Source organism: Cryptomeria japonica, chromosome 10 (genome assembly GCF_030272615.1).
Source record: "Cryptomeria japonica chromosome 10, Sugi_1.0, whole genome shotgun sequence".
Lineage (NCBI taxonomy): Eukaryota > Viridiplantae > Streptophyta > Pinopsida > Cupressales > Cupressaceae > Cryptomeria > Cryptomeria japonica.
Window position 1 is genome coordinate 304855780 of NC_081414.1, and position 144179 is coordinate 304999958.

General features: G+C 37.4%; 1 protein-coding gene across 1 annotated transcript; it reads left to right on the top strand.

The window, feature by feature from the left end:
• The first annotated feature begins 9236 nt into the window (after positions 1 to 9236).
• LOC131078949 (putative methylesterase 11, chloroplastic) lies at positions 9237 to 67960 on the top strand. Its single transcript, XM_058016796.2, has 5 exons — positions 9237 to 10219; positions 50918 to 51157; positions 57059 to 57202; positions 57381 to 57515; positions 66706 to 67960. Exons 1-5 carry the CDS (start codon positions 9899 to 9901, stop codon positions 66985 to 66987), a joined length of 1122 nt encoding a protein of 373 aa, XP_057872779.1. The 5' UTR covers positions 9237 to 9898; the 3' UTR covers positions 66988 to 67960.
• The last annotated feature ends 76219 nt before the right edge of the window (positions 67961 to 144179 follow it).

Here is a 144179-nt window from a genome sequence, read left to right on the forward strand (position 1 = left end):
TATATATATATATATATATATATATATATATATATATATATATATATATATATAATTGGTAATAATATTTTTTATTTCATTATAAAATATGGTTAGTACATCTTCAAAATTCAAGCTTTCATACATCTAGTTAGCCCAATCATAGAGCTTACAAACCTACAATTACCTCACACTCCAGGCATTAGTATCCAAACCACCATAAAAAAAAAAAACCCAAAACCAACCACCATTCCAGCTCCTTCGAATCCCACAGGATGATTTATAAACTTATTACTATTTAACCTTATGTATACTATTTAGATCCATATTGGGCTTACATAGATAGCTAAAAACATTAAAAACCTATTTGAAATTCCCAAAAAAAGGCCTGTCATTACTAACAAAAAACATCCCCAATCCCACATCTGCATCTGCACCACCTCCAAACGGAAACTCGAAGGGTTCTTACTATTGTTGCCGATTGGCTTGGAATATCCGACACTTCCTCATCCCTCTGTGCTTGCCTTTGGGGTGTGCCTTCGGCCATGCTTTAACTAGGTCATTCACTTCCATCTCATGTTGTTGAATCAATCTCTTCAGATTCTCCCATGCTCCCGCCCTTTCCAGCACATATGCATCTTTGTCTACTTTCCCTATCCACCGAACAAAGGAGACCAGGCCGAATTCATCTGCATCCTTAGCATCATCAAAATCTTCTGAATAATCGAACCCAGCCCTTGGCACAGCCCATTCCAAAATGGAATCGAGTCCTTCCAGCATTGCTTCATCAAAAAATGATGTTGTTGCCCACTTCACCGTGTCAATATCTTCTCCAATTTCTAAACCCCAGGCTGTCACCATTAAGATGATGTCTAAATTGACCTTCTAGCGAGACACATTCTCCATAAAATATGGACCAACTACCTTCAAAACAATGTTGATCATTTCCTCCTCCTTGAAACAAAGAAGCCCTGACATTTTGTCTCTGCTAACGGCCCCTTTGAAGCCTTTTTGTTGTTTTTTGGTTGTGACTATAAAATTTGCCTCCATGTTGGAAGCTCCTAAACTTTCTTCCCTCTCAGTTTTCTTTGCTCATTTCTCTCTGCAACTTGTTTTCATCTCCTTACTTCACTGAAAAAACTGCATCCCTTGGATTTATAACACCCTACACTAACTCTATTTATGATCTTTGCACGCCATCCCTCTGCTTTTGCCTTCGCACGATTGCCCCCTAAAAAATCTTATAAATGTATTTAATATCAACTTGATCAATCAATCTAATGATGACTTGTCGTGCATGTCAAGGATTTGGGAATCATTACTTGTTGCTCTCCCGATTAGCCACCGATTTGAACCTCACTCGCACTGTTATTATTAAAACTGCAAAATTTCCCCCGTGCGAGCTTTCATTTCGTCCTTTCCGCATAAGGAGTCCCACTTGAGAATGGCGCCATCCATCTGACATCCCTCCTCACAATCCTTCTCACTAATCATTATCCTGTCACCTCGCTCAGAAATGACAATCCTTGATTGTCTTCCATTTTTAAAACACCTTCAGAATCAAAAGACAAGGCCCATTTGGATAAACTATCCGCAATTTGATTTCCTGCCCTTCTAATATGGCTAATTTTAAAGTTTTCAAAAAAATTTAGTTCTTCTATGATTACTGCTAAGAGACCTTGAAGATGTCAGGCACTTATCTCTCCATTCATAATTGCTTGTATTATAATTAAGGAATCCCCTTCTAAATGGAGGTTTCTAACCCCTTCTTTTTTTGCTAATTCTATCCCTAATAGCACTGCTTGGGCTTCAGCCTCATTGTTGGTGCTCTTCTGAAGCCTTTTAGCTCCATATTTTAAAAGATCTCCATTGTCATCCCATAATGCAAATCTAGCCCCTGCTAACTGACCATATTGTTGCGCTGCTCCATCAAAATTTACTTTAAACCACCCCTTCTCTGGTGGTTTCCATTGGACCTTCTCTATATTTTTCCTTTCCTCCTTTTTCATTGATGTTGACCCATGTCTAATTTTGATGCCTGACCATGCATTTTGGATATTTGAGTCCATTGAGGTGAAGGAGGTGGATAATGAGAAAGATTGTGAAGCTGCCGAGCCTACCACCTCTTCAATAACTCTATTAATTCTTGTTAACAACCTCCTCTCATCCTCCATCTTGTCTTGAAATATTCTTCTATTTCGTTCCTTCCATATCTCCCATACAACTATGGAAGGGTTGATTTTCCAAACACAAGAAAGGGTTGACCTCCTTGGTTGTCTTGGCCAGCTCTCAAAAACCTCTTTCAGGGAGCATTATAACGGTCCCTGCCAATTTAGGTTCCTCTGGAGTTCAGACCAGCACTTTTGTGCCACTTCACATGTTAGGAGCAAATGGTCTGCATATTCTTCCAACTGATTGCACATAACACACTTTGATGGGCCCACAAAGTTGAGCCTTTTCCTTCTTTCTCCTGTTAAAATTCTACCTTTCACAACTAACTAGGCAAAAGCACCTGCTTTTGGAAGACATTCTTTACTCCAGAAGAGGGCCCATGTTTTTGATTGAGTCTCCTCCCTACCTTCCAATAGTTGATAGCCCAGTTTGACTAAATACTTACCATCCTTAGCCCCACACTAGATCACCTTGTCCTCTTTACCTATGAGGAAAATCTTCCTCTGTTCCAATACATTTCTACATCTATGTTGTTCTTGGATAGACAATCTTGTAGTTGACAGATCTTTCTAGTGTCATTCTTTTCCTAAGTCTCCCTTTGAGCTATACATGTAGTCCTTCACTTTATCTCCCAATAACTGCACTAGCACTTCCTTTGCCTTTGTGAAGTCTTCCATTTCTCTCAGAGTAGGTAGGTCTGCCCAAGAATCCTCCCAGAACTTGGCCTCTGCCCCATTCCCAATCTGCCATGTTAGATGGTTTGTTACTACCTTGCGACATTCCAAGATGAAGTTCCATATTGCTAACCCTTTGGGAGGGTTACAAATCATGAAGATTATGTGATCCTCTGCTGAATCTAAATACTTTGCTCTCAGCACTTTTACCCACATCTAATTTGAGTTAGAGTAGATATTCCAGACTAATTTAGCTCCTAGCACGCAGTTCATTTTTTGCCAATCCCTCAAACCCGCACCTCCTCTTACCTTAGCTTGACAAAAAATTTCCCATGCCAAAACAGTGGGATTTTTTCTTGTTCATTTGCCCCATTCCAAAAAAATTTCCTCATCTTTTGTTGGATTGAATTGATGACCTTTTTTGGGAATTTAAGGCACATCATTGAATAAATTGGGATGGATGACACAACTATTTTTAGCATTAGAATTACGCCAGTTGAGGTTAGCCATCTGCTTGTCCACCCCTCCATTTTATTAATACAACTATCAATTAGTTTTTTCCACAAATTCGACCTATTTGCTCCTCCAAAGAAGGGGATTCCTAGATATTTACCCGGTAAGGACCCCACTTTCATTCCCAAAATTTTGCATATTTCCCTTTGCTTACATGGTTTATAGTTGAAGAAAAAAATCTCAGACTTATGCTAGTTAACTTTTTGTCCTGATGTTGTTTCGTAGATATCAAGGGTTTCTTTCATTACCCTTCCTTCCCTAACCAAAGCATCTCCTACTAGGAAGGTGTCATCTGCAAATTGTAGATGTGTTGTGGGGTTTACACCTACTGGTATTTGGACCCCCTTCCATGCTCCTAATTCCCATTTTTTGGATATAAGACGCCCGAGCACTTTTGCCATGATAATGAATAAAAATGGTGATAGAGGGTCACCTTGTCTTATACCTTTTGTAGATTCAAAAAAAACTTGGAGGCTACCGTTAACTAGGACTGAGAATCTAGGAGAGCTAATGCAACTTCTGACCCAGGCAATCCAATCTTTGCTGAAACCGAACCTTTGAAGGACTTTTATAAGAAAGTCCTAATTTACCTTAATCATCATCTTCTTTGCCTTTGTTGTCCGAATGGAGTGAACAACTTCATGGGATAGGATAATACCTTAAAAAATAGACCTGCCTGGTGCAAAGCCACTTTGTTCACTTGAAATAACTAGATCCAATACTGGTTTTAGTCTATTTGAAATAACTTTAGTAATGATTTTATAAATGGAATTGCAAAGCGATATTGGATGAAAGTCATCAAAAGAGTTGATTTCCGCCTTCTTAGGGATCAAAGCAATGAAAGTGTTGTTGAAATCTTTTAAAATGAAGCCTCCCTTTTGAGATTCCTCTACCACTCCAAGGATGTCTTTAGCCATAATGTCCCAAAACTTTTGAAAGAAAAGAGCTGGGAAGCCATCCAGACCAGTTGATTTTTCTGCACCTAAACTAAAGACAACCTTTTTGACCTCTTCCATTGAAACCTGCTCCATTAACCTTCTATTGTGGTCTTCCATTATACATGGAGGGATGACCTCTAAAATGTGAGGCATGTTTTCATCCTGATTATCCAGCTTGTTAATATTTTTAGAGAAATGCTCAATTGTTGCCCGGTTAATTTGTTTTAGGTCTGTGATTGTGATTCGATCTTTGTTTTTGATTGAGAAGATCTTATTGTGAGCTCTTTTAACTTTAACTGAGGTGTGGAAACATTTTGTGTTCCTGTCACCTTCCTTTAACTAGGTTTCTCTGGATTTGTCTCTAGTAAATCTCCTCTCTAGCTAATACCTCCGAGTAATTAGTGCTTAGTATTTTCTCCTTTTTAAATAGATCTTCATCCATCCCATTGCTGATAATTTGCTCATGTAATAATTTTAGGTCTTTTTCTAAATCAATCTCGTCTTTGAAGATATTTCTAAATGATTCTCTATTCCACTGCTTTAATTGTTCCTTTACAAATTGGAGTTTTTTAAAGAAAGTGAAAGCTTTATTACTTGGATTAACTGGCTTGTGTTTCCACCATTGGTCAATGAGGTTTCTGATGCTACCGTCTTGAAGCCACGTTGCCTCAAATTTGAAGAGACATCTCTCTGGAGCACTGTCATCTTGAATCCTTAGGCATATGGGATAATGGTCTGATCCCGTGATAGGAAGGATCTCCGCTTCACTTGTCTAGTGGCTCTCCGTCCAATCTCCAGCTATAAAAAACCTATCTAACTTTTTAGCGATATTTAGGAAGCCACTCCTCCTGTTGGTTCAAGTGAAATCCCCCGTTTTGAAGGGAACTTCAATCAGTCTCGAGCTTAGAACAAAGGAGCTAAAATCTCTTTGGCTCTACCTGTTCCAGCCCACACCCCCCATTTTGTCTAAAGGCCGAAGTAGGGCATTGAATTCGCCTCCCAGGATGAATACATTTTCCTTATCATTACTCAATATTTCAGATATCTCACTCCAAACTTGATTTTTCAAATTTGTGTTGGTAGGCCCATATATGTTGAAGAGGAAGAAACTTGTCTGAAGTTGCATTAATTTTATCTTCAACCATTGCCACTAATGAGTGGCCCTAACAACAACCACTTCTACTACTAAATCCTTCCAAAGAGCTACTAATCCTCCAGAAGCGCCTTGTGCTCCCATCAAACTACACTTCCATGTTTGAAATTTCCTAGTAAACAAACTAACATCCTCTTCTTTGATCTTTGTTTCTTGTAAGAGAAAGATGTATGGCCTCACTTGATCAAGCAAATCTTGTCATGGGCATTGCAGCCCCTGACATTCCACCAAAGGGTCCTTACTGCCCTCGAGAAAAGGCATAGCCTCTTCCCGATCTCAATTTGCTTTGGCCTGCTGCGTTGCCCGCCAATTCCAGTTTGAAATTATTTGACTTTGGACCTCTTTTCTTGTTCTCCCCAACTTTGGCTTTGGTTTGGAGGGATAGAGAAGTTTCCAAAGATCGCCTCCCTTGCACTCCTTTTGTTGCTACCAGTCCCAATTCATCCTCTTCATCCTGGAATCTTGAAGATTCACAGTAGTAATCTGATCCAGAAAAGTTCCCTCCGCTGTCCTCTACCCTTTCAAAGGAGCTATTTAAATTTCTGATTGGAGAGATTTGGATGTCCTTATATATTAGGTCCTCCCCTGGAGAGACTGTGTTTTTTCTTATCTTCTCTGAGTTGCACGAAGAGTGCATTTGCTCCAAGTTTGTCTCAGTCTCCTCATTGGATAGGATAGTGCTGTCCTCCACAAAATTCACTGCATTGGGAGAGGGAGTAGTCATCTTGTTCCCCTCCTATGTTGCCTTATCGTTTACCTTACACATTTGTGTGGTTGAAGTCTCTTCCTCTTGTAGCAGGGCCCTGTTTTCCAAAGGATCTGATTTGCTTCCCTCCTCTGCTAAAGCCACCTTCCTCCTGTCACCTTCCCGGATTCCATTACCTAACAAACTCCCTGCTTTCCCAGTATTAATGAGGAAGAGACCATCGTTGCCTATCTTTGATTCCTTTTTCTTATCGATATGAACGAGAGATTGAGCCTCTGCCATGAAAGTCTCATCAATGATAGTCTTCTGGTAGTCGACTATGATCAGCTTGGTTCCCTCGACACAGTCTCCGCTATATTTTGCACGAGAGTTAATCTTCCAATCTTTTTCATTCCACTGATTTTCTCCATAATAACCTTCAGTCAATCTAATAATCTCCTTCTCCAGATGTTGTTGCATTCTTTCTTTGCCTTTTGTTTCTTTATTGCAAAAGCCCGGTGGATGGATTTTGTTGGTGCATTTAGCACATGATTCCATGTCTTCCCATAGCATAATTTTTTGTTTCCAAATCCCCATTCCTATTTTAATTTCTAATGTGTCTGGCAGGTTGTGCACTGTCTACTAGTTTATACATAGCCTTGAAACCATGTTGTAGTCAGATAGGTCTACAAGCTCTTCCGACATTACAAATTCCCCCAAGTGGTTACCTATTTGTTTCAGGGTTTCTGCATCCTTATACTCCTAGGGTAGACCTGGTAATTTAATCCAAATTAGGGTTTTTTCTATTGAAGCCTTCGCACGGATTAAAATTTGGAGTCCAAGATGATATGTTTAATCCTTTTCCCTCAATAAAAAAAGGGCCATTTTCTAGAATCCAATCTCTGTCCTAAGCTGTTGGGCAGACTACTAAATAATAACCATTACCCAAAGTTTTTTAGGTCCATGCCTTCCCCCCAGTTTTTGTCACACTAGTTCCTAAATTTGGTGAAGGCCGACCATATGCCTCCCCATTTAACGAAAAGGCCTTTGTCTGTCAGAAAGCTGAGAGAGTCTTTCCATGCATCATTTGAAAGCTCAATTGTCATAACTCTACTTAAACTGGCATTAGGGTTTACCTCTAGGACCTTCTTTGTTGAAGCACGTGGCTTGCTTTTATGGTATACAATATTTTCCACTTGTGGGTGACATGCTTTGTGTTTTACTATTCTTAGTTTTTCTTACTTATGTGAATTTTTTGTATAGACCTATATATGACCATTTTGAGTTGGTATCTTGGTGTGGTACGAGACTTTAGAATGAGTGCATTATGAGGATTATTTGTAGAATGGTTTTATGTGTGATTAAAATGTTGTCATGTTATATCTTACTTTGGTGTATTTATATTTATGTATACATTAGCACACCAACACAAAGATGGAACATTTTTTTTTATGTTTGAAGTGACATCTTATGTGATCTTAATTAGCATGTATTGATGTAAAATATACATGTTGTGCATACATTTGACATAGTTAAGTGGTTTGTTCTATGGTTTCATATGTATGTCTACTTGTCTCTTAAATGAACAAATTAATTAAGATAATCAAGTTAGTGTTGTTAGTGAGTCACCTTATTGAGTTGTCAAATGGATACTTATTTGCCTTTAAAAATGGTTGTGGAGGAAATAGGTTTCCTTTAACTATGAGTTCAATCCCTTCCTCAATCAATAATTGAAGCTTGGAAAGATCATCTTACATATTCTATTCAAATACATTTATATTGTTTATTGTACTTTCTACCAAGACCATTGGTGTATGTGGCAATCGGTTGATGACTTAGTGTAACCATTGCATATTATATTAGAGCTTTGTAGTACTTGATCCATTGTACATTGATTGTATTAGGAGGTGTTTATTATACTCAATAGATTGAATTTAATATCCATCATGATGATTCTTTATTGATATTACTTGCATGATTTACATATGAATGCAATATTTATATTTAGAGAAAGAAGTTCTAACCACTTTTGAGGGGCTGTTACATTTATTTATTAAATGAAGGCGTAATGCAAAAAAATTCTATTTTTTTAATAATTACATCAATATGTTTTTCCTTATGAGCTTTCATTCCCAACAAGTAGTGGAAAAATTGTATGCATTGAAAAATATTATTTAATCATTAGAATCATCTCATTTTATGCAAAAAATTATTGTGCTTAATACTTTAATTAGCATCCATGCACATTCTTTGTCATCAAATCCACATCATCTCTTAATGATGTAGGTGCTAATAGTAATCTTTCTAAGCAAATGCCCAACACCCCAATTACATTGGGGGAACTTGCTTTTACAATACTTCAAACAATTTGTTCTAAAAGTATTTGACAAGTCTATTAAAAATTATGGCTTATCTAAGTATCCAATGTAGATGTAGAAGAATAGAACACCTTTACATAAAAATATTTAGGTTAATAAATTGAATACAATGATTGCTATCATGAACACTTTAAATAAAGAAGTTAAGTTTACATACAACATTGAAACATGTACATAAAAAGATGTTCAATTGACAAGGATAGATAGCTGATCTTAACTTTATGCATGATAAATAATATTTTGTTGCACATCACTTTGACTGATTTGTCTTAAAAATTGACAATTAGATCAATATGTAGTAATTTGTCTTAGGAATTGACAATTAGATCCTAGTGATTTGTCTCAAGAATTAACAATTAGATCAGTATTAGTCAAGCTTTCACATATTGCAAAAGTGACTAATCTCTATGAAGGTTAAAACACTCACATGCAACCTTGAACCTAAAAACGTGATCTTGAATTATGTGTTTGATTTCTTCATAAACGTGTTCAATTACAATAATCTAAATAAGGTGATGCTTAAAAGTTATTGTTAAGAGTTTGCTATGAAGAAAGGATTACAATTAGATTCTATAGATCAATTTAATAGATTCGAAAGCATTTTAGAAAATGATAGTCAATCTTAGACTAAATTCAAGACTCCATTTATAGATTTGAACCAAGACTAAAACAAGAAATATAGACATTTAGACATTGAAATTAAAAACTCTTTTTTTTTTGGGGGTTTTATAGCACGATGAGCTTTTCATCTCAATGATGCAATGCATGGTGTTTTATAGGACTGCATACCTGCTCTTTGTTGAGAGGAGAATAAAATTGCATGCTGACACCGGCACCTATAAATACAGTTGAGCTGACAGTGTCGATATGACTGCTGACAACACACGTCACATCGCTCTGGTGAAAGAAACATCAACTTCGCTTTTGCCTCTGGAATAATTACAGTAACATGGTTTTGGTGCATTCTGTAATCAATTTTACTTTGGACATGTGATCTGGTTGGTCAGCTTCAAACAGCAGCATGCGACATGAACATAGGGAACTCAGTCACCGCGCATAAATAAAAACTCCATCGAGTATCTTCTGAATGCATTCTGCTAATCCCCAAATTCGTATTATGTTTGAATAATACAAGCTTTGACTTTGAAAAATCTGCAGGCCTTTCATCCTCGCCGCCCGAAAGTGGGGCATCTTTAACGCTCTGGGGCAACATCCCACCAACCTTGATTCGTTCGCGGAGCCTTCCCATGAGTCGATCGCGCAACCTCATCATCATTAAGTCAGGCCTGGACATTCAGAAAAGACGTCATGTTACAGCAAAAGCTGTGTGAAACAATCAGGATTTCGTGATTCTTACACGGGTCGGGACTCGAACGCTGAACCAGCGAGTATTAGGACTTTAATCCATGGGGAACCATGTGGTTTGCTTCCGGAGGAAGGCGAAACCGAAGCCCAAGCTGAAGCGTTCTTCTTCGACCAGGTCAGTGCCTGGCAGTAAAGAGCGAGCGTCTTTCCGGAAGGATAGTGCGCAGCAGCAAGCTCTGGCGTACGCTTTGCAGCAGCAGCAACAGCAGAATGGTCATGCTCGTTATGATCTTTCTTTTGAGAGGTCGTCATCGACGAGAAATAATCCCCTCGGGATGCCCAAGGGCCTTCCCCGCAGTGCCAGCGCTAGGCCGAGGTCTTCAAATGATCCTCTGCTTCAGCCAGTGCAACTCCTTAATCAGGTTTTATTTTGCTGTTTTTTTGTTTTTGGCTCGTTTTTTTCTTTTCGCCGAATTAGGGCACAACTTGCTCCAGTGTGCTAAATATTTCTCGGTTCTGTTTAACCCGCGTTTGTGTTTATGATCAGTTTTTATACAGCTCCGTATCAACGTAAATGCTCTGGGCCTTAGCCTGCACGTTTTTGTGATTAACTGAATCGAATATCAATTGCCTTAATTTAACCTTTTGTGCATAATTGGAGCTGAAATAGTCTGTTATGATGAATTTAACGGCAACACGGCCTGTCTATGTGTATGATTCTTTGTAGTGCTGTCTTGTTGTATATACTAGCACGGTAGCACCTGCACTATAAGTAGGTGCAGTGGAATTGCGCTAGCCAATTGTAAGTGTTTTGTTGTATTGAGAAAATTGGGTTTTCCTATCAGTTGAGATAAGTCCAGCGGCTGAATACTATTTTCTGGTCTAAGACGATTTTTCTGGCTTTTTTGGATTAGAAAGCCATCAGGGAAAACCTAATAGACGGATGTTGTTAGCTATATTTTATTATTATAGATTTTATGGTTATTTGTGCTTAATTTGAGCTGAACAGAGGATCGGAATCGCTTTACCATGACGATTATACGCAACCTCGTTTCATCAATTTTTATGTTTAACTAGACGAATGTTATTAGCTATATTTTATTATTATAGATTTTATGGTTATTTGTGCTTAATTTGAGCTGGACAGAGGATCGGAATCGCTTTACCATGACGATTATACGCAACCTCGTTTTATCAATTTTTATGTTTGACGAGACCTGGTTTTAAAGATTTTTTTCATCAACAAAACATAAATCTATTTACAGCCTTTACCTGAATTTGTCTATGTTAGTTGAAGCTGAGTATTTTTTTTATTTTCTTTCTGTCTGTGGCTGCCTTATTATGGAATTCTTTTGGTGAGTGTTTCTCTATAATCAGGTTTTGTGTTGAGGAGGAATTATATTTAGGTTTTATTTCTCTGTCTGAATTTTAATTTTCTTTTTGGTCTCAATATAAGCGGAGAGCTAGAGTAGGAAGATTTTCTTTTTGTGTTTTTGTAGCAATGGGGTACTCTTTAATCTCTTTCTGTTCAATTAGGGCCGTATCAAATAGTTTTATCGTGATATTTTGATATCTGTCATTTTGTTTCTTATTTGTACTTAATCCAATGTGGTTCTTTTTTAATCTGTCTTTGGGTTTAAATAGATCTGGCTTACAAAAAATAATGTTAATGCAACGTTCACATAATTACAGTCCCTATCTGTTTTTGTTTTGTTTAATCAAATTAAACTATCAGTCGTTGCTTTTTTATGCTTAACTAGAACAATAGTGCTTTATTATTGTGTCTTTTCAGCACTTGAGTACTGTTCTAAAATTTTTATTAACCTGGAATTTGCCTAATTATGATCTTTATCTACATTTGTTTGTGTTTGATCATAATAGGTAATTTCAGTTGTCTTTTTAATTTTTATAAAAATTCCTTTCTTTTTATGCTTAATGTGAATTGAATGAGTATCTTTATTTGTTATTACGATGAATTTCACCAGTGCAGTTCTGTTTTACTTTTATTTGTTTTTGTGTTTTATTAGGGTAGGTTTTCAAAGAACTCTGTACAACATGAATTTAACATATGAGGAGCTTTATATGTGTGTAATCAAAATCATATGATTCGTGGCATTTTTTTGTTATTCCTTTTCGAGCCTAATTTGAGTTCCCTGCTGCATTTCACTAATCAGTTTCCAATTCTTTATATTGTTTATTATCTTTATATTGGCTCATCTATGCTTGATTTGAGCTGAATTGGGAAGGACCTGCCTGCCATAATATTTAGCTCTTTTTGATAGTTAAATGAGGGTTATATTGGGGTCCTCGCCCTTGAAAATGAAATGGAAAATATATAGTATCCAACCACAAATGTCAATGATTGTGTTAGACCAAAATTTGGCACTTCAATCTTGATGTGCAAACACAAAGCAGACAAATCTCCCAAAAAGGAGCAAGCCAAAAAACGAGATTACAAAAAGTGGGCTAGGCCCATGACTAATCGAACAACTATGTATAATCTACCATAAATGGGGCCTTATCAGCCATGCAAGACACTAACCCAGCAGCAGATTTCTCAGCACTGCCACCTCTTGCAAAAACCTACAATGGCACCAATAGAGCCTCCAACCTGGTTACCCTGACTCACCAATGATCAGGGAGGTCTGTCTAAACACAAGAAGGGGCCTAGGGCCACCCAGGCATGAACGCGATTGTTAACAGCAGCCAGGAAGCGGGCCTGCTTGATTTCAGCATTGCTGAGGAGATCTATTGCTTTGTTACACACCCTGAAGAAATGGGGTAAAGAAGATATCATCAAAGCTCATGCAAAGGACAACCTCCTCTTCCAAGAGGCTTCAACACTTCCATCTTGGACAGACCATTTTATTTAAATCTGTAATCACAACACACGAGTCACCTTCCACTATCAATTTCTTACACCTAACTGAGGTAGCCAGAGTTAGACTTTCCTCTATTGCCTACTGTTTTGCCTTGTTTTTAGTCTTAGACCCAAGGAAGAAGGAACTACCCTTCACCTTCACCAAATGCTTGTTGGAGTACCACAAAATACAAACAACACCTATGAGACTAGGTTTCCCTTGCAAAGCTCCATTGAAATCGAGTTTGAGAAACTTGTTGAGAGGTTTCATTCATTTCTTATTCCTCCGAGCAAGCCTCATATCGATTACCCCATGAACTTGGGGATGGGAGGAGGAACAAATTTCAATGCTGACCAATTTGGGATTCCAACACCGAAAGGTTAGTTCAGTTGAAGACCAAAGTAGTTTTAACATATGCGAGAAAAACAATTTTAATTGTGGTCCAATACATTTGGCAAGAAGATGCTACATCCCTAAAAAAATTGCTGTTGCGCTCAAGCCAAATTTTTTAAGTGTACAAACCAATGCAATTTCTTAGTGCCCTTGGGTCAACTATAGACATGCTGAGACAAGGATCTTGATATAACTGAATGCATTTCCAACTTATGAAATATTTGCAGCCTAATAGAGGAAGAACTTGCAATTCAGTAGGAGGTGACCAATAAATTCTTAGGTAGCCTTGCACATAACATGTTGTGAAGGTCTTGAAATCCTCTGCTTTCACAAGTCACCAAAAGGCAATATATTATTCAAGTCTGTAAGCCACACAAAAGCATTACATTTGAGGGAATTGTGATTGCTCCGAATTATAGTCACTGGCCAATCATTGAGAGGAATTTTCTATTACATTGTAGGGTGTACCCTGCTTTCACCTTATAATTTTTACAGGAATCACCCACCCAACAAAGAACATCCTCCTGCTTAAGCTAGGGAATCCTAATGATATTCAATACAGATGACAAGGACCCTTACCCTTTCTATCAACAGTAAAGGGAAGAGAATTAAATCTGTTCTAACACTGAGAAGTGTTCCCTCAACAATGCAAAGCTCCCCTTAATCCTGAACTTTAGACACCTGGGTGATGCTGACTATGAATGTGCTGTAGAGAATGATAGAGAATTTATTACAGTGACCATGGGAAGATTTGGAACAACACTATGCATGTGATAGAGCAAGCATTTTATCAATTTCCCATCTCAATGAGTGCATATAGAATGCTCTAAGACCTCTATCTCGAACAAACCCTTTAGTGGTTCCACATCATACAAGGTGCATGTCAATCTAGACATCTCTGTTTTTAAGGCAACATAGACCCAAATGCTTAAGATAATTTACTTAATCTCGTCTGTTCACACTTTGCAGTTAGTCACTTGTCAAAAAGAGAAAAGATTACCTTTGCCCTCGTAAAAGATTCTTTTCCTATTAAGCAAAGGTGGCCAAACTACTGTGCAATCTGAGAGAAAGACCTTGCATCTGAATCTCTAGACACTTGGAATGGTTTTGTAAAAGCCCTAAAAGATACACACTACCCAGATGGGAACTGTGAGGATTAATACATCAAACTTGTACAATTGTGCCAAACTAAGGATCAATCTGTGCAAGAACATTGGTGTCTTCTATACCCTAGTTTCCAAACTGGTCATTGAAGAAACAAAGTAGAATCTCATTTTGCAGTATAGGTTGGGCTTGAAACCATACATTCAAAATCATAAATGGATTTCCTCTAAATCTCCGCCCTTGGAGAAACCTACAGATTCACTTGCGAAATTGAGGCTAAGGCCAAGGCCAATCAAAAGACAAAGAAAGAAGTGTCCAAGCTTCAGGACAAAGTAAGGACAAAGAACCCCAAGGTTGGAACTCATTGGACCTCTAAACAAGGAAAATGACCTCCACAGGAATCTCAGAAGAAGGATACAGCACCTAATGAGCAGAGTAAACAATCCAAGACTGGCAAGTGGTGCTCAGTTCACAGCATTAGCAGTCACTCAACTGAACAGTGTCATGCTAGAAAGTCCTTACTTGTGCAAATGAATTCCACTGGTATTACCACAGTGGGACTTAAGAAAGGTAAACGAACCATGGACGTAGAGCCTAGTGCTATGGTAGGTACCATGAACATTGCCTCTTCCTCAAACTTTGACTCAGAGGATGTAGATAGGCTGTTTCACTCTCAAACGTGTATTTTTTTATTATTGTAAAAATAGTGTCATTAGGATTTGTAGCTATCTGACTTTATGTTTAATTAATGTGAATAATGTGAGTAGTGGTAGATTTCATTTCATTTGCTTTTCCTTCAGCTGAACAAGGTTAGGAGTTGCTTTGATATCTGTCTGTCTTTGTTTTAATTAGTAAATAATATCACTCGTGGTGATTGTCTTTTATCTTTTCTGTGTTTTCTTTGAGTTGAATGAGGGCAGGAGTTGCTTTATCTTTTTCAGGAATGAGATTCTGTTTTGTCTGTGCTTGTGTGCGCTTAATTAACTAGGCCAGATTTCAAAGAATTTGTGTAAACATAGAAAAATATAAGCAGGGATTTTCTGTCAGCTATTGTGTTTAGTCAAGGTAAATAATTTCAGTCATGCAAATTTTTGCTACACTGTGCACTTAGTTTTAGCTCAATGAGGGCAGTAGTTGCTGTTTGAGGTGCAACATGGTTCTGTTTCTCCATCTCTGCCTTGAATTAAAGGAAATTAAATTTCTCTGGTTTCTTCACGGCAAATTTCAGTTATTTGAGAAATACCTTTAGATGGGAAGTAGTATTCAAAACATATTTATTTGTTTCTTTTAATAGTTTAGAGGTGAATTTGGGCTATGTAGTGTAAAGTCCTTTGAAATACTTTTGTTTAAGAGATTTTAGTGATACCAGGTCTGGTTTTCAAAGACCTTTTGTACGAACATAGAAATTTGAGGATGTTACGATTACTTTTGGTGGGTTGAGGTGAATTTGGGTTACAGTGGATCTGATTTGAAGCCTTTTGAGGTCTTCACATGCAATACTATTTGTGTATGTGGCATTCACTATTTGCTGCATTAGCAAGCGATGTATTTCAATCAATAGAATCTCTGAATGTTAAGATAGAAAAAAAATTGTTTATATAGGCTAAACTTTGTGTGATAAATTTCAATATTTATTTTAAAACTTTGATACAAAACTTCCATCTAAATGAACTACCAAACAAAAGGAAAAATGTGGCCCTTAGATTAGATCAATATTGTGTGAATTGAGCTAAGAGAATATGTTGATCCAAGTAAGTTTTGAACTGAGGAACCTTAGTAAGCAAGGGTTGACAGTCTTCAGCCTCGTCACCTTACATGAGAAAATAAATCATTATTGGATTTAAGTGTATTTTGGTGATGTTGAGGTAATGCTTCCAAGTTACAGAGTTTGTTTGCATAAATGTGGTTCATTGATGTCAAAGCCATCTTTGTATGTTGTCATGTTCATGGAAATGCCATTAACCTTAGGTCCACTCCTTGCCAATGATTGGATTGACGGGTTTTTCATGGTGGTAGGCTCACCCTTGACAAATTTCATGTTTAGATTGCTAGCGTTTGAATTTGGACCTTATAGTGCAGCACAAAATGGAAAAGATGTATAGTAGAATTGCACTTTGAATTAGGAAAGCTCCTTGTAAAATAAGAACTAATCTACCATGAATAATATGTAGAAGTTAATGAACTCCCAACACCCTAGGAACACTTGTAAGATCAAAATAACTTCCACAAGAGAGAAAATGGCAAGAATAGCTCGCTTGATTATGGATGCTTGAATAATGAAAATATATATGAGAGTCCTTGCTTATAAAGGCAAGGTGAGAGAGAGGATTGGAGAGGATGTTGACATGTGTCCTAATCCTATACAATGAGACAACTAAAGTGTTAATTATTAAATGATCTAGTTAACTAGAGTTAAATAAATGTTAAAAAGATAAGATATGATGAGACCTTATCTAGACAACAAAGACTTCTAGGAGGACACCTAGGACCTAAGTAAACTTAACATGTGAATAAGTCCCCAACTAGGAACTAGCTAGATATACGACCTTATTCACATCAACACGCCCCCTTAAGTGCAACTTAGGGAGAAATAGATTATTATGCGAGATGCAAGATTATTATGAGTTCTGGCTACTTGGCCATGTTAGGTACTCATTTACAAATGCAAATGTCTCACAAATGGAGAAAAGGAGAAAACCTAGTGGGACAAAACTCCTCTCCAAAAGTGAGAAAATATACAAAAAAGAATGGTGTATGGAGGACTCAATGATACCCCCCAAGGACTACATCCATCATGAATATACAATCAATTACCCTTCGGATTAGAAGAAAAAATAGAGACAAGATATCCCCCCCCATAACAAAGAAGCTCCAATGTCGATGGAGGATGCTTGAAAACAAAAGATGATCCAATGGCTGCAAGCAACATTTAAAGGAGGGAAGAAGTTTAAAAATGTGTCTTTGAAAACTGATTAGGAATCTCCAAGCTTTAATTTCCCACAATGTAATCAGTGATCAAACTCAACCAAGAAACATGACAAATCAAGTGAAGGAGGAAATTCATGAATGTCAATCTCCAAAGACAATGAAGATGGGATAACAATTGTCTTGAAATTGTCATCAAAGAGGAGTGAAATGCCCTCAAGTGTCTCCTCTAAATCTGCAATATGAGACTCCACACACAAGTTAGAAATCTTTGTCAAATACTCATCCCATAAAGCTGAAGAAGCAGGGTGTGGCGTAGGAAGCTCAACACTAGTCTCTAGAATACCAAGATTAAATGACCAAACTTCTCACAAACATGATTCACACTTATGAAAGTGTGAGTACACCAGTCAAAGGAACATTATCATCATCAAGAGCAAAATGAGAAAAGGAATATAATGTCCCTAATGTGAACACGACCAAGAATGAATTCATCTATTTTACCTTGCCCACTATGAGCAATTTGATGGGCTGAAAGTGATCCAGGAAGATCTCCCACAATCGCTCCAAATTGATAATCTCAAAAAATTGATGATGTTTAAAGTTTGTGGAAAGTCTTTCATGCTGTAGAGCTCGTCAAGATTTTTCCAATGCATTTTGAAGAGACTTTAAACGGAGATCGTATGCAAAAGTTATGACCTTCGGAAGTTGAGGGAAAGACATGGGTGCATTGACATGTGGCTCAACCACAAAATGACATGTGGGATTATGAGGTTGACATGTGGCATGGTAAAAAGGTGACACGTGGCAGGGTTAAGGATTGAAACATGGTACAATGTAAATTTGACATGTGGTAGCAAGTGGACCAATAAAATAATTCAACATGGACCAATCAGAAGATGCCACGTGGACCATTAAAAAATTAACACATGGAAAGTCAATTTACAAGCACGGTAAGTGGGATTTGAACTCAAAACCTATCCACAACAATTAAATGGTCCTACCATTATGGCATGTGCTTTACACATGAATGGATAAGAATTAAATTATATTTTAAGCAAGATAAAGGATAATGCTGCATTTAATGAAAGTGTATTTGGTGGGATTTGATCCCAAGACCTACCCCACCAAATCCCCACGCCTTAACCATTGTGCCATCCATTTAAATGTGAGTATTAATGAGAGAATATTTTATTTAAAATACAACCTGTCGCTGGAAATAGATTCAAAAAACGTTGACTCACGTGAAGACTTGAACCCACAAACTCTATGGGATAAGGCTTATCCTTATCCATTGCACCACATGTTTTGGATGTGTTTGAAAAAAAAGTAAAGATATGCATTTAAACTGCAATCTTTGGGATAAAGCAAAATTTAATGCTACAACAAGGCTTGAACCCGCATTGCCTATATAAAGGTAGAGTGTTACCATTACACCACAAGCCTGTTTGATGACAGAGAAGCACCCAAAATTGGTTATATTGTATATTGTAAGCATTTTTGGAGAGTTACAGGTTTTTTAGCCTTTATATTTTTATTTATTTGTATGAGGAATTTAGAGGAACTCTTAGTGATTTCATATCTTCCTAGAGAGTCCAGAAGATTAATTCTGCAGGTTTTTAAATTGCTTTTGATGTTTAAAGGCAATTAGATGTATTTTTCATCAATTTTAATGGATCGGTTGCGCACTTTAAGTGGACTTAGAGACATAGCCCGTAAGAGGTGAACTCTGTTATCAACTTGCAGTGTATGGTCTATATTTATTTATGGTTCTTTTCAATTTTAGTCATTTAAATTATTTATTGAATGGTGTTAATTTAATAAAGTAGTTATGAAAAATTGAATAATGAAATTTAAATTATTGAATTCAAATTAGTGTGAAAGAATAGTCTTTGCCACTAATTTTGGATCAGAAAGGAGGTTAGATGTCAAGGATGGAAGACAAAATACATCATTAAAAGTGCTTTCTACCATGTCAATAGAACCTTTCCCACACACCTTCATATATGTGTTGTTACTCCTCAAAATATTAGGTGAATTACAAGGTTCAAAAAAAGAGTATTCCGATAGATGATGCCATATGATGAGATGATCCTGAATCAAGAAGCCATCGCCTAGATTTAGGACTTGTAGAGGCCAAGAGTGCTTTATCTTTCATTTTTTCTATCGCATGTGCAACTCCTATGATCCCTGTCTGTGTTGATGAAGATGTTGCATATTGTGATGCTAAAGAAGAAGAAGACATTGATGAGGGCTGCATGATGTTTTTAGTTTGAAGGTGTGTTATTTCATCAATCTTCTTATCATAACACCTATGCTCATCATGTCCTAGCCTTTTGCAATAAGCACATTTCAATTTCTCCTTTTTTAGATGATTGCTCTTTAGAAGAGGAAGTGGACTTAGGGGTGCTCTATGAAGTGAATTCTTAGCTTGCTCATTAGATTTGGTGTCCTTATTGTTCTACTTCTTACCTTTGCCACTTGAAGACTTTGGATCTTTTGCAAGAAGATCATGTGACTTTGAAGACTTCAATGTGCCCATGTGTGCCAACTTGGCTTGTTCCCTTGTGAGTTGAGCTGCAAATCCATCAAGAGAGGACATTTTGTGTGCATTTCCTAGGGTATCCATAGTAGCATAAAATGCATAAACAAAAACTAACTAATTAGGATAAATCTTAGCAAGAATAGAAAGTATCAACTGTTCATCCTATTTAGTGACCCCACAGTTAGACAATTGTAGTTCAATAGAATTGAGCTTAGTGAAGAATTTTAGATATTATCAAAGTTTGAAGGATAGTTGAAAAGCTCGGACTCGGCAATGACTCGGTAGCCCCAAAAAATTAAAAGCTGAGGACTTGGGCAAAAATTCAGCAATAACTCGACAAATTTATCGAACATTTGAAAAATACACAATTTTAAAAAATATTCTTTGAAAATACACATATATGCTAAATTTTTCCTCCTATATTTTATATCTAAAGTTTGTCATAGATAACCACACCCATTAGAGAGTGGCTATTTGAATGGCTAGAAGGTGCTTACACCACCTTTTTATATTTATGTGTACTATTATACTTTGATTTAACATATGGAGAAACATGAAGTTTTCCACATATTTTGATTTATTCTTCTTCTTTGCTCCATTATAAACATTTTAATAGACTTTACTTTAATTTGATATTAGAATAGACATGGTCATAAAAATTCAAGATTTGTATAAAACTACAAGGAAGAATTGTCAACTATCATCCAAGATTTATTTTCTTTGTTCTCTGAAAACAAATATTCGTTGTTGATAGTCGTCCTGTTGCGCATGCCATGAAGCCGTGAGCAGAACTCTAGTCGTGTCAAAAATCGCGACGGGAAAATGCAAAAAACCGGGTTTAAAACTTCATTGATCGTGTGATTTAGGTTTTTCTGGAAACTAAAGACAACTTTGACCTGCGTTTTGGCATTAAAAATTGTAACTTTTGGTGAGTGTTAGCAAGAAAATGGTGCGAGTCTGTGCAAAAACTAGTGGCAAGTTTTAGTACGAGTAACTCACCACTAGTTTAGGTGTGCAAGTACTCGCATGTCTTGCAAGTACTCATAGGTTTTTGCAAGCTTGGTCTAAAGGATTAATACTCATTTTCTCAATTCTCCAACTTAAATTTCCTCATCTTATCTAGCTTACAAAAGAGACTCTCAGGCAGTCTAGAATTCATTAGGATGTGTACAAGAAGTAACATGATATCTAAGATCAAGAGAAATGGACAAAATGAGAGTACCAAAGCTTCATCCTTTCTATCAAACCATTTCTTGTTTTTTTTGTAGCACATGTGGGTTTGAGATCTATGCCAAGTGTGATTCTTTGCAACTTCAATTTTAACAACAAAATCTCCATTTGTGATTTCCATTCATGATAGTTATGTGGAGTTAGAAGTACAACTTTTGGAAAATCCATGATAAAATCATAAACTATAATAGAGGAACAACAAATTACCCCTCACAATATAAGCAATTAATCCCTTTGGGCAAAAGAAAATGCCGCTTCTTTTGTCAATACACAAGTTATCCAAAAGTACCAATCTGGCGTCAAACTAAAATTTGCAAAAAGTGCACTTACAAAGTTGAAGTGCTCCCAAATACCTTCCTAATGCCACAAGAATTGGGAAAAATAGAGTCTGAAGCAAAATGTTATGAGCTTGGAGGTTGAAAATCTTGATTTGACTTCAAGTTGGAAAAAATGACATCAAACTCCAAAATTTTTAGAAACAATTAACATTAAAAAACACACAGAGCCAACTTTTCGAGAACATTTTGTTTTCAAAAAAAGGCCTCTTGTAGCGAAAGTTGTGACAAAATGAAAAATAGGTCCCTTATGAGGCTTAGGAGCAAAATTTTGGCCCCTTGAGGACTATGAATGTGATTGGGGGTGGAGTATTTAAGCTCATGCAAAAAATAGTTAAGTGCATATACATAGGTGGCAGTGGGGTGGTGAGACAACAGAGTGGAGGTGGCGGCTATCCACGTGTCACTCATAGAGAGTAGTGCCATGTGCAGACAATAAGACAAACATGGCCTTGGCAATAAACCAAGTTTATAAAATTTCAAATCTGAAACATTGCCAACGAACCAACTAGTCGATAATAAATTGAAAATTTTATAATTTTTATAAATGATTTTTTAATAACAGTGCTTTTTTACCATTACGCTAGACTTGCAAAGTAGATGAATGTTTGCTCTTCGACAAAGAATATTTGACACCCTTATCTTCTGAATGTCGATCCGCCTGTGCAGGGAGGACTACATGATGGGGCTGTATAGTTTGGATTTATACAACATGTTGATTCTATACAATCATACAATTTTTTGTTTGCTCAATTCTACGAACCCTAGCCAAAATAGGCCAAATTTTTTTGACCTCTAAAATCAAAGTATTTTATATGCAAATAGGAGTTTTGGGGTCTTCTGGACTCAATTGTGAGGTTCGTTTTGCCCTGAACTGCACCCAACAAATCTCATGTCCAAATCACTTTTAGATCCAGGAAGGAATCTTCAACAACAGAGCTTTGATACCATGTAGGAGTTAATGGTGAACTCCCAACACCCCAGGAACACTTGCAAGAACAAAATAACTCCCACCTGAGAGAAAATGGCAAGAATAGCTTGCTTGATTATGTATGCTTGAATTTTGAAAATATACATGAGAAGCCTTGCTTATAAAGGCAAGGTGAGAGGACTAGATAGAATGTTGACATGTGTGCAAATCCTATACAATGAGACAACTAAAGTGTCAATTATTAACTGACCTAGGTAACTAGAATTAAATAAAGATAAGATATGATAAGATCTTACTTCTAGAAGGACACTTAGGACCTAAGTAAACTTAACATTTGAATAAGTCTCCTACTAAGAACTAGCTAGGTACATGACCTTATTCACAACAACACAATATGTACTTGTAATTTTCAATCTTTAGAATGTTTCAAACTTTCAAGGGATTAAGTGTTCAGGTTGAATAAAAACTTTAAAGGCATATCTCTTTGGTTTTGCCTAGGGTAAAAAGTTGACTGTTTTCACACACCAGGTAAAACGATTTATTCTTTTCTGTCTGAAAATAAATCCTAATACTTAATGCTTGTGCTATACAGTTAAAAATAAAGTCTAAACAGTGTAAGTACACATGGTTTAGATAGTTTCAAATGCGTATAGAATGTTATAAGTCAGAACATGATAGTTGCATTCAAAGCTACAACTATTGGCCTAACACCTACTAAAATACAAGACTTTCAGTAATTGTTAAGTTTTAACAAATAAAGCACAATAACACCTCAATAGTAAATTAGAAGTAAATAGGTGTACTAAAATACTCTTCAATAATCACTGAATTTTGGAATAACAATTATACGTATTTGGTGAATAGCAACTTGGGCAATATGTAGGCATGATAATCAGCATTTAGAATTAAGCACAAAACAACGCTTATTTATACTGTTTACAAAGCGTTGCATGAAAATTAATGAAAGAATTAACTACTACTTCTACCTTGAGTAGCTTGTTTGCATGAACACGAACTTTATTATAAATTAATCCTATCCACTAATTCTAATTCTTTAGAAGTCACATGTCTTGCATGGCAAGAGAATTAAGCACAAAATAACACTTATACTGTTTACATAGCATTTTATTAAAATAAATGAAGGAACTAAATTTTAATCATTGTTCCACGGGGACTGTTTCGGTCCCCCAATGTAAACTGATCTTATTTAGATGCCACATCTCTTGCATGTCAAGAGATATGAAAATAGACCTCTAAATATAGGTGATTCCTCAAAAAGTTCTCATGTTAAAAATAAAGAATGCTAAAATTAGCTAGGGATATAAATATCTTTGGCTAAAAATAGCAAATTTGAATTTTTTTTTTTCTTTTAAAAAGGTGACTACTAAAAATAGACTTCTAGATAGAAGGCTTTGGGTGATTTTGATTAAGCATTATCCTGTATTTTGATCGTGGCAAATATTTTGAAAACACTCTGAAATCTTTAGTCATGATGATGTGCTAAGCACTTGAACTTGAAAATAATTCCATGGCAACTTCATGCTTGAAAGATGGTTTGACTTAGGGTTCCAAGTGAATAAGAGAAAAATAGATGGCGAAGCCTCAACAAAGCGCACTTGGAGGAACTACTATAATGGTGTTTGTTGATGTGTCTTTTGTACATGACCAAACACAGAATAAAATACCTAAAGGTACCTTATCCTCTCTTGAACAAAGTTCCCGACTGCTGAAGATCTCACCGAAGGATTAGTCAGAGTAACTCCAAGGTTCTGTTATGTAGGATCTCTACGTGTGGATAAGCTCTCTGTGGTATGATGTGATTTTGCTGGAATCACAAGGGGACTTACACTTGATGACTTGAACGTCTGATTTGTTGGAATCACAAGTCCTATTTACTAACTGGAAGACAAACAAATGGCAAAAGATGCAAGGTTTAGGAAGTCTACTCTACTACCTAGAATGCGAGAAGATGGATGAACGACTAGGTGGAGTCCTACTGGGCTGGGTCTCACCATCAGGCTTGAACAATTTGACACCAACTCAGTGCGATCTTCTAAGGGATGCTTCCAATACGTTCAAATCGTATGCCATCAGACACTGATCACCATTCAAGATAATGCATGAACAGTAGATGTGTACGACTTAAGATTAAGCTCATTTTATGCCAGTTGACCACGCAGGGCGCACTTACAATCAGTAAGAGGCTAGTGGTATGGACTAGACGGATTCCACACAGGTGCATTCAACAACTTCTTTCATTCAATTTAATTATCTATCATCTAAAATGAAGATTCAACAAGAGACCATGCATATTGCAACGAAACAACACACTTCACCATAACTTCAATGAAAATGGAGTTTGTTTACAATCACTGGCAACAATTTCTTGCCTTGTCCTCTTAATTTACTCTAATTGCTATTCTATTAGCTGACTATTCACTATTTCTAACTATTCACCCCACTACTGACTATTGACTAACTATTAGCCTTTACAAATGAGGAGCTAGGGCTTATATAGCGCTCTCAATACAATTCAATGGCTCAGATCAATTTTAGATCAATGGCCGAGATTTTACAATGAAAACTCTAATTAGGGTTTGTTACAACCAACTCAATTCTGACCAATGAAATAATTGCATTATTTGGACACATGTCTTCTCTGGAATATTTGACCAATGGATAACCGAGGTAGGTACATTGAAGTTTGTGCCATCTTTGATGAGTCAAGTACATTGAATTTGGACACACTGAGGTGGACCAATCTGACTGGAGGAGTGATGACTGGGATGCCACCTTGTGTGACACTTGCAACTTGGTAGATACTCAATTTGATGATGCTGAGAAGCTAACTTTAATTAACTCTTCTGAAACTGTTTGCCTCTTCAACGAACCCTTGCTTTAACCTCCTTTGTCTTCAATGTGCAGGATGGATGGTGTACCTTTCCTTGGAACGCTGGACTGGAAGATGTCGTCCTTGATGATGCTAGACTGGAGAAGGCCGTCCTTGTTGATGCTGGCTTGGAGAAGGTTGTCCTTGTTGATGCTGGACTGGAGAAGGTCGTCTTTGTCTTGGTTTGATCTTCTTTCATCTGCAAAAACAAATCAAAAGATGATTAAGGACATAATAAATTCATTTCAACATAGTATTTCACACCTTAAATCTTCAACAAAAGATATTAAAATGAAGTTAGTTCAAGACTCTTTCCAGGGACAGGCCCTATAAGAATTTCGCCCTAGACCCTCTGGAAGGGTCAGGAGTGAATTTTGCATTCCTGGCTCATTTAGACCTCCTTTCAACATTACCTCACAATTAGCTCCTCGCCTGGCCGCAACAAGGTGAAAAAATAGCAGTTTCAAAGGATTTCGCCTTGGACCCTCTAGAAGGGTCAGGAGTGAATTTTGCATTTTTGGACAAATTCCATCATGTCTCTACTCCAAAATGCCTTCCAAGGCAAGCATACGCTATCCTTCTCCTCACCAAAGGCTAGGAATCTACAACCTGACCTTCCTCATGGGCAAACTAGGTGATTTTGGGAATTTCGCTCTAGACCCTTTGGAAGGGTCAGGAGCAAAATCCACTCTTTAGCTCAAAATCCTTACCTCTTGGACTCAAAACCTATTGAAACACATGCCTATGGCCATCTTTAGGTCCAATTTGCCTTGATCATCATCTTGGCTTAGCTCAATCTTGAAGGAAAAAGGACATTTTGTGAATTTCGCCCTGGACCCTTTGGAAGGGTCAGGAGTGAAATTCAAGTTTTAAGCTTGATCCTTCATCTTCTTCACTCCAATCTATCTTGCAAGGCTAAATAACATCCTTCCATCCTCAACAACGCCCTAAGAATCAAAGTCTTGGCCACATATAAAGGAAAAATAGTTGATTTGAAGAATTTTGCTCTGGACCCTTTGGAAGGGTTAGGAGCGAAATTCGCTTTGGACCCTTTGGAAGGGTCAGGAGCGAAATTCAAGTTTTAGGACAAAATCTATCATTCTTGGTGACCAGAATCCATTCTAAGGCAATCCAGATGACTTCTCTCACGCTTGTCCAGGTTTGACTTTGCTCAAATTTTGGAAGAAAAGATGGTTTTTAGGATTTTCGCTCTGGACCCTTTGGAAGGGTCAGGAGTGAAATTCACTTTTTGGCTCAATTCCTTCACATTTGATAATCATTGATAAGTCAAAGTCATTTCTAAGGACCTCTCCCATCAAAACTCACCTCAGTCAGCACTAGGCTTGGCACAAAATTGGGAAAAAAGGTGGTTTTGAGAAAATTCGCTCTGGACCCTTTGGAAGGGTCAGGAGCGAATTTCTTGTGTTGAGCTCATTTCTTCATATTTGATGACTCTTGACAATTCAAGGACATGCCTAAGGACACCTCTAATCTTGACCCACGCTAGACTTGGCATAAATTTGAGGGAAAAGATAGGTTTTGCACAATTTCGCCCTGGACCCTTTGGAAGGGTCAGGAGCGAAATTCACTTTCTTGGCTAGAATCCTTCATTTTTTCAAAGCTTTCAAACATTTCCAAAGTCCAAACATGTCCACTCTTCCCTTCAAAATGCCTTGCAAATCAAAATCTGGTCAAATAAGGCAAGAAATGAGTTTTAAGTTGATTTTCACTCTGGACCCTTTGGAAGGGTCAGGAGTGAAAATCACAATTTGGGCTTGATTGTTCATTTTTCAAACTTCAATTTTCTCCTGGAGGCAAATATAGATCGTTTTCCATCTAAGGAGCAAGGTTTCAAGCTAAAACAAGGGAGCAAATGAAGTTTATAGGGAATTTCGCTCTGAACCCTTTGGAAGGGTCAGGAGCGAAATTCTCTTTTAGGCTAAAACCTTGATCTTCAAAACCATCCAACTCCATCTCAAGGCAAAAACATACCCATTCATCCTCCATCAAGCGAATGCCTAGCCAAAATAAGGAAGAAAACAAGAGTTATAAGGATTTTTGCTCTGGACCCTTTGGAAGGGTTAGGAGCGAAAATCATGTTTTGACCTTGATTCTTGATTTTTCAAACTCTAATCTTCCTTGGGAGGCAAACATAGATCCTTATTCATGCATCTCCACCTTGGTCCTGACACTTGCTAAAAGAAAAATGAGTGTTTTCAAGAATTTCGCTCTGGACCCTTTGGAAGGGTCAGGAGCGAAATTCGCTTTGGACCCTTTGGAAGGGTCAGAAGCGAAATTTGACATTTTGGTTTCTCTGTTAGGATCATTTTATGGAATATAACATTTAAGTATAAGAGTTATACTTTAAGTTATATTCCATATATACTGTCAGGATGTTTGAGAGTGGTTTTGGACCTCCAGGAGTTATATTTCAAAATCTAGTTTTTGGAGGATTCTTCAATTTTCCAGACTTAGTCAAATTTCAGGATTAGGACATTCCAGACGACCAAATTTTAGGATCAGGACATTCCAGACAGCCAAATTTCAGGGCATTTGAAGATCAGGATGACATTCCGGACTTCATCACTCACCAACTTGACCTAGCTCGGACCTTCAAGAATGACACTCACTCACCAAGCAAGACACAATTAGCAACAAGAGCAAAACCAGGTCCTAAGGAAGACTCTCAAAGAAACCCTAATTCTGGGGCCCCAAAGACTCACCTCGGCTCAAGCAGAGCCTGCCATCCTAGTGATCCCCCTGGCGACACTCGAAAAGCAAAGGCTAAAAGACAAAACCCTAAAAGACCTAGAAAACACACCCTAGAAGGCAAAAAGCAGGGGTCCCCATTTGCAATGGGGCGATGTGTGAATATGTCACAACAGTTTTGTTGCCAAAAATTGCACCTCAATGCCAACATCTAAACTTTTTCACGTTGATTGCAATTTTACAAGGTGTTTGACACTCGATAAATATTTAATGGAACAGTTTGCTAGGAAAGCCACCCAAAAGTTGCTCTTGCCTTCAAATGCTTTTTAACTTTGTTTTGAAGATGACGAAAATCACTTAAAAGTGTGCCTGATTAATTGTTTGAAACCCCTTCAAGGCTAGGCAAAAGACTGACATAGTGATTCCACTTTATAGAGAGTTCAAACATGACCAAGTTGCAATCTGTCCCATGGCATTAATAACTAATATTTCTATTGTTTTTCTGTGTTTTGAACTCTGTTTTTTGTTTTTTGCCCTATTGTCATGTCCCCGATTGGACAAAGAAACTAAACAAGAGATTGTCACACAACTTCTATTCCTAACCTGACCCTGCGGTAATACAAAGGGTGATTTAAATTGTGGCATAAACAATTAAGGGGAAATACCATTATGATTAAGGAGTGATCAAACTAAGACAGTAAATTTATTAACTAATGCTGTGATCCCCATGAAACAACGATCTCTAGACAGCATAATAAGCAATCGAGATAATTAAAGATTGTAATGAAAAGGTGCGACTAAAGCAACAAATAATTAATTAGTAGAGATGCATAACTCTTCACAAGAGTCGCCTAGCCTACAAAGCAAGAAGGGGGACCAGGAAGCAAATTGGATCACACAGGAAGGATCGAACATCAGGAATCATCCAAAAACATATCATCCTGAATCATAAATCATTGGAGTAAATCAGTCTCGAAGAATACAAGACACCAGCAGATTGAAGATTACACTTTCAGATTGGACATCAAGAGGATTAGTTCCACTAGAACTGCTCAGCAATCAATCAAATCACTAAGGCAGATCCGATTCCCTAGCGACAATCAGACTGCAACAAGAGCATCAAACCCAGCAAGTAGCATCAGATCAGACAAGGTCACAATCAGTCAATCAATAAACAACATTTGAGAGATTTCAGTCTAATCATTACATCCGACATTCCTTGGTATAAATAATACTCACATATATTTGTCAATCCATTATATATATGTGTTTGTATGTTGATGCTGCTCAGTAAGATTAATGCTTAAGTGTATGCCTCTATGGTAGTAAATAGTTATGCATACCGTTTGAAATCGACCTTGCAAGAGGAAGGGCCTTAGGTGTAAGAAAAGGGTGACAAGAAGACTCATAAGTAGGTCATCCTAGAAGGACCATTGTGGCCTGTTGTGACCTAATCACACATCACCCCATCCCAGATAGGGACCCCCTAACTTTTAGGCCCTTTTGGTCGTTTGGCTTTCGTTTTTGTGTGTGTGTGTGGCAATCTCTTCAGTCTCTCCGCGTTACGGATGTTGGGAGTCAGTTAGGGTTAATCTGCTTCTCTGTCAAACAAATTCTGTGAGGTCTGGGGCCTGTTTTGTCCTTTTTCTAGGGTTTTGCCTTTTGTCCTAGATTTTAGGGGTTCTTGTTAGGGTTTCAGGAAAACTAAGCATACGATTGGGATCGGGACCCTTCAAGGGACCTCCCAGTAAAATTTGAGCCCAAATGAAGCAACTTTCTATTTTTAGAAAGTCCCTATTTTTTAGGGATTTTTCCAAGTCCCAGAATGTCGCCATTTTGCCAAAAATCAAACTTACTATTTTTAGTAAATTTCTATTTTTAGTAAGTCATCTTGCATCTTGTCTTGGGCTCTAACTCTGACATTTTGGAAAGTTTCTATTTCGGGAAAGTCTATTTGTGGCAGGATCAGGCTAGCAGACAACGGAGAATCAACATGCACAAACTTCTAAATCTGGAAAGTTGAAAGCAGATAGGCAGGGGTCTAAAATGGCTAAATGTGAAGAATCATCCCTGAAGTGGAAGGTCAAAATATTCTAAGTCTAGGATGAATTCACAAGTGGAAAATTCCACCTCTCCATGGACACCTCCAAAATGTGCCCAGGTCAGGGCCGAGGCTCTGAATTGAGAAATGCATTCACAAGTGCAAAAATCCACCTCTCCATGGACATGGCCAAAATGTGCCTAGGTCAGGGCTGGGGCGCTGAATTGAGAAATGAATTCACAAGTGCAAAAATCCACCTCTCCATGGACATGGCCAAAATGCGCCCAAGTCAGGGTTGGGGCGCTAAAACCAAGAAGTCATTCACAAGTGCAAAAATCCACCTCTCCATGGACACCTCCAAAATGCGCCCAGGTCAGGGCTGGGGCTTTGAATTGAGAAATGCATTCACAAGTGCAAAAATCCACCTCTCCATGGACATGGCCAAAATGCGCCCAAGTTAGGGCTGAGGTGCTAAAACCAAGAAGTCATTCACAAGTGCAAAAATCCACCTCTCCATGGATACCTCCAAAATGTGCCCAGGTCAGGGCTGGGGCGTTGAATTGAGAAATGCATTCACAAGTGCAAAGATCCACCTCTCCATGGACATGGCCAAAATGCGCCCAAGTCAGGGTTGGGGCGCTAAAACCAAGAATGAATTCACAAGTGGAAAATTCCACCTCTCCATGGACATGTTGAAAATACACCTAGGTCTGGGCTGGGGCGTTGAATTGAGAAAGCCATTCACAGAAGGAAAATTCATGAATCCTTGGCGTGGTAAAATTTTTTTCACTCAAGCAAAAAAAATTGAAATTTTGCCTAAGGCACGGAATCCAAGGAGTCAAGGAGGAATAAAAGGTAGAATTTCCCTCAGGCGAATTTTCAGTTATGCTATTTTTAGACATCAAATCCCGACCTTTTATGGAAATCTTTATAGATTCAGAATCGGGATGAAACTCCCCATCCAATGAACTTGACTCTTAAAATTTAGGAAGATCCCTAAAAAATAGGGATGTGAAGAAGAGGCATGAAAATTTCTTCTAAAGCAGGAAATGGCAAGTTGGAGTCGAATCGAGCAAATCCTAAGAAAGATCCTTTGGAATTGGAAAGAATGAAATCAATGAGTTGGTGGGAGGAATCTTCCAAGTATGATGCATGACTTGGAGCATTTAAGGAAAGTTCTAAATTTGAACTCACACGCATGGGAAATTGCCTTGCATGGCATAGTAACTAAGGAAAGTATGACGCGCCATAAATGCAATTACTAATTTGATGCCTCTTGGGAATTCTATATAAGTTGGGAAAAACATTTCATTTTTCACGTGTAAGATTCAGGAAAGGAGGAATAAAGAAGCAAAGAGTTTTTATGCTTAGTCTCTATTTTCATCATTTCGAAGTATTCCCAAGATGGCGGAACCTAGCAAGGCGGCTACTATCTCCAGGGAGGCATTGATCAAAGTAGAGATGAAAGGTTTTCTTCCCCATTCTCGGTTGAATTCAAGATGGGAAGAGATCAGCGATACCAACTTCGACACATTCAACTGGGCTGCATTTAAGATAAGAATGTTCGGAATTGCAGGACACAATCCATCTCCGACAGCTGTCAAAATTGTGAGAAGTGGAATAGTTGCAGCAGCTGGCTTTCCTCCCGCCATTCAATGCCCAGATCTAGTCTTGGAATGTGTAGCACATTACAATTTGGAGCGGAAGACAATCTCAACGCCAGACGGCAAGTTACTGGCAACATTGCCTCCAGAGGCAATTGGTGAAGCCTTCTGAATCCCTTCACATTACTCCATGACGTACAGGACCAGCAGCGAAGCTCAAGCAGTCTATGAAGTAGGCCCTGCCAGATGTGCTGATTTGATCAACAAGCAGTGGTTGTTGAAGCCTAGAGTACACGTTTCCAAGATGCCCAAAACTCTCACAATCTTCGAGTTCAAACAGGAGTATGTGGACATGATAAAGATGCTGAGCAGAGTAATGGGATGCTCACACTTGGTGAACTTCGAGCCTTGGATGTTCTTCTACATAGGCGAGATCATGAATTCGAATACACTGATCGACTGGGCTAGATTGATCAGCCACTACTTGCATGAACAATTGAAGAACCTGCAAGAGAGAAGATCTCAGTCCTTTTCCATGAGTTCCTACCTATTCTATATGCTTGCACAAAGGGGAGGATTCGATGGGTTGCCAGCGAGAGGAATCATGGGCTGCGGGCCAGCTCAGCTGAAGGTGCATGGATGTTATCCTCAGCTACATCTCCACAACGTGAATTCTTACAAGTTGGCGAATGACACCTTCACCATGTACCTGACACGACTTATGCAAAATAAGTTGCACATGAGGTTGTCTCCACAAGCAAGTGCTTTGGTCCAAAAATATGGCGCTGCGTTCCTGCAGTTCCCCAAGTTCCCCTACATCAGGACGCAGGGCTTCTCCTTCCAGTCTTACAAATTGCCCAAATATCCGTCAGATAAGCTTATATTGCTCGAGCTCATGAGGCAGTTGACTACCTACGATCAGCTGCAAAAGAAGAAGAAGAAGCAATCTATTGAATTTCCAATTGTCTTGGGGGATTTCATGGAGATATGTCCAAGATTGGAGGCCGCTGAAAGTGCAACAGGCGAATTGGCGTTCTACCGCCTGCCATTTTACACTTCCAGGGCCCAATATGATCCTTACAGCCAGATTGGGAAGGTTGCCGGTGTCAAATTCATACATAGATTTCACTTGGAGGATTACTGGGCAGGTGTCGAGGATGACTTTGAGGTCTGGAGAAGAATGCACTCCAGACTGCCCCTCGACACCATCAAAATAAGTGAGATTCATCAGGTACCAGACCAGGCGAAGGAAGACTCAGATTTGATGCAACCCGAATTCGAGAGGATAAAGGATCAACCTATCCTATTGCCAGATTGGTCGGAGCCTGAGGTAGATGATTTGAACATTTTGGCTAGGCCAGTGCTAAAATTCACTAAGCACTGGATTGACAGGTAGACAAGAAAGTTGGTGGAAAACCATGTCCATCTGACATACCAGCTAATGGGAAATTTGGATTCTCACAGCGAGGCAACTGAAGGCTCTTCGCAGGGTCAGGTAGGAAGAGAGGCCTGGATGGACAAAGGAAAGAGTGCCCCAAAGAGGCCAAGGGTAACAAAGATGAAGGATATCCATCAGGAAATCCCGTACGAGGTTGAACAGGAGGCCCAGCAAGAGGAACCCCCGCAAAAGAGAACGAGGACAGGAAGGGAGCATTCACTAGTTAGCTCCTCTAGTGTACAAGAAGTAGAGATGTTCCCACATCCCATAGGCCCACTTCCAGGGAACATTCCAACACCTGACATACTTAGTATCAATGCTTCACAGGGTCGCCATCAGCCAAGAAGTCAGAGGCAAGAAGTTTCCTCGCACCTGGAAGAAGTTCGCTAGGATAATTTCATAGAGACTATCCTTGGCGAAATGGAAGAAGAATCTCAAGAACGGGAGCATGCAGAGGATTACAACCATTCCATCCCTGCACCAGATTGGTTGGTAGGCAGATTGGGAAATGAAGCAGAAGGAGGGACCAATCCTACTCAAGAATTAGAAGAATTATTGAAGAGGATGGATCAGCCGCTGGAAAGGAAGGCCCCCCAGAAGTTCTCCAAGGTAGTCAGGGAAGAATTTGGAGCCCGGACCTTGCACATTGTTGAACCTGCAGTGGATAAGGATAGGAGTGAGATTAGACAAGAAGATTATGTCACCAGACAGGTGGATCTTGGCCATGCGTCCACCGGTCAAGTAATGGGAGATTTCGACGATTCTTCCTTTGCCATGAAGGAGAAATTGCTGAAGTCAAAGGAAAAATGTAAGCGGCTGAAGGAGGAAAACAGATTTCTATACGAATACATTAGGAGTTTCAAAAAACCCCTCAGGGAAGCGGGTCCTTCGTCCACTCCCCCTCCCTTCCTTCCCAAGGAAGTAATTGATGATGCAGAACTTACAAAGGCAAAGGCACAAAATTCCCGAGAATGGGTAGAAGATGTTTATGCCGAGGCAGGGAAATTTGTAGAAGATCTAGCTCAACTCCATTCAAGGTTCGTGGCCCTCCTAGGTAGATTGGAAACGACGGAAGGACTATTGGAAGATGTTGATGTCTACCAAGACTTAACCATTTCCCGACTCAGGGCTCTGACGAAGACTCCAAGGCAAACACTGGTAGACGGGAAAGTGATCCAAGAGAATGAAGCCTATGACTTTCCCCGATGGTTCTACGCCATCTGTTCAGGGAAGAACACCCTTGATAAATTCAGCATTGATTCCATCACCTTGAATGAGTCTATCAGAGGGATACAAGAAGAAATCCTCAGTGCCATGGAAGCTTTATTTTCAAGGAAACTCAGCGACGGAGGAATAACGGTGAATTCCTTGAAATCCCAGTTGCATGATTTCTTCTTCGTCGGTTCGTTTCCAAAAGAGCACTTTGCAAACGTTTCTTCATTCTCCGGTATGATGAAGAAAGCACAGGAAGCCATGGCAGAGTGGGAAGGTTTCTTTTCCAGAAGCGAAGAGGAGATTGCCTTGATGGAGTTCAACATCGAGAATGTGCGAAGTGTCTCCATCGGAGAACTAGAGGCCGTCGTCGGTAGGTTCATCGCATACGCCATTAATGAATGAGATAATGGTCATCCATTTTTGGACGAAAGTCTTTTGACTGAATAGTGATGGCGTATTTATGGCTGAAGGAACATTGACTAGGCGTGGAACCGGTCAACGCATGCCACGACAGGAGAAAGAATCTTCTTGCATGTCGTCCTCTCATTATGGTTTTATGACGGATTCTTCTTGCATGTCGCTGTTGCTTGGTGAGTGATGGGCATTTATGACGACGTCAGTTACATTCCGAGCATGATCATCATCATGGGCGCTATTCTAGGCCCTTTTAAATTTATTGTAAGTGGGCATAATGGGTTATTTAATGCGGATTCCCACCTTGTTGCACCTTGAGTGGGGAATCTTTAGGGCAAACCCTAATTAGGGTTTTGCATGTAATCGTGGCTTGAGGCCTATATAAGGGGGTGACCCCCTCATTTGTAAAATGAGGAGAGACTATCGTCAGAGATTGTTGCTAAGTTTTTGAAGGAAACACTCAATACATTGTTCAATTGTTGGTGTGTTCTTGTGTTGTTTTGGAGCTCGCATGGTCTCGTTCTCTTCATAGATTAGATTTGTTTTCATGCTATTAGACGAACTGGATTTGATAGGATCGCTTGTTGCCAAATTCGTGCTCATACTTTTGGTGTGCAGCTGATTGTTGCATATCGTGCAAAGTTAGTTTGAGCCTCGTTATATGTGTATGTTCAACTTCGATTGTCAGAAGAGATTGTTCGAATTGATGGTTTCTTTTGATGATTTGAAAATCTTTAACACACCCTCTGAAGATTGCACCGCCTTCGTGTAGTTGTGCATTGCTGGCAAAGCGAAGCACGGTTGGATTTTGCACAAGTTATCCCGTCTCCTTGTTCCTAGGATTAGATTACCTTTAGTTTAGTTTCCCTCTGCCCTATTCCTATTTACTTTCTGCATATTTCAAAACCTAAAAATCTAAAACTTAGAGCATCATTGCAAATCATCCGTGTCAAATTCTTGAGCTTGCATAAATTTCCTCGACATACGTAAGGCCCCTTGGATTACCAACAATCACATCAGCCAACTGAGTCACATTCGTAGCATCAAGGAACCTTGGAGTCGGTTGTCTGATTCTCCTACTATATCAGCATGCAATCGTACTTTGATCAAGAGAGAGTGAAGTGACTGTTGGGCAACTTTATTCTGTGTTGGACGCTGTCATAAAAAACACGTCAACACGGCCTAGGACAAAGAGGGCACTTACAGAGTCAAGTAACCCCTTACAACCTCCCCCCAACCCCACAAGATGGCAACTGTCTTCCAGAAGATGATACATGAATGGGGAAAGCAGGTACAAGCCATAAGGGCACTTACAGAGTCAAGTAACCCCTTACAACCTCCCCCCAACCCCACAAGATGGCAACTGTCTTCTAGAAGATGATACATGAATGGAGAAAGCAGGTACAAGCCACCAAGCAAGCAAGAGGGCAACATCCACTCTTGGGCTTGGTGTAGAAATGGCTTTGGGTGGACCCATCATGTCTCTTCCTCCAAACCTTGATATGCTTACATTATTGATAATCTATGAATATGAAGTAATTGGCTAACCTTAATGATTAAACATATATATGTGTATATTTGCATATGTTGTTCATGTTGTTCATCAAGTAACGATTGTATGTGGATCGCATCATCAATGAGATATTTATTTGGTAAGACGTAACCCTAACCCTAATTTGTTGCAATTGTGATTTATGGCAAATTCTAGGGCAAATTAGGAAGGGGACATGTTGACGTGTATTTTGTACACTATCAAACACAGAATAAAATACCCAAGGGTACCTTATCCTCTCTTGAGTAAAGCCTCTGAATGCTGAAGATATCGCAAAAAGGGATCAATCAGGGTGACTTCAAGGTTCTTCGTTGTAGGATCTCTACGCGCGGATAAGCACCGGTGGTCGTTGTAAATGCTATTTCTTCAAGGGGTCTTACGTTTTCGATTTGCAGGAACAGGATTTTCCTAAATCTAACAGGTTCTCAAAAAAAAGATCAAAAGGTAGGGTTTTCAAGAGATGAATTCTAATCTAATCCTAAGAATGACTCAATGTAGGCTAGACTTGGTGAGATTCTACCAATTTCAGTATTGCCAAAGAATTACAACTCTACTGGAATTGATGCGATCTTCTAAGGTGATTAGTGATTTTCAAATCATTAAGAATTATAGATACTACCATAAAGATACATATCAATAGTTCAATAATGACTGAAGGTTCAAGCAATCTAGATATCTCCAGCTGACCACGCAAGGCGTCCTCACAATCAGTAAGAGGCTAGTGGTTTGGAATGTGAATCTCATCAAAGATCAAGCACAACACTTAGTCCTTCAAACTTAAATACTACTTCGACTGAGAATGATTCAAGAAAGTAAACAACCATGAAGATAGCCACAAGAATTGCAATAAAACACCATAACTTCAATATTTTATTGATCTCAAAGCCAAAATAGACAACAATTGTTTGAAATTCTTTCTTCACTACTCAATCTTGCTACAAAATAACTTTCTTCTCTCCAAAGCTCTAACTATCTATTTCCTTGATATCTAATCTCTAATCATCTAATTTCTAATGACAAAATGAAAATGAGTGAGGGTATATATAGCATCCTCAATTACAATGAACGGCCCAGATCAAAAGAAGATCAACGGCTGAGATTCTGACACCTAAACCCTAATTAGGGTTTGTTACAAAAAATCCCCTTTTTAGTTGAACATTATTAAATGCATAGCCAAATATTTAATTGGCACAAAAATCGAGGAAACATAGACCAATGCTAACTAAGATGCCACATCATTCTATAACAACCGTTCTTCTAGAACCTTGTTCCCCTTCCAATGTTCTTTCTTAGCATATGCAACGAATCTGGACACAATTCCTTCAATCTCAGCAATAGGAATCTCGGGAAGATTCCTCATTTGCTCCTCCAAGTGGATAACCTGATCAAAGGCATTAAGAAGAGCAGCTTCCCATCCAGGTTCGAGTTCTTTGATCTTCTCAATCAGGAGCATAGTAGTGAACATTAGATCCCGTTGCTCATCTGTGATGACATTCTCACCTTTGCAAAAGATGACCTTGACTCTCTCTTCCAACTCTTGAAGGTCCACATCCGTCTCAACTTCGATCCTCCTACCAAGAATGGTACATAACACCTCAAACACCTTATCCTGAATTGGATGGATGACACCTTCAACTTGGTTGCATTTGGTGCTGATGTCCTCAAAAAGAACCTCTTTCATCTGAAGTAGAGTTGACCACTAAAGTAAATTATGAGCTCCTCCATCCATTATCTTTTCTTGTGCTAGGATCTTTCTTGGTGTTTGCCTGATTACTTGTAGAACAGGAATGATAACATCTTTAGTGTGAGCGAAAGCGGCTACAATTATCATTAGATTGTGGACGATCTCAAGGACCTGGATAGCTCGGTGGATTGTCTTCATCATTCTTGTTGTAAATTCAACAGCTACCATGTGGGATTTGTCAATCCAAGAGCTCATAAGCTGGACCAAGCTCTTGACTCTTTCTGCCTCGCCAACTGATTCGAGGGGAAGTGCTTGCACAGGAGACACTGCTGGATCCTGACATCCCAAGGGCTGATTGAGATGACTAAAGTAGCCTCTCCAAGCACCGACTTCTCTCTCAAGCTTTCTATTCTTTTCCATTTCTTCCTTAAGCTTTTCTTTAAGTGCTTCAAATGAACCGGTTGCCTCATCCAGTGCCTGTTCAGTAGTGAGGGGACCAAGTTCAAATGTTTCTACGTCATACTCATCTGCAAGGATTTCACCTTCATACTTGTCCACTATTGGTGTAGCTATCTGCAATTTCCTGGATCCTACCTCATCTGTGATCATCTTGGACATCTTGGTGGCCTTCTTCTTCTCCGTTACCTCTTGAGAATTCCCTATAAGACTCTGTAAGTCAATCACATCCTCTTCATCCTCAATCACGATCACCTTTGTCAATCTCTCTTTTAACCAATCCGGAATGGCGGATCTTGTCTCTCTAACTTGTATTTCCTTAAGCAATGGTTCGTTTTCTCGGAGAGGGGATGTCGCTTCATCATCATTCTTCTCTTCATGTAGCTCATCAACTTGGGGAGATTGACTTGATGCATGCTGAGGTGTCTGCCCCTTTTCAGGTTTATCATTCTGTACCATGGACTCCATAGATTCATCAACCTCAGGCACCGTCTTCCCTTGTCCTTCATCTTGACTTGCCATCTTTCCATGTCGAGAAGATGTGCCTGATGGGCGTTCTCGATTGGCCTCTTGCTTCTTCTTGGAAGGCTCTCTTTTCTCAGGTCTTTCTTTCTTCTTTGCGCCTCTAGGGTGAGAATTGCCTTCACTTGCGCTCGCTCCTCCTTCCTCTGGTCTTTCCTCCAAAGTAAAGTCATTGGTATGTTCTGCTCCCTTAACTTCTGATGTTGGACATCCACCCATCTGCGAGTACATGACAAAACTGGAGCCATCAAAGCTCTTAAGTCCGAAATCTCAGGCTCACTCCAATCTATCTTCACTCTCTTATCTTCCTTGTCATAGGATGACTGGAGATGTCTGCCACTGTCCTGAGCTTGATCGCCTACTTTGTAAACTTTGCATTTCCTGATGAAATCCAAAGGCAATCTGGAATGCATCTTTCTTTTCACTTCTAAATCGCTTGAGAGATTCATCCAAAAGTCCTCTACCTGAAACTCATGTTTGTACTTCTTGCCAACTGTCTCCTCCATATAACCATGAGGATCGAAATTCTCCCTCGAGGCAAAGAACGTGAATGAATATAAAGCCAACTCCTTCTTTGCATCCTCCGAGGCTTGAGTATTAGGACATACTTCAACTGAACTCCCCAATATGATGGGCACGGGAACTCCATTTACATGCTTGTGTCTGAATGTCTTGGCATAAGCTGCCAATTGTCTAGTCACCTCAAGTAGTACTATCCTGTCTGTCGGATACCTCGGCAACATGTAGGGAGGTGAAGGACACCCATGAACTCTGATATATGTAAACTTTTGAAACTGGATGAACCAAGCACCATACCTCTTCACAAGCTCCTGCGCATCGAGAGATAGTCTATTGTGAATCCCACCTTGCAATATCCTAGTGATGTTCATCGTGAAGGTGTCATTGACTAACTTGTCGTCGCCTCTGGGAGGATGATGCAAATGGACATAAGAATCACAAACTCTCACTTCTCCGGGTCCTCTTCCGATCACTCCTCTATGAGGTAGCCTTGCATATTCGAAACTCCTGATCAAGGCATATATGACGTATGAGCTCATGTAGAACGACTTGGTAGGCTTTAGTCTCCTCAACTGCACATCTAGGCAATGGCTAATAATTCTAGCCCAATGAATCGTTCCTTTCCCTTGGACAATCATTTGAATGAAGTAGAACATCCATTTCTCGAAATAGAAGGCTTGAGGAGCCCCTGTAACTCGATTTAGCAAAGTTATCAAATCTCTGTACTCCTCCTGGAAGTCGATCCTATGTGGTGTGTTGGGAATCTTGCTCAGGCGAGGACGACTTTTGAGCAACCAATTCTTATTGATGAGATTCAGGCAGGGGTCGGGATCATCCTCATACATTGACCTGGCTCCTTCTAGGCTTTTGTAAATCATATCTTTATGCTCTGGAAGATGGAGAGCTTCACTTATAGCCTCCTCTGAAAGGTAAACCAAAGTGTTCCCTTCCTTGGATACGATCGATCCCGATTGTGAGTCGTAATGGCGGGCACACTCGATCATCAGCTCATGACACTGGACTGCTGGAGGGAAACCGGCCGCCTTGATGATACCAGTTTCAATTATTCTCCTTGCGACAGGTGATGGCTTGCCAATGTAGGGGACCTCTCGAAACTTCTTCATACTAAAGTTTCCCAAGTTGGTATCTCCGATATTGCTCCATTTGGACACGATCCTGGTCTCCAATTCTTCATTCTTCTGATCTTCCTTCATGAGAGCTGGACGACTAGTAGATGTTCCTGCCTTTGGAGTTGCCATCTTGACACCTACATAACATTTCATAATTAGTTCTTAGGCATTATATCTTGAAGCGTAGAAATTAAGACTCCAAAAGGAAGATAAAAGATATTAATTTAGGAAACTTCATGATAAGTCTTGAGTTATCATTTCCTAATTAACTATACCGAACTTGGAATTTTCAAAACAACGTTCAAAGTTCAAAGCTTCAACAATGGAATAGGATGATCTTGCCATACCTCCTCTTGAGTACTAACTCTAAGAAATGATGCAAAAATAGGTGAAATTCACTAGGCAAAACGTAGATCAAAGCTCTCCTTGAATAAAATGCACCTCCTTTAGCCTTCACAAGAATCAATTCCACCTCCTTCTAGCCTCCAACACTTGAAATAAATTCGCTCCAAATAGACCAGATTTCGCACTTCCTTCTTGCTTTCCAAATTCGCACTTGAAGTAATGAGTGAATGATTGATTAAACTTGATCAAAGCACCCCTATTATATAGGGCGCTCACCACTTTGCTTCCCCATAGGCCAACTTGGCAAAATAGGCTAAAAAAATAAATAAAATTGCAAAAAGGAGAGGCCGACTTGGCAAAATAAATAAAAATAAGGTCTCAAGCACTCCATTTTCAATTTTAATTTAATAAAAAATTAATTTTAAATGCCTTTACAATAAAAATTCAATTTTTTAAGGCTCAAAATTAATTTATTAAATGCCAATATGTCTTTTATTAAATGCCAATTTAATTTAATTTTTTCAAATACTTCGAAGTTGGCAATTTTGACATCTAATGCAATTTGGAGGATATGAACGCTCAAATATGTTAAAAATAAAGGATGCTACTAACTTCGCCTTGGACCCTTGGCAAGGGTCAGGAGCGAACTCTCAATTTTGCTCTTGCATTCCTCATTTTTCTTGCCCAAAACTTCATCTAGGCATTTAAATGGCATTTTTAATTGGAGTTGTGAGTTTGATTTCATTTGATCTCTAGGAGGAAAGTGCCTTTAGGACTTTTCGCCCTGGACTCTTAGAGAGGGTCAGGAGCGATTTCTTCAATTTAGGTTAGGCCCATCAAATTTTGGAGGCAAATCTTTGTTCATCACGTTCTGGAGGACTCTTCCACCTTAGCACAACCTTGCCTTAGCACAATCTTGAAGGGGAAGTTGTTGATTTTGTAAATTTCGCCCTGGACCTTCAGAGAGGGTCAGGAGCGATCTTGAGTCTTTTTTGCTTAAATTCTTGATCTCTTCAACTTCAAATTACCTTCAAGGCGTAGAACATTATACTTTACTCCCTTTTGAGTCTTAGAAACAAAAATATCATCTCGAAATGTAAGGTAAATGGACATACTTGGAAATTTCGCCCTGGATCCTTAGAGAGGGTCAGGAGCGATTTTCCCCATTGTCATCAAAATTTGTACTCCTTTCATCTCAATTCCACTCCAAGGCATTTCAAACATCACATCTACCTTGTGCCTAGGCTTAGCTTCGCCCAATTTTGAAGAAAAAGGTTGGATATTAGATTTTTCGTCCTGGTCCCTCAGAGAGGGTCAGGAGCGATTTTGCAATTTCAAGCTTATCCATCCTTTATTAGCCCTCCAAATTATCTTCAATGGGCAAAACATACCTTCTTCCATTCATTTCAATCACAAAACTTGTTTTGTCCTTGCAAGAAAATTGCACTTTTAGAATCTAGCTCCAGACCTTCAGTGAGGGTCAGGAGCGCCTTTGCAAACTTAAGTTATTTTCTTTCACCTTTCCCTTTGAAATCACCTTGATAAGGAAGAACTTTCCTTTTTCATGCCATGAATAAATCTTTAAGCCAAACAAGTGATAAAATAATGTGTCTTCCAAGAAAATCGCTCTGGACCTTCAGTGAGGGTCAGGAGCGCTTTCTTTGCTTCTTGGCATATTTCCTTGTTCTTTAGACTCCCAATTGCTTCTAAGGTATAAAACATGATCTCTCCCTCTTATCCAAGTCAGGTTTTGCCTCAAAATTTCAAACCAAGAGGAGAATCTTGAAAAAACGCCATGGGCCTTCAGTGAGGGTCAGGAGCGCCTTTTGTTTTTTGGGTTGATTTCCTCCTTTGTTGACCACTCAAATTATATTCAACAGATAGAACATGCTTTCCTTGATCTCTTCCAATCATAAAGTCACTTTGATCCTGCAAGAACAGTGTAAGTTTGAAAATCAAGCTCCGGACCTTCAGTGAGGGTCAGGAGCGCCTTTTGCCATCATGATCAGATTGTTTCACTTTTCATCTCGAAACTCCTTGGCCAAGGAAGATGTTATCTTGTTTCATGCTATGAATAAATTCTCATGTCCCAAAAGGTCACAAGATGATACATATATAGAAAATTGCTCTGGACCTTCAGTGAGGGTCAGGAGCGATTTTGAAGATTCCAACAAGATCTTCCATCATTTCAAGTTAAAACTCTTTCAGGCGGGTGGAGAAAGTCATTCGTTTTCTATTCATGCTTACCACTTGGTCCTTTTTCACTGCAAGATGAGGGAATTCAAAATTTCGCCCTGGGCCCTTAGCAAGGGACAGGAGGGATTTTGCCCTTAACCTTCAAAATTCACCATTTTTTATGTCTTCAAATTTTCAAAAGCATCAAACCACGTCCACTCGTCCCTCCTGGAGACCCTGCACAAAACAATTTAGAAAAGTCAGTGACAAATATGCCTTCAATAACATTTTCGCCCTGGACCCTTAGAGAGGGACAGGAGCGATTTTATCCTTTCTGGCTAATCCATCCAAAATTTAAGTCTCCAATCACTTCACAAGGCCGAGTTAGGTCATTCTCAAGGCTAGGAACCAGTTAGCAAGCCTATCAAAAACAAGAAATTGTACTTAGGATGAATTTCGCCCTGGGCCCTCAGAGAGGGACGGGAGCGAATTTTGTGTTTCAGGCATCATCTTACCTCCAAAATTTGATCAAAACTTACCTAGACAAGAACACACAATTTCATCTTCAAAATGCTAACATTTAGACAAAATTTGGATTTTTACCCCCAAAAAGACCCTGATTAGACCTAACCTAAGACCTATTTAACTCCCTTGGAAGACTTACCTTATTTCAACAATCTCAACTCTTCGGGAGGACACTTAGTAACTTTCAAAATTTGACTGGACTCTGCTTGACTAACATCAGAAGAAACCCCTAAGGCTTAGCCCTAGCCCAGACAAACCACTCACTCACTCAAAACCCTAAAAGCAGAGAGAAGAACAAGCGAAACAAAAGCAAAAAAGAGGGGGTCCCCATTCTAATGGGGCGATGTGTGCAATGCTCACAACAGGACACTACACCAATGCTTTTTGTTTTCTGCTGGGCACAAAATTGTCTTCTGCTGCTTGCAACCAAAAACCAGTCAATAAATTTCATCCAAAAAACTGAATTATCTTCTGTTTGGAAAGCGAATCTTGAATTTCAAAATTTTGATGATCCATAAAATATTGTGTGGCGAGTTTGACAAGAGGAATTCATGCACATAGACATGTCACTTGAGTTTTATTTTTGTTAAAATATTTTTCTATCAGTCAAAGAGAGACAATAATTAATTCTGCATGCCTTGGGTATTTTGACTTCAATCAAACTCATTTCCTGTCATCCCTTTATCAATAGATTTTCATTCTTTGTCTTTCTGATAATATTTAAAATTTTTTCAATCTCCCTGCACTAAGATAAAGAAAAAGATGACATAAACAATAGAGACCAATAAAGCAAATATGAATTGTCACTTTTTGAAAGATTGGAGAAATAAGGTTTTAATTTTGAAACTTGCCACAATATGAAAGTTTTGTGAAAAGTTTGTAGTGGGTACAATACAGGTCAAGTTTGATAGTCTGATAGATGATCATGCAGATGGTGATGTTCAAGTGAACCTAGGAATTAGAAAGAACTCTTAAAGTAGTAAACATTAAGAAGAATATAAATATATGATTCCATTCTTGTTATTACTGTCAGTATCTAAGAAGAAGGGACTGAATTGTTTCCAAAGAGGGGCAGTCTAAATCCAGCCACTAGAATGATTCCCACGATAGGGTAAGGATCAGCGTCCCGTAAACTTTGAGGGTATGGTCCCAAGATATGCTAAGGGCCTGCATCCGTAAACTTTGAGGGAGCCTATTTTTTTTTGATATCTAAGCGCTTTGGCAACATAATCATCTCCTTCTTCCTTAGGACTGGGTAGTAACAAGGGTTGACCATTGCATTATAAATTATGGATTATGAATAATAGAATTAATTATTAAGTGTGATAGATTGGTAATTTGTTCAGTAATGATTTATAAATTATTGAAACTATGGCAGCTCCAAGTAGGGGACTCTACAGGATATGCCTGATTTTTGCCCCAAAATAACAATTCCAACAATACAATTCTTTTACAAGGAATATTCTATAACTAAATTACAAAATTTCAAAATTGCAATTAAACTTAGAGAAAATTGTAATTAATTAACATCAAACATTATGATCATGAATAATCCCTATAAAAAACAAAACATCATAAATGCATTTGGATCCATTTCATAGCTTTCTCCAACAGCCAACCATATAGTGTTGACGTGTGTTTTGTGACCACGCCCAACGTAGAATAAAGTTTCCCAACGGTCACCTTATCCTCTCTTGATCAAAATCAGATGTATGCTAAGATTGCAGGAAGATCATACATTGACTCCAAGGTTCCAACTGCGTACTAGTGACTTTATTGTGGATATAGATTCATTTGGCTTTGATGTTTACTGGTAATCCAAGGGGACTTACGTTTGAATCATTCCTTCACTTCTTTTTTGTGGCTGGAACTTCATCATTAGATATAGCAATTCTATGATGCTTTTGCTTCGAACGAACTAAATCGGAATGAACTGAAATTAAAAGGGAAAGGGTTAGAAGGATCTAAATCAACTCCGCAGGTAGTGATATCAATAGATAGTGCTTTAATGGACGAATTTCAAATAAACCAAGTTTTGCTTCGCCAAGATTAACTACAACTCCACAAGAACTAGTGCAATCTTCCAACGATGTTAAAGGATTTTCACATCGAGAAAGTGCATTTGAATACCCAAAACGGTGCAAGCCAAATGACTATCCACAATCCAACTTAGCACACATTTAGTGGCTCAGGCTAACTTTACACTGCAACATAATCAACAAGATGCAAAAAGTATGAACCGTGGAAATTCATTAAACACCATTACATTTTCCATTGAAATCAAAGCACTACTCTACTTCTCTTTTAAGTGAGGAAGGTGAAACCATGCAAGTTTTGAAAAATAACTTAAGTGAACACCATCAAAGAACAATGCATCACTATTATTATCTCAAAAACTTATAGCAAGAATTTCATACAAATATCCCTACTTTACAAATGAAGGGGTCACCCCCTTATACAAGTCTCCAGCCTTGATTGCATGCAAACCCTAATTAGGGTTTAACCAAAAGATTCCACACACATGATGCAACAAGGTGGGAATAAACATTAATGACCCATTATGCTCATTATCAATTAATTACATTCCTGCCAAAAATGGTGTCCACTGTGCATTAAATGCACCATTATCTTTCAAGTTTGCCCAATGTGAAATAAATGCCCCATCATGCTAGAACCGCCCATTGTGCAGTAAATGCACTATCATCTCCAAATTTGCCCAATGTGCATTGAATGCACCATCACTTCATCGAATATGGTAGCCGCCATGCATTAAGTATGCCACTACTCGATCAAGATGTCCACTAGCAATAAATGTGCCATCATGCCGCCATGCACTCAATAGATTCTTGCCATGCAAGTGGACCCCACCATCATAGGGACTTCTATAATTTTTCGAGTTGTGCTTCATTAATAAGGAATATTCTCTTTGCATGTTGCTAACTCATCCTTTACAAGAATCTTTCAATTCCGGGCTCACAAAAGACATTTTAGAAGGTTTTCCTGCCTTGCAGAATTTTAACAATCTTTTCCACTTTTGAAGGATTCTTGTACGCTTGGAATTCTAGGAGAGAGAAAATCTTTGTAGAGATATTTTTTATTGTCTTGAAAGAATTTTTTCGTGTTTTGTGCTTCTCGTTTTGAAAGAGATTTTTGACCAATCAATCACTTTTCCTATTTTTTAGGATTTTTTTATTTTTGAGCTCTAGAATTCAAGAGAGAAAATTCTCTCTTAGCCAAAAAAAATTTCTTCGTCTTGAAATTTCTTCTTGGGCGTAATTTCTTCTTGAGGGAGGAATTTTGAAATCTTTTCCTTTGCTTTGAATTTCCTTCTCAATTCTGTCCTTGGGTGGAATTTTCACTATGTGGAGGAATTCACGTTATGGAGAGGAATTCCTCCATGACCTTCTAGCGCTCCTCCTCAATCTTGGTCACTAATTCCTTGTGTTGCAGGATAAACATGTTAAGAAGGAAATTTCTCCATCACCTTACTCTAGCGCCTTGACTCGAACTTGGGTGCCAAAACCATGCCCTTCAGGAATTTTGACGTTTCTTATTTTTCCTTCTTGAGCCTCATTTGTCGCCCATGCACATGTTTGGGGTAGGATTTTGACTTGCAGGAGGAATTCATCATGGAGGATAGGGCTCCTCCACTACCCCATTTGGGCGCCCTTCTTCCTGACTTGGGTGTTAAAACCACTTTATGAAGGATTCAAACTTTGGAAACATTTTCCTCCCTTACCTTCATCCAATGCTCTACTCCAGATTTGGGTGCAATTTTGATGCTATGCAAGAATCCTTGCCTTGGAGGAAAATTCCTCCACAAGGCCATTTTGGCACTCTACCCCCTTACTTGGGCGTTGATTTTATGTAGTCGAGGAAATTTGGCTTGAGAAAAAAATTCCTCCATCACTCCATTTTGGCGCCCATTTTCCTAACTAGGCGAAATTTTGACTAAGTGAAGGAATGTTTGTCTTGGAGGAAAATTCCTCCATGACCATGTTTTGGCACTCACCACCTAGACTTGGGCACTAAACCTTGCACGTGGAGGATTTTTGTATGGAGGAGAGAATTCCTCCATGGGGTCTCTTTAGCACCCAATTTCTTTTGGAATGTATCTTTTGCCATGGTAAGGATTTCTTGATTTTCCACTCAGACTTAGCCATTTTTTCACCTGTCCAGACTTGGAATGCCATTTTTGGATTTTGAAGTGATTTTTTCCTGCCTTAGAAGATTTTTCATGCTTTTCCATTTCAGGAAAGAACTTCATACTTAACCACTTTCCTCTGATCAATTGTCTTCTTTTTTATCTTTTCGGATTTGGCCATGGATTTTCAGGAATGTTCTGTCTTCAGTGTCTGGACCTTTGCCTGTGAAGGACCTGCCAAAAATAGACTTACAAAAAATAGTAAGACTTCAAAACGTCAAAATTAGGGCAAATCAGGGTAGGATGGCACTTACTAAAAATAGAACTTGCTAAAAATAGTAAGTTTGATTTTTGGCAAAATAAAGACAATCCGAGAGGTAGTGAAATTCCCTAAAAAATAGAACTTTCCAAGATTAGAAAGTTGCTTAGAATTCGCTCAAATTTCACAGGTAGGTTCATTGAAGGGTCTTGATTCTAATGCAATGTTGAGTTTTTTCAAAACCCTAAGGAAAAGACCTCAAATCTAAGTCTGAAGGGCGAAACCCTAAAATGGACCAAACGAGTTCCAGGCTTAGCTAAATTTGCTCAAACGACTTGCAAACTTGATCAAATTTCATTAAAAAAATTGCAGATCAGGGGGCTTGAAAGGATTGCCTCGAAAAGACCCAGAGAACCAAACCCAAAAGTCCAAGAGGACCTAAAAAGTACGGGGTCCCCATTTGCAATGGGGCGATGTGTCAAAACATCACAACAATTAGGAATTCGATGGGAAAGCATGATAAAGCGTCAAGAGATTGTCCTCAATTAAGACCAAGGGCACGGAATGGGCCTCTGAGTCATTCGGCCCCTTGGTCCACAAGCAAACCAACTTGGTTTGGTCTACTTAATGAGCGAACCAGTATTGCTGCATCTCCCTATGAAACATTTCACACTGATTCCAAATATGATTGCTGATGGAAATCAGATAAATAATTACTAATCTTATATTTCTTGTTAGGACGCTAGGAGACTATCTTCCTCAACCAAGCCCAAGGGTATGGAATGAGCTTCCAAGTCATTCAGCCCCTTGGCACACAAGTATGGCAGGACCTCCAGTCCATACAACTCAGGGTGGCATGCTTGATGAGGGAGACCAGTACTGCTGCATCTTCCTAACAGATTTATATTGAGATAAATAAATACAAACAACAATACTTGCATACCAATAACATTCCTTAATATTATATACTGCTGTTCTTTTATTTCTGAACTCTTTTCCAAATCCAAACTTGGTGATTCGATTTCACTTGAGTGTTATGGATTGTTGTTGAATGATTGATATTTGTATGAATGATTGATTGATTGAATGAATTCCGTTGATTGTTGATAAGTGATTGTTGATTAGTTGATTGATGAGTGATGATGTAATGAATGCTGATTTGATAGAATGATTTGCTGATTGATTGTTTGCTTGATTTGGTAATTGCTGATTTCTTTTATGGATTCATGAGTGATGATTAATAAGTGATCCTTGAATTCTTGGAAGGATTTTTCATTTATACTCAATTGGCGAAAGGGTCACCACCCTCCATTGCTGCCTTTTGAGGATAATAAATCATTTTCCAAATGGATCTCCCTTGGATGTCCTCAAATGAAATCTTCTCCCCTTTATAAATTCCAATGTGAGGGATGAGTCACACCTCTTCATCATGTTTGCCCTTTGCAAGAGCCACATCCTTTCACAATTACCACCTTTTGAAAGAGTACAACCCTTCATCATTTCTACCCTTTTAAGAGTCACATCCTTTCACAATTACCACCCTTTGAAAGAGCCAGTCTTTTACAATCACCACCCTTTGAAAGAGCACAGCCCTTCATAATTTTTGTCTTTTGAAGGAGTCACTCACTTATTTTCTTCTCATTCCTTTTTTTTTATTGACTCTTTCTTGATTCATATGCTCCATCCTTTCTTCTTTTCTCCATATTCCCTTTCTAGTGAACTCTTCTCCCTTTTATATCTCATGTTTGAGGGAGTCACAACTCTTCATTTCATGCCTTTTGACTATTCATTAAACTTAATTAAATTTTAATTATATCGTAATATATTTTATATTTTAATTTTATTATTATTATTTATTGTTAAATCCTATTTCAAAAAGGGGACATTACAACCTTGGTTCATGTATCTACAGTGCTTCTATGCACAAATCTTCATTACATTATCCTTTTGCCTTGTTTCGTGTACTTAAAGTGCCCCTATCCTCAAATCCTCATTACATTTTTCATTCACATGATTTGAATGCTCACTTGGTTGTTTGCATTCAGTCACTAAGGTGATTGTGTTAGGTTGACTTATCTGTCCATCTTCATCTGGATGTATTCCCTGTGATTGCCTGTGCTCTCTCAGCTCAACTACCTTGTGGCATTGTTAGCTGGATAAGTCGTCAAGTAACAATTGTATGTGGAATTGGTCCTCTTGGCCTGAATGTGTATATAAAATGCGAACCAAGATCTTCTTGATAAGAACCTAGTCTGCCTGTATCAAACTCTAACCCCAGATTTCATATTGATAGAGCAAAGCTATCACCAGTGTATGAAAGAGGCCACTTACTCTCTAAATTCCCAAAAAATAAAGGCGAAGGTATGGCCTCTTCAGGGTTGCCACGGATGCATTCCTCTCCTTAGTACTGTATAGGCAAATTCAGAATTTAAATGTTGTAAAGCATTCAGATAAACATTGAGTTTTTTTAAGAATTTGGCAATGAATGCTCTTGTAGAAAAGTTATAAATTCTGTTTCTTCATATTGGTAAATACTTTACTAGTTGCACATATTAAGGCCTATAACTAAATCATGATTTTGGAGGACCATGACGTGTTTTGAAAGCTGGAACCTGATTCAGCGGCAACAAAAAAGCTTCTATGTGTCGATCCAAACCTTTGCTTGAGACAGTCATCTTATGTCAATCATCAATCTCATTTGTAATTCCTCTTGTTTGATTGGAAATAAGTTTTTCTTATTCGTCCATTTTGATTGAACATTGACTTAAGATTTTCACACTGGAAAATATATCTTTTATATGTTCAGACTTTGTGTGTCTCTCTATGCACGGTAACACAAGTATATAAAACTTATTTTTTAGTAAATACAAATTTAGGCCCAAGCTGATAACATTTTCCTTAGATTCTATTATGCTTTGCACCTATAGAATTAACTATAGGTACCAAGCAATCTTAAGATTTCACATTTTCATGGAGGTGCCTTTCTTGTAGTTAGAGCACACCATTGTTTGGGGAACACAAAATATTCTGGATGAAACTTGTCTAAGTTGATTGATCTCTATCTCCTTAAAGAAAAAGGCTTACAAAGCAATAAGAAAGTAGAAATTCTTAGTTTCATCCTTGACTTCGAGCTTCTCCATGGGTTTTCTTTTAACGTTTACCTTTTGTTGGCAGGATGTGAAGTTGCCAGCTGATTTGGAGACAAAACATTTCGTTCTTGTACATGGAGGTGGATTTGGTGCTTGGTGCTGGTACAAAACTATGGCCTTGCTTGAAGACACAGGCTTCAAAGCTACTGCAATTGATCTAACTGGCTCTGGAATAGATTCAACAGATCCAAACAAAGTTACAAGCCTTTCTGAATATGTGAAGCCTCTTACAGAATTCTGTGAAAAGATTGGCAAGGATGAGAAGGTGAATAGTTGTTTTTTCAACACAAATTATTTTCCCTTTATAAATTACATATGTTTGCGCATGCATTCTTTAATTAACAGTGGACCCATCACTAATCTGTGTTTTCTCTGTAAGGTGTGATTGGTGTGATTGATGGACACAAGTGGCATGCACTTTGACACCAAGTACACACTCTTATTTTACTGAACACTCAAATTGAACTAAAAGGAACAAAAAGAGAAACCAGGAAAAAACAAATAGTGACCAGTCAATTTTTAGATTTTAATTATAAACATTTTGGACAGAATGAGAAAAAGCTTCGCTTCTCTTATTTACATGATAAATGACTTGTGGGAAAAATTATGATTCATTTATTCATGTTGAAGTGTTTTATAATGATATTGTTTTGGCAAGATATTGTTGTGAACAACAATGCCTTTTTTTCGTTGAGATGATTGTAATTGAGTGATGCCTTGCTGTAAGATGTGTGGGATGAGTTGCAAGTTGCAGCAAATGCCTTATTATGAACTAGCAACTGTGTGGAGATTATGTTAAATTTACTCCAAATTTTTATGATAGAAGTGATTCAAGGTGTGCAAATGACATTTCCTATTGGCTAGACTCAAACACTTAAAGACAGTACTAGCTGGAAAAATCAAAGATAAGTATCATCTCTTGATCACACAAAACATGAGATATACATGCCCAAATATGTAGATTCAGGTTCCTATAACATGCTAACGTACTAACTAATGCTATTTCCTTAGCAGGAACCGGTCTAAAGATAACTTTGTCTACACGATCTTCTAACTGAACCAACTTGTCTCTATGAGATGTTGTCAGATGGTTTTCAAACTGTCTAGCTGAAGAATGTGAGAAACATCCTCTTTCCTATACTAGGAAATATTTACAATTTACATTTTTCAATGGATAAATTATAAAAAGGGACTCAATGGAATATCAGGCCCTATATAGAAAGAAGTATCAAAATAGATCATAGGAAAATAGCCGAGCAAAACATATCATCATCAGGAATCCCTATGAGAACTAAAAAGCATTAAACTCTGAGAATAAAGAGCAAACACAAAACTTATATTTAATGGTGCCCAAGGCCAGAGTTATACATCTTCACAAACTTCCCAGAAGAAACTTGAATATAGAGCTGAACCAAAAAGGTTCACTTGTCTGACATTGATTTTCAGGAAGATCCCAGATGAGGCTGGAAATGTTGAACCACTTCACACTGACTGAGAATTGAGATTTATGTTCCAGTTTCTCTAACAAGGGTTACTCCACTTCAACCTGACTGGGGACTGAAGCAAAAATTTAAACCAATGGAACCAGGAGAGAGGATTCTTGAAATTTCCAAATAGAAACTATTCTTCTGAAGCAACCACTTGTAATTTTAGACAAATTCAGAGTTAACTATTTCCTGCCATCAAAAAGTATAGATGGAGGGAAATTGTGCATTTAAAGTTCAGCCTAAAGCCAGCACGAAGACTGCTTCTTAAACATAATATAGAGGAAACTCAATGCATGAGGAATTGAAGTTCCCACAATATGAATAACCAACTTATTAGAAGAAATATATCAGATCGACAATTGATATTTTGCCACAGAGCAGCAGAGACCGAACTATATAACTATATATTTATTGTTGTAACAACTACCAATGGGCATCATCTTGAGATAACTTAAAACAGATGGGTCTAATCCCAGAAGTCTTTCTCCCTCTCACACACACAGATGCGGGCAAGTAGTCAGGGATTCAGCTCATCACAAATAGGATGGAGCATTTTGTCACTAGCCATCAATGCCGGTTTAGAAGCATTCAAAAGCTGGAACTGTCTAAACTTGTATTTCATACTGGGCAGTAAAATTCTTGGAAACAGCAGGGGACGGCTAGCTGTCCCATATGGCCCAGCTTGTTTTCATTTCAATTTAATAAAAAAAACACAAGTGAAAAAAAAAATTACAAGATATCTTGTTGCTGGAGAATGCAGCCATGTCTACAAATGATTCAAGTAGGGCAACGGTTCACAAAAGTACAACTGTTTACAGTAGCAAGAGGGTATCAAGAATGAATTCATACATATAAGAGACTGTAGACAAGCTAAAAGCACCAAGTGATTCTAAGTGGGTCAGACCCAAAACAGATTTCATTTTATCTACCTGTTACACATAACCACACTATGGTTAGAAGGAGGGTAGTGCTTGTTACTTATTATAAAAACCTGAAGATAAATTTTATAGTATTAAAAGAATAAATCTTCAAGTTCAACCATTTATGATATGATTCCTGTGAAAAACATTCTTTCTTGGTTTGAAACTCTTGAGGTCCACCATATTCTCTGTTATCAAAGTTGCATGGACACGGATACGGTATCCGATACAGATACGGTATCGAATACGGATACGGCTATTTTTTAAGACCCCCAATATGGATACGGATGGACACGTCATTCATAAAACACACACACACACATATATTTAACTCAATTTTCTAAGTTATTCGAGGAGATTTTCATTACTTCAAAAGCAATATAGACACATAATTTCTATATAAATAATGATAAGTTGATTTAACATTTTACAATATGCAAAAATAGAAGAGTTGCATTGGAAGATAACCCAAAAAATGGGTCACTGAAATAGAAAAACATTTCATTTGTCTTTCTCATTTGGTGTAGGTTTTGTTAATACCATTTTTTTTAAAAAAAATGCATTAATGAAGTTTTTTAAAATTAAATTTAGGAAGATTTACGTCATTTAAAAAAAAAATCAAATCACATTAGTATTTAGCATGGTTGGAAATCTAGGATTTTTGGGCATGCGTGGGTACAATATTCGACGTGTATCTGGGCTGTATCCGATACGTATCCGTTTCAGAAACGGGAACGGATACGGGGAAACGTGTTCCCGCGGAGGGACAAAGGAGTTTCCGACAACTCTGTCTGTTATCTTAAAACCTTTTCTCATGTGCAGCACTTTCTATCATGGTCATCTTTCTCTTCTTTCTGGCTTCTGTAGAGCCAAGGTTGGCAGATTCTTCCCTCTTTTTAGGTGCTGATTGCAGTTGGGCTTTATTTTTTAGAAGATGAAATGAATAAGGTACTGATTTGAAATGAAATGTAACCTTTTAAAATAGATTAACATTTCCCTCCTTGTTGTAGCCACTTGCTTAAACTACCATTTTTATCAACTAATAACAAGGATACCATCATATCATCAAACTTAATTTGTTTGTCGCTTTGTATGTTTCTATGAAATGAAAATCTCAATTGAACTCTAATATTATGTGTTAAGGTTCTATGATGCATATGATGTTTTTTGCCTTATCAATGCTATCATATGAATATTTGAAATTTTCTATATTTTTTAATAACCATCCCCTGCGGCCCCCTAAAAAATGGCCTCCCTGCCATCCTCATCCTGGAAACTTGGGGTAACTTATTGTTTTCCTTAAAAATTTACCCTTATTGATTTTTATGCATCAAATGAAGTAGGCATTCTAGCCCTTTGAAAAAAGGGGCGTACCTTGGACCCCTGGGATATGTCCCTATGAAATGTTGGATGGACTGTTCTTTTCAAAAATCAGTATGTTAAAATTGTTATTAAATGGATTGAAATTACCTATCAAAGCAGGATGTCAAATTTTCTACCTTTGGCAGTATTTTAAGATCTACATGGGCAATTTTTCTGATGAATTGTTTTCAAAATTTATTCCCAAATGTTGCTTTGCTGACCCAAAATTTCCTTCTGCCTGCACTCTTCTATGGCCTACATGCGTATACCTTATTCTTACCTTCCACTTGCCTGCCCATAAGGCCCATCTTTGGCTCTATGTTGTTCCAAACAGCATTTTAATTCATACCATGCCCTGCATACTTTCCAAACAATGTTGATGTACATATTTGATTGGGGTGATAAAAAAATCTTATTTCCACAATTTACTCATTTTGAAATATTACATCGCATGAGAATGTCAACTTGTGGAAAGCCAACTGTCACAACCTTTCACATTTCTCTTCCATTCTGAAGTTCTCTTTTTCCTGTTTCTCTATTTTTCATTTCTAAATGTGAGTGTGTCTCAAATGAGATGCATGGCTCACTTTATTATATTCATTTAATGCCTAAAACTAAAACTAAATCTACTTTGGATTATATCCAGCAGTTCTGAACATCCAAATCAAAAAAGGAGGAATGAGGTCACTTAGTTATATACACTGAAACCTGGAAACACATACCCTGGGGTAGGTGCATGTCTAAGTGACAGGACACTTTCAGGAAACATATCTTTGTTGCAGGAGGCTATCAGTGTCTCTTGCTGCAGGAAAGCATTTCAAAAGAGAGAGTATAAAAAGTAAATGAAGTAGCCTTGGAAGCTTGAGAGAACATATGCAGGGGTGTCTTATTCAATGAAAAAGTGAACAGGATATTGGGATCATGCAAAACAGATTGGTGGGATTTTGAAGATTAAATGAGACATATGAAACCAAACTGTATATTTGTGAAGCATAGATTTGCAAGGAAGACCATGACAGTCGAGATCAGTTGATAATAACTACCTCTTTTTCGTGCAATGGTTCAACTTTTATGACAAATAACTTTTATTTTTATATTTATGAAACATACACATACACTGGCAACTCTGGGGGAATCGCTGGCATGATAATATGGCTATTGTCACCAGACTCGCCACATATAAAATGCCAAACAATTTGTGCTAGTTTTGAAATTTATTTTACAAAAAACAAGCCTCTTTTCACAGGCATGGACACTTATGATGCTAATGGACACAGCAAATTTTCAGTCTGTCCTTAGGTAAAAGCTTGTATTCAATAATACTGTTAAGTACGATGAAATTATTATTATATAAAAAGATTGCTGTTGTGAAGTAACAGATGATGGCATTTACTTTCATCATACATGACTAAGTGACTTGGAATCCACTGATTGATAGATTACCGTTGAAGCCCATAATTCTTTCATGCTGGTAATATTTGAATTGCAGACTAGCAATATGTTTCAAATAGCAATGTTTACATAGTCATAATGATGGGACTGATACTGTTGCATTGTTGTCTCAGTAACATATTTTTTATTGACATTGATGACACCTGTTGATAGTGCTTCAGTAACATATTTTATTAACATTGATGACAACTGCTGTTACATAGTTTTTGGTGCTTCAGATTAGCTCCAAGTAGAGTTTGTTATAATATATCAGATAGATAATTACTTGTCATTGTACAAAGAAGCTTGAAGTCCTCCGACAGGTCTTACTTCATGTAGCAATTGGTTGGCAGATTATGTGTTGAGTTGTATATTGTGGAATTCCTTGGTATTATTTATAGTTATTTGCAAATACAAGTCCCCAAGAGTCCAGTGTTTGAAGCTTTGAGGGACCAACTTAATCTTTTGTAAGTGAGCCTACCCAAAACTTTTTGTTGTGTCACAAGGTCATATTACCATTCGAAGAATCTAAATGTGATGATTTGTGTGGATCAATTTGACGTCTTTTTGAAACTGCAATTGTGGGCTCAATAATTGGTCATTTTGACACTTCTCTTTGATGATAGAATTTTTTATTAGAATTAATTTCATTCTTTCTATTGCTTTGTGGGTCTTTCATTGAGTATTTGATTTGATTTTCCCTGATTTTTTGGCAATTTTTAGTGGAACTGGGCTAGTCATTCTTATTTCTTAACCTGGAAAAGAAGATATTTAAGATTCTTTAAGTTAAATAAAGTCTCATTGTACTGAATGTAATCATGGTAAGTGGTAAGTACCCCCTTAACATGAAGTTCTTACTTGAAAGGATTAATATATTATAAAGTGCATTGTTTATAAATGGCTTCTTACACTAAGACGCTATTTGGAGGCACACATAGCTCTTAAGTTCTTGAAATTCTTGTGCAGGTGATTCTGGTTGGCCATGACTTTGGAGGTGTGTGCATATCATATGCAATGGAATGTTTTCCATCAAAGGTTGCTAAAGCTATCTTTATTTCTGCAGCTATGATCACCAATCAACAGAGAACATTTGATATCTTTGCCAAAGAGGTTTCTTCTCTATCCTTTAATCAACTGTGAAGGAAACAAGATTTGAACGTTTGAAAATGAGTTGTATATGGAATGCTGTGTATCTGATTGCATCCTTTGGCGAGCTATGTTGAAGATGTCAGATTTAAACTTCTGAATTTCACTTGTTTGTTTCTCTCTGTCCTTTTTGAATTATCAGGTTATGGAGTCAGATTCTCTTTTGCGGAAGGCACAGATATTCATATATGCAAATGGAAGTGAAAATCCTCCCACGGCTATCGAGCTTGACAAGGAATTATTGAGGGAGATGCTATTTAACCATAGCCCTTCTAAGGTATGTGTATGAAAAGTGGTGATAGGAAATTTGAATTTCATCTTTTGGATGAATTTGATGTTAATGATAATTGTTTCTGTACTTTGAATGTCTGATCTTGGTTGTATCTTTCTTTCTGTTTTACATTCTACATGAAAGCACACAAATTTAAAGTGGAGAAATTTAAGCAGGTAACATGCACTTTTTGAGTGAACATAATTTTCCACTGAAAACTAATTTAAAACCACATTTCCCTTTCCCTTGATTGATTGGTTGGAGTTTCAGACAACAAAAGACAAGCAAAGCATCTTTTGAAGGAATCCTTTTTTGACATAAATGCCATGCACACCTTCAAAATTTCTTAAACTTGAGACTTCATTGAAACATATTTGCAAAGTGAAGTAATTGACCATTCACCATACATTGCTGTTCGGTTGAAATCTCTAGAAAGCTTTTGACAATCCAGTGGCCATTGTAATTTCAAGATAAAGACCAGTTAAAGATCTTGAAAACTTGTATCTTTACCATTGACTTTTCATTGAGAATCTATTTTTGAGGTGAAATCCCTGTTTGCAAGTGATGTGGAGGCTGGGCAACAAAAAAAACAGAAAGAGTGATGTTACTGAAGTGAAAATTGAGCTTTATAGTACGCCCTTTTTGGGGCTTGAGTTATTGATAAGCTAGAGCGACTAGAGTTGTAATACACAAGATTTGAGTCTAACTAGGTTTATTGAGTTTGACTCAAGTGAACATTAGTCTTGACTAGGGTTACTAGATATGCTGCCCCTTCCCTTGGCACACATAGCAACTTCCTGGTATGAATATGTTTAAAATATGACTCGGATAAAACTTGGAGACCATGTCCATCTATACCCAAAAATTAGGGCAAACATTTTGTCATGCCGGATGTCTAAATTCAGCAAAGTCGTCGTTTGTGTTGTGTCTAGGTGAATTTTTTTTAAAATAAACAATTGAAATCTTGAAACATAAAAACTTTGACATCTAAATCAATGTAACTTTACATGCGAATGAGGGGCCGATGTGATGAGACAATATATCATGTTTATGGCTGACATGGAGCCAAGCAAGTCTAGGGGTATTAAGCTTTAATTTTTTTAATTTATTTAATTTATTATTCATTTTAAGTTCAACTTTTAATTCATTTATTATGTTTAATAATGTTTTAATAAATTTAATGATGATTAATTTATTAAGTTTATTTATTAGGTATAAGATAATTAAAATATCTATATTAAATTTCCTGTACATGAGATCTCCAGTCCTCTTTCATCTGTTGATTGTGCAAAATTCATGTGGAATCCACCTTGGAAAGGCTTGTGAAAACTAAACTTTGATGGAGCTTCTTGGTGCAATCCTAGCCTATTTGGTGTGAGATGTGCCATCCTCAGCTTTTCAGGAAATTTGATCAAAGTTGCTGCCAAGAAACTTAATCCAAGGAAAAACAACGATGTAGAGGTAGAAGCCATGCTTCTTGGTTTATAATTATTAAAATCTTGCAACCTTGACAAAATCACTTTTAAGGGTGATTCAATGGCCATCGCTCTTTGCCTAAGGGACACTTGACAAATCGGTGGATTATGAACATATTGAATGAAGCTTGGACTATACTTGATAGCTTTTCAACATTATTCATAAAACATTGCTATAGTGAAGGCAACAAATTTTAAATTTACCAATTACATTTCAAACCAAGGTATTCACCAACAAGAGGATTTAATTGTTGACAATAATAAAGAACAATGGCTAGATATTTGAAGAATGTTGGAAAATGATCAGAGTGATGCCAAATATAATCAAGTGTCCTTAATAGGATGATGACAAAGATGAGGCAACCATTGCCTATGATGAGTAGTATTGACAATTAATTTCGCTCCCTTGATTCTTAATTTGATATGGCTTGAACATTTTTTCTCATAACATTCTCTTTTCTTTGCGTGCAACATGGAGACACTGATATAATTAGGCATGATGAGCTGATAGATGGCTTTCATAGGAGAAATCTCTATGGCTAGAATAAGAAGGATCCTTTTCTCTCAAGAAAATGAAGGTTTGGAGGTGATGTAGAAAATTTTGAGCTAGGATTTTGTCAAAGGAGACACTAGACACAGGGTTAATTCTAAGATTTCTTCCATGTTAATGGTAAATGTTATCTTCATCACCTACAACAAGTAAATCACAAAAGCCCTCAAGTGATTCTATGTTTCGGAATAGTTCAAGGTAGAAAATGATCATAGAGTGCTTCAATGGCCATCGCTCTTTGCTTAAGGGACACTTGACAAATCGGTGGATTATGAACATATTGAATGAAGCTTGGACTATACTTGATAGCTTTTCAACATTATTCATAAAACATTGCTATAGTGAAGGCAACAAATTTTAAATTTACCAATAGCTTGGACTATACTTGATAGCTTTTCAACATTATTCATAAAACATTGCTATAGTGAAGGCAACAAATTTTAAATTTACCAATTACATTTCAAACCAAGGTATTCACCAACAAGAGGATTTAATTGTTGACAATAATATAGAACAATGGCTAGATATTTGAAGAATATTGGAAAATGATCATAGAGTGATGCCAAATATATTCAAGTGTCCTTAGTTGGATGATGACAAAGATGAGGCAACCATTGCGTATGATGAGTAGTATTGACAATCAATTTCGCTCTCTTGATTCCTAATTTGATATGGCTTGAAATTTTTTTCTCATAACATTCTTTTTTCTTTGCGTGCAATATGGAGACACTTATATAATTAGGCTCAATAAGCTGATAGATGGCTTTCATAGGAGAAATCTCTATGGCTAGAATAAGAAGGGTCCTTTTCTCTCAAGAAGATGAAGGTTTGGAGGCGATGTAGAAATTTTTGAGCTAGGATTTTGTCAAAAGATACACTAGACACAGGGTTAACTCTAAGATTTCTTCCATGTTAATGGTAAATGTTATCTTCATCACCTACAACAAGTAAATCACAAAAGCCCTCAAGTGATTCTATGTTTGGGAGTAGTTCAAGGTAGGGCTTATTGAAGTTGTTGACAACACTACTTCATAGAAACTCTCCTCTCCCAGTTATAGGCTATGAGTTTTAAGGTTTGGCTTTGGTGAGCACTGTTAGAAGCATAGAAAGAAGGTGCGGCACTTTAATTTAAGAGTTGTTGGCTATTCAAAGATTTCTCTCTAGCAGTATCAGCAAGTCCTCATTTCAAGCAACATAGGATGTCATTGAGCTAACCAAACCTAAAAAATTATTCCCACTCTAGGAGTGTTTCAATGTTTTGAAAATGGAAAAGGCAATTAAGTTTCTCATGAAGGGTGTGGCCTTGGCAAAGAAGGAAGATGATTCCTATAGCCTCGATCGCAGCATGTTTTAAAGTTGGTAGTATGTCTAAACTCACAATTTTTCTCTACAACATGGGATGGATATATATGTGCTTGGTCTGTTTATGTTAACTAAATTGTCTTATTGTATGCGTCTTGCCATCTAGCACATAGCTAAACAAAAAGATGGCTATTTTTGTACTGCTATAAAAAAAAATTCAAACTCTTAGTTTAGTCACTAAGTAGTCTGTCTTCCTTGCCACTTTTGTGTGGTAGGAAGTCTTTTGTAATAATTTTGAATCCCGATATCTTAATATGACAAGAGAGGACCCTTTGCTTAATCTTTCAAAAAAATCATAGTAAACTATATTAAATAGTATAAAGTTTAAGTTGGTGTAATATAGTAATGCATGCACAAGACAATGGTTGTATCTAGAAGACAAAATCAACACGTGGTTATATGAAGAGACATATTTCATCTGAGAATGAATCATCATTTTGGGAGTGGGTCTCTATATAGAGGCTTTGTGCTGATTACTGAAGGACTTAGTTGTATTGTAAGTTGGGCTAAGTAGAAGGTTGAGGGAGATAGTGTATTGAGCAAGCTAAATGTATCCGGTAACTTCATTGCTCAAAAGGGATGGGTTTAGCGTAAAATTGTGGGTGGTAGTTTTCCAAGCAGGCGAAGTATATGTAAATGCTCTCTTGTCCAATTGGGGTTGATTCCGTTTGGTCAAGGGTTCTAGATGTAATGGTGTAGGTCTACACAAATAAAGAGGTTTCCCATGTTTTTTATGTGTGCTCTTCGTGTGCATGTATTTACCTATTCTGTAATTTCATTGATGACTCCATTAATGGAGCTTGTAAACCTAGGTTATAAATTAGATTTGCTTCTAAATTGCTCTAATCATGTAACCAGGAAAATAATTGGTTGTCTATGCACTTTGAGTGAGCTTTTATTGATTAGGTTTCCTCCATTAATTGCTTAAAGACCTGAGTAGGTCTTTATTGGGATTTAAAAAAAAAAAATTCTTTAGGTTTGAGTTGATTTAAAATTTTATTCAAGTACTTTCTTTCTTCTCTCTTTCTTTTAGATGTAGTTTTTGACAACTAATTATTATCATCAAGTTGATTTACTTAAGGATTGATAATAGCTAATCTGGGCTAAGTGTCCAATACAAGACAAAATAGAATATAGCCAATTTGGGCTTTTCTGTCCTTTGGGCATGTTTATGTAGAATAGTCAGCATAATTGGTCAAGCAAACCAAACTTCTATCCAGAATGGGATAGGCATTAGTAATGACCTTTGGGGCCTATAAATTGGTCAATTGAACTAAACCTCTATCCAGCACGAGATAGGAAATCATAATGGCCATACAAGCCTATAATTAGTCAAATGAACCAAGCTTTTATACAATACAAGATAGGTGAAATAATGGCCATTCGGGCATATAAGAATAGGTAACAATAAATTGCTCTGGCCAAAGTCTTAAATTCATCAGGACCAATTTGGGTCCCGAGTCACCTTACAAGAGATTTCACATTACACCCATATATTGTACCTAGGATATCGATAAGTTCCCATAATTAAAATATTTTAAAGATCTTGTACTTTCCCTCAGATTTCAGGCCACCGGCAAAGTACAAGACAAGTCCTCCCCAAGGATTCTTGTGAATATCAGAGATTGTTTTCATATCTGGTTTAGTTTATCATGTGTTCATAAATTTCATCTCATATTTATGAAGAAGGTTATTTCATCTCCCTATAACCTTAGTACTTGAGAACTAGAGACATCCTTCGTCTTCTAGACTGCCTACATATCCTATATCCGTGAGATCAAAGTACTAAAGGATTTGTTATGTGTATTTTTGCTGAATGTGTAGCACTGTTTTGCACTATTTTTATATAACTGCGAGTGGACATGCAACCTTTTTTTGGGTTCAAACTCCCCAAATAATTCTTCATTGGCTGCCACACACTTCAAGAGTGTTTGACGTGGAAGTTGTTTGAAAATATATTTTAGTTTACCTATAACGCATGATTGGTTTAGAGATTTCCATTCAACATTAAGTTTCGTTTTCAGTTAAACATTTATTGCTTTCTGATCACCAAGATCCATTTATAGGCGAGGTGAAAGCATATGACAGTTACCAAATTCCCTAGATGTTTTTGTTGAGTGGTTATAAAGGTTATGCTAGAATTTGGTAAAGTTTTGCTTGTATTCTGTAGTTTAGATAAGAGGATCATATGTTATCCTTACACATATAAGGCATTAGGAATTTCCTTCTCGTGGGACTATGGCTTATCTCAACATTACGCTAAATTTTTATACCTTTAGTACTTATAAAAATAGTAGAAGATAAAAATGAACAATCTATCGTTAACCATTCTTAATAATGGATTAAATCATAAAGGAGTTTCAAAATAAAATAAACATATGATATCTTTATTCTTTTGTTTCTATAAAGTAATACAAATAAACGTTAAGCAACACTCATAACAATAATTTCATCTAGAATACTTCAATAGTTCAAGAGATGTAAAAGCTAAGATGACAAAACTATCCATTTCGTAACCATATCATGACCTTTAATATTCAAATGGTACCCACATATCCATACCCATATTGGTAATCATATATTTTTGTCAGTGATTCCATAATATTTACAAGTCAAGAATACCTATTTCACTTACATGTAAAACTTAACTACAAACTTGGATAACTATAGATTTTAAATATCCATAATAATAATAACTAGAAATTTAGAAAATGAATACATTAAAATACTACAATGAGAGTTTGCTAAAATTAGAACTCAATAAAAGTCTTATATTGACATATATCAATCCCAGCCAGAGAAAAATTGATAGGTCAATTCTTCACCATCGAGTAATCTTTTATTTCTCTAAAATCATAAAAAAAAAATGTAAATACCAAACTATGTTTTACGTCTACTGCAAAAAGCACTGAACATCAAACTGTAATTCACAAATGCTGGAAAGAGTATTGAATATCAAACAATGATGAAAAATGAACGAATCTTAAACATCTGAATTAACTATTGGGTTTCCACAATTGGCTGTGCAGAAAGGTAAATAAAAAATAAGGAAAGTAACAGAATTTACAGCTTTGTATGGCTATTTGCATGAGTTTAAACAATTAAGATCTAATGCTAGGTATATATGAAGAAAGTAGTTACATACTAAAATAGACGGTAGTTACAACAAATGAAGTACTTATCATAGACAAGTGTACACATACCCTTTGTTATAATATTAAATCACTATTCTAATAATGATGAATAAGTGCATTGAAGGTTACAGTGCATGGTTGTAGATGTATTTTGCAACATTCCTCACATCTTTCATCATGTTCTTCGCCTAGCTAAGTTTACCTACCTTGTCAAGGAGAAGCTCAATGTACTGAGTGACTCAAGGGCTCCAAAATGTGTAGGTTGCCTCACTTCTAAAAGTCTACTAGCTGCCACATATGCAGTTACATTGTCTGTTATTACCTGGACAACATTTTTCATTTTCACCTTCCATCGCCATTTCATCCTACAAGTTATACAAGGTCTCAACATTTTTTATTTCGTTGGAGGCATCAATTGACCTAGAAAAGATTAACTGTCCTCCTGAAGCCACTAAAAGGTTAATGAGTGTCATGGTTGTCATTCATCCATCCATGCTACAATTGTTGTAGTACCAAAAATTGTCACATTCCTACTTTGCCACTTGCTACAATTTCTTATTCTATGCAATACCCTCCAATGAAGGTTGTGCACCAAGAGTGCCATGAGGAACAAAATAGTTGTAGCTGTGGCTGTCCACATTGCCTAGCCCTTGTATTGGTGGCCCAATGGAAAAAGAAGAGCCTCCTGTGTTTCCCTTTGATCCCATAGAACTCATACCTGCCAATTCCTTTGTTGTCCTCCTTTTCTTTGCTTTCTTCTGATCATAAGGTGCAAGGAAAGCTTTCATCTCATTCTTAACCTCTTTAGATGTTTGTGCATATGGCACACCTCGGCCAATAATCCACAAATGTTGATGTTTGAGGCAATTTATATCTTCTCTTATGTCCATCCCACAATAGCTGCAGTTTCCCATTCCTTGCTGTATACTTGCTGTCACATGTTTCAAGCAGGTTCCTCAGGTTTGCTGCCACATGTCCTATTTGTGGATGCCATTTTTTCTAGAAAAATAGGAATAAACCCTAGCAAAATCTGAAATAAATAAACAAAACAAAATAGCAGCCTAGCAGCAGATGAAAATAAAAACAGCTACTAAAATCCTGCTGTAAATAAAAAATAAAATAAAAATGAAACAAAATCCCTATCTGCCTAGCACAAAACATTTAAAGTGAAGGCGCAAAAAAATAAAAAATGTTTTGCAGTTTCATGCCTTTGAGTGCCACTGATTAAGAGCCAAATATGAGTTGATAAGAGTTAACCTGTTGTTTCCAAATGCCTGTGAGCTCAAATGCCACTTACCCAACACCACTGCTCAAAACAGACTCCAAACCTTTTCATAATAATGATTTTTTTGAGTGAACTAGACTTATGAAACCTTGTGCACTATTTTGAACAGAAATTGTTAGTTATTGGTGAAAACTTGCCCTTAACTCGTAGCTAAGTTATATGGCGAGTTACTTGCAAGTAATGGGCTTTTTTTTTTACCATGGATTGGTGCTTTTTCAACTATGCAAACCCATTGATGTCTGGTCAGCACATCGACTGTAATGTCAGATTACCTCAAGGTCGTGGCTGAAACTATGATCTTATCAAAGATGTCTAAATTGTCATTTTAGAGCCTAGACGATCTAGGCCATTGTGATAGCAACACTCTTTACATATCATCCGATAATATTATGTATCTTCTATTTCATATTTTTATCAGTGGTTGCGTGATTTTTATGTTTCTTGTTCCAAACCATTTTCCAAACCTTTTTGAAAATTCTGGTCTTTTGGCAAATCTTGTCTTTTCAGACCTTGAAACTATTATTAGGGGGAGCAGGGTGTGGGACTTAAAAAGTTCCTTTAAGCGCCGAATATCTTTCTTGATGATGCTTTTTTCCTATCCCAAGATACCTTTATGAGCCATGCGTGGGAAGCAGAAAAGAGATAAACTCCAGAAAAAATAAAGGCATTTGTACCTTCTAGTGGTTTCTTAGGGCAAAGGTTTCTATCAAGGGCTATAGATGCAAATGTTGATTGGGCATCACTTCTATACAAACACGTGTAAACTGTGTCTTTTTACACCAATTCATGTACAAGAAAATAGACTAGTTGAAAGTAAATCGTTGTTATTTAACTCTTATTATTCATGGGTGTTTTCAACTATAGTTTTCAAACGTGTTTCAACATCTGGGAAGCGAATGTTATTCAATTTAATTATGGAGGCCCTTGATTGTATAAAAAGTTTTTAGAAAGCATAGAGTGAACTAGCATAGAATGAAATATATCAGATGCACAAAATTTCACAAAATCTTCTTGTGATCTCTTTTTCAACCTACACCTAGAGCTTTATTTCCTGCTTTAAAGTAACCGCTTTGACAATGGTAGATGTTAAGGTTGCAGAACATGTAGTTGTAGGCCCTTGAAATATTCCTTTAGATTTGCTATATGAAACCCAAGGTAGTTCTGTTTTCCAAAATTATTTTCACCATTATCTAACAGTATTGAAGCCATTGCTTTCTTTCTCTTTTTCCAGTAAGGTTTCAGATGATATTTGGCTCACCTTCTTATTGTAAATGTGCTAAATCAATTTCTAATAGATGAATGCCTTTTATGGTAATGGAAATTAATCTAAACATGTTTTTGAGCCACCTTGCAGTGCTTATGTTGGATGAACTGTTTCTTTTTGTATCAGGATGTGGCATTGGCTTCAGTTTCCATGAGACCTATTCCTTTTGCACCATTTCTAGAAAAGTTGTCTCTCACTGAAAAGAATTATGGATCCGTACGACGGTTCTTCATTGAAACATCTGATGATCAAGCTATTACTCCTTCCGTTCAGGAAAACCTGATAAAACTAAATCCTCCAGAACAGGTTTATCGAGTTAAGGGAAGTGATCACTCTCCTTTCTTTTCAAAACCACAGGCTTTGCATAAGCTGCTTCTTGAAATTGCTCAAATAGGTCCAAATCAGTAGTGACTGGTACAGCATTATATCTACATTTGTTCCTGGTTAGCATAGAACAGCTAGCAAAATGATTACGGTTGCGACTAATGGTTGTTTCTTCATGCTGGGGTTTCAATAGTGTATTGTTGGTTGTATATGCTACAAATTGGGGGAAAAGGTTTTTCTTCCAAACGATGTGAATTTTGATGGGAATAAGATAGTTATAGGTTCCAGATCCTGTTTATATCGATTTTGGAGGCTTACTACTGCCAAACTAACTCACAGAAATGTTCTTAGTGTTGATGAAAGGGGACGGCTATCCTTAACACATGCCAATCCTAGCAAGGGATCACACATGTGGGTTTCTTCATTTTTTTCATGATTGACAGCTTTGTTGTGAATATATAGAGGAGAGCTTATTCAATAAAAAGCATAAGTATTTGGAAATCTCTGCTGGCAGTCATGAGAGATCAAATATGCGATGTTAGGATAGCAATACAGCAAGGTTTTGGACCTATTGTGCTGCTAACTTTATCTCACCATTTGGTAGAAGCATTATAGATTCTTACGGGATATTGTTCTCCAAGTAAAATTTTCTATTTTTTTGCCTTCATGGCCGTGTATTGTAATGGGCAATATATTTGGGTTAGATATAATGTTAATTTTTTCTTCCTTAAAAAAAAGACTGACTACTTTTGGAATCCATAGACATGCTAAACATTTCATGCCCAAAACCTTTGTAATACCTGGACAGTGATGGATATAGTGAAGAAAAAGTGGTGATGTTTCTTTTACTGTCTTCTGTCATGAAAAGGTTTCATGGCACGACTGTGTTTGTGATGGCAGGCCTATGAATAATCTGATTAATGCAGTTAAAAATTGCTGCTGCTGCTTGTACAACTGTCAACTTTCTAGAGCAGATTCTTGTATCAGTTTTTTTTCTCATACAAAAGATTCTGGTTGATGATTAAATTATTTCCAAAATTTTAGCGCAGACGCTAGATGGGAATCTTATGTTTACTCGCTTTATGTATTAAAATTTTGTCTAAACTAAATCATTTGAAGTTGAAAAAGAGCCATAGAAATCTAGTTTCCCGAACTGCATATTTTTTTGCTGCCTAAGCATAAAAAATTCATTTTGATATTAACGGTCCACCTTGATGCAACTTTGTATACGAGCTGTTATATACAAATATTGTGAAATATAATGGTATAAGAAAATTAATATTTAAGAAAATGGTACCATAAATATAGCCGAGCCCATAATTGTATCTTTATATGGGTACATTGCAAACGGTCTAAAATCTAATGCTAGTAGATTTCCACAATCCATGCAATTGATATGAGTTGCTTCTGGATTCGATTGTGTAAGTGTTTTTTTATCAACGTTTCGGAGTACACTCCGTGATCCATCATCAGGATGAGAACAAGATCATAAGGAGAAAATCTTTCTTCTTTTGGATAAGTGTTGTGTACTTTCAATCTGGGTGTTAATGAGTTTTTTAATTTTCACCTATGTTTTAAAGCACTCTAGTTTATCTCTTATGTAATTTTATGAAATGTATAACTATAAATCCATTTTCAAGGTGTCTATTTATATCTACACATGTTTAAGGATGAAGAGAGATTCATTATTGTATTGGAAAATAATTGAATTTTTGCATTAGTGATTTTTTTTATTTTGCTAGATTTTTTAAACTGAAAAGTTTTTTTAGGTGAAAACACTGCATTGTCTTTGTTTTCCATTTATTTCGTTTCTGTTTTAGATTATATGCACACGTTTAATGGGCTTATATTTTCTCAAACATTCTTTTCCATGTTTTAAAGCTAACTACCATTACAATCACATTGTTTCAACTTTTTAACTACATACCATTTTCTCAATCTGTGAAGTCATCGCCAGTCATTACCATTGTTGCATATTTTAGTTTTTTTCCATTAGTAAGTCGTTTTGTGGATAAACACTTAAAAACTGCTATTCAAATTATGATCGAGTGATATCTATTTCTTTTTTAATCTTGTATTTTCTATTATAAAAGTTTGACAAAAGAGCTGATTATTTTTGGTAATGTCTCCTCTTCAAACAGTGTAGTGAAGGAATCAAATTTTAATATATTGATATTCAAATGTTCTTGTAAGTTGGGGTGCTCCATGACATGTCAATCTGTCTCAGCTAACCCCAAAGTGTAGAAAACAACATATTTTATCTGCCCATCTTGTTCTAGCTGTTCACCTTTTGTATCAGCTATCAACATTTTAGGTTTGATCTTAGTGTCGTTCCCATATATAATTTTGCATCTTGTCGCAAGTGGAATAGAATTGTAAAACATGGTGTTTTTTTTTTTTAAAACTCTTAACAGCTTTATCCACGTTTTTTTTAACTCACAGCTTTATCCACATGATTGCCTTGACTTATTTTCTCAAATATCTTTCTCAAATATCTTTTAAGATTTTCATTGGTGTTTGGATACTCTTGCACGTTAATGTCTCATTTACTCCTGCATTTCATACACATTCTCTTTTCTGCTTAATTTTTCTTCCACTGTTATTTTGGGACAACATTGAGGCTCCTCTCTATTTTCATTAAGTTTATGTTTGGACCAAAGCCAATTTGTGCCTCAACTAATAAATTTTTGATATAGAATCATTTTTTTTAGTTTTGAGATTGCTTGTACAATTATATGTTTTTTTTAATATCTGCAAAATGCAATCGAGGTTGCAAGAATAATATTAAATATTAAATATTAAAATGACTTAATATAATTTTTACAATGCCATTCAACAGTGGAAAGAAAACCATGCCAATTAGGAAAAAAAGCCCTAGTCGCAGTCAAAACAGGAAACAGCCCAAACCCCAGAAAACAAAATTTGAGCATGACTAATAGAGGGCTTGATGTAGAGCGGTTTGTCTCTCACCGGTTTATGCTACCTTGTCTAGGTATCTTCTCCAAACTACTCAAGAACCATCCAATGATTCTACACCCCACACCCTCCAAGGGTTTGCAAGACTTACCCTCTCCTACCTTCCCAAGGTCCTTAGGCTAGGATAAGCTCTTGTTGTTTTGTGAGTTCCTTTTTCTTGCTTCAGAGACCTTGTTTTTTCCACTCCCTTTCACACCCAACCAGAAAGTTCAACCCCTCTACCACAGGATCTTCATTCCCCACACTACACACGTTAGGTTGGGTGTTTTTGGTTGGATTCCCAACCCTATTCCTTACTCAAGAACTTTTGACACTTACCGATTTGATGTTTTACAAAGAAACTGCACTTTTAAGCTTAACAGGTTCTAGTAGCCTTGTCAGCGAGGTATTCTGCATTCACCGGTTAAATTTCCTGAACAACCCTATGAACTTTCTTACATTCCAGACACTCTTTTGGGGTTTACATACAATATCTCAAAACAAAGGTGGGTTTTGTCACTAACATATCTAACCTTTTACCGGTTAACTAGGCCTAATTGCCCCTTTCTAGGCCTTAAAAATAGGGATTAGTTAAAACTCCTTCACCAATCTGATTGCCTAAGTGAATTGTCAATAGGTTGGGGTCTATGCTTCCATATGGAATTCCAAACCTATCATACTTCATCTCCACCCACCAGATTCACCCAATTAGGGCCTGTTATCCATGATTCCTAACGCTTGCCAACTCAACGTGCCAAGCTTAGGGTATGGTGGCAAATCTCTTATTTGACTTCCCCTGACTCGAAACCAAAAAGAAAACATAGAATACATTGCAACCTAACATTCCACAAGGTTTCAGAGTGGAAATCCACCATGAAACGTTAGGTTGGAGCCATTTTGCTCTCAAAACCTTGGTTTTTAGGGCTCTTGAACCCGCCTGCAACAAAATAGAGTTTATTTACAAACTACAACACTTCAAGACTCAAATCAAAAACAAAATGAAGGTAAGACACCAGACTAATAATCCATGTCCCTGTTTTGGGATACTCGATCTGTACAGGTCGTACAACTTGCAAGAACAACAGAAACTCAGAAGAACACACAAATGGGAAACCAAAACTTGTTTATTTGCTTCAGATCTTCAACAATCTTCAACAATTGATTATCATCGGTCTCTCCAAGCTTTATACTGGCCTTGGAGTAGTTACAAATGCTCACAATTGATTGTGTCAACCAACTAACTGTTGGCGTATGAAAATGTTGAAAAGTTGCTACGAGCAACTTTTGCAACTTTTGCAAATTGTTGCATAGGTGAGCAACTTTGCTCAAATCCAAACTTGGACACTTTCAAATGACTCATATGACCTTAACAACCTCAAAACAATATCAACCAACCCAAAAACAACTTATTCTATTAAGTGCTCTACCTAGCACCCTTAAGAGCTCATATGCCAACTTTGGTCAAACAAAGACTCTTAGGGCCCTTACAATCATTTGAGCACACACTCTATGGCCTCTTGGCCTTATTACAAAACTAAAAACATGATTCCAACATCCTGGAAACAAACTCAACAAAAATTGCTAAGTGCCCCTGCACCATACTCCCGGGGTAGGAAGAAGTCAAGTCCCTTGAGTGGATAGGGCTTGAATAGTGGTTCCATGCTATAGTATATCTCCTATAGACATCCATGTAGCTTTAGATTCAGGGAGACCTGTCCATTTAACCAAGTAGTCTCTATAGACTCCTTTCCTAGTCCTTTTGACAATCTTGGAGTCCAAAATACAGTCCAATGTCACCAGTTGGCTTGGAGGTAGGTCTTTTGTATCCAATCTACTTCTTCCATGGCAGTAGTCTCTTGGTGGTTTGCATCCGACTGAGTTCCTTTATACTGGAACAAATCACATACATTAAAGATTGGTGATATACCCAAGTTTGGTGGTAGTTCTACCTCATAGGCATGTCACCAAACTTATGCACAACCTTAAGAGGTCCAATCTTTTTCATACATAGTTTTCTAGGCCGTCCCTTAGGAAATCTTTCCTTTCTCAGATAGGCCATAACTAGATCACCTATCTTGTAGTGTACTTCTCTTCTTGTTTTGTCTGCTTGTATCTTGTACTTCTCATTATTCTGTTGCAATGTTTTTTTGACTTGTTCATGGATCTCCTTCATATTCTCTGCAAAGTTTTCACCTTGAACACTCCTATTGTCCATAGAACTGAGGTCTTTGAGTTCTAAGATACCCCTTATATGACATCCATATACAATCTCAAATGGACTCTGACCTGTGCTTCTGTTGGCAGAGTCATTGTAGGAATACTTTGCTTGTCCCAATACTAGATCCCAAACTTGACCATACTGTTTGGTGAGACATCTCAGTAAATTACCCAAGGACCTATTTACTACTTCAGTTTGACCATCAGATTGTGGATGGTATGCAGATGAAAAAGAGAGATTAGTACCAAGTTTCTTCCACAAGGTTTGCCAAAAGTGACTCACAAATTTTGTATCCCTATCACTCCCAATGCTAAGAGGCAAACACTGGATCCTCACAATCTCTTTGAAGAACAACCGTACTATGTAGGAGGCATCATTAGTGCATTTGCAAGGCACAAAGTGTGTCATCTTGCTGAATCCATCCACTATGACATAGACATTGTCATATCCTCTTGGAGTTCTAGGTAAACCAAGAACAAAGTTGGTGGAGGAGCACCTAGGACTTAGGCTAGTAGTCTTTTCTCAATTTTGTCTTGTACTAACCCTAGCCAGGTTAGGTAGTGAATAAGGACTCTAGGAGGGTCCAAGAGTGAGTGTGATGAGTCTATGTAGGCCTAGTAGAGTTAGTTTCTTCCTAGGTTGCATTTTGTGCATAAATAGTGGTTTGAGTAGGTAGTTGACCTTCTTGATGGTCAAAAGTGTCAAAACATGGCATAGGCATTAGGGAGGGTTAAATTAGTCTTAGACATGTTTTAAAAGTCATGAGTGATGACTTAGAATAGGTCTCATAGGTTGAGAAGGCCAAAAAGTGCAAAAGTGCAAAGTTGCAAAAAGTTGTCATGACAACTTTTGTCCTAAATTGATTAGCAATGGAGTTAGGGATGGCCAAATGCTCTAGAAGGACTCCACACGTGGGGAATACTATAAAAACCCTCTCTTGCACGATTACCAAGGTTAGAGTCTTTTCTTTGTAAGTTCAACAATTTGAAACTACTCATTTTCAGACTAGTTGGCATCATTTTGGCTTGTTTTACTCATTTTGTGAATGCAAATGGATTGAATCCATTGATCCAGTAATGGATTGAGTTTCTTTGGTGTGTTACAGAGTTGTTAGTTCCATTTCAAGCTTTGTAGATAGTTTGTATTAGTGTTTTCTTGTTTTGGTTTGCAAACAACCAGTTTTGGCATCTATATAGCAGTTTTATGTAAAATGGTTGCCCCATGAATTCCACACGTGCTACCATCACGACCTATTGGGACATGAAGGGAAACCACTTGTACATTGTACATATGTAGGGATAAGTGCTGGAGATGACATTTAATATGACTGTCACCTTGTTCTAGGCGAGTCCAGGAGCAACCCAACTAGAGGAGATAAGGTGAAATTGAAGTGCAAAGTGCAAGGGTGAATGCCAAACGACCATCTAAGATTTTGGAGGGGTCCATGAAGTTAGTACAGAGTTGCCAATGCAAGGGGAAGCCTTGACAAAGTCATTTGTTGCCCAAACACCAACTTGACTAGTCACTGCCGGTTAGAAGGCCTAGAAATCCTTCAAAGCCTCATTTTGGGGTTAGGACATTGTACGGTGGAGTAAGGAACCAAAACCACAAAAATCACTTGAGGTTAGATGACTCATTGAAGAAAATCCAAACTTGCTATGGGCTCTTTTGGACCGTTTTCCTCCAAGCCCTAGAAAATCGGATTTTGGAGGCCTAATTGGGGCTCTTTCCTTGTAGCCCTTTTCTAGGCAAAATAGTGAAATCGGTAAGGAGGGAAAAGAAAGTAAACCTTTAAAGGACCCAAAAGGAATTCAAAACATGTTAGTAGCCACCTCCACAACTCTGCATCAACTCATAATAGTAGGAGGTCAATTTGACAAGTTGAAGCCAAGACAACCATGATGAGCACATGGGAAGCATTGTGAATTGGTAGGGTTCCTAGTTAAAACACTTGAAGCAAGCACCTTGGAATAGTTAAGAAGAAAGCCCTAGAAGAGATTAAAAAGGACTTGGAGGTCTAGAGTGTAATTAGGCTTGGAGAGTTGGTGGAATTGAGCGACACCAACTAGGTGAAGTGTTAGCAACCTAGGTGAACCCCATCAAATTGGTATCAGAGCCTATAAGATTTGGGATAGGTGAGTAGATTTTCTCAGTGGAATCTGTAGGAGACAACAACATGGTGACCAATGCAGAGTTGGCAAAGAAAGTGGATGGTCAGGAGGAAGAAAATAGACTCCTGAAGGAGAAGTTGCTTGAATTGGAGAGTAAGCTTGGTGAGGTTGAAACCAAGGCAGATGAAGTGTTGGTAAAGGTAGAAGAAGCAGAAGGGAAGGGTAAATAAGTGTCAGAGATAGACAAAGTACCTGAACCTGATCCCATCTTAGAGCAAGAACCTTTACGGAAGGCATTGAAGGCCTTGAGTGGTAAATCACTAGAAGGATTGCCATTGTTCACTGGTAAGATGGAGGCAGAAGTGGTCCTAGAATGGATAGAAAGCATGGAGAACCATTTTGAATGTGAAGGCATAACTGAAGCATAGAGATTCAAGTTAGCCAAGTCAAGGATGTGAGGAGCTGCTCTCACATGGTGGAAATTTGTGCAAGATGAGAGGAAGAAAATGGGCAAAGAACCCATCTTTTTTTGGAAAGGGATGTTAGTTAAAATCAAAGAAGTCTATCTCCTTGATGACTATGAAGTGCAAATTCATAGGAAGAAGCAAAACTTAAGACAAAAGGACCTTGATGTCAGTAGTTATACGGAGGAGTTTCACAAACTTAGCCTTAGATCTCATGCAGTGGAAGAAGAGAGTCGCAAGGTTGTTAGGTACCTAAATGGTCTACGATGGAACATCCAAGAAGAAATCAGTCTAATGAGTCCAAAAACAGTCCATCAAACCTATCAACTTGCCCTTAAGGTGGAAGAAAAACTGAAAAGAAGACACGACTCAAGCAACAATAGGGGCAAAGGTAGAGGAAAAAACAATAGAGGCCATAAAGGAGGCTTTGGAGGAAGAAGTTCTGAACAAAGAACACAAGGTGAGTCTAAACTCACTAAGCAGCAAGAGAGTGGCACTAATAGAGGAGGATTTAATAGAGGAAGGGGGTCCAATAGTGGTTTTAGAGGAAGATCTAGTGGCTAAGGTAGAGGTTCGTCATATTTTGCAACAATGAAGTGTTACCATTGCAACCAACTTGGTCATCCGACATATAGGTGTCCAGAGAAGGGATCATCATCACATGGTGGTGAAAGAAGAGTGAACTATCTTCAAGAAGAGTCTTCAAGCAACAAGACTTCAGAGGTTGCCTTAGAGTTAGAGGTAGGTGACAACTTGATGATAAGGAGAACTTTGATCAAATAACCGGTCAGAGAAGAACCAAGCCAAAGAAGGTCCTTATTTAGGATCAAATGCAAGGTTATGGACAAAGTTTGCAAAGTGATCATTTATTCAGGGTCAATAGACAACATTGTGTCAGAAGAGACAATGAGTAAGCTCAAATTGCAAAAGATACCTCACAACAACCCATATAGAGTCACTTGGTTGCACAAAGGCCAACATGTCCTAGTTAATGAGCAAACATGGGTGGATTTTACCATTGGGAGGTATAAGAACAAGGTGTTATGTGATGTCCTACCCATGGATGCATGCCATCTTCTACTAGGAAGACCATGGCAATTCGATAGACAAGCTATTCATGATGGAGCCAACAATGCATACTCATTCAAGAAAGATGGAGTCACATTCAAGATTCAGTCTGTCCTTGAGGAAGGTGAAAAGAGGCCAACATGTCCTAATGTTCTTTTGGTGAGTGAAAAACAATTCTTGAAGACAATTGAGGAAGGTGAAGGTGTAGGGTTTGCACTAGTAATGAAGCCTAAGGAGGAAGACAAGAAAGAGCAACCAGATTTGCCAAAAGAGGTTCAAGACTTGTTGAAGAAATTCAAAGGCATAGTAAGTGATGGACATCCAGCCACCTTACCTCCTAAAAGAACCATAAGCCATCAAATAGACTTCATTCCCAAAGCATCCTTACCTAACAAGGCAGCTTATAAAATGACTCCCCAACAAAATGTTGAGATTGCCAAGAAAATCCAAGAGCTCTTAGACCAAGGCCTAATTAGGAAAAGCATTAGCCCTTGTGTTGTCCCTACCGTGTTAGCCCCAAAGAAAGGTGGTACTTGGAGATTGTGTACTGTTTCTAGAGCTATAAATAGGATCACCATCAGATATAGGTTCCCAATTCCTAAAATAGAGGACCTAATGGATTGTTTAGGGGAAGCCAAGTACTTTACCAAGATTGACCTTAAAAGTGGATATCACCAAATTAGGATTAAGGAGGGTGATGAATGGAAAATTGCATTCAAGACTACAAAGGGTCTTTATGAGTGGCTTTTAATGCCATTTGGCTTATCCAATGCTCCAAGCACCTTCATGAGACCCATGAATGAGGTGATGAAGGACTTTATAGGTAAATTTGTGGTGGTATACCTAGATGATATTCTCATTTTCAGTAAGGATAGGGCAGATCATATTAATCATTTGCAAGATGTACTGCAAAGATTGTATGATGAAAAGCTAACCATCAACTTGGATAAGTGTGAATTTGTTAAGCAGGAGTTGGTTTACCTTGGATTTGTGTTGTCTCAAGGAAACCTCAAGATGGATCCCAAGAAGGTTGAAGCCATAGTAAATTGGCCTACTCCTAAGTTAGCAAGAGAGGTGAGAAGCTTCCATGGACTAGCTTAGTACTACAAGAAGTTCATTAGGCAATTTAGTGCTATATGTGCACCAATGTTAGACACCATTAGAGGTGGAATGAGGCAAAGTTTCAGTGGAGTGAACAAGCAAACAAAGGTTTTGAAACCTTGAAGGAGAAGATAGCTAGTCAATCGGTGCTAGTGTTGCCTAGTGTTGAGAAACTTTTCATAGTGGAATGTGATGCAAGCAATGTTGTAGTAGGTGCGGTCCTAAGCCAAGACAAAAGACCAGTAGCCTTCCATAGTGAGAAGCTAAGTGATGCAAAGAGGGAATACTCCTCTTATGATCTAGAGTTATATGATTTAGTACAGGCTTTGAGAAAGTGGAGACACTATCTCCTTCCTAAGGAATTTGTAGTCTGTACGAACAACCGAGCATTGAGTTATCTAAACTCACAAGATAAACTCAGTCATAAACACATGAAATAGGTGGAGTACATGCAGGCCTACACATTCACCATTAAGCACAAGAAAGGGCAGTTAAACCGGGTTGCTGATGCATTAAGTAGGAGACTTTTGACAGTCCAAGAAATCCAATTGAGGAGCATAGGAGTTGAGAGTTTTAGAGGCTTATACCCGAAGGATGAAGACTTCTCAAATGCCTACAAGGTGTGTAAGGAGTATCAAAATCACTTCCATAGTGAGTATTCTGATTTTACTTTGCAAAATGGACTATTGTTTAGAGGTGGGCAACTTTGTATGCCTAGAGGCTCAATGAGAGAAAATCTCATACAAGAGAAGCATCATGGCAGCCTTAGTGGACATTTTGGATTCAATAAGACTCAAGATTTGGTTAAGAGATATTACAATTGTCCAAGGATGAATCAAGATGTGAAAAAGTATGTGGAGACTTGCATAGTTTGCCAAAAGGCCAAAGGTAATTCTACAAATGTCGGTTTATACCAACCTCTTCCCATACCAAATAGACCTTGGGAGTGCATTAGTATGGACTTTGTAATAGGTTTACCAAGGACAAAGCAGGGATTTGACAACATTTATGTCATTGTGGAAAGATTTAGCAAAATGGCTCACTTTGTGCCTTGCAAGACTACTCATGATGCATGCCAAATAGCTCATTTATTCTTCAAAGAGGTAGTAAGGATATATGGTTTACCCATGAGCATTGTTTCAGATAGGGACTCAAAGTTCATGAGTCATTTTTGGAAGACACTTTGGCAAAATCTTGGCACCAACCTCTCTTTTGGATCAGCCTACCTTCCTCAAATAGATGGACAAACCGAAGTGGTAAATAGGAGTTTAGGGAACTTGTTAAGGTGCCTTACCAAAGAGTATTGTCAGACATGAGATCAAGTACTTTCACAAGCTGTATATGCATACAATGACACCATGAATAGGACTACCGACAAGAGCCCTTTTGAAGTGGTCTATGGTGTGCACCCAAGAGGTATTTTGGAGTTGAGAGACTTAGGTAGTGTAGCAGCAAGAAGTGGATATGCAGAAGACTTTGCTCAATCAATGAAGGAGGTACATGAATCAGTCAAGCAAGCATTGATGGAGAACACAAACAAACTCAAACAAAAAGTTGACAAAAGAAGGAAGAACCTACAATTTCAAGTGGGAAATCTTGTCATGGTACACCTAAACAAAGCAAGGCTACAACAAGGAGTGCCTAGCAAGTTGCAAATGAGAAGGTTAGGTCCATGTGCCATTCTAGCTAAGTATGGAGAAAATGCATACAAGGTGGACCTACCTAGTGACATAGGATTGTCACCGGTTTTTAACATAGCAGACTTAGTTGCCTACAAGGGACCAATTCAAGGTTCAAATTGCAGTCACTCAGAGGTATCAGATGATGTGAACAACCTTCAGTTACCAGCCAAATCAAATCCAAAGGCCGAGAAGGTGTTGAGTTCAAGGCATCAAACCTATTGGGAGCACCTAATCAAATGGAAGGGTATGGATGATGCTGAAGCTACATGGGTGCTTGAGACAGAGTTTAAGAAGCTAGGAATTGATTAGAATCTGATTCCTAAGGAGGTGACATGATTTTCTTTTGTTTGTGAGAATGGTGCATGAGCACCTAGTATTTAGGCTAGTAGTCTTTCTCAATTTTGGCTTGTACTGACCCTAGCCAAGTCAGGTAGTGAATAAGGACTCCAGGAGGGTCCAAGAGTGAGTGTGATGAGTCAATGTAGGCCTAGTAGAGTTAGTTTCTTCCTAGGTTTGCATTTTGTGCATAAATAGTGGTTTGAGTAGGTAGTTGACCTTCTTGATGGTCAAAAGTGTCAAAACTTGGTATAGGCATTAGGGAGGGTTAAATTGGTCTTAGACATGTTTTAAAAGTCATGAGTGATGACTTAGAGTAGGTCTCATAGGTTGAGAAGGCCAAAAGTGCAAAGTTGCAAAAAGTTGTCATGACAACTTTTGAAAGTTGTCATGACAACTTTTGTCCTAAATTGGTTAGCGATGGAGTTAGGGATGGCCCAAAACCCTAGAAGGACTCCAAACATGGAGAATAATATAATAACCCTCTCTTGTATGGTTACCAAGGTTAGAGTCTTTGCTTTGTAAGTTCAACAATCTGAAACTACTCATTTTCAGACTAGTTGGCATCATTTTGGCTTGTTTTACTCATTTTGTGAATGCAAATGGATTGAATCCATTGATCCAGAAATGGATTGAGTTTCTTTGGTGTTTTATAGAGTTGTTAGTTCCATTTCAAGCTTTGTAGATAGTTTGTATTAGTGTTTTCTTGTTTTGGTTTGCAAACAACTAGTTTTGGCTTGTATATAGCAATTTTATGTAAAATGGTTGCCCCATGAATTCCACACGTGCTACATCACGACCTATTGGGAAATGAAGAGAAACCACTTGTACAATGTACATATGCAGGGACAAGTGCTGGAGATGACATTTAATATGACTGTCACCTTGTTCTAGGCGAGTCCAGGAGAAACCCAGCTAGAGGAGACAGGGTGAAATTGAAGTGCAAAGTGCAGGGGTGAATACCACACCACCATCTAATATTTTGGAGGGATCCATGAAGTTAGTATAGAGTTTCCAATGCAAGGGGAAGCCTTGAAAAATTCATTTGTTTCCCAAACACCAACTTGACTAGTCACTGCCGGTTAGAAGGCTTAGAAACCCTTCAAAACCCTCATTTTGGGGTTAGAACATTGTACGATGGAGTAAGGAACCAAAACCACAAAAATCACTTGAGGTTAGATGAGTAATTGAATAAAATACAAACTTCCTATGGGGTCTTTTGGACCGTTTTCCTCCAAGCCCTAGAAAACCGGATTTTGGAGGTCTAATTGGGGCTCTTTCCTTGTGTAGCGTCCTAAAATTGTGACACTTGCAATTTCGACTGCATTTCGATCTTCACGATGGCGACGCAACACGGAACCTGAATGGAAACCCCGAAACTTGTCCACGACACCAAAAACTGCATTTTCTTGCACCCTGGCCTGAACCTCCTTTGCACCCTGCTGTCCCGGGAGGTGGGACCAGACCCCCAGGACCAGGGCGCCCAGCGCCCTGGTCCCTGGGTCCTATTTTGGGCCCGGTCTCTTTTGGACTTCGGGTCTTTATGTTTGCAAATTGGAAAATTATCTTTCCTGGTCGGCCTAAGGTCAGGAAAATCAGTCTATCAGCCCTAAATGACAAGTATATAAACTCCATTTTTCTCTCCCATTTGGGTAGAGGAAATGTAAGAAGGTCATATGTGTACAAGTGTGGAAACTATACTCAAACATTCAAGCATTCAAGCATTCCTTCAAGCAATTTCGGTCTTCACGATGGCGACGCAACACGGAACCTGAATGGAGACCCCGAAACTTGTCCACGACACCAAAAACTGCATTTTCTTGCACCCTGGCCTGAACCTCCTTTGCACCCTGCTGTCCCGGGAGGTGGGACTAGAGCGCCCAGTGCCCTGGTCCCCCAGGACCATGGCGCCTAGTGCCCTGGTCCCTGGGTCCTATTTTGGGCCCGGTCTCTTTTGGACTTCAGGTCTTTATGTTTGCAAATTGGAAAATTATCTTTCCTGGTCGGCCTAAGGTCAGGAAAATCAGTCTATCAGCCCTAAATGACAAGTATATAAACTCCATTTTTCTCTCCCATTTGGGTAGAGGAAATGTAAGAAGGTCATATGTGTACAAGCGTGGAAACTATACTCAAGCATTCAAGCATTCAAGCATTCCTTCAAGCAATTGATCATTTCAAGTCTCCATTCAAGGCTAAGTGTTGCATTCAAGACAAGGATTGAACCATTGAAGAGGAGATCACTTACAACATACTACTACAACATACAACATACAACATCTATACCTTCGCACATAAGGATACAAACATCCTTACAACAAGGTATTAGTACTTGTTTTACATTACAGACATTTACATTTACAACATTGCTCATTTCTTGGTTAATTCGAAAACCGGGGTTTGACCTAAAGGCAAACCCCTAATCCCTAACCCCCCAATCGTCTTCGCTTTTCTGTGTGTAGGTTGCAGGTACACGGCTGAAATTGAAGATCTGGAATCCTTGTGCAGAGACGAACAGATCCCCCTTCGTTTCGCGGATTTTTTGGAGGACCGTGGCGCTCGGGCGCCATCGTCCTGGCAACTTTCGCTCAAATTTGCAGGACAGCGCCGTATCGACATTTTACTACTAATTCTAGGTCCGCAGCTTCATACTGTATTCCTATCTCAGTTTATAAGCGAATCTTTCTCACTTTCTATGCATTCCTAGCTTAATTCTTCTATGCACATTCTTTACAAAAGAGGGTAGCCTTGCTGTCATAACCCTTGAAACGCATTTAGCATCCAATCTTGCATTGCGTGGGATTGGATCTTGTGGGTTTCAACCCCTCTTTTGAATGTAAAGTCTCTCCCTTAAGTGAAAACCATCAACCCTAGTGAATCTCCCTTCTCTCTCCTTGGAGTTGGAAGAGGGGAGAGCAACTAGGGTTCGATCGCGATTTTTCCGCTTTACATTTTGGTGAACCCGACGTGAACATCCTTTCTGATTATTCATAGTTAGATCTGAAAATTGGATTCCTTGATTACATTTCCATGTTTGATCTTTTGCAAAATTTTAGAGGTTAATTGCATAAAAACCCTAAATTTTCTTTTTAAGTAATTAAACTTGTGAAATGTTTAATTATTGATGCTTGTTTCAGATCTGCCCTTCTATTACAAATTATCAATTCATATTTGTGCTTTGATTTTGAAAATTAAGTGGTTAAGTGTCAAAACCCTGATTTTTGAAACCCTCTTGATTCAACCTTTGACTGATAATTTCACTAATCAAAACATTTCCAAATCAGTTGTAACTTTGGATTCCACAATAAAATCACAATATCTTTCATCCCTGAAAATTTGGAAAAAAGTTGCGAGGACCGTGTGCACTCCGAGCGCCATCGTCCCCGACATTTTTTCCGAAATTTCGGGAGCTAGATCTTACTGTATTTTCCTGCTAAAATCCAGAATTTTGGCTGATTTTATCAATTATAACACTTTCAAAATTACAGTCAAAGTTGGTCTTGTGATTGCTTGGATTAAGGCTTCTAAACATTCAAAAATTGTTGAAATTGAAATTTGTGTCAAAATTGTGTTTCTTACTGTCCTAAATCTGAAAAGTGTGTTATCATTCATTCGAAATTTCAGTGCTTTATTCAAATTCTTACAATTTGTGACTTTTGAAATTAAGTGCTTAATTACAACAACTTTAATTTCCGCTTTCAAAATTGAATTTTGCGTGAAATTGAGTCAAGTTTTAAATTTCAAAATTTGCATTGCTCTTGACATTCCCTCTAAAATCATAAAATTCAAAATTTCAGTTTCCCTCTCTTTTTCAAAATTCAAATTTTTGCGTTTTTCGACAATCTTGGTAGGGTTCAATTTCGAGATTGCAACTTTAATTTGGCCTATCTACAGATCGTAAAATCACTCAATTTTTTCAGATTAGCTCTAAAATCATCATAACTTTCATCCCTGCAAATTTCAAAAAAAGTTGCCGGGACCGTGTGCACTCCGAAGCGCCACGGTCCCTGACATTTTTTCTGAAATTTCGGGAGATTGTCCTGATTGTATTTAACAGCTTAAATCCATAAGATTGGCTGATTTTACTGAAAATTGCTACCTCTAAAATTCAAAATTTTCTCTCCCTCTCTAGTGCATGAGTTTTACAACAATAAGCCCTACTTACACTATTCCCGTTAGACGAAGCTGTAGAATTAAGTCTTTCCGAGGTTTAATTACCGAGGAGATGGAACCTAATTTGAATAGCCTTTTTAACGAGGACATGGGTAATTCCTCTAATCCTCCTAATGATGAAGAAGCTCTCCATGAGGTTTCTGAAGAACAACTTTCGAAATTGGATAACCAATTTGACGATTTTCGACAATGGATGTCTCAAGAATACCCCGATAGTCAAGCTCTTCCTTTAATTGAGGGTCTAAAACGTATGCTTCAAAGTGATAAGAATGGAATTGATATTTTGCGTGGTATTGCACACATTGTGGATTCGAATGTGATGCCTATGAAGAGTTGTGCTGAAAATTTGGGTTATACACAACCTCCTACTCAAGTCAATCATTCTATTCCTTTGACAACTTCTATTGCTAGCATACCTACCTTTACATCAAACATAATGGCTACTTCTACACAAGACATTCCTCCTGTGATCACCAGTCAGGGGGGCAATCCTTCCTTTTCAATTAACCCTCTTCCTTCATTCAATCTGATTTCTTCATTCACTCCTTCAATGAGTGTCCCTATTATATCTCCACAAATGAACATGACGCAAGGGGGCAATTCATTCAATCATTCCATTCCTCGTAGTGTTCCTCCTGTCCAATCATCTCCTATGACTAATTATCATAGGGTCCCACCACCTTACTCTTTACCTTCTTTCAATAACATAACACCTCCATCACAATCTAACACGTCTAATATGAACTCTTCGACTGAAGCAACCATTAACAATCTTGCACAAACTGTCTCTTCTTTACAGCAACAAATTGCCTCTATGAATCAACCTAAGTTTAGTGTGCCCACATTTGATGTTGCGAGCCCACTTTCTCTTGACATTGTTCGAGCTATCCCTCCTAAACATGTTGAAATCCCGCATTTGGAGCTTTATAATGGTAAAGGTGATCCTCTAACACATGTTAAGACTTTTCAAACAATATGTACCGATTTTGCTTATGACCAAAGGTTGCTTGCAAAACTGTTCACTAGAACATTAAGAGACAAAGCCCTACAATGGTATTGCTCGTTGCCTTCCTATTCTATTACTTCTTTCGATCAACTTGCAAATGCTTTCATTCAACAATTTCAAAACAATATAAGTCCTAAAGTTACTTTGATTGATTTAATGCATTGTAAACAAGGTGTTAAAGAAAAAGTGACTGATTTCATTGGTAGATATAAGCATTTGTATGCTCAAATTTCTTTTCCAGTGCCTGACAATGATATTCAAAGAATCTTTATTTCTAATTTACAAAAAGATATTCGAGACAAACTTCTGTTTTCTGAGTTTACTTCTTTCCAACAGTTGTGTGCAACTCTTCACAATTATCAACTGACTGTGAGTCAAATGGAACAATCACATCCTATGGCTCCGAGTGATAAGGGTGATAGCAGTCAACAACCATTTGGGAATTTTAAACCGAACAGAGATTCCATCAAATTCAATGAAAACATCATCAACAACAATGTGAATGCAGCATCAGGTGTGCCTCCTATTTCTAAATTTTTCAAGAAAGAAAGAAAGTATACTCCTTTGAATGAATCATTGCATAGTATTATGAATAAGTTATTGGAACAAAATGTGCTTACTCTTCCTCCTATAAGGCAAATTGATCCTGCAAAGATTACTTCACCTTATTTTGATAACAAAGCTTTTTGTCAATTTCATCGTCAGCCTGGGCATGATACTGAAAAATGTTTTTCTTTAAAGGGTAAAATTCAAGATTTGATTGATAATAATACTATTTTTGTTTCTGGAGTGAATGATAAAGGCAATACATCTGTAGCTCCTCCTAATCAAAATCTTCAGATTTTCACTGATCCATTACCTTCTCATACCTCTAATGCGATTGAGACTAATGATTCCTCTCTTTCATCTGATGGTCTTGTGTCTATGACTCCGAATGTGATTAACTTTGTAGAGCAGCAAGAAAACCCTAAAGAACCTTCCATCACATTTGATTCCAATGAAACCATTAGGGCACCTGATGGTCCTTTATACATAGTTGCAAAAATCAAGAATACACCTTGCCGTGGAGTGCTTATTGATCCTTCATGCATGGTTAATGTTATTACTGAAGAATTTCTTTTTACTTTGCAATTGAATCAAGTGATATATGACAAAACAGATGTGATTGTGAAACTATTTGATGCATTTTCTTCTCCTGCAATTGGTTCTATTACATTGCCTATTGAGGTCCATAACAAATCCCTTGATGTGAACTTTGCTATTATTCCTTCATCCGAACAATTTCGTGTGAAGCTTGGCTATCCTTGGCTATCTTCCATGAAAGCTATTGCTTCTCCTTTTCACAAGTGTTTGAAATTTCCCCATAATGGTGAAGTTGTTACTGTCAATCATAGTCTCTTTAAACCAGCTGAAAGAACTTCTAGCGTTCCTATTGATTACTTTTGGCCTAAACAATTCCAATCTCTTCCTCCGCGAAGTGATCATCTTTTCAAATCTTATCAAAAATGGAAAACAGATATGATCCTATCTTTAAGTGAACCTAGAACACCCAAACTTGACATTCCTATCATTCTTGAGAAGGAAGTTCTTCCTTTGAAAGATAAAACTAATGTCTTTCCTCAAGAAGATTCCCAACCCATCCCTATGGATGTGACTATGTCTATATCTAATAAACTTCCTAAAAGTAGACTTATCCCTCCTCGTCATGATGGACTTGGTCTCCTTCCTAAACCAAATCTTCCTCCTTTATATGGAGCAGTTCCTCCTCCTTCCTCTTATGGAGAGAAGAGACCTTCCTCTTCTCCTATTGTTCAGCCTAAGAGACCACAACCTAAACACCCAAGTGATAAGGATGAGAACATTCCTCCTCCTCAATCTTCTTCACTTCCTACTAAGACTATACGAAATCGTTTTGCACGTGAACGCCGACGAAAGCGTCATCTTAGAGCTCAAGCAGCTGCTTCTCAAACTTTGCAATCTCCAAAAACACCTTCAACAAGCATTATTCCATTTTCTCCAAAATCTCCTAAACATAAGATGCATGATGGTCTTGATCCTGTGCGAGTTAAAGATCCTATTTTTATAAATCTTGATGATGCTATAGATGAAAATGTTATTCATGATGAAAATGTTACTCCTCTTGCTTCTGATAGTGAATATGAACTTGTTGATATTGATAACCATTTATCTAATGAATTTTCTAAAGCACTTATCCTAGCTCCTAGACAAGAACAACGTGGCTTGGAACATGAACATAGCCCTTGTTTGGATCTTGTGATAGCTCCATCTGCTGTGTTAAATGTTCCTCCTCTAGCGTGTTCCCTGCCTTCCCGAAACATTGATCAGGAAGATCGGGGGGTAGATGACGTGCTAGACTAGTTACATTAGCATAGCAGATTCTCTCCTCCTCTCTTGTGTTACTTCTTCTATACGTTATTCTCATTCTTCTATTTGTTGTCCTTGGTGTTGTCTACTTGAGGACGATGCAAAGCATTGAGATCTCTTTTGGTCTCTCTCATGTTGACTCAAAAGACACATGTGTTCCCTTCTTCTAGGTGACCTTCCTTGATTGGGGAATGAAGAACAATTATGCATACATACATATGATATATATACATGAATTATCATACAGCATACTGACCCCGAGGAAAGTGAAGTCACCTCGTGCTTTGTGTTTTGTGTCTATTATCCTTGGGTTTATCTCACACTTGGGGGCTAAATCCTTGCGATAACGTGCTCCTTTCCTTTCTCATTTCTTATGTGTATCACTACGTTAAAACAATCACCCTCGTTGAGGCGTGTGCGATCACTTTAACGTAGGGGGGCATACACCCTGTCTATCCCTTCAAGATACATGAAAATTTCTTGGAGAACTCAGCTTTGCCTTGAAAATTTTCGGTATTTCTCTTGAATGACTCATAGTGAGGGAACCTTACTACTGACAGTCATGGTTCTCCCTCGTGATCTTCCCTTTTACTTTGTCAATCGAAGTCGTAAGATCCTTAGTCCACTGGGGGCTTGGTGTGTCTTGCCTCCTTGACGTGGTGAAAGTCTTAGAATATTGTTTCCTTGTACTTTACTGGAAGTATGAGCATACATACTCCCGCTAAAGTGGGGGCTAAATGTAGCGTCCTAAAATTGCGACACTTGCAATTTTGACTGCATTTCGGTCTTCACGATGGCGACGCAACACGGAACCTGAATGGAGACCCCGAAACTTGTCCACGACACCAAAAACTGCATTTTCTTGCACCCTGGCTTGAACCTCCTTTGCACCCTGCTGTCCCGGGAGGTGGGACCAGAGCGCCTAGCGCCCTCGTCCTTCAGGACCAGGGCGCCCAGCACCCTGGTCCTTCAGGACCAGGGCGCCCAGCACCCTGGTCCCCCAGGACCATGGCGCCCAATGCCCTGGTCCCTGGGTCCTATTTTGGGCCCAGTCTCTTTTGGACTTCGGGTCTTTATGTTTGCAAATTGGAAAATTATCTTTCCTGGTCGGCCTAAGGTCAGGAAAATCAATCTATCAGCCCTAAATGACAAGTATATAAACTCCATTTTTCTCTCCCATTTGGGTAGAGGAAATGTAAGAAGGTCATATGTGTACAAGCGTGGAAACTATACTCAAACATTCAAGCATTCAAGCATTCCTTCAAGCAATTGATCATTTCAAGTCTCCATTCAAGGCTAAGTGTTGCATTCAAGACAAGGATTGAACCATTGAAGAGGAGATCACTTACAACATACTACTACAACATACAACATACAACATCTATACCTTCGCACATAAGGATACAAACATCCTTACAACAAGGTATTAGTACTTGTTTTACATTACAGACATTTACATTTACAGCATTGCTCATTTCTTGGTTAATTCCAAAACTGGGGTTTGACCTAAAGGCAAACCCCTAATCCCTAACCCCCCAATTGTCTTCGCTTTTCTGTGTGTAGGTTGTAGGTACGCGGCTGAAATTGAAGATCTGGAATCCTTGTGCAGAGACAAACAGATCCCCCTTCGTTTCGCGGATTTTTTGGAGGACTGTGGCGCTCGGGCGCCATCGTCCCGACAACTTTCGCTCAAATTTGCAGGACAACGCCGTATCGACATTTTACTACTAATTCCAGGTCCGCAGCTTCATACTGTATTCCTATCTCAGTTTATAAGCGAATCTTTCTCACTTTCTATGCATTCCTAGCTTAATTCTTCTATGCACATTCTTTACAAAAGAGGGTAGCCTTGCTGTCATAACCCTTGAAACGCATTTAGCATCCAATCTTGCATTGCGTGGGATTGGATCTTGTGGGTTTCAACCCCTCTTTTGAATGTAAAGTCTCTCCCTTAAGTGAAAACCATCAACTCTAGTGAATCTCCCTTCTCTCTCCTTGGAGTTGGAAGAGGGGAGAGCAACTAGGGTTCGATTGCGATTTTTCCGCTTTACACCTTGTAGCCCTTTTCTAGGCAAAATGGTGAAATCGGTAAGGAGAGAAAAGAAATAAAACCTTTAAAGGACCCAAAAGGCATTCAAAACATGTTAGTAGCCACCTCCACAACTCTGCATCAACTCATAATAGTAGGAGGTCAATTTGACAAGTTGAAGCTGTAGACACCTAAAATTGTCATGTCTAATTAAATAAATATCTTTATTTATTTAATTATTTTAATCCTAATTCTTCTATTAATTAAGTAAATCTTTATTTATTTAATTAATTCATTTATCCTCTTCTAGCCTTATTTCTCATTTAAATAAATACATTTATTTATTTAAATTATCATTTTCCTAAATTAAATAAATATCTTATTTATTTAATTATCCCACTTCTTCTATTAATTAAATAAATATTTAATTATTTAATTAATTCATTAGCCTTTTCCACCCATGACACATGTCATTCATCTCTTAATTCATACACTACCTACCCTTTCATTATTTTATTATTTTCTTTACCTACCCTCTAATCATAGCCGACCTCTTTTACACTTCTCAATCTTATCCCTCCATTTATTATAGTGTCTTCTATATAAGGAGATGCTTCCTTCATTATCAAACCCTGACTCACTCACTATGCATTCAGCCCCAACTACGCTTTCGAACTTGCATATGCAATCAAACCTACTTGCAACCACATTTCCGTTCTTTGTTGAGCTCTTGCACACATAAAATCTAAGAGCAAATATATCAAGCAAGATCAATGGAGATAGGAAGAATGAAGATTCAAACCCTATTGGACATGTGATGGTATAATCTTTGTGATTTCATTTGATTTGCATTGTCTTAGGTAATTTTCACCATATACATTTTGGCACGCCCGTGGGACATGGATTTTTGTTAGATCTATGTTTTTTATAGGTTTTTCTAACCCTATATTGCTGTTTTGTAAAACAATTTGGAGAATAACCTTGTGCAGCTAGGGTTCTGAACACAAAATCAAGATCTTGGAGAGATTTGATCATATCTCACAAACAACTTGGAAATTTTGTACCAAAATTTTTTTGCAGGTTGAAGACATTATCAATAGCTCGCAAAGAAAAATTCAGATCTATTGGAGTATAATTTAATTTTCTATGAATTTTTTATGAATTTTCATAAAAAATTAATTTTGAGAGCAACTGAGTGAATTTTTCGAATTTTCTTACATTTTTGGAATTCTCTCATAATTATACATAGGATCTGTTGTTTGTACTTTTAATTTTGATGCAAAATATTTCCCTAAAAATTGGATCTTTAAAAATTAGGGTTTTTCCTTATTTTGATCAGGTCTCACAATCAACTTTGAATTTTGGCATCAAATTGTTTTTGCAAGTCAAGAAAATTATTAGAAGTGTTCAGTAAAAATTTTAGATTTTTTGGATCAAAGTTTCATTTTATATGAATTTGTTATGATTTTTCATAAAAAATTAATTTTGAGAGAAAATTAGCGAATTTTTTGGATTTTCTTACCTTTTTGGAAATCTCTCAGAATTATCTCATATCTCACAAACTGCTTGTATTTGTTGCATAATTTTTTTTATACTGGTTTGGAAGACCATCAAGACTGTCTAGTAAAAATTTCAGATTTTTTGGATTGATTTTGCATTTTATATGAATTTTTTATGATTTTTCATAAAAAAATTAATTTTTGGAGCAAACTAGCAAATTTTTTGGATTTTTTTACATTTCTGGAAATCTCTTGAAATTTTACAAGTGGTCTTTTTTTATGATGAATCAGATCTTTGAATTGGTCAACAAAATGCATTGTTGAAGGCCCCTATTTCACAAAGTCTTTTGGATCTAAAATTTACCTAACTTGTGTGCTTGCAGGAAGGGGTGATCATTTGAAACAATCCAAACTACTAACAAATCTTTGTTGCAGGACCTTGGCAAGGGTTTTTGATCTTTATTGTGTGCCTTGTTCTCATAGACTAGCAAACACTTCAATTGGTGCACTAAAATTGAACCATTGTCTTTTGTGTCTTGAGCAATAGGCTCTTTTTGTTTAATCTTTAGAGGGCCTGTCTCCTTGTGTGGTCATTAGGACTACTAGTAAGGAGAGAACGAACCAAGTGGTAGCAAAAGAAAAGCCATCTTCTTCCAAACCACTATAAATAACTTTATTCATGGTGAAAACTGTGGATAACGTGTGTTGATTAGTTCATATCGACACTATGTCTCTCCATAAACTCGTTTGATCAATTGTAAGGCGTAACCCCTACCGGCTGAGAGCCTTCTGTATTTACAGAGCTGAAAGTGCTGCATGTATGGCCACACGAGCGGATGCCCTTACTAGCACCTTTTTGTTTTAGAAGCCAAAATCCTTCTAGTTGTTGGGGCAGGAGGTCGGACCTCTGGTAGCGGCCCACACACATATGGTTCTTAGTAGAGATACAAAGTTCACCATGAGGAGTTTTCATGGGGACTGATGCTTGGCTGCCCCGAGAAGTGAGTGCCGAGGGTGGAGCCAGTGGGGTCAAGCATCTAAGTATCCGCTCTGAATAGCGTAACCTCGGGGGAAACTCCATGTGGGATCAACAACTATTGTCCTGGCCAACCATAAGAATTGTGCTTGACTTATTTTGAACAATCAAACATTCAAGATCAAACAACAAAACATTGTGTCTTTTGTGTCTTCAAGTGTATGCAATTTTTTTTTACATCAAACAACAAACTTTTCTTGGAGTCATTTTGAGTCTAAACACTTGCAAACATTGAGTCTTCATCATCATTGTGTCCTCTTGTCACGAAAAACAGTCAAAAAATTCAGATTTGCTCACAACAGCAACTTCACAAATTGGAAAAATTTACAGTCCAACAAACAAGAGCAATCAGTTTCAGAATTCTTGAGCTTCCTAAGCTATCTCTTCAGGTTTTCATCTAGCATTCAACCTATCTTTGGGTCTCACAAAGTCCATCATTGTTTTACACCTTACATTACATTCATATTTGTCTAAACTTGAGTCAAAAGGTCACTTGCTTGTCCTCATCATACTTTGTCAACACACTACATACAACAACACTTTGCTAAGTGGTCCCTCATCAAGGTCTATCACCTTTGGGTCTCATTTGGTCTTACTTAGAGTCAAGGTCAACTTACCTCATCAAGAGAAACTATCATCTCTTTGGAAGCCACACCTACTCTACTACATACATACTTAGTCTTACACTTTGGACATTGCAAGTACACCTCATATTCATTTACATTCCATCCAACTCTTGGTCTTCCATACTCTTTCCATTTTCATCTAGTCTCAAACATCTTGGTCAATACCTAGTTCGTGGTTGAAACCCATTTCCAAAAATCTAGGAGAGAAGCTAAAGAGGCTCAAGAGTTTGCAAACATGAGTTCCTATGAATATGACAATGATATCTTTTTCAATTCTGATCATACTACATTACCTGACATGGATGCCTATAGAAACATTCCAAATGTTGAGAACATTGACACTACAAACAACAATGATACACACAATGACAATATGGATAACTTTTCAGTACATTCAACAGAAGTGGAAGACACCATTATGAATCCCCATTTCAATTGATTGGTTGAGGAAATAATGAGGAGAGATAGACAATACTTCTTACAAGTGATGGCACAAAGTGGAGCCAAGATACCTCATGATTTTGACATGTCTCAAATAATGGAAAATCGACCTTTGCAACAACCTCACCTCAACATGGATCAAAGGAGGCCTAATAGTGGAGGCAATAGAGGACCACATCTTGTACCTGAATCACCATCATCTTTGTTTCAAAAACCAGAGGTCCCACATACACATGGTCAAGCATATGATACTCACCTTCACAGACCATTATGGAAGTCTTATGCCGAGAAATATGCTCAACCACATACCAATGCTAAGGATCAACCACCAAAGCAATTGGATATTCAAAGGCATGCTCAAAATTTGGACACAAGGAAACCCCATGTCAAATTTGGGGGCAACACACTAGAACAAACTCATGACATGCCTGTAGAGTATGGTATACATGGACAAAGCAGATATTTCGCTCCTCAACATGACTCTATAGCAAGTGGTCCATATACGCAACATCATTATAGACCTCCTCCATATGAACATGTGTATGATCAATATCATCCATTTATGCAACATACTCCTCCTCCAATTGGTGCCTCAAGCATGGGGTATGGTCCAAGAAGTCGATCTCCACCTAAGAACAATTTGTAGCAACAAATCAGGGACTTACAAAAGAAAATGGAGGACATAAATACACCGAAGCCAATATACACAATGAGAGACATATGTCCTTATCCATTTGACAAAAGCATTCCAATGCCTCCTTTTCCTACACACTTTGTGACACCTAAGTTTGATAATTATATAGGAAAAGGGGATCCTAAGGCACACATAAGACAATTTTTCACATCTTGCATTGAGGTAGCTTCAAAAGAGACATATTTGATGATATTATTCCCACAAAGCTTAGGTGATCAAGCTATGGAATGGTTCTCCCAACTCCCACCTGGAATTAAGTCATGGGGTGACTTAGCAGAGGCATTTATCCAACATTTCTCATACAACATAGAGACAGACATATCAGTCACTACTTTGTACAACACTAAGCAAAAAGATGGAGAGTCTTTTTCATCATTTTTACAAAGATGGAGGAATCTAGCCAGCAGATGCTCTTGTGAAATTCCACAAAAACAAATGGTAGAAATGTTCACCCAAAATGTTAACAAGGACATTGGTTATGACCTAAGAAAAGCTTGTTTGTCCACCTTCAAGGATGTCATTGAAAAAGGCTTAGCAACACAGAAGGTCCTAATTGAACAAGGACTCATTAAGATATTCAAGGAAAACAAAGAGGACTTTAAAGGAAAAGATAAGCCAAGATTTTGGAATAAAAACAAGAACACGGTCAATGATGGTGTTGTGGATGCCAATACAGTGCGAACCAAAATCATTTTTTTGGGATCAAGTTCTACAAACAATCAAGTGAATACTCAAACAACTTCAAAGTCACGAAGGAAGTACACTCCATTGGGAGAACCACTTGAGTCAATTTTCAATAAGCTAGTGGCAAACAAGATAATCACAATTCCAGATTTTTCTCAATATGAGCCAAAGGTCAAACCAAGTTGGTGGAATGATGATGAATATTGTGAATTTCATAAGAGCAAAGGTCATAAAATAGGAAATTGCCATCGACTGAAGAACATCATATAAGATCTCATTGATAGAGGTGACATTGAGATTGAAGGACACTCATCAAATCAAGAACATGAGATGTTTAAGGAACTATTCCCAAAACATGACAAGGGAAAAGCTAAAGCCACAGATGACCAAACCAACTATACAAGAGCATCCTATAACTATGATTCAACTATCAATCACATTTCAATGGATAATTATGTCTCTACTATTATCATCAAGGACAACACCCCTGAGAATTCTACCCAGAGACCCAAGATCATTTTGAAAGGAATTGGATCTTCTTCCGAACCTACCTCTAAATGTCATGTTACAACCTGTCGAGGTAAATTCACTTTGCAAGGTGCTCCAGCCAAAAACATCGCTTCCTCATCAACCAAGCTTGAGTATGACTTTGTAGAACAGTTAGGGAAGACACCCACACTTATCTCAATCCTTGAGCTCTTAAGCATATCCCCTGCACATAAAGCCATTCTTGACAAAAATTTGAGAGACACTTCCATCCCTACTGATCTGAACGTGGACCAGTTTCAAGCCATGGTGGGATACCTTTCCGTTCCACACTCCCTTACATTCACAGAAGCTAACAATGGCTCTGTGAGCCAACCACATAATGCACCTTTACACATTGAAGCCTTCATACACAAACATCAAATAAAATGAGTCCTGATAGATGGAGGAGCAGGTCTGAACATTTGTACATTGAACACTATTAAACAAGTGGGATATTTTGATAAAGCTATGAATGCTACAAACAAAATTACCATCAAGGCATATGATGATGAAGAACGTTCATCCAAAGGCACAGTCACCTTGCTCCTCAGAGTTGGGCCAGTTACAAAGGATGTGGTTTGTCAAGTCCTAGACCTCGATCTCACATACAACATACTCTTGGGATGCCCATGGATTCATGAAATGAGCGCAGTCCCATTTACATATCATCGATGCATCAAGTTTCCACACAATGGAGTTGAAGTGACTGTCAAAGCTGACCCAAATCCATTCATATATTGCAATAATCTATGACCTAGATCAAAAATAACAATCCTAGTCAATCGAGAAGTTGTTCCATCTTTAGCACATGTGGATCCAGAATCATTGAAAGCTTCTACATCAAAACAAGCAGAGATCAAAGAAAAGTTCAAGTTTAAAGACATGGGATGTGGTGAGTATATATTCCATGTTGATCAACTCCCACTATCTCCTAAGGTATTTAGTCGACAAGAACAACCTACAAAAAAATTGCAATGCCAAGGAATTGGGTGTGAACCACCTAGTGTTGTGGCTACTAAGTCCGAATGTAAATCTCCTCTAGTGGTGCAAGCAACTCTTGATATCTATAGTCCTAAGAGTGGTTCCAACGAAGAATTTATTGAGCATATCGCCAACCCTCTTAAGAACTCACATAGCTTTATCATATCATCCGCTCATTCCATTTCCACTCCACTTCTAGACTTGGATCAACAAGAATCACAAAAGCCCTTACTTATTGGGGATCAAAAATCAAGCTTTGAAAAGAAAAATCTAAAAGTCAAAAATAAAGAAAAGTCCTTTAGTTCAAATCAAAATCAAAAGCTATTGGACTCTGCAAAAATCAAATTCAAGGATAAAAATCCTATGAAAGAAAAAGAACAAGAGTTGATCTCTCCTAATATCAAAATAACTGGGGGCAAAAGTTCTAAAAATTTAAGTCAAAAAGCACACTTGTTGATCCTAAGTCTCCATCATGCTATCCTACTTTCACTTCTTTTCACAATCACAAGCCTTCATTACTCATCCACTTGTTCCACACATCCTTTCCCTCCTGGCAATACATCATGGACCTTTAATGGAGCTTCCTCAAGGGATTTTGTTATTAGGGATGCCCAAACTTCTTTAGGTGACACGCATATGGGCTTGTGTAGTCCACACGCTAGTAATTCTATCTCAGTTCCTTCATCAAGGAAGACAGTCACTCGAGATACACATCATTCAGTCAAGGAATGTTGCAGTTACAATCATAAGGTTAAGCCTCACACATTCAACATGGGTGACTTAATTCTCAAAGAAAATCTTAAGAATCAACAAGACAAAGAGAAGAAGGGCAAGTTTGAACCAAACTGGCTTGGTCCTTACATCATCACAACAACATATGGATTTGGTGTGTATTAGCTCTCAACCATAGAGGGTGAACCTTTGGAGGATCCTATCAACAACATGCACCTTCACAGGTTTTACACATAGCTCTTCAGAATGTCCTAATTCAAAAATTCAAAATAAAAAAAAATTCAAAATACAAAAAAATCATAAAAATAAAAAATCGTTACTTGGTGAAAACGTGACAAACAGGCACCTTGTGACACAAAAAAATTGAAAAATACAAAAAAAAATTGAAAAAACAAAAAACATTTCGTCCAACAGTGAAAATCACTTCGGTGGCGCCTTGGGCAAGTACCATGGTGAAAACTGGGTCACTAGCGCCATGTGTAGAGACATTGCTCCTCCCTCCTTCAGGATTCCATTTCATCCTTTCACTTTGCACACACTCACAACCTATCCATTCATAATAAACATACCCATTCCTATCATGGCTTGTTATTGATCTACCCAAGATTGGTTCGCCATTCATAATAAACATTCCTTTTCACCCCTTTTCCATCCATAATAAATCAACTCCTATATGTGGCTAAAGCAAATCCCACGTCTAGTGATGGGTGTGGAACTGAGAGCATCACGTGTTTCGAGGAGTACAATTTCTTCCAGTTTCCTTCAGTCTATTCGTGCACAATCCGCAATAAAGTTACGTCTTCTCCACAATAAAGTATCAGTTGCATAGATTCAACCAGTTTAGATGAGACACAACAGTAACAATGGGCTTCAACAAATCAAATCTTTCAACAGACTCACACAACATATGGTTTAGTGCTATCTATCCTTTTTGTGAAAGTAAACATTGTGACCACAATCAAATAGACTTATACAAGTGACAAGAGACACTAAACTTGAGGACTATAGTGGATGTTGGTGTCGAGTCTTGGTTTTCTTTTGATTTTATCTTTTTGGTGACATGTCTTTTAGCTTTTCCGAGATGTCTCTAACTAGAGATTCTATCTCCAGGATGTCTTTGACTAAAAAGGCGAGGATGGGGTATCGTCACCTATTTTTCTTTTGCTGTATGTGGATTGTCTCTTAGTAATGCTTTGACTTGTCCAAGGATATGAGGACACTGTGAGTCTAGTGTGAACTGGGGCATTCCTTGTTTGTGACTGTCTCATCTCCATGCAAACAGGTACAATGACTTTTTGGGTCGAACATATGCCTCGATTGTCATAACCTACTTGCCATAATAAAGCTCAATGATGATAACGCACAAGAAGCTCTTTTCACTTTCATATCTTCTATCTTTCATCCCCCTTTCTTGATTGACCTCCATCATCCTTCCTGAGTCCATGTAGCCTGCTATCACATGACTGAGTATAATGACACACCAAAAATATTTGTATTTCATGTAGGTGCACCTGCATTACCACATATAAGCATTTCATACATACATATAGATATCACATTTGCATCACATCCTGCACAAAACACATGTTAGCACATTTTACATTTTCATCATGTAAATAGTTATTTGCATTATCCTATTCATTTGCATTTCATACATTCACATATGCATAACATATTAAAAACATAAAAGAACAAAAATATTGCATTCTATTATATACATATTTGCATCCATATCATAAGCATCACATAGATACACATGCATATAGCTTCCGCAAGGATGAATAATCTCATATATATATCTCAAAATCATGTGTCATGATACAATGATGTCAAAATACATATGGCTACACAGCCAATCCTCGTGTCGCCCTATCCAGACAGAGGAACCCACTGATCACTCCTGCCAGTACTATTGGTAATGCTAATCCAGTCTGTGTCATCGTGTCCCATGCCACATGTCCAACCCTCATCTCTAGTCCTGGATCCCGAAACACTCATCTCGGGGCATCCCTATCTCCATCTCGATCAAAGGGTATCAACTCCCCATCGATCAGTATCCTCGGTATCATATATACATTCTCTAAGGTGACTGTCATCTCACCCATTGGCAAATTGCAAGTCTCTGAGTGCCATCTCTCAGCCAGCGCAGTCAACAACCCCATGTTTGCCCGAAAATTAGGCACATACAGAATATGTCGCAAGCCCATAGCCTAAACACTGTTCTCTCCTCAACTGTCAGCTCTACTCGCAAAGTCTGAGTCGATAAGAATCTCTCTCGTGACACCTGCATAGGTAGGTCCTCCTGCAGTCAAGCAAATCAACTGTTTCAATCATAGTGGCATTCTATGTTCATCACAAAATGCTGCTTTTTTATCCTAAGTGATTATGATACTCTATCCTAGTGACACTCATTGTTCATCACAAAGTGTTGTTGTTTACCCTAGTGGTACTCCCTATTCATCATAAAGTACTACGTTTTTGCACTCCCTGTTCATCACAAAGTGCTGCTCTTTTTAGTACTCCCTGTTCATCACAAAGTACTATGTCTTGGTACTCACTGTTCATCACAAAGTGCCTCGATCTATCTTATCCTAGGACCTCTACTTGAGTGTATCCTCTTGAGTAGTTTCCTAAATGGGAACCTATGTTCTATCATAGAATTGTCAATCCTAGCCCTATCTACTATTCTGGTCTTCCCCTAAGGACCTGCTTGAGTGTATCCTCTCAGCAGCTTATCCAATCGACATCGTATGTTAATCACAGAACTGTCGATTCGGCCTTGAAGACATATACTCACATTCATGACGCAGACATGCCTTGACGTTTTTACCCCACTTGACATTTTTTCTAGACATACCTAAAATGCATTAAATGCGCTACCTAGCATGTATTACTGACAACATTTATTGCGACAAAGTACTTGGAGGTTTTGCGGTACTCACCGACTCTCCTGCATCTGTTGGCCTCTGAAATCGGCGAACGCGATCGAATCTGTGAACCAATGCCATCGCTACTGACTGCTGCTGCTCTATTCTCTCTCTGCACTCTGATCTCTTGGATGTGTGGATGACAATGAGGATGTTTTTCCCTCGTGGTCTATTTTATAGACTGCCCTAGCCCTAGCCCTCGTTTCTCGAGTCAGTCTTCTTTATCCTGTGACTCTGTCACTCTATCCTATCTTGTCAGTCCTTTCTAGCCTTTCTTTCTTATCGAGAGATTGTTTGCGATCTTTCCAGACATTTTCATCCAATCTCTCGAGGGGGCATATCATTTCCATATTGGGGCAACTTTGTATCAGTTCATATTATCTTCTTTGAAACAACGCGATAAGCTGCATTGTCTCAAAGAGGGGCAAAATGCAAACACCTAAAATTGTCATGTCTAATTAAATAAATATCTTTATTTATTTAATTAATTCATTTATCCTCTTCTAGCCTTATTTTTCATCTAAATAAATACATTTATTTATTTAAATTATCATTTTCCTAAATTAAATAAATATCTTATTTATTTAATTATCCCACTTCTTCTATTAATTAAATAAATCTTTATTTATTTAATTAATTCATTAGCCTTTTTCACCCATGACACATGTCATTCATCTCTTAATTCATACACTACCTACCCTTTCATTATTTTATTATTTTCTTTACCTACCCTCTAATCATAGCCGACCTCTTTTACACCTCTCAATTTTATCCCTCCATTTATTATAGTGTCTTCTATATAAGGAGATGCTTCCTTCATTATCAAACCCTAACTCACTCACTATGCATTCAGCCCCGACTACGCTTTTGAACTTGCATATGCAATCAAGCCTACTTGCAACCACATTTCCATTCTTTGTTGAGCTCTTGTGCACATAAAATCTGAGAGCAAATATATCAAGCAAGATCAATGGAGATAGGAAGAATGGAGATTCAAACCCTATTGGACATGTGATGGTATAATCTTTGTGATTTCATTTGATTTGCATTGTCTTAGGTAATCTTCGTATGTTATGGTGGATCTTTGTTGTTGTTAGGCTAGGGTTTTGTGGTTGAATTCATTTAGTCTTTCATCATTGTTGCTATCCATTTTCACCATAAACAGAAGTCAAGACAACCATGATGAGCACATGGGAAGCATTGTGAATTGGTAGGGTTCCTAGCTAAAACACTTGAAGCAAACACCTTGGAATGGTTAAGAAGCAAGCCCTAGAATAGATTGAGAAGGACTTGGAGGTCTAGAGTGCAATTAGGCTTGGAGAGTTGGTGGAATTGAGCAACACCAACTAGGTGAAGTGTTAGCAAACTAGGTGAACCCCATGAAAAGTCCATACTCACACACTCCCATGGCCTTGTTGGTATGGCTAGGGCCTGATATAAACCTGCATTGTTGGAAGTACCCTTAGCCCTTTGACAAATAACACATTTCTCCACAAACTTCCTAACATCTGATTGTAGTTTAGGCCAATGGTAGAACCTAACAACCTACTCTAAGGTCTTGTCAAGACCAAAATGTCCACTTAGACTGCCTTGATGCTTCTCCTTGATGATATTGTCTCTCATAGAGCACTATGGTATGAAAAGTGGGTATCCTTTAAACAATAAGCCTTCCTGCAACATAAAACCAGAATAGGCAACATGACAAGCATTAACAAACTTTGAGCAAACATCATATGCTTCACCAAAATATTTGTCACCTTGATAGAGATTTTTGAGGTCTTTTAACCCCACACTTTGTAGTTGTACTTCTTGAATTGTTAGAAACCTTCTACTCAAGGCATCTGCTACCTTATTAGTGATTCCTTTCTTGTGTTTGATGGAAAGGGTGTAGGCCTACAAATACTCAACCCACTTGAGGTGTCTTTGATTCAATTTCTCCTGCCCATTCAAAAAATTAAGTGCATGATTATTAGTGTAGACTATGAATTATTTAGGTAACAAATAATGCCACCACTTCTTGAGTGCTTGCACCATGACATATAATTCTAGATCATGGGTAGAATACTTTTATTTTTCTTCATTGAGATTTTCAGAGAAAAATGCAACCGGGTGACCTTTTTGGCTCATAACGGCCCCTATAGCCAACTTGTTGGCATGACATTCCACAACAAAGAGATGATTGAAATAAGGGAGCCTAAGGTAAGGAAAAACTGCTACCTTTTGTTTTAACAACTCAAACCTTTTGTCTGCTGCACTATTCCACTTAAACTGACATTTAATCCCACCTTTGATGGTGTTCAAGATAGGTGCACACACATGGCTAAAACCTCTAATGAATTTCCTATAAAAATAATCTAAACCATGGAAAATTCTTACATTTCCTACTGACTTAGGATCGGGCCAATTCACTATTGCTTCCACTTTTGATGGATCCATTTTTAAACAACCTTGAGAAACTACAAAACCAAGATACACCAATTCATTTTTGAAAAACTCACATTTATCCTAGTTGATCATCAAATTTTCTTGATATAGCTTCCTCAAAACTTGATTCAGATGTTTGATATGCTCCTCCTTTGACCTGCTAAAAATCAGAATGTCATCAAGATAAACAATGACAAACTTACTAATGAGCTCTGCAAGAACTTCATTCATGAGTCTCATGAAAGTGCTAGGTGCATTTGTGAGCCCAAAGGGCGTCACCAACCATTCATATAACCCCTCATTTTTTTAAAGGTCGTCTTCCATTCATCACCAATTCTGATCCTAATTTGATGATAGCCTGATTTCAAATCCACTTTAGAAAAGTAACAAGCTCCACCTAGGTAGTCCATTAGATCCTCAATCCTCGACATTGGAAATCGGTATCTAATTGTGATTTTGTTGATGGCCCTTGAATCAATGCACATCTTCCACTTACCATCTTTCTTAGGTTCCAAAATAGTAGGCACTACACATGGACTTAAACTTTTCTTTATAAACCCCTTATCTAGCAATTCCTGCACTTGATTTGCTATTTCCTCATTTTGAGTAGTTGTCATTTTGTAAGCAACTTTGTTTGGAAAAATTGAACTAGGTATGAGGTCTATCTAATGGTTAGCATCTCTCATAGGGTGTAAGGCATCCGATATCTCAGTGACAACTATGTCTTTGTACCGGTCTAGTCAGGCCTGCACCTCTTGCGGTATCACCGGTTTGGTTTCAATCTTTGTTTCTTCTTTGGGTTTCACTATAAGAGCACATCCTTGGTTCCCTTCATGCTTCAACAATTTCAAGAACTCCTTGCCACTGATCAACATAACACTTGATCCAACATGTCTTTCTTCTCCTTGATCAATCAAGGGATCCATTTGAAACTTTCTACCCTCCTTGGTGATAACATAAGAATTCTTCTCCCCATCATGTATGGCTTTGACATCATACTGTCAAGGGTGTCCTAATAGCAAGTGACATGCATCCATGGGTAATATGTCACATAGCACACTATCCTTGTAATCTCCTATTTCAAAATCTACACAAGTTTGCTCATCTACAAGCACATGCTGACCTTTACTCAACCAAGATACCTTATAGGGGGTGGTATGTGGCAACCTTTTCAATTTTAGTTTGTCTACCATCTCAACTGCTACAATGTTCTCAGTAGACCCTGAATATACTATATTTTTACAAATCTTACCATGAGATCTGCAAGTGGTTTTGAAAAGTGTCTTCCTTTGTGTAGATTCTTTGGACTGTGCTACCTTCAACAAGGTCCTTCTTAGCATCAGGTTCTCTCCATCTAGGACTAGTCCTGCCTTGCTGATTGGTGAGGTAACACTTTGACAATCCTCCTCTTGCACCAACTGAGTTCTCCTATCTCCCATGTGAGAGATTGAAGTCTTTTCAGGATACCGGTTCATGGTATGCTCCGCTTTATGACAATGGTAGCATTTACCAGTAAAGACTGTGGTTCCTCTTCTCGAATTGCCAAATCTACCTCTATAGTTATTTCTTCCTCTAGAGTTGCCTCTAAACTGTCCTCCTTTGTTAGGATTATCACCACCGTTCTCTGATTGATTTCCTTCATCATTCTTGCTGGGATTATAGCCCCTTCCAAAGGTTCCTCTTCTCTTGTAACATCTGCCCCTTTGATTATGTTCACCTTTCCTTTTGATCTTATCTTTTGCTCTCAAGGCTAATTGAAATCATTTATGGACTGTGTCAAGTGCTATCATGCTGATCTCATCTTGAATATTTTTTCTAAGGCCATTTTAGTACTTTGCAACCTTCTCCACTTCTTCCTCTTGCTTCCTAGCTCTTAGGGTAAGTTTGTTGAACTTCTCTATATAAGCACTCACATCCATTTCTCTTTGTTTCAAATTATGCAACTTCTTGTGCATCTGCACCTCATAATCTACAGGTAAGAATTGCGTTTTAATCTTGATCTTCATTCTTTCCCAAGAGATGATCTTCTTTCTCCCAGTTTGTTCTCTTTCTTCTTGCATCATGTTCCACCACACTAGGGCTAATCCCGTCAACTTTGATTTGGTCAAATTGACTCTCTTTTCTTCTGCAACTTCCTTGTATTCAAAATGATTGTTCAAGGCTTTCACCCAATCCAATAACTCTTCTCCATTCAGGCTTCCACTGTAGATAGGTAAACTTTATATGTTGTGTTTATTGAGTGACTTGAGGGCATCCAAGAAGATCTATTGATCTTTGTCCAACTGCTTTTCTATTATGACTCCTATCACATTTGCATCTTCATCATTGGTTTCATCACCCCATTCAGTGACCTTGCCTTTTCCTTTCTTGGTTTCTTGCTCCCGGGTTTCACTAAGCATGTCTTGGACCAACTTCCTAATGGCCTCTTGGATCATTGCCTTCGATGGAATGCTGCTGGCTTCTAACTCTACCTCTAGGTCTGATACACACCACTTTGTTCAATCAATTGGCTCTGATGCTAATATGATTTAGAGTGGATTGTCTCTCACCGGTTTGTTCTACCTTGTCTAGGTATCTTGTCCAAGCTACACAAGAACCATCCAATGATTCTACACCTCACAATCTCCAAGGCTTTGCAAGACTTACCCTCTCTGACCTTCCTAAGGTCCTTAGGCTAGGATAAGCTCTTGTTGTTTTGTGAGTTCCTTTTTCTTGCTTCAAAGACTTTGTTTTTCCACTCCCTTTCACACTCAACTGGAGAGTTCAACCCTTCTACCACAAGATCTTCATTCTCCACACTACACACATTAGGTTGGGTATTTTTGGTTGGATTCCCAACACTATTCCTTACTCAGGAAATTTTGACACTTACTGGTTTGATGTTTTACAAACAAATTGCACTTTTAAGCTTAACCGAATCTATTAGCCCTGTCAGTGAGGTATTCTGCATTCACCGGTTAAACTTCCTGAATAACCCTATGAACTCTTTTACATTCTAGACATTCTTTTGGGGTTTACATACAATATCTCAAAACGGGAGGTGGGTTTTGTCACTAACATATCTAACCCTTTATCGGTTAACTAGGCCTAATTGCCCCTTTCTAGGCCTTAAAAATAGGGATTGGTTAAAAATACTTCACCAGTCTGATTGCCTTAGTGAATTGTCAATAGGTTGGGGTCTATGCTTCCATATGGATTTCCAAACCTATCATACTTCATCTCCACCCACCAGATTCACCCAATTAGGGCATTGTTATCCATGATTCCTAACGCTTGCCAACTCTAGGTGCCAAGCTTAGGGTATGGTGACAAATCTATGATTTGACTTCCCTGACTCAAAAATAAAAAGAAAACATAGAATACATTGCAACCTAACATTCCACAAGGTTTCAGAGTGGAAATCCACCATGGAACGTTAGGTTGGAGCCATTTTGCTCTCAAAATCCTAGTTTTTAGGGCTCTTGAACCCGCCTGCAACAAAATAGAGTATTCACAAACTACAACACTTCAAGACTTCAAATAAATTAAAAAATGAAGGAAAGACACCAGACTAATAATCCATGTCTCTGTTTTGGGATACTCTATCCGTACAGGTCATACAACTTGCAAGAACAACAAAAACTCGGAAGAACACACACAAATGGGAAACAAAAACTTGTTTATTTGCTTCAACAATATTCAACAACTAATTATCATCAGTATTTCCAAGCCTTATACTAGCCTTGGAGTAGTTACAAATGCTCAAAACTAATTGTGTCAACCAACTAACCGTTGGAGTATCAAAATGTCGCAGCTTTTGCAACTTTTGCAAATTGTTGCATAGGTGAGCAACTTTGCTCAAACCCAAACTTGGACACTTTCAAATGATTCATATGACCTTAATAACCTCAAAATAACATCAACCAACCCAAAAACAACTTATTCTAATAAGTCCTCTACCTGGCACCCTTAAGAGTTCATATGCCAACTTTGGTCAAACAAAGACTCTTAGGGCCCTTACAATCATTTGAGCACATACTCTATGGCCTCTTGGCCTTATTACAAAACTAAAAACATGATTCCAACATCCTAGAAACAAACTCAACAAAAATTGATAAGTGCCCCTGCACTAGGGCTGAAAGACCAAAAAGCACTATGGTATGCCCAAAGATGGAAGTAGGCTAAGTTCAACCATTTAAAAACACCTCAAACCATATTGATCTCCATTTTTATATAATCTGCCAGAATATATTAAGTTTTTAGTTATAATATGTGGCAGATTTTTACATTTGAAAAGTACCTCCTAGGCCAATGTCATATTTTTTGTGTGAAGGCAAATTGAAGACTATAATACTAATGTTTGTCAACCTCTTTCCTTGTTACATTGTCTCTTTTTTAATTCTTGGTTTCTTTGATTTTGCCTCTTGCCAATTTGTTGGTTTTTTTTGGTTAGCTTTTCTTTTCCAATCTAGAATATTTTTTTAAAAATGAATTATATTAAAAAAAATTATTTATCTTTAACAATAAAAATATTTTCAAATGGCCAAACTCAAAAATAAAGCAAGAGGAGAAAAAAATAGAAATTTTTTTCACAACCCCGCCCTCAAAAAGAGCTTATTTGATAGCTATAATCCTTTAAAGTTGGACTCCCTTATCCATTAGGATTGAGAAAAAGGGATGTCAAACATGCCAAAGAAGTCAAACCAATTTAGATATGACCAATAATAGGAATTTGAACACAAGTTCTAATTAGAGTGACAACCAACAAGCTTGATACATCTAAGTAGAAAGGTGAGGATCAAGCTTGATTGTTGTGAACAAGTTGGAGAAGCCAAGAGGATATATTAGTTGTGATTTCCCTTAGTAGCTTAATTGGAAAGACAATCAACAATAGAGTTCCTTTCCCTTGGGACATGAATAAACAAAACGATTTTAAACTTGGGAGTAAAATGAAGAATGTATCAAGCTAAAATTGTCATCTGTTAAACTCATTTATTTTACTTAATTTTAAAGAGAAAACATGATCAAGGAATTAGCTTCGCAAATAATCTTCTTCCAATGTAATTAACAAGCTCTTTCATGAGCCAGAAGAGTAGCATGAACTTATGTTTGATTGTTGGTACTTATCCCCATAACAACAAATAAGAGAAACCACTCATCTTTAACACTACCAACCCTTCCAAGCCTAGCAACACTTGAATTTCCATGAGAAGAGCCATCAATATTTATTTTAATGAAATTTTGAGGAATTGAGGCCATTTACCATCCTATTCACTTTTCAACAAGTTTGTAGGGTAGGGTGAGAGCAACAAAAAGAGGTAACAATAGAATGTACCTTGAGGATTTTTGAAAGTCGTAGATTAGAGGGTGACAAGGCCTTGCCCATATAATATATAACTATTTGCCATGATTTCTATATGAGGTTTTGGTGACCTTGGAAAATTTAATGCTTCATCAAACTAGATACATGAGAGGATGAAAATATGACTAAGCTCCTGGGGGACATTGAGATTAGTAGGAGTAGAAGGTAATTGTCCCATGTTTTCCTAACACTTAGAGAAGGAAGTAACATGAATGAAGAGCCAAATTTAGATTAGCAACCATTATCCACAAATGCTTAAAGTGAAAGGACATTGGTAGAAACAATGAGCAACACAATATTCTTTAGTACTACACATAACACATTTTGAAGGACCTTGAACTATTATTTTTAATACTATCTTATGTAAAACATTTGTTTTGATAGAGAAACCATATAAATTAATCACATTGAAGACAATTGAATTTGTTCCAAGGAAAATCTTTATTTTCATCGTTATTTAAGTCAAAGGACTTATAGCTAAAAGCCACCAGATAAGTTCCTTTAGTATCATGTCTCATTTAACCAACGCATATGGGAAGAACTCCAAGTTTGGATAATGTTTTTGATTAATTAAAAACAGGTTTTAAGGGACCCAAAACCCAGTTACATATGAAAGATATTCAAGAAAGAAACAAAATACAATAGCGGCAAAAAACCAGCAAAAAGACCAGCAACAAAGGAAAGGACAACAAGAGGCCAGCAAGAAATTGGCCCCAAGCCCAGCAAAAACATAAAATTGGAAATTCTTCATTGTTTCTTCTGCATCCTGCACCAAAAGCATCATTGCTTTGGCCGCTTCCCTCAAGTCGGTATTTTCCTGAGCAGTCTGGCTTTCTTTCATCTTCATATCCTTCTCCACCGCAGTCTGCCTGGTTCTGCGCCTAGGGGTCTAGTGGCTTAGGCTGGAAGTAGGAGCATCTTCAATAACAACCAGGTTCTTCTCCTGGTTTTTCTTTTCCAGATGATTCACCAGTGTGTTCATGTTCTGGGAGGAGACTTTTAGAACCTGGAGGCTATGGTCCATAAGGCTTTTCAAGGCTTTCTCTTTTCTAGCCATCCAGGCATTGACATTGTCCTTATCCTCCTCCACCTGTTCCTTTAGTATTTTGATGACGTCCTCCAGATGTTTCAGGTCGCCTTTTATCAAGTCTTTCTCCAGCCAGTCTTCCATTTCCATTTCTTCCTCCGCTTCACTATTATCCATCTCCTCGTGCTGCTTCCTAGAGTCGGACATGTTGATTAGCTTGTTGATCTTAACCTCCAACTCCCTTTGTTTACCCTGCATGCTGGTAATGTTTTCCACCACCCACTTCTAAAAATTGAAGAATTCAGGGGTGCAATTGCGGGTGGCATCCAGAATGGTGTCCTCAAAATCCTTGCTCTGTTCCGTCTCCTCCGCATTAGGGTTTTCAGCTTCCTTAGGCTTCAGAGCCTCTTTCTTAGTTTCTGAGCCTTCAAGATTAGGTTGACAATTCTCAGAATGGCCCCTTTCCTCTCCTTCCCCATAATTCTCCTCCTTGTTAATCTCCATTTCAGAAATTTCTTCCTTATTCTTTCCCTCTTCTTCCTCACAAAGCACATCCTTTTCTTCCTGCACAATATCAACCTTCCTTTTTTAATAGGTAGGGGTGCTGGTCTCCCCAGTCGAATCAGATTCTATGCATTTCTCATAAATCTGAGCATTGAGGATTAAAGGGTCATTCTTGGTAGCCCTAGTCTTATCTTTCATATATTCATAAATCAGCAGAATGAGGCCTTGGTGCGCTAGAGGGTAGGAACTGGGTTTTTTAATATGGTCGGCCAAGCTCTCGTTAAGAGAAGAGGCTAAATAAAAGGGCAAAGATATTTTCGCCCCATGGCGGAAGTGGTTCAGGATGGCAAAGTGATAATTGTAAATTTTCATAAACCTACCATCCACAGTTAGATATTCTATTAAAGCCCTAAGAATTTTTTGCTAGAAAGGTTTTACCTATTGGGGGGTGAAGTATGATATATTGTCCTTCTTCGCTAGGTTGCCCTTCTCGTCCTCCATCTTAGGGAAATTTTTGAAGGCCTCAGTGGCGTACTTTCTATCCCTATAGAATTTGGTCCCCTCCATCTTGAGTCTCGTTACCTCCGAGATCAAACTTTCATCGATGTGCCATATTTCCCCAAACAGGGTAGCCCTGTTATTGCTCCAGCTTTTTGCAAACCCATGAGAAACAGAGTTTCTACTACCATGGAGCTTCTCCATATAATCCGTGAAACTATGTCGGTGGAGCCTTCTCCACACCTTTCTTTTGCTCTTCCAGTGCTCACAACCTGATGGTTCATTCCTGTTAAGGGTGCCTCCCATTCTGCTTTCTAGGTCATAATCTCATCTATTACAACTCTCGGCCCGCAGGTAAAACTCTGAGTTTTTGGTTTCTCCTTGTAGAGAGTCTTTCACAATTTTGAGATTGCCACTCATGTTCATACGAACTTGGCTATTATTACAATTACCTCTCACACACATATGATCTTGGTTGTGATGCCGAGAAACACTCATCATCTGGCAGTTCATCCGTTCCCAAAATCTGTCATTGGTACTTGTTCCCCAGAATTCATTCATAATATTAGCTTGCTCCATTAAGGTGATCAAAATATAATTATTCCTTAATCTCCCACTTGATGTGATCTTCTCCTATATATTTGATGCCCTTTTCCAAATTAACCACTTCATTAGCAAGGATATTTGCTACCTTGTTACCCTCTCTAAAGGTATGGGTTAAAATAATGCTAGCATAGTTATTAAGGACAACTTTAGCATTTTTAATAATATTGGCAATATTCTAGGAGACTGAACTAATACCTTTGAGGGCTTGTATAATATTTAAGGAGTCCCCTTCGAGCCATATTTTTTTAAATTTGAATTCCTGAGCTAACTGGAGGGTTTTAAGCATGGCCATAGCTTCAACCACATGGTTGTTTTGGGTTCCAAAAGGGGAAGCAAAAGCAACAGTACACCCTCCTTGAGCATTTTTGATAACTCCACCTCCACCAGCCTTTCCAAGGTTCCCTTTGGCTGCTCGATCAAAATTAACCTTTATCCAGTCATAATCAGGGAACCTCCAAACAATATTATCTCTCTTCTTCTTGTTCTCCACTCTGTAGACCTTATGAATTAGGTTCCATTCAGTAAGAATGTCTTTTTCCATATCATTCATATCAATAATAGCCCATTGCTGATTATTCTTGTGAGGGATGTTGATGTTCTCCTTTATAGCCCTGCATATTTTTTCAAAGACAACCTGAAATGTTACACTTTTCTTCCCTAAATATCCTGTTATTCCTTTCTTTCCAAATGCCCCAGCATATCATGGGGAGGGTCAAAGACCACAGGTTTTTAATAATTTGACATTTGGTAGGATAATTCCATTACCATATTATATCCTTAATGCTTTTGTTCATGACCCAATTAATTTTCCATTTTTCCCACATTTTACACCATATTTCCCTAGTGAAGGAACAATGAAAAAATAGGTGATCAACTGATTCCCCCTCCTTCTGACAGAGCTCACATCTATTAGGGAATTTGAAGCCCCTTCAAATTAAATTATCAATAGTAAGGGTACTATTATGAGAAGCAAGCCAAAAGAAAATGTTGACTTTAGGGATCAAGATGTTGTTCCAGACTTTACTCCAAATGGGATTGCTGATTTGAGAGAAAGTGTTTTTATAGGCAGAAGAAACTGTGAATTCTCCTTTAGGATCACTTTTCCAGAGGAAAACATCATCATAGTTGTTGTTAGGGGAAAAGGACAACAACTCTTTCTGAAGAGAGGAAAAACCAAGATGGATGTCCTCAAGTTTGACCCACTTATTCTCCTTCCAATAGTCACAAACCATCAGCCCAAACCTCCTTTTACATTCTTCAATAACTTGATTGTTGTTTTGATCAAATAGGGCTTCATTCTTCATCTAGGGGTCTTCCCAAAACCTTATTCTGTCCCCTTTTCCAAGGACCCATCCAGCTCCAGCTTTTGCAACTTTTATGGATTTGGTTACACTATTCCAGATGAAGGATCCAGCCGGGATATCTTCAGAATTGAGGATTCCTTGGATAGTCTGATTCTTAATGTATTTGTCAAACCAAATTTGGTTCCAGTCTTTCTTAGTGTCATAGGCTCTCCATAACTACTTGGCAAGAAGAGCTTTGTTAAAAGTTTTAATAATTTTAATCCCCAACCCTCCTTTGTTCTTTGGTCTACACACCTTGTCCCATGCAATCAAAGGTATTCTCTTCTTTTCTTCCACTCCTGACCATAAGAATCTCTTCTGAATTCTTTCCATAGCTTCAACAATTTTGGCCGGAATACCAAATAGACTAAGGGCATAAACAGGGAGATTTTGAAGAGTAGCTTGGAGGAGTTGCATTTTCCCAGCCTGAGATAACATTGAGCCTTTCCATCCTGCAAGTCTCTTATTAATTTTATCAATGATCATATTCCAGAAGGAATTTGGGAGAGCCAACCCTAAAGGAAGACCCAGGTAGGTGGAAGGCAGTGATTCCACTTTGCATCCAATAATATTGGCAATTTTCTGTTGTCTTATGACTGGAGTATTGAGAAAGTACATAGCTGATTTGTCCCAATTAACTAGCTGATCAGTTGCCAAAGCATAGGAGTTGAGAGCTGTTTTGAAGGCTTCAGCCTCCTTGACTGAAGAATATCCAATGATGATAGTATCATCAACAAACTGTTGATGAGTGCAAAACACATTGGCAAAGGAAGGTTGAAGACCTTTGATAGTTTTGCTTTGTTTCAATTTATGAATCATTCTACTCATACTTTCAGCCATAATGGTAAAAAGGATAGGAGATATGGGGTCTCCTTGTCTTAGCCCTCTAGAATTTTTAAAATTTTTTGTAGGAGATCCATTAACCAAAATAGAGAACATAGGAGTAGTGATTAGTTCTTTGATTATTTTGATAACCTTATCATCAAAACCAAAAGCCCCCATGATTTTAAATAGAATATCCCATTCAACTCTATCATAAGCCTTTGCCAAATCTAACTTTATCAAGAAACCTTCTTTCTTTGCAACACTGAGAGAGTGAATGTTCTCATGAACAAGAATGATTGAATCAAGAATCTGTCTACCAGGAACAAAGCCTTTTTGCTCTTCAGATATGATGAAGGGAAGAACCGCCAAAATTCTAGTAGTCAACACTTTGGATATTATTTTATAGAATGAGTTGCATAAGCTAATAGGCCTAAATTTGCCCATAGAATCCGCCCCAGCAACTTTGGAGATTAAGGCAATAAAAGTGGAGTTCAATTCCTTAAGGATTCTTCTGGATCCAAAAAATTCTTTCACCGCATTAACTGTATCCTTCCCCACAATATTCCAAAATTATTGAAAGAAAAACATTGGGAATCCATCAGGGCCTGGAGCTTTATCCCCTTGAAAAGAGAAGACAAATTTTTTGATTTCTTCAGCAGACGGGATGGTAGCAAGGGTCTTATTCTGAATAGAGTTTATAATTTTAGGAATATTATTAACTAGATTGAGTTGATGGGTCTGATCAAGATCCTCATTACTAGATAGAAGCTGCTTGAAGAATCTAACAGCTTCATCCCTGATATCATCCTTATTAAGCAGAGTGTTGTTCTCAGCAGTTAGCTTTGTGATTCTATTTGCTGTCTTATGTTTTAGGGAAGTCATATGAAAAAACTTAGTGTTTCTGTCCCCTGCCTTCAGCCACATAGCCCTGGATCTTTGTCTCCAATATATTTATTCCCTAGAAATAATGGTGTGAATGTTGTCAAGGACCTTATCTTCCATGGCTTTGGAATACTTTTTGTAGCCTTCTTTCTAGATGGAAATTTGAATCTGGTCTAGTTCCTCCTTTAATTTTTTCTTTGAATCAAAAATATCACCAAAGACCTTCTTGTTCCAAGCCTTAATATTGGTTTTAACATATTTAAGTTTTTTGGCAACTTTATACATGGTAGGTTGTTCCATTAATATCAAGATTCCACCATTCAGCAATGGAATTTTCAAGATTGGGGTGGGATATCCACATCTTTTTGAAGCGAAAAGGGAATCTCCGATTATGCTTAGAGTTCTTAGCAACAAAGGAAATGGGATAATGATTTGACCCAATTCTATTAATAACAGAAAGGGAACAACTATGAGAAAGAATCCAATCATTAGAGAGAAGAGCTCTATCAAGTCTTACCTGGATAAGATCATCACCATCTCTTCGGTTTGACCAAGTATAGGAGGCTCCGTTGAGATCCAAGTCAATGAGAGCATTGTCATTGATAAAGTCCATCAGGTCGGATCTGCTTTCTAGTTGAGCTTGACTACCTCCAAATTTTTCTCTGCCTTGCAGAGGAGTATTGAAATCTCCCATAACAACCCAACTATTCATAGAGAATTTTTTCCTTTTTTGCTGAACTTTTTCCCAGAATTTACTTCTAGCATATTTGGAATTAGGGGCATAGATATTAGTTATAACAAATTCCTTTTCATCAAAAATATTTCTAGCTTTTAGGGATAGAATATTGCCATCCTCATCTATCATATCTCCAGAGGTTGTACTTTTATTCCAGAATATTGCAACCCCTCTACAGGCTCCATTCGAGCTACTGCCACAGACTCCCCCATTTTTAAAAAACTTTAGTTTCTCCACTTTCTCTTTACTCATTTTAGTTTCCTGAATCAAGATAATATCTGAATTTTGATCTCGAATAAGATTCCTTAATATATCCTGTTTATTGAGACCGTTTAGGCCTCTGATGTTCCATGATATTACTTTCATTTAGAAACCTGGGGGCAGGACTCCTTGATAGTTCTCTGCCTTCCATCAGCTATGTTTTGTTTACTCTCTTGGTCCCTATGCCATTTCATGGTTTTGCATCCTGGTGGGGATCTTGAGGCCCCAAAAGTTGCCTTAGATCTGGTTCTGGTTTTTACTCCATTAGGACCTCCTGTCTTCTTGGTCTTAATTTTCTTTCCATTTTCTGCTGTGTTTTCTTCTTGTTGTTCTGCCCTGGATTCATCTTGTGTGTTGCTCCATAGCTTTTCTCTTTTCCGAGGTGAAGTGGTCATATTTACTTCTATGTTCTAGAATAAAGCATTTAAGTTTCTTGTGGTGATCCAAACTTATTGCTCCTTCTCATATCTATTTCCTGTTCCTGAAGCTCTTTCCCTAAGCAGGGTTCTTCTTTCTCTGATATGGGTTCATATAGTTCCTCATGATGAGAGTCGGTGGTATCCTCAATCTCACCATCCTCAAGTGTCTTTATACTGATTTCATTCTCCTTCTCTTGCAACTAAAGGGCTTCAAAGGTATTGCCTATTTTGATCTCAAATTCCTTGGTTTCATTCTTCTTGTTCCCCTTCATGGCAAGGTCTTTAGTAAGGTCATTGGAGTCATTTTCTTGATTTACTGGAATCAGATTTCCACTTTTTTCTTCTAACTTATTGCAGACTTTGTTGTTATTTTTTTCTTTCCAAACCGGTTTATTAATATTTTTTTCTTTAATCATGGGTCTTTTAGGGTTGCTGGGGCAAGCCTTAGCTCAATGACCTACTTTTTTGCAAGAAAAACACACAAAAGGGAGAGATTCAAATTCAATGGCTTGTTCCCATAACCCAAGTTTGGAGTTTATATCAATAGTACTTGGGAGATCCATATTCTGTGATATGTTGATGCAGATGTGTGCATACACAAGTCTCTTGCGAGCTGCAGTCATTGGGTCTATTGCAATAAGCTCCCCAAAGGAATTAGCAATTCCTGAGAAAACATCCTCCACCCAGTATTCCAATGGTAGTCCGGGCAATCTAACCCACACCAGAGCGGATTCAAAAAAGGAGTCATTTAGTTCCATGTTAGGGGTCCATTTTCTAATAGAAAGAGATGATTTACCAAACATCCAGGGGCCTCCACTTAGAATTGCTTCCAAATCTTCCCCACATGAAAAAGAGAAAAAAAAAACCCCGTGGCAAGGCAGAAACTTCAGCTTGTCCTTTCATTCTCCATTTTCTTTTAACAAAGGATCTAACATCCTCAATATTAGGTCGGGGTCCGACAGATTTCCCCACCAGAGAAAGAGTCATTAAAGAAATGCTATGATCAATAACCAAATCAGGAACCTCAATCGCAAATTTACCTATTCTATTGTCTGATATATCTTTCACAAAAGGGAGAGAAGATTTACTAGTCGGTTTACCAGAGGCATGTCTAGCGAAGAGGCTATTCCATGGTTTAGGTATTCGCCCCTCTTTGGTATTTCCTGTATCAACCTGCACTACCTTGGGGCAAGAATCTTGCATATTTTTTAATTTTTTAGGATCGGGAGGAGGGTCCCATGTTCATGGGTCCCCATCCTATCTTCCATCCTCATCATCAGATGTTTGTCCTCGAGCTATAGTGGATTCAGACCCAGAGGAACTAGCATTGTTGTTCCCTCCATTTCTTGAAATCAAATTTCCCCTTGCAAACGCCGTTCCCTCCACTATTCCCTCCATTGACACGTTGTTTGGATAATGTTAAACGAACAAGAGTTGAGGAGTTTTTTAGATCTAATATAGGAAAATGTGGGGCAGCATGGTTAGAAACAAAAATTTTCCTATTAAATTTCACAATAATAACTCAAAACTAGTATTGCACAAGTTGTTGAAGCTTACACATATGATGATGGTGAAATTAAGGAAGCAAGAGTGATGAGGAAACTAGGATGAGTGAGTATTACTACTAAAGAGGATAATTTATTTGGAGTAATGCTTAAGGTCATTGAGCACTGATGCATGTTAAGCTACCCTAACATGAAAAGGACATTGCTTGAGGACAAGCAATATTTGGGATATGAGAGTTGTCATGGCCCTCTCACTTAAGCCCAAATTAATATTGTTTTAATAATCAAAGTGTTTATTGATATTATATGATAATATAATTATATATCAAAAATAATATTAATTATTTGGATAATAAGTTCTTTTTTAAGCTAACCTTGTATCTTTTAAATATAGGAAGTCAACTTAGTTCTTTTAGATCAACCAAATAAAGTATAAGAATAAGACAAAATTTTATTTTGAGGGGGCGAGAGTTATTTCATGTCAATAATTCTAAATGCTCCAAATAGGGATGAAAGCCTTTGTGTCGATCATCCTAAGGTTTGGATGCAACCCCAACCTCAGTAAATTAGGTTTTACATAATATTTTTAGACAAGATTATATTGTAACCATTTGCAAAGGTGTTGATTTCCATTTCCAACACTTCCAAGATGAGCGCAAGCACCTAGAGTCATTGAATTAAATGATAGTTGACCTAAGGCAATGTTACATAGGAAATATGTGAGTTTGTGAGTCAAACCCCTAAAAATATAAACAAGCATTCAAGATCTAAGTATTCTCCAAGGCTTCCAAAGACCTAGGGGGTTAGCCCACAATAATGGTTCCCACTTTATTGGCCAAATAAGGACACTTTAATCAACATTTTGCACAATATATTCACTTTCTGACACTTATAGCAGCTAAACCATTGAGAATTTGAAGATGAAGCAAAAGTATTGATTTGTGAGATTTTTTGTGTAGATTTTTTAATTTATTTTTATTATTTGGTAGTACATCAAGACTTTCTAAGAAGTCACCCATCCCAGTATTACTTTGGCCCAAGTTGTGGAGTTCTAAGGGGATTTTGTGTACTAACACTAGTATGATTGCACCCGTGTATATTTCATATATATATATAATTATGAATATTTTTACGTAACTCTTTTTTTTTATTTATAGTAATCATTATTTTCTAAAAGTGACGTTTATGTCGTAATGCATAACATTTTTTATACAAAGGATAAATTTAAAAATTTTAAATATAGATTTGCCACACCAATGTCTAGTGCATGGATATTTTTCATAATTGTTTGTTGCATATATATTTTTTATTAAATTTTAAATTTGGAGTAAGATAGATGTGTATTTTGTCATGCATATAACTTTTTTTTTGTATGCATTTGAATTAACTTATTATTATTTTTTTGTTGAAATGAGGATATTAATACTTAGGGTAAACATATCTTTTAGAAAAAAAATTCTCTATTAATTTTGATTTCTCCGCATGTGTGAAACAAAGACCTTAATGTTCAATCAAAAACCTACATTCACAAGAAACAAAAATAAATATGATAATGAAATTAAATACATTCAAAATTATACTTTTTGGAAAGCTTATAATAAGGGTTGCATATTAACAAAAGATAACTTTTAAATGAATTCATTTGATACCTCAAAAGATAAAGTAAAAGTCATTTTTTGCTAGCATTTTGATAGGTGCAAAGGAGATTTCATTGTAGGTATAATTTAAGACTGGAGAGGTTCTATCCAAGGGAGTTTGATCTAACCCTCTTCAATTAAAAACCTTCAAATTGAACCTCTCAAGGATTAAATGAGTGTAAAATTATAGAGGGGTACAATTTATGATACTAGAGAACTGTACCAACTTTTACTTCTTGAAGCATGATGATATCAGTTTGATTGTTCTAGATAGAACGCTTGACATGAAATTTACGATCAGGGATTGTCAAGCCCCGCATGTTCCACAATTGAATTTTTCACTTCATCGTGAGGATTCTAGGATGATTTTCTCAATAGGCTTATGCACATTAAGCTGATTTAATGACAAACAAATTTGAGAATCCATAATGATATCTTGTTCAAGGGGATCCATGAGGGAATCTTAGCCAAGAGGATCTTGAGAAGGAGGTTGGTATTATTCTCTTATTAGACTGTTAGGTTGAGGATACATTTTTTTTGAGATGAGAAAAATCTTTCATCTATTTTGGAGCTCTAGGTTGAGACATAGTCATGACATATTTATAAGATTTTATTTCAGCTAGGTGAGGTGGTTATTGGTGAGGGGAGGGGAAGAGGGAGCTTCTTGGAGATTAAGAGAAGGTGGGTTCATCTTTAGATAAGGAGAAGAGAGGAGAGAGAGAGAGCGGTAGGGTCATGGATCTCACTATCAAATGTTGGGGCAGCAACACGAAGGTTATCAAAGGTTGGTTGAGAGGGATTAGGATTATAAAAAAGGTAGTCTCAAATGAGGTGGCCCTCCCTTGTGCAATAGAAACATGCATTAGTCTTATTAAAATAAGTAATGCATTGATAAAATTCAAATCCAAGTCGTACAAGCTTGATAGAGCTAGGGAGAGTCTAAGTTAGATCCATTCAATAGAAGCTTTAAGGTGAGAGCATAAGCTAGACCATTTATCAGAGTGATGTTTACACCACAAAAAATGGATTATGTTGTATTATTTTCTTGACCTTTTATGTTGAGGTAACTCTAACTTAGGTTGTGATTGTTTTGTTTTCTTGGGGAGATAAATATATTGATTTGTGACATCTTATTAGAGTTTATTTGTGTTGAATTGTGACATCTTACATGTCATGATTGATTAATGTTTATTGGTGATATATTTTATGTTAAGGTTGATTTGTGACATCTTCTATGTCATGGTTTACGTGTGACATTTATTATGTCACAATTGATCATGTTTGTATATGATATACTTTGTGTTATGATTCTACTTGTGATAGTAAGGTGCTATATAAAATGATAGAGTGTTGTAGTATCGTAAATTGTAACACCTTATAAGTTTACACTTATTTTTAGGCCTTTTTGTGTGCCCCCTCATAACTCTTTCCAAGCTTATTTCTCCCCTTGGTACCACAAATTATTGTTATATGTTCATACAATTATCTGATCTTGTGCTTACCTTTGTTCCACCCATTTCTGGGTGGAATATGGCATTGGGTGTCATAGCCCTAGTGGACTAGGGTGCTAGGCGTCTTAGTCCACCCAAATTACGCCCAAATTTGAGCTTGTTAGTGTGTCAGTTCTTGCAAGTTGTTATTTGATCTCGATATTTGAATGACTATTGGAGGTCAACCTAATTTATGAAATACCTTGGGAACCTTATATAAAATAATCTTTCCTAATTCTTTTTTATCCATCCACATTCCTAATAACTTTCTAAAGAAAACATTATGGAGCAACAAGTTACAACAATATTCATGCAAGTTGGTTTTCATGGTTGATCTTGTCTTGTTATGTCATTTTATTGCATCAAACCTTGAGGTTCATATCCAAAGAACATTGGATAATCATCAAGATCATCAAGCTTGAGGTATAATCTTGTCAATTCAACATTTTACTTTAGATTTAACCTTTGCCATGCAAGGGTAAGCTCTCTTTTTCATCATCATTGTTGTAGGGTTAATCCAAACTTGGGGTTTGACTCAGGAAAACCCTTATATATCCCAACACAATTTTCTCTCTCTTCTATGTGTAGGATTCATATTTGAAAGACAAGGATTACAAATTCATAAAGTGTAGCCAAATTTGAAGAAGCAGAAAACCCTAGTCACTAGCAACTATTGCTAGTGACTGATACTTTTTTGACAAAATTTCAAAGAGATAATTTGTGTGACATCCTAATTCAGAATCTGTTTATGATATTTGTATCAGACATCTTCAAGTTAGTAGTGTCTAGCCACATTAAGAAACACTATTGGGCTCAAATTGCAAACACGGGTTCATTTTTATTCCCATTTCTAAATCTATCTTTAGACTTTGCATATATGTTATTTAGCTTACTTTAATGCTAATTATTGTCAAATTGACATCTTTATACCTATTTCCTATATCTTCTCATCATATTTTTGTTAGACAGTTCAAATAGCCGGAATACAACTAAGAGGGGGGGGGGTGAATCAATTGTCACAAATTACCAGAACATTTAGCAATTAAAACTTTAATACTGGAACCTAAAACATTAATACCGAAATGCTTAAACCAAATACTGGAATAGAAGTTAAACCAATTAAGCATAAACAATAATCAAAGAATAAATACCGTCCACATGACACCAAGATTTATATGTGGAAAACCCGGTAAAGGGAAAACCACGGTGGGAAGCCTACCCACATTCAAATAATACTTCTGCAGTAAGTAAGTGAATTACAATTGAGGGGCCTACACTTGCAAGAAGGCCAACAACCTAGAGCACATTTCTCATCACAATAGGAGTCTCACTGATTAAATAGAAATCCAGACTACAATTCGGAAGAATGAATGAACTGCAAAGATAACATCTCCTATGCTTGAGTATAGTTTTGGTTAAGCTCAATACCGGAGGACTAAATCCTCTTACATAAACCCAACACGATCTCCAATGATCGACCAAATCCTCTTCCTAAATGATATTACATTATTTGCACATTACATATCCATATCCCATTCCCTTGATATGATCTACAATGAGATCTTACATCATATATATACAAAGCCTCGACCATAAACAATTAGGCCAGCCACCAGATAATAAACCAATTACATAATTACAAAACATGTCAGCCTTAGACCAAACAAATAATATCCAACCCATAAGACATCCTAAAAACACATTGAGATGTCCAACCCACACATTACATTAAGTTGGTCCATAACCTAGATCAACCAGGACCCAATATAGGTCCACACACTAAAGCAATGATCTCCATCCACCAAGTCTCGAACATGATCACCATCACCATCCTGAATCTCCACCAGAAGCTGCACCAACACCACTTATGCATATCATCAAAGATCTTCATCAAAGCTCTGCTAGTGAAACCCTCGCCGGAACCACAAACCAAGCTTCCAAGCAAATAGGATAGCATCTGATCACCAGACCAAAACTGACTGATTGAATATGAACATGAGTAAACCGATTCCATAACCAATCATACTAGAGCATACCATATCATGTCAGATTCAAACCAACTAGAAACCACACATCCTGCCAAGACCAGAAGGGTGCCAGTAAAGCATCCAAAATAGCTAGTGTTGACATCAATGACAAAACATCAATGCAACACATAATGAATTCCTCCAAATGGCCAACAATTTTATCCAATCATCTCAAATCACATAAGAAGGAATAATCAACTGATAGTTCTGATACTTAATGTTAAGTACAAATGCCAAGCTAATAAGATGAGAGGGGGGGGGGGGGTGAATCATACAACCTTAATCTTCCATAAAAACAACAGATTCAACCTCGGTAACATATACTTCAGTAATATAACCAAAACTGCTAAACATGCAAACTCAAAAGCATATAAACATCATACAACTCATAACACCAGATTTAACGTGGAAACCCAAATAGGGAAAAACTACTGTGGGATTTCGGACCCACTAAGAAATATACTCTTTTAGAGTATGCTCGGTTAAAAGAAAATCCTGTTAAAGATTACAAACACATTGCTAGATGTGACCCAGTTAAGGGATTTCCCTCAGATCTGTTAAGATCTTCACCTTGTTAGAAGTGACCTTGTTAAAGGATTTCAAACACTCAATCAGAATGTCACCTTGCTAGAGGGTTTTACAAATAAGACTGTTAAGTCCACTCGGTTAAGAGATTTTCTGTTACTTCACAAAATAACAGTAATAAAAATCTATCTGCAACTTCACATCTAAAATGCTAAAGCAGATTCTTATTTGCTCAATACAATAGGACTTATCTTGTCCATCTGCTGGGCTCTATACTTTGTTATTCAAACAGGTCTTCAAGCTTCAGTGCTCGATAATCACTATGTAGCATCCCTGTGCATACACTTGCCTGCATACATTGTTTATCAACAGTTCCTTATTTATAAACAATTTGCCAACCGCTTAATCTCCTTGATCACATTTCCCATGATCAATCATAGCCATCAGATCTTCAAACTTGACTAGGTTCAATGTATCCTTCGATCTGAAAATGTTTTACCCCACCTTGGAACTTGCATACATTTCTTAGAACTTGTGCTAGAGTATTGCGGCTCAATCTGAGCTGTAGATCTTCCTGCCGATTTTCCTTTGCCATAGATTCTTTAACAAACTTCATGCACAACATACCAATCATTTAATCAGTTCTAGCTCATCAACTTCCTTCATTAAATAATTCTTATATTCATTTAATGCATTATGTTATTACTCAGTTGCAACTTGGTAAATACTAAACTTCACTCAGTAGACATTCCACCTTCATTAACCGATAGCGATAACCTTAGGGTTTACCGACTAAGTTCTTTGCTCGGTAACATAGTATAGTATTAACCTTACAATCAACAACATATGTAGGATATCAAAACAATCTAAACATCATGATCTCATCATTGTCTAACTCAGTAATAGTTGCCCATTGAATAACTTATTTCTCCCCTTATTCATCACATTCTGTCTGTGTCTTTTACCGACATCTTTATGTACTCATCAAATCATACTTCTTAAGATATGGCAACATCATACTGAATTAGAAAATCAATATCTTGACATCAATGACAAAATAATAATATTAAGACAATAAACATCCTTAATCAGTTATATCCATAATCATCAACAACCTTCTCAATATCCTAATTGAAATGCCAACAATCTCTCCTTGTCTATTATAATGCCAACATCAACCACTGTTCCTAGCTCTCCCAAAGGTTTGTAGTTGGGTCTATTGACTATTCTTTAATGTATGTTGATGTGAATGGGTTTGATTCCTTGTTTGCATTATTAGACTAATGAACCCCATTTACACACATTACAAGTGTATTCAAATTTTATCTCATGGATCATATTTGAAAGGATGGAATGCAATTTCTATGAAAGGTTTATCTCATAGATTATATTTGAAAGGATGGAATGTAATTTTTTATGAGAGGTTTATCTCATAGATTCTATTTAAATTAATGGAATTTGATGTTGTCCTATAATATGGGATGGTTGGTGTCACAACCCTCTTTTTCTATTATTTTAATTACCTTATATTAAATAATATTTTAAGATCTATTTCGAATGAAGGATTTTAATATGGCATGTATTATATAGTTTATATATATATATATATATATATATATATATATATATATATATATATATATATATATATATATATATATATATATATATATATATATATATATATATATATATATATATATATATATATATATATATATATATATATATATATATATATATATATAATACATCCATTATATATAATGATTATATATAAACAACATATTGAATTATAGTTCATAATCCAAAATGTCATCTATTTGTAGTATCGTAAATTATAATATTGTATAATTTATACCTTTTTGTGCCCCTACCTTAGTGTGTCCCATTTTTCTCTCATCCAAACCTATTTTTGACTTTTTTACATTGAACTGATGTCATTTATCCACATGATGGTTTGAACCCTATCTTGAGCTATGTGCACCCCTTCCCCAACTTGTTCACCTTGTTTTCAATAGACAAAGACATTTGGGGTACTCTTGTCCCAGACAATGGTGCCTATGATGTCCTTGTCATAGATAAGGGTGCTTGAGATGTCCTTATCCCCCAAAATCAAGTCCAAATTCAAACACAATGTTTCCCACTTCTCGCCAGTCAGCTCCTAATCTCGATGCCTCAATTTGACAATCAGAGGTCAACCTGATTGGTGAAATACCTTGAGAACCCTATATAAGAGCATTCTTCCAATTCATTTTGATATCACAAGTATTCATACCACACCCATCATCAAGCATACTACACCCATCATCAAGCATTTATAGAGACAATACAATATTTCATCTCACCATATTCTTCAAGATTTAGACATCATGGAGCAACAAATTACATTAATCCTCATGTAAGCATGCATTTAAATTTGATCATGTTAAGCCTTGCCATGTCATGTCGTGTTATTTCATCAACACTTGTGATCACATTAAAAGAGAATTTCACCATCTACCATCATCAACTACAATAGATTTGAGGTACAATATTCAACATTTTACTCAAGTATTTCAATTGAATTCAAGGGTTGATTCCAAACCCGAGGTTTAACTTTGGCAAACCCCTGTCCAAAACACAATTTCTCTTCTATGTACAAGAGATAGGTTTAGAAGTTGTAATTGCAAAATTAGGCAAAGTAGAAAAAGATAATCATATCTAGCTTTTGCAAGAGCAAAAAGCAGAGGACAAGGTTTCCCCACAAACCTATCTCTAACAAATTTTTGACAAAATTTTAGTAAGACATATTGTACTACATTTTGATAGCTGAAAATATATCTTCCATCTGCATCTAACACTCCATGGATAGGGTCACCTAAAGCATCCTTGTTGCATACTTTCAATCTTAGATTCTAGACACAGGTTCCACTTTGCTCCCTAATTCTAGATTTGTGTTTGTGTTTGCATATTACACCTAAAATTACCTATTCATGTTAATTTATGTCAATTTTGCACCTTTATCCCTAGATCTAGCATTCAATTTAAATTTTTCCATAGCTCATTTTCAACTTAAACAAAGGGAGAAACATAAATCAATCAACATTCACTCCTTGGGGTTGAATCTATTGATTTTGTCTCCCTTTAATGAGTACTTGATATAGGTTTATTCCTTGTTTACATAGCTAGACTAGTAGATACCCTATTTTCACCCCATTAGATTTTGGTGAGCCCAACTCTTTTAACATTTTGCATATTTCTGATTTGGTGTTTTCAGATCTAATTTTTCATAATGAAATTTACAAAAAATTGGTTTTCTATTTCATGTGTGATTACATTTCTCATTAGTTACTTTGATCAAAATCATGTGTTGAATAATAGCTTCGATCACTTCATGTTGATTGCATACATTCATACAACTTTAATGTATTGCATTATGAGGGTTTCAAAGATTTTTCATAAAAGCTTTGGTAGATGTTTCAAATGGAACTCTTGTTAATCTTAGAGATGATATTGAAATGAATCATAATTGTACCTCTCTTAGATTATCTTTTATTCATGAGGAAAGAATTGACACTCCTATCAATAATCTCTCTAATGAAGATGCAACATTTAAGAGCAACATTGAATCATCCTCTTCTCACAAAGATACTGTGGTGCAAGAAGGAAAAGGCAAACATGTTAATCTAAGTACATCAATCACTTTAGATTCCCCTTATTCTCGTGGAACTTATCTTAATCACCAACATATTTTGAGACTAGATTATGATGATGTTATGCATTTTATTCATGACCTATCTCATAACATAACATTGAGTAAAGAGGAAGCTTTAGATGATGAGAATACTTCTTCCCAACCTAACAAAGTTAGTTTGAATAGTAGGAAGGAGAATCTTCCTACAAATGTTCTTCCTCCTTCACCTATTCATCCCATTGGCCCTTCAACATGTCCTTACATAGTTTTTTTTAATAAAGATAATAACACAAATCCTCCCCCTCCTTTATCAGTTCTTTCAACAAAACATTGTCCTTCTATCCCTTGAGGGACAAGACCTATCCATGCTAACAGTAAAGAAAAACTATTAAAAATAATTTTCTGGAAACTCAAATATGATAAAAACATTGCTTTTCCTTTTGTAAGATATACCAATAATTATAAGAAAAAATATGGTAGTGTGTATTGCCTCTTTCATCACAACTATTCTCATTGTCTTGTTGACTGTAAATCTTTTAAAGCATTTGTCCAATATTTATGTTATAGAGCTCATACCCATATCACACAAGATCTTATGCTTTTTCTCGATCCAAACTAGAAAGTAGTACAATAACACCCCCTTCACCTATTATGTTGCATGTGATCTTAGTAGATTACCTTTTTGGGGCTCTTTGTCACTCGTGGTGTACAATTCCATGTGAAATCATACTTGGTTAGCAACATAATAGTCTTCATTATTCTTGTCTCCATGCTTGGGTGGTAAGAATAATATTTTAATATTCTCTCTTTTCAAGGATTTCCTTTTCCTTTGTTGAGTTGCATCTTTCATAACTTGATGTCCTCTTCCTTGCTTCAAAAGAGTCACGTCTCTTTATGTTGCATTAATGTACATTGTTGCTTAAAGGATATTTCCTTGGCATTGAAGGTGTTTATCCTTGTCTCTTATTTCTACCTTGAGACATCAACATAGGGATATGTTGACATCTTAAGGGGGGCATATATGCGAGCTCCTTGCCACTTATTTTCAAGTCAATGTTGCACGGTTTCCTCATGAACAAGGTGCTTTATTTTGTTATCCTTGTTGTGGTGTCCTAGTATCACCTTCCTTGTAGTTGCTTGCCTTGTGATAATAAATCTTTGCTTGGAAAATTCTTTTCTTTAAATCCTTTTTTGCGGATTTCCTTACATACAATGCTTTGTTTGGTTATCCTAGTTGTGGTGTCCTAGTAACAACTTCTTTGCAGTTGCTTGCCTTGTGATAAGAAAGATTCATTTGAAAAAAATATTTCCTTTCAATCTACACTGATCAACTTCCTTTCAATAATAAAACTTTGCTTGGCACCCCTTTTGTAGGATGAGTGGAACTAGCATAACACAACTTGCTAGACTATTTCAAATCTTCCTTTCCACACAGATCACACTATTGGTGTTTCCAGCTGATGATTCCAAGAATCCTCTATGAGTAGCCAATCTCAATCTATAAGGTGATGGATCGATGGACCAACTAACAGAATAGTAACTAGGGATAATGGACTAGTCACTTTCTCTACACTTTAGGCTCTGTTAAACCTAGGTGGGTATCCCTTTTATAGTACTCTTATGATGATTTCAGTTCCTTTTAGTACTATCACAGATATATTCTCAACCTATTGAGTGAATCAAAAAAACTTATTGGATATGGCTTTTATCCTTGTATATTTGTCCTAAATCACTATGAGAATTAGTACTTCTTCCTACTCTTAAAAACTAAAATCTACAAAATAGAAAGTAAATACAAAGATAAATGATTTTTCTTGATTTTAATTAGTTAACAATCTACAAAATAGAAAGTAAATACAAAGATAAATGATTTTTCTTGATTTTAATTAGTTAACAATATAATTTTTTGACTGGTGCCTCATTTGTTAGGCTAGATGAACTATTATTATAATATAAGATATACATGCTCTGCAACACCTTTTGTCTGATATGACTAATATTTGATATTAATCGAAACACAAATGAATTTACTAATTGTATCTCAATTGAGTTTGTTCTCTACTAAAATCCTTTTGACTTGAAATAAGAAATTTAATCTTCTACTTTAGAAGAAGCTTAAATCCATTCAAATTCAATAACACTATGTAAAAATATAAATAGAAAATCCTTGATTTCATTGATTCATATAAGATTCAGGAAAACAAATAGAGATAAAAACTTGGAAATAATTCTTTATTTCAATATGCTTATATAATTGAAATTTACTTATACATATCCTTTGCAAAAAGACTGCAAATAAGACATGAAACTGGTTACAATACTATCTTGCAAAACTGTGGACTTTTCTATATTTTTTCACCCTTGGTGAAAAAGGTTCTCTTATAATGTTCAAGTAAAAATTCTATATGGACCTAGAGACTCTACACGAGGCCTTGAATATCCTCTTATAGAAAAATTGAGGATTCAACAAGCTTCAGACCTTTTACAACTTCAAATATTAGGTGACCGCCTGATAGGAAAAAGACAAATAAATTTTTGAACTTCCTGACAGGGACATACATTCTTCTATCTTACTATGTATGTGGTAGGTGTTGTAGATGATCTAGAATTTTTCCTTTCTTTACACAAGATCCCTTATCAAGATGGAAAATTTCAAACATTGGGTCTAATGTTGTCCTAATCTCTTTCTTAACACTTTACTCCCTTCCAAACTACTCCTCTCTTTTTAAAACAAAATTGGCATATGACATGTAACCAAACACTAGAAGCTTCTAAGTTTAGCCCTTATTCTCTGTGTATACATTCTATGAATGATGAAAACTTATTTCATCATCTCAAAATCCAATTTGAACTGCACCAAGATTCCATATGAATGGAGAGGAAGAGGTTTGATCATAGTAATCTATAACATTGTAATTTCCTTACTCATGGAGGATAGCGAGAAAGAAATGAACCCTTTCTATTTCAAGTGTTCCTCAAAAAACCTCATTATCTCTTTGTGTTCATCCCAAGCTGCATCTGCATGATCCAAGATGATGTTGATCTTTGAATCAAGCAAGCTTGAGTCATCTTTGTAATAGCCTTTTTCTCTATCCTTGAGGCATCCATTTTGAACATGTTAATTTCATTATTCATCCTTGTTATGTCTATCCTATCTTGAAATAAGTCTCTTTTTAGTGTCATCCTCTCTTCTGAGGAACATTCTAACATAGTTGGGGGCTTATATGTTGGGCCTGAATATAATTGTTCTTGTAATGTGTTGACCCTATCCCTCAAGATATGGACCTCCTCATATGCCTTCATTGCAATCTTATGGGTAAAATTTGCTACATTCAAAGTCATGTCTATGGCCTCTATAGTAGTAGTATCTACCACTCTCTTGACTATTAGACTTCCAAACAATTGATCCATTTCGTGGCTCAAGATTGGTCTTCTTGTAACCAAGTTTAAAAACCAGATGACTAGTTGATCTAGATCATCATAAATAATTTCTCTAGAAAGCACCTTACTTCTCTGTTCAGGATCCATTGTATCCAAATCAATATCATGCCTTCTCCTTAAAGCATCAAATGCTACTACAGAGGAGATATCACACCCCTCTAGGAGAAGCACACCGCTTTTCTTTACAATATGTCTATCCTATTTCAGGGATCATGGTGGCCAACTGATTCTTAGCTTCCCTTAAGAGCTCATCCTTTATTTTGAGTCTTTCATCCTCCATTAGGCTATCAAGCCTAATTCATTTATTTCTTTCCAATTCATCCACCATGCTCCTTATTGTAAATTGTTGGAACTACCTTGTGTTGATGAACTCATCATCATCCATGAATTACTCACAAGAATTTAACCTTATGTCCTCACTAAGATCACCTCCAAGCTTGAAATAATCAAGGGGACACTCTTGTGGAGGGTCTTGAATTATGAGACCCAATTTAGTGTCAAATCTGTGTGGAGGAAAGGGTGCCTCTCCTTGAAATAAAATCTCTCATAGGACTAAAATGGAATGTCTCTGCTTGAAGACAACATATGCAAAGGAGTCACAATTTAAGGACTCTCTGAAATCTGATATGGTTGCCTACTTGAAGAGGAAAATGAAACCATTGGTTTCTTCATTGTATCCTTTGTAAGTACCCTCTATGATGGTTGAGGCTCCTAGGTCATTGGTACTGAAGTTTGAGTAGGGACTAAAAAATAGGAAGGTTCATCATAGCCAGGTGGGGGAGATGGTGGAGGATAAGCATGACCAATTGGGGAACCAATAGATTGAGGATAAATAGGCCTCTCCTCTTCCACTTCTTGAAATTTCATCTTGACCACTAATTTGGGCCTCTCATGGGGAAAATGAATTGTATCTACACTTGCATAAGTAGCAAAAATGACCCTCATTCTTGCTTCAGGGATCAAGAGTGTCTCCCATGCAGGAGAAAATGAGTTGGTCACTCTCCTTCTCTTATTCTCCTCACATTGTATTTTGTACCATCTTTCCTTTATCTTCAAAACACCATTGTAGTCTTCAACATTTGTAATAGGATCTTCCTCATCATCCCATTGATGAGATTGTAGTTTTGCCTTCCCAAGCTTCTGAATGAACTATTCAAAATCATAAACCTATACTTAGCCTGGGAAAGGTTATACTTATTCAATATAGAATCCAAGATATCATATGTTTTCCTATTTTTGAAGTGGTACATCCCTGCCACAACTTGTGATGGAAGCAATGGGCCTTTTTTATGAGCCCCTCCAACTAAGGACTTCTCTACTTCAGCTAATTGATGCATGACCTCCAAGAAAGAAACCTTGTCTTGCACAATAATAGGCAATTTTCTAGGAGCAACAGGGCTACCAAAAACCCTAATGATAGTATGATCCTTAAAGTAGAACCATGATCCCCAATTATGAGGGATATTCCAATTCAAGTGCAAGATCCTTAGGTCTCATACAATTCCTTACTTCCTTACTTAAACCCTATCTTACATCTCCTTGAAGAATACTTATCATCTTTCTAACAAAGTGATTTTCAAAGGCAATATAGTTTGATTCATTCATGTGCACATACAAAATATAAGTCCACTTTTGGGCTAGAAGTATTTCACGTTTTACAACAGAAGTAAAATGAAGGTTTGAATGCAAGACCTTGAGACCCTTGTATAAGAAAATATGCATTAACAAATAATAGTACTTGAAGATAATTGACTGCCCCCATTTGAAATCATAGGGGGCATTGTGAAAACCCTCAACCACTAGAGTAGCATAATCAAATGACCTATTGATGCCTCTATTATGGATATCTATACACAACACCAACATCCAATTGAAAATCATGGCTCAAGAATAAACAACACACACCTGACATAAAGCATAGTATGTGTCCATGAAGTATCCAACAAATAATTTAGTGGGGTAGGGAGCAATCTCTTTTGAAGTAAGTGGTCTTTGATCCCTTGAGGCCTAAAAAATGTCAACTTATCTCTGTACAAATTCTCATTGTTCTTGTATTCTCTCTCTAATTCTTTTGTATTGATGGGCCAATCCATATTAGGATTGAGCATAAACACTTCATCAATGACCTCTTTTGTAATCATTGTTAAATTTCCACCCTCCTTGGCCACAATCTCTCTAGTGTCTAGCCTGTAGTTATTGGCAATGGTTGCAATCAATTCAATTTTTACATACACATTTGGAAATACAAGCCTTGTAAGATTGCAATTCCAAATATTTGACACAGAAATACATTCATTCTTCTTATTGTATCCCCTTCTCCACAGGCTGAAAGCCTATGGCGAGATTAAATCATCCCCGCATCCAATAGAGTGATCAATTATGAACTCGTCAGGCCTAGTCCTTGGCTTAGATCTCTTTTGTGTCTCAATAGAACCAGGAAGTTGTACAATTGTCTCCTATGTAGAATTCCTTTTGCCTAGGCTAGAAGACTCTGCCAGTAGGGTTTACAAAAATAGACACAGACAGTAACTAGTGTTCCAAAATAAAGCTCAAGATTAATCCCTCTATAATTATGGATAATCGAATTATCTCACAAACTTGAGGCTCACATAGAGAGAATAAGGAAATTGATGCTATAAGTGCAAACTATGATCTATATCAGAAACTCTAGAGCATAAACCCTAATTGTAACAGAATCAGAATGCAAAAGATGCAAAGAATGTTTCAGAGCATGGTAAGTGCAAAATTGAACTAGAACGAAGCTAATTATAATCAGGAATTTTGGATTGCAATAGGAAATTTGGCACATTTACTACAGGCACGTATACAGGTTTGATGGTGGGAAGTAGCCATTGAAGTTTGTATTCAAATGTTGTGGCACTTACAACAAGATCCTTGTTAGGCATCTACGAATGAGAAGTAGGCACATGGAAACCTTTATTATTTTTTATTAGCCACCATTTGTAAATCATTTTCGACATTGCGGAGTTAACCTTTTTTATTCCTTCTAACTAATCGGGCAATTGAATGAAGATCTCAACCATTGATCTTATAGAGGATAGTTGCACATTACCATGCTTAGGAGGCAGGCAAATAGGATCCACATCCTTGCTATGTTACGTGGCTCTGCACATATAAAAAAATTATTTGTTCAAGTATACATTGTCACTGTTGGGAAGGCCCACACACGACATCTGTAGGTGGATTTAGCTTGGGAAAGCAACTTTAGTTAATTGCGCAATTGCACAATGATCTGGGTTGTGAGATAAATAGGAAATGGTCAACCAATACTATAGCTTATGAGGTAGATATATGGGGTCCATCCATCTGTTGTGTCAATTGATCTCCTACATACAAAAGCTTATTTGTCCACTTAAGAAGAGTTAGACCCCAGTGGGGCCCATGTGCCATGTGTGATAACAGAACTATGGAGTTAAGGTGAGCGAGCATCTTGGACTAACTGTGCATTTTTGTGGTGATTTAGACCGTTGATCTGAAAAAATATCCTCAACGGGGTAAAAGCTTGAAAAAATCAAAGAGACCGGATGGCTAACAAAAGAGGGTCGGTTACACAATAATAGAGGAGACTTAAGTTGTAACTTAAAAGATTGTTAAATAGCCACAAGGAGTCATCGTGAAATTAAAAAAAATGGAAAAGGATTTAACAAATAGACATAGGGTTTAGGGTTTAAGGCTTCTAGGCCTGAGCTAATATAACATATAAAAAGACCTAAAGCCCTAGACCAAGTTGTTTGAGCATTCAGAGAAAAAAAATTGATACATCCCAACACACACAACATAAGATAACTTGCTATCACATTGAATCCATGTTCCCTTTCCCTCTTCCATGGATCACCTAGCATAACATGACTTGATAGCCTATGGAATCCATGTTTCCTTTCTCCTTCCCCATGAACCCATAGCATAGAATACCTTGCTAGTCATTGGATTGTGATTCATTGCTTGATGCATGTTGTTGCTCTTTCCATGTGACCACTTATTCTCTTGCAATATAATTTTGAGAATGATATTAGTGGAAAAGGCACTTCGATTATTGAGTTCTCTTCAACTAGTTGACCTGTGCCTTTGTTTTTAGTATTGTAGCATCATAAATTGTCACCGGTGCAATTTAAACCTCATGATTGTGCCTCTAATTTAGCATGTCCTATCCTCATTCCCTTTCTATTCTTATTTGTGCATATTCTCTAGTTTTGAGGCCATGGACAACCTTTTGTGGGTCCTACCATGGGATACCCACCCTCTTTCAACATTTTTTTGGTCCTCATTGTGATGGGATGCCCTGGTCTGGACCATGGTGCTCCAAAATGCCATGGTCCTGCTCAATCCATCCCCAATTTGAAATAGGGTAGGGGATATATCTCATCAATAAGATTTGATCCCCGTGGCTATACATGAACATTGGAGGTCAGCCTAATTGGTAATTTACCTAGAGACCCCTATATAAAGACATCTTTTTAATTCATTTTCATATACAAACCTTACCTAAAGCATTCATGCATCCATGGAGCATTCATTAGCAAGAATTTTCAGAGATATTCAAGGCTCCATATTCATCATCAAGCATTGTGGAGCAAAGTCATGTCAATTTTCATGCAAGAATGTGTGTGTGATAAGGGTTTTGTGTTTGTCATGCCATTTCATACATTATTTGTGATTACATTAAAAGAGAATTGCATCATCAACAACATTTGCAAATCTAAGGTATATTTCCTTAAATAATTATTTCAGTATTTGCATAATTTCATTCAAGGTTGATTCCAAACTGGGGTTTGACTTAGGCAAACACCTATTCCCAACATATCTCCCTTTCTTTTTGTATGTAGGTATTAGGTGCATAGTTGTACTTGGAGAATTTGGAAAAGTCAACAGTGACAAACAGGTAGGCTTTCAATGGAGAAAAATTCAAAGGACCATGGCGAATTAATACTACCTGGTCCTAGAAAATCAAGTCGAACTTCTAAGGAAAAATCATAGACATCTTATTTTTCCCAGATCTAGGTTGGTGGATTATTGGGACATCTATAACTTATTGTTTCTATCAGAATATTCCTATTATTACGTATTTTGCCCTAATTTCATAATTTCTCCACTTCAACTTAGAAAGAGGGAATCAAAACCTAAACCAATGAATCAAATCATAAATATCAACCCTTTCTTTGATTGGATTGAGGCTATATCTATTAGGTTTTCACTTATTTTAATGTATTGGCTGATTTGGTTAATTGGTGGTCTTATCCTACTTGGTAAAACCCTAGTTCCAAATCACACCTCTACAAGTACCAACCCCTTTTGTGTTTCTCTTGTCTTCATTTATCTTTTTGCCTTTTATTTTTTTGTCTTGTTTTTTGTGTCCTTGTATGCGATTGTTGTTGGAAACTTGAAGTTAAGTTGTCATTGACGTCATTATGTACAAATGGTTTGGAAGTGTGTGATATGATATTGTTATGTGGTGTGGTGATGATGTTAAGTATGAGTTGTTTCTGGAAGATTGGTGCAATGGACGTTTCAATATGTAGGGAACAATATCTATATACAAAAAGAGTATTTAATATCTCAATGGAAGAATATTTTCCATTCCTCCAGTTTGTGAAGATTATGGATTGTAGTTCTGAATATATTTATGATCTATGTACATTGCACTATCGGGTTTCCATGTCCTCTATTGTTCAAATGGTAGACTTGGTTGTTGTTGTTCATGATAGTGAGGTGGCTTGTGAAAACTAGTCCAAATAATGTTTGTTGGTTCTCTGATATGTGGATTCAAGTGTTGTAGCTTGGAGGACATTTTCATTTTGTCTGTGCAGTGTTTCAATTGAATTTTCTAGTGGTAGATTTATTAGCAAATGGAATTATGTTGTTCTATGTTTAGTGTTGTCAGTTGTTTTGGTATCTATATAACTTAAGTGGTGTATCTTATTTGGATCATGCTCTTTTGGTTTGGATATGCATTGAAGGTTGAGTTTTAATGTTGGTATGGGTCTCACCATGGTGTGTTTAGATATACAGTTTGTATTTTGTGTTGGAGGATGTTCTTGGGCCAATTGGTTAATGTGCTTTATTGTTTATCTACATGTTTTGTTTGGTGTCGACTTTGGAGGATGTGTTAGCATGTGTAATTCATTGGAATTATTGTAGAAAGATGTCTTGAGATGTGTTCGGGTCCCCTCTATCTCTTGGAGTGGACCATATTTGGTATTATTTATTCGGGTGGCCTAATGTATGTAACATCGTATATTTTATATGTGGCCGACCTAGTTGAGGATTTTAATGAATGATATTACATATATAGATGTGTAATTGTATGATTTTAGGTATACAATGTGCATGAACTGATGTGAATTATATGCAAGTAGATTTGGTACAAAAGTTAGTTTGTGAAGAGCTTTGATGTGTGTGTGTGAGAAGTGGACCTGTATTTGTATTTGAATACACAACACTTCAATAAGTCATTAGATGCATGGTTAGTAAATCAATAATCAATGAATAATAAAACCTTTACGAAGAGACCTATTGCCTTCTAATAGATGTGAGTTTTAGTCTTGCTCTTAGATTTATCTATGCAATACTAGTGACTAGATGAAACCTAAATGAAGGATTTAATCTATATGAGCACAAGATTGAGCTAAATGGATGCAAGATTAAGCTAGATATGCAAGATTAAGCTACATGAATATTAAGCTAGATGAATGAATATTGAGCTAGATGAAGTAAAGCAATCATGATTGAACTAATATGCAATAAACTAAGATGTAATATTCTCAACACACAAAATCTCAATGAACCTAGAGAAAAAACAACATAATAACAATAAATCTCCATGTTTTTTTTGTTTTTTGTTTTTTGTTTTATCGGTAAGAGGCCGAGGCCAAGAATTTTATTAATTATTTTAAAGTTTACAGTACATTACTCCACTCATGCGGTTGCCGGTAGAAAAGAGTGGAGGTGAGAAAACCTCTGGCCTTGCCCGGGACCATAGTCCAGCTTAACATACATAATATACAATAATTCCAAATTTTACTATAACAAAACTAGCTAACCCCGGGCCAGGGTAATCAGGAGGGGTGTTTCTATTTTACCCCTCCTTTACAAGCCCTTATTTGCTAATTTGATAACTAAGAAGTCATTGTCACTTAACATCCATCTTTTATAGCTCTGGAGATGATCTTTGATTGTATAGTTTCCATGATTGCTCGGGGCCTACCTGTTTGGCCTGCATGGTTAGTTGCTCAAAAACTAGGCAGGTTGTTAGAATCACTCAGCCCATTATAATAAATGAAAAATTTAGCTGTCCAACTGGAAAGATTACCTTAATAAACTTATCTTGTGAAACCTATCCTCAAAGAACATTCATATGAGATATAAAAATTAAAACTGAGTTAGGTATCAAATTCGTTAATGCCCAAACATGATCGACCCATGACCCAGCCATATAAGGAATCTCTCACTTACCAACTCTTGTTAATGCTCCTGGATGCAGTCCCTAAGAGAGAAGGGATCTAGGCTACAATAACAAGGGTAGGTAAATGGGATTCAATCAATCCCACCTCCCTTTTTTGAAATTATAGCAAAAGGGATGATGGGGTATGATTCTACCAGGTTGGGTATAAATAGTTGTCCCGACCCTAAAATTGCCTATTAACCACCTTTAAACCATAGTCTGTAAGATATGACATGCAAGATAGCTAATTATAGAAATTCAACATGTGGTCATTAAAGACTTCTCCTGGATTCATAAATAAAATTATTCCCTTAGTGAGTGTAAATGCCAATGAATACATACTTCCACATGTGATCTAAAGAAAAAATTAAGAGTTGCTAGGTCTATAGAACAGAAAGGAAAAGTGTGACTGCCTAGCCTATGTCTAAAGGATTCAAAACCCCTTATTAGTTTGACCCAGTACTGATATCTATAGTTAGGGTCTCATTTACTTCAAAGAATCTTCTGCTTTGAATCAAATCAAACAAGAGAATCTTCTGCAAATATGACCCCGATCTGCTATCGAGAATTATACCCTAATAATACTTTAGGTATGAAAAGATTGCGAAGTGGGATAGGAATGAAGTATACTTCGAGGACTGAAAATTTGGAGGAGGGCATGAATAGGAAAAAGGACCATGGACAATTTTACCAAATTTTGTATAAGTATTTATATAGGTAGACGTCCATAAAATTCCTGAAAGATAACACCGAGTAAATATATATATATATATATATATATATATATATATGCATGTGTAAATGTATATGCATATGAGAGTATGTCTGTATATATATTAGTACATGTGAGTATATATATTTGAATGTAAGTATCTATAGGTATCTGAGTATATATCTATAAGATGACACTAAGCTTGCCTCAGGCTAGAAATGACTAGAGGAAATTGGGACTACCAATAAAAGGGGATATATCCGAACGAAAACCCTTATAGTCAAAGCACTACAACATGAGTACTTCCCGTCATATTAATCCCTGAAGCTTAAAAGACCCAGGAAACCTTATGGGTCTGTGGCTAATGTCTGGATTAAATATATAATTTACTAGATATGCAAGGCACAAAGTTACCTTTTTACTAGGGATGGTAAACACCTTTAAAAACCACTAAAATCAAGCATTTTAGAGGTGAGAATAACACCTAAAATACGACGGCCACACATCTTTAAACCAGTAATATTGAAAGCTAACCGGGAATGTTTATATTCATATATATATATATACATATATATGTATATACATATATATGTATATACATATATATGTATATACATATACATATATATATACATATATGTATATATATATGTATATACATATACATATATATATATACATATATGTATATACATATATGTATATACATATATATGTATATACATATATATGTATATATACATATATATATATATACATATGTATATCTATATATATATATATATGAGGCTAAGAACAACTCCTGAAAGTAGACATCTTCAGAAACAAGAACAAGATTGGAAACCATATTTTACCTTTGTGAGAATACTAACCTTATATTCTTCTAGCAAAATAACTCATTGTCTACGTGATCAAAAACAACTTAGAAAAAACCAACTCAAGACTATCAAGTTTGAGAGATCAACTATGCTACGTCCTTTTTCATAAAAGGCTAGTAAGCGTAATGTTTCAGAGTATTCCTTAACATCTAAAAACAAAAAGATTATATCTAATACCGAGACCTTGTCTTTGACGAGTGCCCTTCCTGGGCCATTATCCTTTCTTGCTCATCTTTTGAGAAGAGCGAGGTCCAGAGCTCCTTGGGGTCTCTATAGAGAGGGCTTCAAGAGAGCGGGAGATGGGCATGTGATCGGGGATGACCATAATATTTTCTGCATCCAAATAATTCTGCAGCCACTTCTCCCATGGGGGTTTCTTTACTAGGAGGATCCAGGAGAGAAATAAGAATTTCTTGCTCCTTATAGAGCATAGAGCTTCAAAAGCCATTTGGTCTTCAATAACCAAAATAGGGAAATGAGGAACCAATTTGTTATTCCTGATAAAGACATCATAGTCCCGAGGCTTGGGAGCTGTAAGTTCATCATCTATGTTCACCAGAACCCACTCCAGTTCACCAAGAACGTCTTTGATGAAGACCTTCTTGCATAATTTTGCCACCACCTCCCTATCCCTCTCGAAATACATTGCCAAGGCCAAAAACATTGCAGCAATATCTGAGTTGGCTCGAGTTCGGTCCTCGTTCATTATGAAATCCTTCCCAAGAAATTTCATAACCGCTCTAGAAATTAGAGGGTTCTATTGAACAAGTATACCTTTTAGTCTCTCATCTTTAATTTCACCCACAAAGGCCATCTGGTGTTTCAACCCTATAAGTCTGAGCATTGTATCCATTGTTGCTTAGCGAGAAGATACTCAACATTCCAAAGAAAGACTCACACTCTACCAACTTAATAATGAGCAGTTACTAAATAGTAAATATCAAACAAGGAATGCACATTTCAAGATGAGAGATCATTAATATTACCTTGCCGCCACCAAGCCTAGGTTAACTCAACTGTCCCATCACTGCAGCAACATTACTCATCTTTCGCTGTTAGCCGTCAAAACAGGCTTTGATCGAGAAAGAAGCTGACGTATGGTATTATCAATAATGATTCATATGGCTCCTAGAGTCCTCCATCTAAATGGAGAATAAAGCTATGGATACCTTGAAAAGCTTAGGTTTTAGCGGAAGGCTATCTATACATTAATAGAGTTCGCTCTATATCCATGCTTCATATACTTTAGCTGAGATATGAAATCATGTTTATAATCCTAAACTTGTTTAATGTATGGATTAGTCTTCTTCTAATCCCAAATCCTATGACCTCACGATTAACTTTGAGCATTACTCGAGAAGAAGGAAGAAAGATACAACTTAAATCACAAGGTGTCCCTTTATTTAGAGCCTATCTAAACAGGTTTAAAGGGGAGAATCCTCAAAGATTAATTAAAAAAGTGAATATTTAACCAATGGCTCTGAAAATTCTAAAGGTAGACTTGCAAGGGCTCAAAACCTTCCCAAGGCTTAAATAAGTTTGAGATATCTGGTTAAAAGTATATAGATCTTGATAAATATGATTATATATAAAAAACTTCTACATGAAATGTATATATATATATATTTAAACAGTGGCTCTGGAGATTCTGAAGGTGGACTTGCAAGGGTTCAGAGCCTATCTAAGGCATAAATAAGTTAGAAATATATGGTTAAAATCTATAGATCTTAATAAATATGATTATATATATAAAACTTCTACATGAAATGTATATATATATATATATATATATATATGAGGATTTGTATCTATAGATATATCTTTCTTACGGATATGTGGATATATGTAAGTATATATATCACATTTGGAAAATATATGTGTGGATGTCTATATATACATACATATATACCTGCATACATCCTTACATCCATACATATATGTGTTTATATATCTATCTATTTGTATTGGTGTATGAATGTATGTTTGAAATTGTATCTATGTATATATACCCACATGCATATATAACCAGACTTGTGTATATATACTTAGTATATTCACATATCCAGCAAATGTATTTGGAGGAAGCTGAGGATGCCCAGAATCTATTCCTGGATCTAAATACAGAGGTGAGAACTACCTATGGATGCTAAGATATATCTATAAGATTAATGATTTTCTAAACACATCGGTTCTAGGAGAAGATTGACAATAGATTATAGATCAAGGAGTGAAGATAGAAAAGGCAGAACTTATCTTAGGTAGGCAAGGACAGGAGTTTGATGCCATCGGCCCCCAGGTTAGCAAGCTCATCTACCCTTTTATTGCCCTCCCTATAGATGTGATTAACTGTAAACCTATCAAACCCTTTGCATAGATCCAGAGCCTTTGATAACAAGGAATTAAGTTTTCAATTTGGGATGCTACCTATTCTAAGAGCATTGACAATTATAGCCGAATCACCCTTAATATCTAAGCACTTCACTTCAAGTTTCCTACATAAAAGCAAACCTTCCACCAAGGCCAACAATTCTTCCCAATTGTTTGTAATAATGCCAGTTGGAGAAGCAAGGGATGCTACTTCCTTGCCTTCCCAATTGTGCACAACACATCCTATCCCTGCTTGCCCTGGGTTGCCCCGGGAAGCCCCATCAAAGTTTAACTTCAGCCACCCTTCACCAGGGGGTGCCATCTGCATGATGCTCTAGATTGAAGGTTGGTCGTGGGGCCTACACCTACAAAGGGGGGAAAGGACAAGCCTTTCCAACATTTTTTAATCTTTTCATCCTAGTAAGAAATGGAAGCATTTTTAAGTGAACCTGAGGAGAGTCTGTTATTTACAAGCTCTGTGACAAATGACTCTATTTTATTTATGATTCTTAGGACATCTAGTTTTTCATTCTTAAAGATGCGCCTATTTCTTTCTTTCCACAGTTCCCACATTATGGATGATGGGAGAGCTCTCCACAATCCTTCAAAGGGACAACCCCTCTTAAGAAGAGGCCAAGCCATAAGCATCCCTAAGATGGTGTTGGGAAAGGCTGCAAACCATTCAAGTTTATTGGTAAACCATATCCAGCATTGATGAGCATAGGGATAGTTAAGGAGAATATGATTGGTGTCCTCTTCCTCTACTTCGCATAGGGGACATCTATTGGGACCCTCATAGCGCATATGCCTAAATTTGTCTACAGTGAGGAGTTTGCTTTGGATTGCAAGCCAGGAAAAAATGCCTGCCTTGGGCAAATAGTTCCTATCCCAGCAAAGATTTAGTGGAAGTTCTACCTTAGGCCTTAAAACTACTTTGGATATGTGAGAGTACCCATCTTTGGCATTGCATTCTCCTTTTAAGGAGCCTTCCTATACAAACTTGTCCTTATCATGAATTAGGATAGAGTTCCTAGAATTGAGAATGGACAAGAGTTTGTGCTTGTCCCCTATCGGGATGACTTCATCATCCCTTTCGATCCATTGCCAGCCAGCCCCCTCCTTTGAAGGGGATAGGTAATTGTTTAACAGGGGACCTCTTTTTGCTTCAAGAAGGACTCGGGTAGTCCCAAAGTCATGGATGTTTTCAATGTCTTTATAGCCTTCCCATGAATCTGACCAAAAGAGAGCTTTGTCCCTTGAGCCTAGGTTCCAGGTAAGCCTGTCCGTGATGATCTTCCTACATTCAAGCATAAAATTCCAAAGGCAGGAGCCTCTGGGAGGGTTGGTCTCCCTGAATATTTGGGATGGGTCATCTCCATTAAGGTACTTGAGGTTAAGTAATCTTGCCCATTTAAGATGTGGGTGTCTAAATAATCTCCATACCAACTTTTCCCCCAATGCTCTTCCTTGGGCTCAAAGGTTTTTGATTCCCATACCCCCGTCCTCTTTGGGTGAGCATATCTTGCCCCAGGAGATAAGTGAGATTTTGTGGTTGTTATCAGTACCCTGCCAGAAGAAAGTTCTAAGATCCTTATTGATTTCAACAATTTTTGAAGAGGATAGCCGCTGAAGGGAAAGCTGGAAAATGGGCATAGCTGATAAGACTAATTTAACCAGAGTTGCTCTGCCAGCCGAAGATAGCCATTTCCCTTTCCAAGTGCTGATTCTAGACTTGATCTTATCCACTAAGTTATTCCATAAATTAGAGGGTCTCCTACCTCTGTCAAGGGGAATGCCTAAATATTTGCAAGGAAGGGATACTATACTGATTTCCAGGACTCTGCAAATGTCTTTTTCTAAAAGGGGATCTATGTTGAACATAAAGATAGCAGATTTAGCTAGATTAACCTCTTGACCTGAGGCTCTCATGTAGGAATTGAGAATATTTTTAAAATCATGGGCCTCCCCTATGTCACCTTGTCCAAAGAGCATTGTGTCATCTACAAATTTCTGGTGGGTAAAGGAGGGGAGGCCACTGGTGAGGGGAATGCCTTGAATCTTCCCTTTCTTTTTGGCCATCGTAATAGCTCTTCCCAGAGCTTCAGCCATAATGATAAAAAGAAAGGGAGATATAGGGTCCCCCTGCCTAAGCCCTCTTGAGCTACTAAAGAAGCCTACTGGGGAGCCATTAACTAGAACCGAGAATCTAGGGGTGGATATGCATTCGTAGATAAGGTTGATCTAGGTTTTTGAAAAGCCAAAGGCTTCCATGCATTTGTAGAGGAAGTGCCAGTCAACTTTGTCATAAGCTTTACTAATGTCCAATTTGATTAACATGCTTGGTGATTTGTTGAGCTGAACTGAATGCAAGGCTTCCTGGGTGATAATCACCCCATCATAGATTGATCTTTCCATAATGAAGCCAATTTGTTCCTCACTGATAATTAAGTGAAGGAGATTTTGGAGTCTAGTTGCTAAGGTTTTAGTTAAAAGTTTGTACAAAGTGTTGCAGAGAGCAATTGGTCTGAAATCATTGAAGCTCTCTGGGTTTTCTTTTTTTGGAATGAGGGTGAGGAAGGTGTTGTTGACTTCTTTAAGAATCTTTCCTGAGTTCCTTACCCCTTCCAAGGCCTCTGTGATTTTTGTTCCCATAAAATCCTAGCATTTTTGAAAAAAACTGAAGCCATCGGGACCCAGAGCTTTGTCTGGATTCATCTTGAAGAGGGCAGATTTAACCTCCTCCACAAAGAATTTCTTTAAAAGGATTTGGTTGTGGTTATTGTTATGAGTTTCAGGATATTCTTAATGAAGTCAAGTTGGCCCTTAAGGTCAAAGCCTTCAAGATTGTTTAGGATATTCTCATAGAACTTAGCTGCTTCAGACGCTATCATATCTGGTTCAGATAGGATGGAACCATGGTTGTTAATAATTTGAGAAATTCGATTGACCCCTCTCCTTTGCTTGGTGCTATTGTGGAAGAACTTAGTATTTTGGTCCCCTTCCTTCAGCCAAGTCTCTCTGGATTTTTGTTTCCAAAAAATCTCTTTGTAGGATAGTATCTTTCCATATTCTGAGAGAAGGGCCTTCTCCTTAAGGAAAAGATGCTCATCCATCCCTCTCTCTAGGACCTCAATATTAACCCTATTGAGATCATTCTCTATTGATGTTTTTTTGTCAAAGATGTTACCAAATTTGGTCCTATTCCACTCTAAGAGCTTCCTTTTTATAAGTTTTACTTACTTGCAACAATAAACATCTTCGAACTTGAGAAAGTGGAGCTACTCCACCATTTTTCAAGTAAGCTTAGAAAGTTATCATCTCTAAACCACATATTCTCAAATTTGAAGGGACATTTTTTTGGAGTATAGTCTAATAATAAGTTTAATTGGAGTGGGAAATGGTCTGATCCTAATAAAGGAAGAGGCTCTGCCTTCAAGGAGTGATTCAGTTCTGAGAGCCCACCATAGATAAAGAAACTATCAAGTTTCTCTACTATATTACAAAAACCAAATCTTCTATTGTTCCAAGTGAAAGCATTCTCTACCGTCTTGATTTCCAGCAGGGAATTCCTATTGATCTAGAGATTGAAGTCTATAGCTGAAGGAGGAAGCTTGCTGCTTCCTCCTCTTTTATCTGAGGCTTTAGTGATGGCATTGAAATCTCCCCCAATGATACTAAGGTCGTTCGGGAAGCTTTTAAGAAAGATCTCAATATCCTTCCATACTTTCACCTTTTCATTGTTCTGGATGGGGCCATAAACATTAATTAGTTTGAATCTAAGGTTATTTTTGTAGTTTATAACCTCTCCTCCTATCCATTTCTGCTGGATCTCTAGTGATCTAAACAAAAGGGTTCTAGGATCCCAGATGATAGCTAAGCCCCCTAAAGCACCAGAGGCTGGGGAATGATTAAGTTGTCTAACCCCTAGTTTTTGCCCAAAGATAGATATCTCGGATGCATTCATTTTTGTTTCTTGAATTAATATTAAGTCAGGTTTAGAGTCAGAGATTCAACGCTTTAAGATGCATGGTTTGTTAGGGGTATTCAATCCCCTAACATTCCATGTTATGATTTTCGTGGCTCTATGGAGAGGTGCTTCCCCTCCCCTACATTAAAAAGAGTAGATATTTTGGATTGACCCCTAGCTTCTCCATCCTTCAGTCTCAATTCAGCTAAGGATCTCCTGCCCCTTCTTTTACTGAATTGAGCACAATCTGGAGAATCTTTGCTTTTGACAGAGTAGAGAATGTCCAAGGTGTTAGGATGCTGATTTTCTGCATTCTCTGATGCTATGAAGAGTTCCTCTGTTTCTAAGTTAACTCTAGTAATATTTACTAGATTATTAACGAGGAGATCTCTTTGTCTTTCCAATTCTTCGTTATCATAGATTTCATCAATCAATTGATCCATGAGGTCGTTTACTACTTCCCCTATGAAATTGGTGATGATATCAATTTCCTTGGCTACTTGGTTAGCCTCAGAAGCTATAGTTGTGTCAGGGTTAGCCTCTGGGGATGAAAGACTAGCCTTTTCCCCTAGAGAGGTTATCAGATTTGAAATTGGGGAGATTTGATGGGATTGTCGTGAAGTATTTTCTAGGTCTTGGGGAGAGTTACCCTTATCTTTTGAAGGTGATAGGGTAGTAAGATCCCACAGAGGGGAAGTTTTTAAGGAGTTCTCTTTGTCTTCAGGGGTAGGAGAGCCTAATGGTGACATAATTGTCATGCCAAATTGTTCAATCTGGGGGAGCCCCTCACAAATTTCCCCTTCTTCCAAATTACCAATCCCACTATATGGGTCACCCATAGGAGGGACAAACAATGGAGGTGGTTGGGGCTGAGAACATGGGGACTTAATTAGGGATTTCTGATGACATAGAACCAGAGAAGGAAGATTAGTGCTAAAGTTATTAAAGCCTGTGATGGTGAAACCCCCTCCTTCAACAAATCTAATTGGAGCTATTCTTGATTCAGTGATTAGTTTAGGGAAAGCATTTTTTGAGGGGAACTTCCTTGGTCTA

Excerpts from the sequence above, each read along its gene's own strand:
- LOC131078949 (XM_058016796.2), top strand. The coding sequence starts at position 9,899 with ATGGGGAACCATGTGGTTTGCTTCCGGAGGAAGGCGAAACCGAAGCCC. Across the intron at positions 10,220-50,917 it reads CAGTGCAACTCCTTAATCAG|GATGTGAAGTTGCCAGCTGA; the intron begins GTTTTATTTTGC and ends TTTTGTTGGCAG. Across the intron at positions 57,203-57,380 it reads TTGATATCTTTGCCAAAGAG|GTTATGGAGTCAGATTCTCT; the intron begins GTTTCTTCTCTA and ends TTGAATTATCAG.